Consider the following 144,179-nt stretch of genomic DNA (forward strand, 5'->3'; position numbering starts at 1 on the left):
AAAAAAGCCATCTATGAAGGAAGTATACTGCTCACAGTGATGATTCTCCACTATTCAGAGAGCCAGAAGATGGGGAAAAGACCAAAATGGCTTTTGCTTCCTCCCAAGCTAAAGTAATCTACTGAATAGGGATAATATTCCCAGAGTCAGGAATAAGAGAGCTGATTAAGCTTCACCACCCACCATCTACCCCTTTTCCCCACAATGGGATTTTCTTACCTTATCCCTATACACATACACGCATTAACATCTAGAAAATTTTCTGTGCTTCTGCCTTAAAAGTACATACAACTTATGATAGAATAGTTCAGTTGACAGGGACCTTCAAAGATGAAACCCAGCTTCCTGACCACTTCAGGGCTAGCCAAGAGTTACAGTATGTTATTGAGGGCATTATCCAACTGCATCTTGAACGCTGGCAGGCATGGGGCACCAACAACCTCACTAGGAAGCTTGCTCCAGTGCTTGGCCACCCTCATGGGAAATAATTGTTCCCAATGCCCAGTCTGATCCTCCTCAGGCCCAGCTTTGTGCTGTTCTCCTGTGTCCTGTCATTGGCTACTGGGGAGCAGAGACCAGCACCTCCCTCTTTGCCTCCCCTCCTCAGGAAGCTACGGAGAGCAGAGAGGTTGCCTCTCGGCCTCCTCTTCTCCAGACCAGACAACCAGGGTGCCCTCCAGCCCTTTTACCGGCCTTGTTGCCCTCCTCTGGATGCTTTCCACTACCTTAACATCCTTTTCACATTGCGGAAACCAGAACTGTGCACAATATTCAAAGTGAGGCTGCACCAGTACTAAATATAGCAGGAGAATCACCTCTTTTGACTGGCTGGCTCTACTGTGCTTAATGCATCCCAAAAGGTGGCTCACCCTCTTGGCTGCCAGGACACGCTGCTGGCTCATGTTGAGCCTCCTGTTGATAAAATATGTTGAATTGGACTAGTCCTAGAATTGAGCACTGGGGAACACCTGATGTATTTCAGTTTTTAGGAGGAGATCAGTCCAACTTGCTAGAACTTTGTATTTTCTTTGATTTATGCCAGCTTTCCTTAAAACATTAGATATTTTCCTCTAAATTCATCTGTCTTATTCCAAAGTGAGAGAGAGTTGTTGCCTCTGGGAAGGTACATTAGAGGCAGAAAAATTGCCTGGCCTAAGAACACAGGCAGAGCAGTATGAATAAACAGCTTAATTCTCTGAGTCTATCAGTACCACAATTCCCATGAGCACCATCAGTTTTGGTGAAGCCTTTTTTTTTTTTCCCCACCTAAAGCTTGCAGTAATTAATTAGAGAGACAGGAAGTAGTTAACAAAATTAATATTAATCCAGAGCACTTGAATAGTACACAACAGTTTATTTCAGAGGTATCTTTACAGTTTCAGTACAGCATACTGGAGCATCTCTGAAGAAACAGTCTTGAAGCTTTTAATTTTGATAAGTACTAATTGCCTTCCAAATGAGAGAAGGTTACACTACTAGAGAATGAGCCACGTTCATTTACTACAGGCAGCTTATTCTTTACAGGCCTTCCACAGATGTGCTGAACACCAACTGTTATGATTGCTATTGTCCTCACATCCCAGCCCGAACAGAGAAGCAGCAAAGAGAAGTCACTCACCTGTTCTTGCACTTTCAGAGAAACCCCAGGAAGCACCTTGAACGGGATACACAGGCAGCGACGGTGAAACATTTCCTCTCCTAGGCCACAGAGTGCAACAACACTCCTCACTGACAGTACCTGCCTTGGAAGGAGAATAAAAGGCTGTTTGTCTCTTCTGTCCTTAGCCCCTAACCTCTGGCATCCAAGCCTACTGCCATAACTCCAAGTTAGAGGTGGTAAAGTCCTTTCACTCAGACCAAAGGCAACTATTCTACCAATGGCATCTGATTATTCCCAATCAGGGAACACTTTAATAAGCAGCAGCATCTGAGAAAGGAGGGTTGCAGACTCCTAATTAAGCCGCCACTGACATATCACTTTGCAAACTAAACATCCAACTGGGATGCTCAATCTAGCACATATGGTTTGTAAACAAATGAACAGAGCACTCCACAGAGCAGCTCTACACACTACTACAGTGAAATATGCTGAAGGCATACCGCAGAGGCTCCCTTTGCACTTGTAACAAATGATCTAATGATCCTCAGGAGGAGGAAATGAGGCTGATTTGTAGCTCTCTTCAAGAGGCTAACACAGTTAAGTAAGACTTCTTAATTGCCTGCTCTTTATTATTTAATGCATAAGAAGGTTAAAAAAAAATCCTTAGGGCCAGATCCCAAAAAGGTATTTAGGTGCCTAAGCAGGCAGCTAGGCAGAATTTAGCTGCAATTACAAACAGTGATATTAAAAACCTCTGCTCAGCTGCTGCCTAACTCTGAAGGCTCTTAAACCTAAGTGGGTACCTATTTCAATTTTAAAGTTCTCCAGGTGCCTAGCATTCAGCTTCTGCGAGTGCCAAGGAACATTTTATTCCTGATGTGCCTAAGGTGGCTCATGACAGCTTAGTGCTAAGCCAGCCAGCAGCCAGGAGTTACGGCAGCTTTCTTCCCTGAGAGGTTTTAGCCATAAGGAACATTTGTCCGGTGCACAGGAGCATCTGAAAGCCTACCTGCATCTCTTGAATGCGTTATAAATAAAGTCAGCCTAATTACAAATAATAAAGTGGCAAGCAAGCAGGTCTACTCAAAGGCATGTCACAGACTCAGGAGTTGCACGAGGGGAAGCAGTACAGCCGAGAAGCAGTCCTAATGCTCTTGAAAACACTTGGAGCTGCAAATTATGAAGGACAAATGAGACACAAAACCCATCCATAGCAAGGCAAGAAGCATGTTTTTAAATCCCTGTATCTTCTCCCTTCAGACCAAAGAATGAAAATGAATCTGTTAAATGAGCGGGACCCAGGTCAGGCTAATGGTGCCATCTCATCAGCTGTGGTTTCTGAAGGCACAGTAGCAGCCCCTGTGGCCTTGCCCCATTCAGAGTCCCGCCAGGAACAAGGACAGGAGCACATCCTCCACTCTACTCGCACATCCCTTCAGTGGTTTTATATGCAGTTCATTTGAAAAATCTTGTTTTTCCAAAGAATAGCATTTGCGCCATGCAATTTAGATACCACCATTTTGAAGAAGTTAGTTGTTTTGTTTTGCTGCATATAATCTTACTCGCTTTGATATCTGTTTGTGAGGGATGGGGCTCTTTCAGAAGAGTGTTTGGGACTGAGCTGTGTTCCTCGTACAATATCTAATAAGCTTTATTGCCATATTTCATTGCTGTGAATTCAGGTAGTGCACTAATAGAACAATGAGATAGACCCTTGAGTGGGTAAATACAGAGTCAGAAGAAAAAAGGGCTTATGTAAGAGCCTATAAAAGCAAGACAGTTTAGAAATCAGGCAGCTGCTCCATTCCCAATTCCCTCCATTGTGTCTCAGTATGGACAGACATCAGACTGCCAGATCTCTTACATGCCTTGTTGCATTTTATAAAGTATGGGCATAACAGAGAAAATCGTAAACATAAAATGGATCTGTTAACATGGATCTGTTAAATTTTATGTTTGTCTTCTGACACTTTAGATTGCTTCATGGGACACTGCACTCCTGGGAGACTTGATTACTTTTAAAATTAATGCTGTGTAGGAAAAAAATGTCCCATAGGCATACCACAATATTTACAAAGGTAACTGCTCTTTTCTCAGAATATTCAACCTTGGTCAAGACATTTCCTTTGTTCTGAATAGCATCTATACTGCAAAATAATAACAAAATAGCTCTTAAGGGCCAGGAGTACTTTTGTTCTATGCTTTACTTTCTGTCAGTGCCTGGAGATGACTCCAGGACATTGGGAAGATTGCTCAATGCTCCATACTGAAAATGAGTTGGAAACAAAGCCTCTTTGGCATGAGGACTCTGCCTCTCCAGAGTGAAGGTAGAGCTCCCTGAGCTCTAGAGCAAAGGTGCCACAAGTCTCTGCAGAAGACAAAACATTCTGAAGATAAAAATGCAAAAATTGCAAATTTCAATATTTTTTTCTGTCAGATGTAAGGAATTGCTTTCTCTGAGACACACAGTGATGTGTATAGCTAGTCTAGTAACCAAACCAACTCTTTCCATTCACACCTGCACCTCTCTGAAGAGAATGTAAATATTATCATGGAAGGTTTTAAACATGTTTATATGCAACAAATAGAATTGGTGTTATATGAATACTAGTATTAATAACAAAAATTAACATCCATCATGTTCAAAAGAGAATAACGCTATTACACTCATCCATAGCGTCACGTCCCCCCCCCTCCAAAAAAAAAGGTACAAAGTGAATTTTGAATTTAAATTAGCCAAATCAGAAAGTTAAGCCATTGTGTATAGTTAAGCAACAACATACACCAACATGTCACTTACCATTTGTCTCACTATTTATTATGCTTGTGAGCTGCCCAGATGACAACTTGAGTAGGGTTTCATTGACTGTCTTTGTCTAAAGCAGCCTTAAAAGGGTGTTAGAATTAAAACTTGTTCAGAACGTGAGCATTTTTCAGACAGAATTGCTGAGCTGGTAAACCTGAAGTTTCTTCCTCCAAGGATTCTATTTCAATGGGAATTCTTTGCTGTAACAAGCATTCAAAACCTATCAACAGAAAATGTCTTGTCAAGCTGCAAACATAAATTTTTAAAGAAATTAATGGTCAGGGGAAAGCTGCCCTACTCATTATGCAAAGCACTAGCAGCCATACAGCCCAATGGGCAATTAATTAGCCTGATATGGGTCCATGAAGGAGAAAAAGAGCAGGCACAGCAGGACACTCAGTGCTCAGGGGCCATCAAAGCAAGACCTGCAGCCACATTCCAGTTGCTCTGTGGTCATGGCCTTTCTGTTAAATCACTGAAGTAGACAAGATGAGTTAGGAGGGTTGATCAGTGTGTTGGCTGTGATCCAGAGACTTGGATTCATCACTTACTCATTCACTCCAGCAGTAAGGGTAAAGAGAGGCTCCATGGAGAGTAGATGGGTACAGCAGTGCTACCTTTCCATGTTGGCATGAGTAGATGTGAAATGCAGCAGCATGTCCATTTCTGGCAGGACATCCTTTTGGTTTGATGCTGGAAAAAGCTTTACTTTTGATTAATTTTGATAAGATGGTCTCAAAATCACATCATATTTTCAAAAGGGTTTTGCAATATGTTTCCTCTTCTCTGACCCATGTTTACTTCCATAGTCAAGGATGATGAGGGACTCAGGATACTCTTAACCATTCTTTATAAATAAATTTGATATGAAAATGTTTGTTAACTATGCTAATTAAAGTTTCTACCTTTGTGTGTCATGGGGTTCCTATTTTTAAACACTTTGGGAACACTGTGCCTATTAGATATGCCAGTTGTACATCTCCTAGGCAGCAAGATCTAGTGCACACAAGCAAGAGGATTCGATTAAGTCTCCCAGGAGTTTTCCTGGTGTAATGTCTGCTGAAGGAAACAGAGAGGGATAGCAGAACTGCATCTTTAATTCATTTATATGGGTCATATCTCTCAGGAAATGATCAATCATTCTTCTCCAAAATTTCTCCTTTTCCTCTGGGGACTAAGTTTATCAGCTGGGAGCAAATTTATCAGCTGGGGGTCAGCCAAAGTCCAGATTTTGAACGTGAAGGAAAAGCCACCAACATCATCAGGATGTAGGTATGAACCTGAAAGAAAAATGAGAATACATCTCTGTCAAGAACAATAGACTCATTTAGGAATGCAGTCTGTCAGAGAAGCTCTCTAGCAGGCTTGAAGAATTTTCAAATAAGTCTATCTCATTTAAAAAAAAAAAAAAATCACATTTATATGTATAGACAATGTTAATGTGCCTTTTAAGAAGCTGACTTTCTTGCTGATGTAATATTCAGCGGTGCCCACTAGATGGACCTCAGTTTCAAAGAGTTGAGAGGTTGCGTTCCGCACTGAGGTGCTAGGACAAGGGGAGGTGGAAGCAATTTGGTGTTCGGCAGAGGAGGGAACGGCTGCATCCTGGCACTTCAGAAATGCACTTCCAGCAATATTTATCAGACAGGGGCTGCAAAATGAGTAGGTGTAATTCCAGGACTTCCGACTTTCCAGACGTGATTTTACATTCTGATTGATACATTTCCTCAACAATTTCTTTGGCAACCACATGGACTGCCTGTTCTTTTCTATTTAGTGCTTGACACTTCAACAGTGATACCTGAATATAGTTATTTCCACTGATGATGTGATTTGTTCAATCCATGTTGCCACTGTTTTAGAAAACACAAGCATTGATTGTTTCTTTAAGGTTGCCCACAAGGTATGAATGGTTGGTTATTTTCTCCATTTTAATAACTGATTATAATACGGAACTGTTGTTGGTCTATATTAATCAAAACTCATGAGTCAGTGTTTCCCTAAAATCATAATTCAAAATTGACTTTAAAAAAGACTCGGGGATTTAAGAATGAGCATATCTGCATTTCTTGTTAGACGTTGGGCTTCTGAACTTTTGGGTTTGTGGTCTTTGTTCTGGTTTGTTTGAAGTACACCATTTTCGTGTTTTCTTGTTTTCTCAATAACTGTGAGAATAAAATTTGTTTTGCATTTTAAATGAAAGGTAAGAAATGTAAAAATAAAAAATAAAAATACATGACTCAAAGAATAGGTATGTAAAATGGCAAACACTACGTAGTTTGCAATGAGAATAACAAATGTTGGCAAAATTGGAACAAACAAATTTCTGCTTCATACTGTTTTAGGCTCACAGTTGGCATTATACGTGCAGGCACTTTGGTGCTTACATGGCTATGCTTGAAACCATACATACATTTTTAAAGTAAGGTTTTAGCTATAAAAATCCCTTTAAAATTATCTGCAAAATGAGCATAGCTTCTTCTTCATCTGGATGCCTTCAGGCTTCAAACTCGGAACAACAGCCATCATCGGATTTCTCCAAGAAATCCTAGAACATACCGAACCTCTGAAAGAATCATTTTGCAATAGCAGCATTCAAATATTGGGCAGGATCGAAGCAATAATGAGCTAGCACAGTAACCTGTAGAAAACTGCAGGATCAGAGACTTGATTAATTCAGTTTATACCACCCAGCAGTTTCCTCCACACCTACTACTTCCACTCTAAGGATTAGATTTAGGTTTAAGTCCTTGGTTTATCTAGAGTAACACATGATTTTGTCAAGTAAAGATCTGGCTCAAAGCAGGAGCTGTCACTGTCTGTGAGTTAAATGAACGCCCTGTTAAGTAACACTACAGAGCACTACTTAACGCGAAGAGACGTTGTGTCTAGGAAGCCAGATGAGTTCTAGCCAGCCAAACAGTGGGCAGGTATTTTTGCCTCTGGCTCAGCCAGAATGCCAGAGAAGCAAAGCAAGGCCCATGGCATGACCTGTTGGTTTTGAGGGACAGGAGAGGGAAATAAAGAGCACAGTAGGGCAAGTGATCTGAGCATATGACATGGGAGGGAAAGATCCTAGTGGGGAAGGTCAAGGACACATAGCACAGACCCTTATAAGCAAACTTCATTACCTTAGGGATCACAGAGAAACTTATTACTGTACCAACCTGTATTTAACACAGTTTTCCAGAAAAGTGAGTAAATGAAAGAAGCTCTGATAAAAAGCCTTTGATAAAACTCCTCATCTGAGGGGGAGTGAGAGAGCGGTTGTGGTGTTCAGCTGCCTAGCACGGTAAAACCACCACAAGCTTGCAGAGGAAATATAGATACAGTGCATGTAAAGTAATATTTCTAGACCACTTCCATAGAAATAGTGGTTCAAATCAATAAGCTTCTGAAAGACAAACATACATTAACATATGAATTAAACTCCAGGCTGCAAAATTTTACTAAAAATAGATCTAAAATAGATGAAAGGCAATGATTCTGAAACCAGTGAAATTAAATTGCTTTTATACATCCTACTTCCTATAGCTTTACCTCTGAATAATATTTTCATTTTAATTGCAACAGCAGTTTTATATTGTTCTTCAAAGTAAATCTTTCATAACTATGGCTAGCCACAAATAATTTTGTCTCTTAAATGAAAAATCAAAACCTGGACTGTTTTAACTGCGTAATATGACCACTGTTCCTCGAGGGAAATAAAAATACTGCTCCTTACTGTACTCTGGACTCATTCTGAACAATGCCTTTTCATCCTTGGTGAGAGGCAGTTGTTCATCATGGAAGAAGAAATTCAGAGGGTGACCCTAACCTATGGAGTTTGGTAGAGCTGTGGAGTAACTCGTATCAGCTCCTCCTCAGGCACCACCTCAGCAGTCTTCCCAGTCACACCTGCATTTTTCTGGGAGTGCAGGAACTACAAGCATTGCTGAAAGGGAAACTAGCATAGTATTCCTGTCTGAACAACTATGAGAAACACTTGAAAACTGTCCAATTTCAGTCTTGATAGAATAGTCTGAGTTGCAGAGTCATACTACAAGAATAAGGCTGTGCCTTCTTGAATGTAAGTATATGAAGCCACTCCAAGTGAAATCAGTAAAAGTTACTGATAAAACCCATTAAATGTGATAATAAAATAGTCCCTTAAAGTATCAAAACTGTGAGTAAATTTTATTCTACATTGCAAGAAGTGTTGTTTTTTGTTTGTTTTGTTTTTAAATGGGAATACCTTGATTACCACACTATGCTTAAATCAGTTATTAGTATCAATTATTTAAGTTTAAAGCCAGCATAGGGTGAGAGCAGCTGTTGAATGAAATGGCTTATCTGATTAAAATTGAGTAATATGGATGCACCAAACTGCTGGGAGTATTTGCCACAGGATAGTCAGTGATATGATATCAATCAGGGATGCATCAGAGAAATGTACAATGATGACTTACTGATGGAAAACCAGGGGAAAATACCAAGTCTTCACTAGGCACCTATAACATGAATTTATAAGCACAAAATGAAATACAAACTACCCAAGTTAGCTGAATTTTATTCAACCATGCCTTCTGTCTATTTATCTACTTTTTGTTTAAGCACATTAATTGATCATTTTCATATTCATTCTGCAACATGGGAGCAGAGTTTCTTTTGAATGATGATTTCATTAGGATTTGTTCTGCCAGATAGCAATGCCTCTGGAGTTATGTACTACATTAATTCTGACTGATCTTTTACCGTATATTTATTTTTACTTCACAAGAACTATGGAAAGAAATCTACATGCTGAGAAGAAGAGGGTGCTATTTTCAAGTATTTCTCATAATTTAGATGAGAGTTGAGCATTCAAAACAAAACACAGTTCACAAAATAGGAGTGCTTACCATGTTAAGTGAATGAGACTATAGGTTATTAGAAAATTATTACAAAAGACAAGAGTTACATTATTTGAAGTCAAAAGGAGACTGTATTTTGAATTCAAAGAGCACTGAATAAGCCACAGATTGGAGGAGTAGTTAGAGCTAATCATATTTCATATTATTCTCTTGGATGATTAGCTGCTTTGGAAAAACAGTAATACCTTGGAGAGCTTTCTTCCTGTTGGAGTGCCAGCTTGAATCTGTCCAGGGGAAGAGCCCAAAATTTGAAATAATACTGTTACTCTTGCTGGTATATGTGACATCTTATGAGGTCTCCAGGTCTAGAAAAAAAAAAAAATCAGAGCAAAAGACACTAGCTACCACACTTAATACACACAACTGCAATCAAAAGGAGTTAATGACAGCTGTGTGAACACACCCAAGCTATCTTCTGTATTACTTACACTGAGTATCACCAATAGCATCACTGTAAATCATATGGCGTTCATTGGGAGTCGCAAAACTTGTTTATTCCTCACCATTTCTCTTCTAATGCCTTCATCCAGTGTAAGTATTCAGACAGTAGATTGTACAGAGTTCTGTGCTGTTACCCTCCCAGATGGTTTTAAGCTGCCTAAAGTATGTTTGGGTAAGGCTGATGACAACCTTGTCAGTTATAGAGCAGGCAGATATATGCAGTGACCTGCATTCTGTGATCACTTAGACCGAACTCCAAAGCCTTTGATCTTCAAGTAAGCCCTGGCTTGCTTCAGGAGCTCTTGGAAAAGTCAACACTTTCAAAATTCCCTTCAGTGCAAGCTCTAGGTGCTCCATACCACAATCCAGTCATTCTTACAGTTATATTAAGTTCTCTCCATAAAAGCAAAATTATGACAGAAAGTTAATGATAAATCATGTAGTCACAAGAAAGCTAAGTAACAAAGTCAGTTTATCTGCTCTGGCATAGGGTTCTTGCATTTGAAAGGGAGATTGATGGGGATGCACACACTATAAGGACTATGTCCTCAAAACAGGAAGGAATGTTTGTGTTGCCCCTGTGTGAAGAGACATTCACTGTACAAAACTGAAAGTGAATTTGACCCTACAAGCATCTCTACTCCAGAAAAACAAATAAATAAAACTGCCAGTTCAGTTAAAGCAAGAATATCTTGTTAGTTTTAATGTAGGGACTCCTTGGACCTTATCAGTTGAAAAAAATGTGATGAATTACCCTATTCCTTCATACACTACAGCTTTTCCCTCAAGGAAACAGTCTGGGGAAAAAAGGCATAAGATGAGAGGGAGCAGAACGGGCAATTCATCATGTTTCTCAATCCTTTTAGGCTTTCACTGGCATCACCTGCTGTCATCAGTCTCCTCTAGAGAAGAGGGTCCTGGCCACCTGGATAAACCAGCAGCCATCAGTATACTACAGTGCTGAGCTAGAACCATCTGTTTTAAAAAATGCTTCACGCTCCTGCATCAAGGACACTGAAAAGAACTCCATACAGAAAAAGATTTGGTCTTATTATGAAGAAAAATGAGCTTGCTTTTAAATTAGTACCTGTGGTATTGCAGTTCCAATTTGAAGTAGGAACCAGAGATGATGGAATAACTAAAAGTTTGTTGAAAATAGATTTTGTGGTTTGCCTCATAGTAGCAAGGATGGTTAAGTTCAGATTTTGGGATAAATTTTGCTAAATGCCGATTAATACCTTTTTATCTCCACTAGTTCAAAGCACGGATTTTGTTCTAAGCATACAACATGCTGCGACAATAGATGAATGGAAGTGCATTGCACTCTTAGTTCTCATAGTTCTCAATCTCTGTATCATCCCCAGGTGACTGGCAGATTCGATTTGATCCCAAATTCAATCTCCAAATGAGAGACAGATTCAATTCAATGGAGAGGACGATGTAGATACTACACTGATGACTCAGTAGGAGAAGATTTTGAGACCATTATATTTTCCATATACCAAAAATGTGAAGCTTTGATAAGAAACAGAGGCTCATTCTGATTTTTTGTCATGAAGTCTGCAGGGTAGGTTTCACTCTGGTGCATTGCTTCTGATGCACAGGCATACAGTAGGACCTAGTAATCTGTGAAGAACCACATACATTGTCTCACTAACAAATGCTAACACAGCAGTTCAGAATCTTACATGCAGAATGCCTCTGAGGGAGTTACTGAGAGCACCTTCCTCGCCTAACTGCAGAACCAGACCCCAGCTAGCTGCTGTTCAGATATTCTGCCACACAAGGTTTGCTGCTAGTTAGGGATAGCTGTTAGATTCTTCTTGTTCTTACTTTCGTGAGTCCAAGGCATTTAGCAGAAAACAGTGTGCTGTACAGCTGATCAAATAGGAAAGGTGAAAAGCTACCCAGGAAATTGTCATTTAATTGTTTCCTCACACCTGTTGAAGGAAATGGCATAATCAGGTAAGATGATATGTTTGCTGGTTTATATAAAATCAAATCAGCAACCAATGTGTCCTCTTGCTTTCTAGAATATTACACTGTTCAGTAAGTACAATAAAAAAGCAAACAGTCCATGGAACAATAAGACACCTTGTTAATAAAAAATATGTCAAGCCTCACTGACTAAGCCTTGATAGGAAAAGAAACCTATTAAAATGCACTTATAGTGCTCCAATGAGCAGTCAGCAATTACAAACAGTTCCTCTTAGCAGAAGTTTTTTCCTGATGGATTTTCTAGATGTTAGCATTAGTATTTATTTTAGTGAGGCAGAGGTAAGGTAAGGGACATACTGAGGTGTGAGAAGGAGGGGTGTGACACCCTGACTGGCTTTTCACTGTAGACACATTAAAGCACTGGCGTGAAGTCATTAGCACAAATAGGTATAGACCAGTGGTCTGGTGATAAATGACAGAAAGAGTCAAAGGGGGAGGGAAAAGGCAAAGAGAAATGCAAAGCGAAAGATGACAGTGCTCAGCTAAGTCCTGATCATCTCACAACCTTCCGGACAGTCTGAAGGTGGTCTAAGTAGATGGGAAGCACAAAGCTAAAGGGTCTTGGGTGTGATAATGAGACAATTTATGATGCAGCAGAGCTTTGCAATGAATGCAGGTGAAGGTTTGCATCCTGTAGACTTCAGAACCAGAAGTAGTCCCCTTTTAAGAAGGCCCAGCACTGTGAGGTTGGAGGAGATAGCAGCTTGGATTTGAAGGGATGGCAGAGCTGGAGGCTGTTTCTTCCCTTGTATGAAAAGGCTGTATTATAGTAAAGATAATTATGTAGACAGATGTTGGAGACTGTGTGGGTCCATGTTAACGAAAGTTCACTCCAGTTTAGATTCTTAACCAAACCAAAGTTCCAGTCGTACAAAATCAGAATTCACAGACTGGTGTAAATCCTTTTAAATCATTCTTCAGTATCAAAACAGCCTTCTGCTATTTAAAAAGTCTGGACATTTAAAATTGCTAGACTGTAAAACAAGCATCAATGCGCTTATAGCTCCATAATATCGTCGAAAAGAATACCTTGCCAAATACAAGTGCCAGGTAGAAGAATCCTGACCTAATGGTCCCCTAGAAGGATGAAATTTGCAGAGCTTCATAGGAAAATTTTAGACGTGTTAGAAAGTTAAAAACTGTTTACCTGGGGTGAATTTTTTTAAACAGCTTCGGAACCAGGGTTGATGTTTTTGCTCACTAATGACTCCCTTCAGAGGGGGGGTGAAATGCTGCTCACGGGCTGCAGCTTACCACATCCCATGGTTGGTGGCTGAAACAGATCAGACGGAATTGGGTACTGCTCGGATATGAAGCTAGAGGTATGAATAGAAAATACTAAACTTCTGTTAGTTTTGAAAGAACCTCCTTCTCCTTCTCCCCAACCTTAGTCCAGGTGGAAGAAAAAAAAAAAAAAAAAAAAAAAACCTCAAACTTTGCACTCAATATAGCATTTATTTAAGAACAAACAAAAAAAAAAAAGGCACTAAATTGATGCAGGTCTACAAATTGCTGCATTAAGTCTGCTATACGCGGCCCACGTACAATAACATAAGGGTAATGTAAAAACATGCATTAGGGATGAAGAAGAATATTAGATCCATCTCTCCTCCCATGAAAGGATGAGCTGAGAGCTGATAGTGGGTGAGTGCTGCTAGCAAAGCCAGCACTTCACTATCTGTGGGTGAACATTTCAGTCCTTTGTTGCATGCTTTTTATTATAAAGCCCACTGAAAACTTAAAGCTGCTTTTCTGAAGGAGCTGTTGTGTAACTCTGACATCTGGGGTTTTCAGTCGCTGCCCTGTTTGAACTGGTTATGGAACACATTAAACCCAGAAGGCTCCACTTCAGCTGTTTACAAATCTTCCCCACACTACTCCTCTATCCTAGCTTTGTCGACAGGCTCCAGTTCAGCAGGGGGCTCCAGGCTCAAGCCTGGCTTTCTCAGATAAGCACTACCATGGACTGCAGTGGGAAGGAACCCACATTTAAATTGCAGCACGTTATCGAGGGTCTGGCAGAATCAGGTCTGTTGTTTTCTGAAGTTTAATCTGCTATTCCACCTTTGGATCCACCCAAACAAGCCGCTGTGCCTATAAGAAGGACTTGTGATTCTACGTGTATGTGAAGATAAAGCTACACTGGCCTGTAGCTGTATAACTGCTATAAATCATATTTGTGATTGGAGCCATCCACAGTATTCTGTTCGTGTTTCTTTATTATGATAGGAGTCAGGCAGTAGGTCCATACATGCCATGTCAATAGCATTACTAAAAATCCATATGAATAAATCAAAATGAATAATTCATTCTGGTTTGTGCAGCTACCTGCTGCAGTAAAAAGTCAAAATATCGACAGATGATATTTATGGTAAAAATAACCTTTAAACAAACACTCAGAAAACTTGTTTATCTTGTGTAACTGTGGTATTCCGAGAGGATTTTTTTCCCTTCCAGACTCACCAAGGAAATAGTGGAGGCAGACAGGATTGATAGGTTCAAAAAGCAATTGCATACATTCATGGACAAGAGGACCATAAATGGATACAAAGAGGAAGGTACCCACGAGTATCCCTAATCCAGAATTTCTGACTCTGAGGCAGTGGGAAGGTAATTGACAGCAGGAAGTGGACACACTTGTGCTTTTCTGAGAATGTTTAGGATATTGTAATTTTTGGCTGGCTATAAGACTTCATAAAGCATAAAGTGTGCAACCATACAGGATAACGCAAACAGCCTTAGCCACCACAGAGAAGGAACGGTATATAAAAATTGATGACATTAGTCTTTACTAGTCTTTGCACAATAACAAGTTTGTTTAGTGAAGAAAGCTTTTGTATTTTTAAAAAATTAATATCTGCAAATGGCTGCCAACATACAGTCATCTCATTAACTAAGACTTACACTAGCGGTAATATAGAGAGGAAATTATGCAAATAACTACACAGAAACGTATGAGGATATGGATAAAATTGTGCTTTGGATGGCAATGATAGCCACTGGACCTGAGAGTTCATCAGGTCAAACAAACAAACCCTGAACAAACAGGGTTGACTGCACCCCGAGTAATTCTACCCAAACTGACTTTAAGTAGGTCAGGTTCTGACAGTTGCGTAGGTACAGCAGCATGGATCTCAGCAGACATTAATGGGCTGGATATTTACCAAGTCTCTCTGGAAGCTGTACTATATTCCATGCAATTGCAGCTATTTTCTTAGAAGGACCCAAGCAGCTAGTTTAAAGCTAATTTAGAAAAAGCTACATGAAAAACAGTAACATCATGAAAGTAAGAATCCCACTGTGAGTGATGCTTGTCACTGCTCTACTCGTTGCTCCCCTGGTGCTGGGAAAGACGACACTTGGAAAAATGCATATGGAGCCAAATAAAACTGTCGGACAAAAGACTTGAGCCCTACAAGCACTAAACCTGCAACACTGAAGATGACCAAAGGGCTGGAGCACCTCTCGTACAAAGACAGGCCGGCAGAGTTGGGGTTGTTCAGGGGTTGTTCAGCCTGGAGAAGAGAAGGCTCTGTGGAGACCTCGTTGCAGCCTTTCAGTACCTAAAGGGGGCCTACAGGAAAGCTGGGGAGGGACTCTCTGTCAGAGAGGGTAGTGATAGGACAAGGAGGAAAAAAAAAAAAATAAAAAAAAATGTAGATTTAGATCAGATATTCTTTCTTTACTCAGGGGGTTATGAGGCACTGGAACAGGTTGCCCAGAGAAGTTGTGGATGCCCCATCCCTGCAAGTGTTTAAGACCAGGCTGGATGGGGTTTTGAGTAACCTGGTCTAGTGGGAGGTGTCCCTGCCCACGGCAGGAGGTTGGAATTATATGGTCTTTAAGGTCCCTTCTGATCCAAACCATTCTGTGACTCTATGAACACATTTAAGTAAAACCCTGGAAGATGTCAAACCTACCTCCAAAACTGAGGATGTTTATAGCTTCCAAAAAAAGTCCAGAAGGTTCTCCTTAGCCAGCCAGCTTATCTATGCAACTCTGCTGGACCTGATTTTGGTTTCTCCTCCATTCATCTGAAGCAATGGAGTTATGCCAGTACAAAGTTAGCGCAAAGTCAGAATCAGGTGCTTCTTACTGCAATATCTACATGCTGATGGAATGTTATGAAACCTTAATACCATAATACCATCCCAAAGTGGTACACAGCACACTTCCCAGTATATGAAATATGCTCTACAATAGGCTAATCATTGATAAAAGCCTCTAAGATGTTGCTGTTTTTACCTGTACAAAGATTACTAAGAAAAATAACAGCCCTGACAGCTAGATTCTTGGGTGATGTGAAGTATGTACAGGCTGTTGTGCTTTTATTACCTAAGCACTAATGGCAATTTCAGAAAAGGAATTCAGGCAAAGTGGCACATAATAGAAGACCATTTGAAAGAGGAGTAAGTCATGTTAAAAGTCAGACAAGTGACTAACACTGTTAGAAAAATAACCAGCCAGTTGGCTATGGTTTTAAATAAATTAGCTAATACATTTTTTTTCATGAAAACACAGAAGATACCAAAGGATTTGAGGGAAGAAATAGCATTTAAATCCTCAAGATCAAAATCTATCGTGGTATCACTCTGTCTTACAGAATCCAAGAGATGTGAATAAGCTTCTGAACAAGTCAACCAGAACATCAACTGCAAGTTCAAGATTAACTGAGGAATCTTTCCTTGTTGTGGTGTGTGTATGCCTTGTTTTTTTGATGACAGCGCTGTGGGTGGCCTGTTTTTGAGGAAGGGAATGCAAGAGTCTGTGCCTTGTTTGACTTATGCCATATAGCAAGCTTTATTTTGATACAGCTAATCATAACCTCATCAATGACAACCTAATCAGAAGAAAACATTCCTTTAAAGGAAGGAAAGTTTCTCCACATCAGGGCATTGAAGTCGGACAATAGAATTACCTGTCCAAACACAACTCTATTGCTAGTTACCTATAGCAGAAACACATGCTAGATTCAGTCTATCTTTACTAAATAAGCATGCTTGTATTTGGGGCTTTGGGAAATTCAACTACATTTCTTAGTTATTTTGTAGCTGATTTTTCCAACCCATAAGAACTCAGATATCCTTTGGGAGCACAACAACACAGCTGCCTGTTTACATGGGAAGAAGTATAAAGTAACCAATGCCTCTTACATATAGCCCTCTATGGACTGGCTTTTGCAAACACAGGGCCACTTAGGGCCCTAAGTGTCTTAATTCCTGAAATATGCCTGGGTCTACTGTGCAGACATAGCAACCCCTGGTTTACTGTGGATATATTCAGTTCACGTAATACATCCATGGGTCTACTGGAATATGTCTGCCTTATGACTGCAGCAACGATCTCCTTCATATGCACAGCAGTTCTGGTGTTTGTTTGCTCCCTGCCTATGTGAAGAACACCTGAAAAGCAGCCAGGAAGGGGATACTTTCACCAGACATTCCTCCAGCCTAAGCCCTCCTGCAGCATGGGTCCCATACACACTTGTCTGTCTAATGCTCCTGACTGCCATCACACATCTAATGCTGCCCTGCCATACGTTAGCTGTTTGGCCAACAGCACATTTTCAAACTGTTACTGTCCAAATGGCTAACTGCAACTCAGGGCTCATGATTACCCTTCCTGTAGATTCCACACACCTCAAATCTCATCATTAGTGTTGATCATCATCAGCATCCATCAAAGCATAGCTCTTTCCTGATGATTTGCTCTAGCCCTAAAGAGCACCATTGAGTTTAGTGTGAATGCTCTAATAGTTGGTCCATCTGCTCACTACAGCTGTGCTTCCAGATGCATGGACCAAAATGCTCTAAAGTCAACTCTGTAGTGCTTCCAAAGTGGCCATCCCTCATTGCCAAGCCACCTCAGAACCACCTCATATTTCCCACATTTATTTCACTCAGATCACAAAATCTCCATTACAAACCTCAGAATGAAACAAGACCCTCAGATAAAGTCCCTGGAGTCGTATTCCAAGTCTTTGGTTGTAATGATGTAACATTCATGCTCTGTCCACCAGCCTCTACACTCTGCTGTACTTGCTGAGCATCAGTCTTGTTATGAAATCAAAATTCTCTGAATGCAAAAGTGAGAAGATATTCTTTAAACCATATCTGGCAGTTTCCTATTCACTTTCACAAATCTAAGAATCATCATCATTGTCATTTATATAGCTTAAACAAATTCCAGGCAAAGTGACAGACTTCAGTCAATACAAATGCTCATCAATGAGGTTACATTGTACAGAAATGACCTAGCTGGATTTTTTTCCCTCCTTTTTACACCCACCCTGGTCTGACAGGGAAGTGGGGAATTCTATTGCTGCAGGTCATCTGGTGTCTGATTATCAAAGGGAAAAATTCAAGAAATGGGCAACATGAAGCAGAGATTCAGAAGATAAAGATGATGCAAGAATAGAACATGCAGATTTCTAAAAACACACTGTAAATCTGAAAACCTGATTTTTATTTTTTATTTTTTTTGTCTGAGTTTATTTTAGGGGAAAAAATGAGAACCACCAAGCAAAGAGAGACTTTCTTCACTGAAGCCACAGATCCCATTTCACACATCAATCTCATACAGATCATAAAAATATCTTTGAGCTATTCAGATCGTTATTTGTCACATTATTTCAAGCATTCATTTGTAACACTGCTTATTTAGTGAGTATGTCTTTATACTTTGCAAATAAGAAGCTTCTATTTCACCTAGATGAAAATGGAAGGGTAGGAATTACTTAAGAAATTTAAGAGAGCCAACACCAGTATGGTGACCTCTAAAAAACAGTTTGCGGACTATGACTGGTGATACAAGCACTCAGTCAGGGGCTTCAGCAATCATGATGGAAGGCAGTTCTCAGAGCTCAGTGAGACTGCAGAGACCTGCAGGATGCCATGCTATGTTGCAGGGCACAAGATGATTTTGGCAAGTGCCATCTGCTATATAATACCACTTGTGATGGTTGCAGAGATATTAATAAGAAGGTCTGTAAGTACTTACAGGAAACTATAGTTATGAATATTAACCAGTTAATAAATAACGTCAGAGGCTCTGACTAGGTATTTGATCAAATCATAAAAACAACTTATGAAATGGAAGTACAGCACATATTAAATGCAAATGTTATTAAAGGACCTGGTACACTGATTCATAATATTCTATATATTAAAAAAAAAAAAAAAAAGAACATGACCTTTTGTTCTTTTGTTGTTGTTGTTCAGTTAATGAGAAAGGCTGAGAGGAAGGAAAGGAAATTTTACAGTTAAAATTATTATTGGTAGGTTGATCATTTTCAACAAAAAAATTGGTTGCCCATAGCAGACAGGCCTTACGGCAAATAAGTAAATAGATAAATAAAAGGCAAAATGCTAAATTAAAAGATATAATTTCACTGGACAGGGATATACAGCTTTAATTTGTCCATACAAAACTGTACGACTTCCATCTAGATAGCACCACTGATAATTTGACTCTTCCATAACCACTGTGATGGGAAGAGACATTGCCCTCTTGGAAAACACAGTCTCATGAGGCAAGATGATAGAGAAAGAATAGGTCCACCATTTTTAAGGTCATACATTAATTGAAATGAGTAATTCATTTATTATATAGAAAGAGATGAAACGTGATGATCTTCTTGAGGTCAGGCCATACAAGTAATGTCTGAGAGTGATTTCCATCTTTAAGTGGAAGCTCTTAAATTAGTTTAGAAGAAATAGATTTTTCTCTTTCCAATGATGGGATTCCAGAAATCATCACAGGTGGCAATTTCAGCAGAGTTCAGGAACTAAGCACACAGACCCCACATTCATCTGCACAGAGATATTTGCTTGGGGTCAGATCCCAAACACGTCAGCAAGATAACACGTAGAACCATGTTGCAGGGTATATTCCGTGCTTCTATGGGTAGAGAAAATCATGGTTTGAAGCTGCTATTTGTAGAAGTTTCTATAATTAGAAAATACAAATTTTTTTTTTTGTTTTTTTTTTTTTTTGTAACTTTAGCAAGTAAATGCAGTAACAGTGAAGTGAAAGCTTCCTGCACATAATTTTTTCATTTGAATTTTAAGAATCTGGATAACATTTTGAACATTTAAGTATGGTTTTCAAAAATCATCCATGAAGATACCTTAGCAAAGCATCTAAGTAAAGACGTTTCTCTATAGTGCAGTGTATTTCATCCTTTTCATTCTGAAAGATGAAAACTTCATTATCTCCATAGGCTTGCTAGTAAAAGTAATGTAAAATGCTAACAAGAAGCCCGCGTAATTTGTTGTCAGAACTATAATGTTGACAGAGAATTCTTGACCTCAAAGGATACTGTTAGTTGTGAGTTGGGTGAATGTTTCCATGTTTTTATTGCTCCTGCAGAACCTGTGGTTTATATCCAAGCTGCTCAAGCTGGACATGTCCATACAGGTGCGCTGATAGGACTTGGCTGCGGCATGAGAGGGAAGCAGTAGCAGAACAGGGAACTGAATGTAATGCAACTGAGTTTGAAACTGGTGTCATAAACATCTGTACTATTCCTGCCTTGATATGATTTGCCCTTACAAAAGAAGTACCGCTGGAGCCTGTAGGCACTGAAGTGTAGCACAGAGATGTCCAAATTAGCTTTAAATGTAGCAACTCTTGCGCTGTATTGTCTCCATTACAACGCAGACCTCAGATTCTCAGCAGGGTGTTTTAATCACTAAGGGCTCTGTGCTGCTGTCTGTGTCAAGTAGACATGCCATAACCGTTTCTCTTGAACTTAGCCTCTTTCATATTAATGGGTTTCACTGCTTGAGGTATTTTAATTGTATTCTATTGCCAAAGGCTTTCTAATACCTTGATGATGTTTTATGTAGAAACAGAAGTTCTTGGTTGCTGGAAGACTGAGATGACATCCTGAATAATTGCACAGCTTAGGAAGATGATATCTGAGCATATGCCCAGCAATTTCACATTCACAGCTGATAACCTCATAATTTCTATGAATAATCTAAAACACAACAGATATGCCCCGGTGGCTCTGATGCATTTATTTTTAAAGTAAGGTAATTAGCATACTGGGTTCCCAACACTCCCAGCTATCTAGCCAGCTTTTAATACAAATGAATCAGATGCTGATAAAGAATAAAAGAGCTTGATGTGGTCGGTCTCACCCAAATTGTCCTTAGTAGGACTATTTTGCTAAGTGAGATTCCCATACCTGTCAAAGTATGTTCAGTCTGTGGTACTGATAGTATTTGGTGAGGTGACAATTTCAAATCATACTTTTTCAAATTATTTAGAGTAGACAGTCCCTTGATCTAGTTCATAGGATTGTCCCATAAACAGCTGTGCCAGCACAGCTTGGAAGACAGGGACAAGACCTGTGCCACAGAAGCGGGAATGAACTAGGATAGCCAGCTGCTTAACATTGCTGCCTAGTATTTTGTAATGAAAAATGATGGCTATATAATTTGCACTGTTCCTAAGAAAGGAACACATTCAATAAGATAGGTTTGGAGAGCAATATCTTCTGGATTTTTTTTTAATATTTTTTTTTGTCATTTTTTTACCTTGGGAAGGAAAAGCTTGGTCTGCAAGATTGCTATCTTAAATCAAAGTACAAAATAGAAGACAAACCATGAAAAAAGCTATGTAGAAAACATCGCTTATTAATGGATAATGTAAGAGATCCTTTAACTTTCCCTTCCAGCCTTACTAGCACCATTGAGTAAAATGCAGTTTTCCCTCACATATGAAGTGGTCAGAGTTGTGCAGCTGAGCAGCATTCCCATTTACATTAAGACTTCATCCAGCCCTGATACAACTACTGTTAATTCATGCGATACACATATTGCTCTCATTGAAACCCATCTCATACAATCACTATATTTATATTATATGTACAAAGTCAACCACAAAAGCCAAAGGAATGCTGTATGGCAGGCCTGATTTTTTTTATATTTTATTTTTTTATTTTTACAAGCTTTGTCACAGTGGAGTTTCAGTTTTCACCTCTCTTGATTGTTACTGAAAACATTTACATGGAAGCACAAGCAGATAAATACTCAGGTAGTGGAAAACTAAAAGTCTGGCTCAAGTCAAAAACTCTATCAGCTCACAACACCTCAAGATTTGATCCATGTTGTACATTGCTGAAAAGTTTACTTATTTCTCTCTTGAAGTTACTATTCACTGTTTACAACATTACTATGTGTCTTTAAAGATAACCTGGTTGCCAGAAACAACAAATTAAGTCTGCATGAAAGAAATAAGCAACATGGGCAGAGGAACCCTTAAACAACAGAAGATTGCATTCTTTATGGAAATGTAGCTAGTAATTAAAAACAAATGGAAAGATATGAGGAAAACAACATATTCGGAGAACTGGCTCCTTAGAAATAATTTTAAAAAATCCCAACTTCCATTATTTATCAACAATTTTAAATGAAAACAATTTAATTTTAAAATTATTCAGATGACAATGTGAATTAATGCACATGAAAGTCAGTAACGTAGCTGAGGTAAAAAGGTATGATTTGCTTAGAAAATAATAACAGTGTCAAAAAGCCACAATATCAAAATTGACACGATATTGTCAATTGATATGTGTAGAGTCTATTATTCTATATTCAGCTAAATAATACTTCATTTATCTATTTCTTCCAACATTCTGACACCAATTTTCACTACTGTGTATTTCTCTTTTTTGCCCATACCAAAATAAAGAAAGAAAAACCACCACTAAAATGCACACACACGAGTCCAAGTTCCCATAGAGATTTGTTTTGTCAATATATTTTTAAAGAATTTTCTTTAGACTTACATTTTAAATAAATTTGTTGTTTTGTTCTGCTTAGATATTGGGATGACTTTTCACACCACAAAACATTTTATGTCTGTTCGAAATATTCTAGCAGTATTAATCCTTCCAATCTGGTTATTAAATATTTCAGTATTTCACTAGCAGATTTAAAATTCTGATGATTTTTAAGCAGCTGTGATAACTGTGGCATATATTTTCCTTCATCTTTTCTAAGTTGACACGGGAGTCATTCTTTTTGAAAAAAAATCCTGTGAAACCAGTAGATTATCCTGTACTCAGTCACACAACTATCCTGGTAAAGAGGGACTACTTATAAAATCCAAGGCAGTAAGAACTACAACAAATATTTTTCACATTACTTCAGTCGCCTGAATGATTTTTACAACTACATTTATAAATGGAAGTAGCGACACTTTAAAAATTATAATTTCTGTAAATCATGGGCTAAAATCTTTGCTGATCTGAAGGAGAAATCTTAAGTGAAGCTTCTCTAGAGGTATCGAGTTGCACCGAAAGCCATTTACTACAGTCATTTGTCATCTGGTGGATTACATTCTGTTTAAAATCAGGAGTGCAATCAGGTGCAAAGCAGCAGAAGACTTTCCTGCTTTGTCTTCTACGGAGTGGTCATCAAATGGCCAGCAGGTAACAGAAACCTTGCTATTTCAGAAGAGCATTGGAGGAGGTGAGCTAGCATTGACCTACCCTTCCCCACCTCTTATGAATCCAATTAAACTTCTAAATAGTTATTCCAGTTGTTTAATAGATGGATTTGTTTTTTCTAAAGCAAGCAAGAGAATAAAATGTAATTAGCAAATAAAAATTTAATTTTCTTTGATCTAAGGTAGTTATAGTCTAATGCAGCTACCAATAAACTTCAGGGATTATAAAAGCAACAGTACAAACTGACCAGTATTTAATCATGAAGGTCTGTCTATAGAAAGGAATTGGATCGTATTATAAAAGGCACATACATCAGACATATATATCCTAATATCAAATGCTTCACTCTATTATAGAACTAGAGAAGGGGGGTAAAAAAAAATCATCTGAAAAGAAAGAGTTAGCGCTGGATGTAAGCAATGGATTGTACATAGTACTAGCTATTTACCATAAAAAGCTGCAATTATGAAAAACCTTCATAACATATAGAAACTTAAATTTACAGAATTTTCCTAAAGAAAACTATTTTTCAATATGTGACCAATCCTTTGAATTTCAGTAGTCTACAGAACATTCCTTGCCAAGATATCAAAAAGGATAGGAAAGATGTATCACATCTCCTGTTTTAAACTACTATTAGTTTATGTTACATTTCTTGTCAGAGTAAATGGGCTTCAGCAACATACATAACAGTTAAACAGATGCCAAGTAAAATCAGATATTTTTGTCATAGTTCCTTAGTTTCAAGCTTTATCCTTGACTGAAAAGTTCTTCAGTATAACTTGGAAAGCAATAGCATGATTTTATTAGCCCTGCTGAAATCATTAAACTAATTTCCTTCTATTAACAAGGACTTTCTTTGTATTTAAATAGATATAATCAATACAGGAATATTCACTGAAAAAATCTGTTTTAGAGAATATACAGGACCCAGTCCAGTGCTATTTGATATCTGAGGAAATATCCAGGGCAAAACCAAATAAATCAGTATTCAAAAGGTGTACAAATTAATTCTAAAAAAACCTATGCTCACTAACATCTTATAAAATATGCCTATTTAAAATTAAATTTAAGACAAGACAGTGTACATTAAACTCTAAATTTACAACTTATTTAAATCCTCAAAATATAATTTAACATTTAATGTACTGAGTAGATTGTGTTTGTGCTGAAGTTTTAAAATAGGCCAAACTACAGATCAATAGGAGAAGTCATTAAGTATGCAAACTGAAAGTTTATTGAAGCAATGTGTCAGTTTTTGGCAGCAGTAAGCTCTACTTGCAGGTGTAAAGAATACTCATTCAATGAAAGTATTTCAATAAATATTTCATACAACACTATGAACTAATTACAAAATGAGGAACCAGTACCTTGTCTTTTTCACCCTAACAACTGCAGTAAGACCTTGTAATTCTGAAACACTGACAAACATGTTAACCAAGATATGTCTGCTTATTAATGATACGTAATGTTTGCTTTGGTTTAGACGTATAGGAAAAATAAAAGTTACAATTCAAGAACACTTTTTATAAAGTTTTATAGATTTGATGTTTTTGTACATTTTTGTACAATGTACAAATGTTTTTGTACATTTTAATTGAATCTTACTTTGTATCAAAACATAACGGGATGGGATGCAACCTAAGTTAATATTCTTTCAATGATAAATGACCTTTTTGTGTGTTTTTTTGTGATTGTCTAATAAAATAAAAGGTTAAAAAAAACGAAAAAGGTAAAAAAATTAAAAAATAAGAGCCAAATACAGTTTCAGTTACAGAATATAATTTCTTAAATAAATGTTCAGAATGTTTCCCACAGCACATTTCCATTATGACAGAGAAGCATCAAATGAAATTTTTATTCAGTTGCAATTGGCATCTGTAATGGCTACAAGAGAGAGGGAATCAACTCCCCTTTAGAGAATTAAATAAAACACTGCAAATGCAAAGCAAGTGGAGAACCACTAATTGATTTCAGTCTTCCTGCTTGTTGATTAGAATCATAAATAATATTGATGATTTAATCACCTGAATTGTTTCATCTCTGTTGGTTTCATTGCAATGAAAGCATTGTTGATTGAGTCACAAGGGAGATTCTGCACTGTTGAAGTAATATAATAGTAATATAATAGTAACTTATCTATCCGAAATCTGAATGCTCCAGAAACTCAAAGGGTCATAACAGCGATGGACAGAAGGACATTTTGATTTTGGAGCTACACAGATGACATAAGCGGCATCTGAAGATGCTAAAGATGTTCAGCATTTGATGTAATCTTAATTTTCACGAGGACCAAAATGATTTGGCTTGCTTTTTCAGACAGGATCCACACAATGAATGCCCAATAGGCCATACTGCTGTCAGTTATTAGAAAATATATCCAGGAGGTCACCAATTTTAATACACAAACATATCAGAGAAGAGCACTGTGGCCTGGACCTCTGTAAGGATAATCATAGCAGATGCAGAGCAGTACACTTTAAACCAAGGTTGTTCCTAGTCCTCTCCAAACTCGAGTATGCATTGGTGACATTTCCATGCCACAAACAACTTTAAAAATAAATCCAGCTAGATAATGACGTGTTTCTTCTGTACCCCTTCCCCAATTTACCAGATCTGCTCCCTTCCCCATGGGCGGTCTGGTTCCCATGGCAACGAAACCACCTTCATCTGCTGTTTTGCAGGCCCCCTCTGCACCACCTTCTCTCTGGCATGCCCCAAAAACAATCAATGGGGAAACTCTGGTGAGTTTACTCATATTGTTAAAATTAACAGTCTGGGGGCTAGAGGGATGTCAACTCAAGCCTCCGCTCTCAGATCTATATCACTGATAGCCTCCTGGAGCTTGAACAAACAAACAAATGCAATAAATGTCAGCCATGTGTCATGAAGTTACTTCACGTAACCATGGCAAAGCGTAGGCGTTTAAGTGAAACGGATCATTTTGGATGGCTCAAAATATTCTAGTTGGCATTAGAGAGGCCAACTGATGGCCAAATAGGGCTTAGACCAACTGTGTGATTTGGGATTAGAGACCAAACTGGGGTTGGTATTTCTGTTTGTATTGGATTTTGTCAGAAAATTTCACGCTAATGAGGAAATTCAAAACGATAGTCAATTTTTCGGCACAAGTCCTTTCCTTTTATCTCCCAGGATCTAAAGCTTCAAACACTGAATTGCAGCCAGGACCCAGAAATCAAAGTGGAAGGGACCGGGTACTGGTCCCTTTGACCCCTCTGTAAATGCAGAATGGTAGATAGCTGACACTGGCAGTCCTGGGTGCTTCTGTATAACTAAGCCAGTGATATGACACACTGGGGAAAACGTTCCTAGGAAGATTTTGCTTGTTAACGGCTATGACTGTTAAGAAATGTAATGGCAAGCTAACAGTGTAATGTAAGTACAAGTTTTTATGATTGCTTGGAAAGCTCTTATTAGCTCATCTGAACCATGAATTTTTCTGTAGTACTAGTATTTTAATAACAGCTTTTCCACACAAGTAGACAATCCTCACATGAGGACACGCATTCTTTATTTTTCCCCTTTCTGTTACAACCTGGCCAAAGTAAACTGCTATACTCTCTGCTTTTTTTTTTTTTTAATTCATCTTATTTTACACCTGCAAAGCAACATCAGCAAAAAAAAAAAAAAAAATGTAACTTTGAAGCCCAGTAGACAGAACTAAAATTGATGTGCATAAGGTGGTTTTATTTTTATTTTTTTTGACAGGAAGATGACTAAAGCAAAGACACGGGTGCCTGATGCCGCTTGAAAAATTGTGATCTTAATCTCATCTTTATTGAGTCATGCTGAATTGTAGAATGCATGGACATTTGGTTGTGTGTACCCCGTTCAGCTGTATTCTGAGAAGTGAAAATGGCTGAATTGCATTCATATTGTTGACAGCTTGATATGCCTAACGACAAGGTAAACCTTTTACCTGCAGCAGAGGGCAAGAAACGTATTTTGAGTATATTTCTTTCAACTTATTCATCTAGCAGGAGTAGGTAGCTATCAGTATGGTGTCTGTCCATCTGTGAGAGAATAATTGTCAGCACAGCCAATCGTTTTTAGTATGTGCAATATCTGAATAGTTTGAGACAGCTGTCATCGTGATAAGACTGACGACTGAAAACTAGAAGTAGTGGTGTGACTTACAGTGTGTCGAGATGTTAGCAAAATAATCATTACATTGGACTTACTAAATGATGCCAGTGAATTGGAGATATTAAGTACAAAGAAGAGCCCTACAATTTTTCAACTGTTATTTCTATCAAGAGAATATTTCCATAATGTACAGTGAAGTCTTGTAGAGGCCATATAGGCCTATATGCTGAAATAAATCAATAACAGCCTTGATGCCTCAAATTTATTTATTCAAGAAAAATCGTTGAAATTCTAAGCTCACCCCTGCTCTGCTTTCTCACCCATACACACACACTTTCATCTGAAATTTTTGAGGGCTAGAAAGGAAGACCTGGGGAACTACAGACTGGTGAATATCACCTCTGTGCCTGGGAAGATCACGGAACAGACCCTCCTGGAAGCAATGCTGAAGTATTTGCAAGAGAAGGAGGTAATTCAAGACAGCAACCATGTCTTCACCAGTGCTAAATCATGCCTGATCAATCTGGTGGCTTTCTGTGATGGAGCAACTGCATCAGTCAAGAAGGGCAGACTGACTAATGTCATCTACCTGGACTTCTGCAGTCCCACATGACATCCTTATCTCAAATTGGAGAGATGGATTCAAAGGATGGACTATTCAGTGGATAAGGAACTGACTGGATGACTGCAGCCAGAGAGTTGTGGTCAATGGCTCTGTGTCCAGGTGGAGGCTGTTGACAAGTGGTGTCCCTCAGGTGCCCATCTTGGTACCAGCACTGTTTAATATCCTTATCAATAACATAATAGGATCAAGTGCACCCACAGCAAGTTTGCAGATGACACCAAGCTGAGTGGTGTAGTTGATAAAACAGAAGGAAGGGCTACCGTCCAAAGGGACCTAATGAGGTTCAACGAAGCCAAAAGTAAGGTGCTACATCTGGGTTGGGGCAATCGCAGACATGAATACAGAATGGGAGGAGAACTCATCGAGAGCAGCCCTGCAGAGAAGGACATGAAGGTTCTAGTGGACAAAAAGCTTGACATGAGCCAGCAGCGAGTGCTTGCAGCCCAGAAGACCAACTGCATCCTGGGCTGCATCAACGGAGGAGTGGCCAGCAGGTCAAGAGAGGGGATTCTACCCCTCTGCTTTGCCCTTGTGAGGCACCACTTGGAGTGCTGCATCCAAGTCTGGGGCCCCCAGCACAAGAAGGATGAGGAGCTGTTAGAGCACGTCCAGAGGAGGGCCGCAAAGATAGTCAGAGGGCTGGAGTACTTCTCCTATGAAGGAAGGCTGAGAGAGCTGGGGATGTTCATCCTGGAGAAGAGAAGGCTCCCAGGTGACCTCATTGTGGCCTTTCAGTACTTAAAGAGAGCTTACAAAAAAGATGGAGAGAGACTTTTTACATAGACGGACAGTGATAGGACAAAGGGGAATGATTTTAAACTCAAAGAAGGGAGATTCAGATCAGATGTTAGGAGGAAATTCTTCATTCAGAGGGTGGTGAGGCAGTGGAACAGGTTATCCAGAGAGGTTGTGGATGTCCCATCCCTGGAGATGCTCAAGACCAGGTTGGATAGGGCCCTGGACAACCTGATCTGGACGGGTGAAGTGGGAGGTGTCCCTGCCCATGGTAAGAGAGTTAGAACTAGATGATCCCTAAGGTCCCTCCCAGCCCAAACCATTCTCCGATTCTATTATACTAGAATTTTTATCTATTTTTTTTTTTATCTCCATTAATCATTCCTCCACATCTTTTCCTCTCAATCATTTATAGCCAAAATGGATGTATACAAAATGCTTAGACAAAATTAAAGTAACATATTAATCCCCATAGGATATAAAGCAAAAGGCAATCTGTACCATTCAGTGTTACAGTTTTCAGATTACATTAAAAAAAAAGTATTGTTTAATATGAATTTGCACTTAAAAAATTGCCAAGATCCAAACCCAATGAAACCTGACCAGACGATTCTCACATATTTTAGATCAAAGATGGTTTTGGCTGAATGCAATCCTTTCTGTCTAATGCCAAAATAGCACAAATGAAAGCATAAAGACATTTGCAGAAAGTATATTCCTTATTCTTGTTAATTGGAGGATTTACAAAATGCTTCTCTCTCTCAACAGACGCAGCAAATCTTACTGAAAAGTTTGTGCCACTTCAGTTAATATGACATTCTGATGAAAAGGGCAAATAAGTGTGACTGGGAAATGGGCCCTCAGCCAAACGCTGAAGTCAGAATTCTAACTGTTTGGATGCATCAATAGTTCCATTACATCTAAAACTTGTAAACAGGAAATTGTTTTACAGATGTACTAAATGGATAACATTTAAGCCATTGCCCAACCTCATCTCTTCACTACCTCTTTTCTTCCTCCCCTCCAAAAACCCTGTACCTTCATCACCATTAATGAAAAAATAGATGGAATTCTCCAGTGATGTCTCCGATATAGAAATAGTAATAGCACCCAGGAGGTTAGTATTATCTTCATTATTTTATCAACTCTGGGGTAGTGTGTGATCAACACTGACACTCAAAAAAGATTACATGAAAAAACAAACAAGTTACAGAAGAACTAAGTGATATATTCATTCTTGTATCTTACTTGCTACATGGAACGCTATCTTTCCATTTATTACTCCTATCCAAAATTACAATAAAACAGGAATCTGCAAATTAGAAAACCTGACAGAAAAAAAAAAAAAGTTTATTAGATTATTAAGATTAGAAAACCTTCCTTTTCCCCATTTTACAGTTTGCATTTCAGACCTCTCATTTCTAGTGTAATGATCTTCCAATTGTTTTTTTTTTTTTAATTATTATTTTTTTAACATATGACTTTCAGCATAGATATTTTCTGATACACAGAAATTTTACGTGAAAATAATTGCCGGCATAGTTGTGCTCTACTTGGCAACCACTTTGAGGCCCATTTTGAACTAATTATTTGTTCTATTACTTTTTGCATTTGCAATCAAATACCTAGATCTAGATGACAAAGCTTCAGATGTCTGTCCCCAAAGCTGTTATTACCTAGCTTAATAATATCTCCAAAGGTATGCCATGAATGTCAAGGAGATGCCACAAAGAGAATTACATTTTTTGGCAGGCTTAGCTTTTAATTCCAAGCATAAATAGGGCATAAAAATACAGGTACAGAAAAAGTATCACAGACTAGTTGGGGTAATACACATTAAACACAATAAAGAAGTGTGTAACACAATAAGGTGTTTCCTGATATTCAGATGGAACCTTCAGTGTTTCAGCTTGTGCCCATTGCCTCTTGCCCTGGCAACGGGCACAACTGAAAAGAGCTTGGCTCTGTCTTCTCTGTCCTCTCCCTTCAGGTATTTATATACATTGATGAGATCCCCCCTCCATCCCTGAGCCGCCTCTTCCCCAGGCTGAGCAGTCCCAGCTCTCTCAGCCTCTCCTGATAGAAGATGCTCTTGTCCCTTAATCATCTCTGTGGACCTTCACTGGACCTCCCCCCGGTAGCTCTGTCTCTCTCTCTCTTTTACTGAGAAAAGGTACATGGAGTAGGAAATATGATTAAAAAAAAAAAGTAATTCTGATTTTGTTTAAAGAATAATAAGCAATTTCTGATGCTAATTTTCAATGAACAGCTTTAGAGAGAGAATTAGGCTTTCAAAACAGTCTCTGAATAACAAATGGTAAACTCCAGAGAGTGAGTTATCTTTACTGTCATGTCTGCTTCCTATTGATTTGGTTGGGTTCATAGTTTACAACCTTCTGTGGACCATTATAATTCCAGTTTGTCACTCAGAGGTGGCAAATCCTACAGGCATCCTTCAGCTACCTCCCATTTTAACAGCAAACAACTTGCCTTATATAGATAAAGTAATGATGGAAACAACATTCATTTTCTAGTCCCACTGAGAGTAACAAAGTAGCTTGGAAAGACCAGAGACCCCAGTTTCTTAAGCACTGGCAAAACAATCCTACCGCCTAGCAGCACTTGAGCACTGTCTGTCCTTTCAGACAACAAGGCTAGCCAAAGCCAAATAAGAATGTTTACTGTAACAGACACCCCCAGAAATGTCTCTTTAAGAGCAACGAACAAGTCTTGGAAGCAGTGGAAGCACAGTTTAAGCATATATTCCAAAGTATTAAAATTCTTGAGACATTTGCCATTATGTTATTCTTTTAAACCTCATTGTGAGTGTCCACATTCAGCTTATTAAAGACACAATCACTCACTTCTGAACCTTCACAAGCCAAAATCCAAATCCAGTAAAGCACATAACTGCATGTCTACATCTGCCCCCCCCCCCAAAAAAAAAAAAAGGCTCTCCAACTTCACAAACACACACTTCCATCTTTTACATAGGGATCCAGCTCAGTGTGCTTTTTTTTTCAGACATTAGGTATGCAAGAAGAGTCCCATAAATTACTTGATGCAGCACATGATTGTTACGAAATGTCCAAGTCCTATATAGACATAATTTCATCTCCTTGTATGCTCTCTCAGCACTCAGGTTTTCACTGATTTGTGCCGTGTATTCTGTTTAGTCATTAAATCAGAGCACATGTGACTTCTAGGACACAGAGATCTCTTATTTTTCTACAGCGCTCGGGGTTTGCATCTCAGAAAACACAGAACATGTGTTACTCATCTGTAGTAGTAGAAAAGAATTTTTGAAATTCCCTTTTTTAGGCAACATATGTAAACTTCGTCTCATTTGCTTTGCTAATCAGACACATACACACTTAGATGTGCAACAGTAAAAATGTTTTGGGGGTTAGTCAATATTTAACAAACAGCAGATATTAATTCCAAATACCTTAAGAGCACTGCATAGCCACATATAGTTTTAAAAGCTACACACAAATACCCAGGAGCACAATGAAAGTTTTGAACATCACTAAGCATTGTGGGAATAAGAGAGCACAGGTGATTGTGACTGAGATTAAAAGATACAGGAGGAACTGTATGTGGCACTTGTTAATATAAATCAATGTCCAAAGAAATATTTCTCTACAATGAAGCAGCTTTGTCTGGACAGTTATCAGCAACACTGATAATAAGTACAGAGCTGAAGTCTCCTTGCTAAGCTGAATTTATCAAACTCAACTTCTACTACCACAAATCAATAGAATTGAAGGAGTCTTGGACTTTTTGGGAGATGCTCTGCACCTTCAGGCAGCTGCTGTCAGCAGGCCCAATGTTAGTTAAAAAAAAAAAACACAAAGGTATACGAGCCTAGTAGATCTTTGCTTGGAGACCTTCATGAAAATATATTTAAATTTCCCAACATAACTATTAAAGCATCAAATTCAAAAGACCACAAATATCAATGGCTCATCAGGATTCTTTTAATAGTGTTCTACATGAAAGCTAATATTTCAATATTTTGTTTGCTTAAAACAAAAAACACAACAAATTTAAAAGGAATATAAACTATTATTAAAAAAAATACAACTTTCCCCTCTGGAGGTATATTCTTCCAGGCTGGGATTTTCAACAGTTGACCACTTTGAACTTATTTTTCCTTGAAAGCATCTGGTAATGCTTTGAGATGGCTAGTGGGTGCCTAAACATAAGGAAGAGGAAACAATTTATTTCCCTTAAGACTCTCTTCACAGGAGTACTCAGTCAGTGCAGGTACACATTCATTCCTATGTAGGCTGCAGATCTGAAATTCTTTATAGTACAAGGAAATTTAAGTAACTGAAAAGACCTCTAGATTAGGCAGGCCACTATACTTTGTAAGGCTACCCTTCTGATACCCTACTATTGTTTTGATGAAAAAAAAAGCAAACCTCAAAAAATCTCTAAAATCTGTGAGACTACAGAGACTATTCCATTTCCAGAAGTGCTCCAAATCTGCTAGAAAAGTGAACTAAAAGCTTAAACCACCAAGTGTGACAATAAATTTGTTAATATGTATAATTAAATTAGATTGCTTTCATGCTCGTCTAAATACTGATTGAAATTGAAATGTGTTCCTTCCTATTCTGCCTACAGCAAGGTTAAAAGGAACTTCAGATATGTCAGAGGCATAAGTTTCTTTATAGCTCTCCCTTCCTCATACCTCATTGCTCTTGTCCATTCTTCTTGAAACAACAGGCCACAGTTCAGAGTGATTTATTCTTTTGCTATACGAGCCTCACTGAGCTAGTCCCATGTGAGAATGTGAAGATAATGGAAAAAAGAACAATAACAATGAATCTCTTTATTATAATCCACAAGGGGGAAGTTTGCACTCAGAGATACTTCCCTGACTTTCTCTTAATCTTTGCTCCTACTATGGTGCGTAAAGGTTCGAAAACCAAGCAGATCTGTTTGTAAATCGGAATGGAAGAGGCCTGATTCTCTAGATTTGTGTCTCGATCAAACAATACACTGCTCATGAAGGTACCCCAAACTCACTGTTCTCTTCCTTGCCACTCTCCCCCACAACCTACAATTATTTTCTTGCTATCTCCATTTGGACACTGGTAGCAACCTTGTGGCTGTGTGGTCAGTTTGCTTATCTACATGGAAGTTGGCATGACCTAGCAACAATTCATTTTCACCCAGATCAGGTGTACATACACATTTGAATTGCAGAGGTTGCATCAGACTGACAGTGTTATGTGCAAAAAAGATGTGAAAATAGAATTTTATTCTGCTTCATCAGGATCAATGAGGAAAGCTGACTACAAACTGAAACTGCACATCACTACTAGCTGGCAAGATTTTTTAAAATCATCATAGCAATACTGGATTTTTTTCCTTAATACTTAACTGTTCAAATAAAAAATCTGCAAAAGAACGTTTGCTTTCCCACTAAAAAGTTAGTTTCTATCACTGAGAAACGCAAAGAAAATAAACTTTTAAAGAGTATAAAATTTCTTTATTTTCTCAAATCCTGATATTATGATCAAGGGACTGGTTACCCTGAGGAGAGAAGGCAGGAGAAAGATCCCATTTTTGAATAGCTGTAGTTAGCAATACTGAGCACATGAAAAGCCTAAATTTGGAATACCATCAATTGCGTGACAGATAAAGGAAAAATACGCATTCGCTAAAACTGAAAGCAAAGGCATGGAATAAGATGGAAAACAGGAAAGAAATGAATTCTTTGGTCAACAAGAGTTTCTGAACTTGGACCAGTTCTTTTCTTACTCAGTATAATTGTAACACATTTTTATTTTCAGCAGATGTTGTTTGGTTGTTCCAAATCTCAGTATTCTGAAATTCAAGGAAAAGCAGCAACCTGGCTTCCAAAACACTTGAGATGAGTTTCAATGTCATGAAATCTGCAATTATTTAACTTTGCCTTTTCACTTGTGAATCAACAGACTGCAATCAGTTCGATATTTTAAAGAATTTTTCTGCAAAGGCAGACTACAAACCTTCTTATGGTATTTCATTCTAACGAAAGCCCATGTTCTCAGTTCAATTTATTGATTCCAGTAGTTAAGCCTTTTAAGGAAAACACCCAAATCACAAAATTTATGAAAGCTGTCATCAAAACTGAAAAGAATATTCATAGGGATTTTGTTTGTTTGCTTGACTGCTCTTTAATCCTCGGCTTTACAAATGCTTCCTCGATGAAAGAGTGAGCGCAGTATCAAAGTTTAAACAGCATTGCATTCAAATCACAAGTAGCAGAATGAACTGATTACAAAAGCTATCCCAAAAGCTGGACAGAATTTATATATTGTGTTTATATCACTTATTAGAGAAAATCAGTCCTTGAAACTGCTTTAAAAACACTTGATTTTTTCATATGAAATTAAGGCTTCTTTCAAAATAACTCAAACTTCTTCAAAAATATCCTTGACATTAAATGAGTCCTCTAAGTTTTTACGCTTTTGTTTTAAAAGTTACACTTCATAAAGCTAGTATCTTACCTAGTTTTAATCCAGCTATTTGGAATGATGAAAGGAAAATGCTATTGTCACTTAAAAAGATGTGCTATATACTGCTAAGTTCCCAGTCAGTGTTTTAGGCAGCCAGTTGGCAAAATTTGCCAGGCAAGGGCCCCCAGTTCCAAAGAACTCTAATCCAAAGATAATGTTAAGAGCATTTAGCGCTGAAATCTAGGTGTCTTTTTTTTTTTTTTTTCCTAGAAAAGATATTCCACCCCCTCCCCCCAAAACAAGATGGGACAAGAAACGATATTCTAATTAAAGAGCTGTTCAGACTCATTCCTTTCTTTCACAAGATAACATAAAACTAGTGCTTTCTTTTGCTAAAAGACGATTAAATTTATATAAATACACTGTAGTTAGGTTGGGCAAGATAGTCTTTGAATTTAGCATACTACAGCTTTCCTAAACTTCAGCAGTGTTAGCAACCTCTGCCAAGAGAGGACTGAACTAATTTTTCAGACATCAAAGGTCATGTTTGAGATGTGCAGGTAAATTTGTTATAAGTTCCTTGACAATAGGCTTGACAGTCCTATTGGTACCCACTAATGACTCTGCTGAATGTAAATTGAAAAGCGTTGCTGCATTTCCAACATCATCTGAACCAAAAATTTATCCTTGCAAGTACTTCATTCCCTAGACTATGGAGACCGGCTTTTAAAAATGTAAAGGATGTTAAGTGATAAATTAGCCACCAGAGGGAGCATGTCCAGTTTCAGAAATTTAAGCAAACCTAACAAAAACTAAGAAAAATACACTTGAACATTAACATATTTTAATGCAGGCAGCTTCAGGGTTCAAAGTGCTATCCAGGTTTCACTCTAACCTTTGGATACGTAATCTAAGGTGGGAGGCGAAAGTCAGATTTAGTTCCCATTTCTCTTTCTCATAAAAGCAGGAAGAGAACAGATCATATTGCATTTTTACCCATTACTAACACACCTCACAGAATTTTAAGAGGCAGAGCTACAATGGATGATGTGTATGTATCAAAAAGCTAAAATTTTGAGATTGAGGTGGCAATGCATTGGTTCTCCAATCAACATAAATATTGGGTAAAATTCTGACAAATCCCCAAAAAGGAGAAGAGACCTGCAATGAATATGCTCTTTGCCAAGAGAAATCTTGGGACAGATGTGCACAAGAAGCAACTAGAATGATTACTGCATTTGCCCATCCTGCTGGGGAAGCGAAGCAGTTTAATTTCTACTAAATGTGATATTGGCTAACGTTTATGACATTACAGCATAACTGTTAAATGCTGCAATCACATTTTACACCATTTACAAATCTTGTGTATTGCTTTAGATTCGTGTTCTAGCTGTCATGCCTGAAGCTTCATTTTATTTTGACAGACAAGTCTATCAGTTGCATTTTCATCAATGTTTCAGCCATTCAAACTCTTTTCTAGAAAGACCTATTCCAAAAAGTAACTATGAATTTATTGTTTCTCTTTGTCTTCCAGGAAAACCCCAAATGAACTTCACAATTCCACTAGGGTTTTTCTGGTTTTATTGCTACAACTGAATACAAACTTGATGCTTTGCTTTCCTAGATTTGTGTTTCTGTTATTGTATGTCATACAAATTCTTTTAATAGTAGTAGAATTTATGCATGCTGCCTGAGGATGTGATAGATGTCCTAAAGAATAGAAACCAATGAGGTTAAAAAATTCCATAGGAAATTGAAATGTGCATGCATCTCACTAAAGAGAACATAACAGTATGGGCAATATGTAAAAGCCTTATTAGTACAAGGTTTCTCCAGTCAACAAATAAATTAGAAGGCAGAGACCTATAGAAGCTAAGTTTCCTTTCAAGACCCCCAGGACGACAGTAAAAAAATAATCCCTTACCTGTAATAAAAAGGTGAGCAATAGAGATACAGTTCATGAAAGCTCTCAGATCAAAGATTTATCCATGGGAACGGCAATAAAACTAGCTAGTGCAATTTAATTATGAAAGGGAAATGTCTTAGACAATAAATTTACAGTGAGTTTCCAACATACAAATTAAGATACAGTACTTTGTATCTTATCGAATTATCCCTGCTCACCATAAATCAACAGAATACGAACCTCATGCAAAGCCCAGCAAAGCTAAATGAAAACTACCACTGCCTTCCTGAGGCCACAAACCAAATTCTTAACACAGAACTTTTCCCTTAGATCTGCAGGAAAAGGAATAACACTTTTTTTTTTTCCTCACCTGCTGTATTCTTGAATAAAGGAATACAAAAGAGAAAACTGTTGGTTTCTTCTCTTTTTAAAAAGCCAGGTTATAGAAAATAACCATGACGTGAAAGTCAAGGACTGCTAAAAATATATATATAAACTATGCAACCATGCTGAAAGGTGCATAGGGTTGTAGGTTATTATTATTATTTTAGAATTTAGAAATGGTGTGTCCTTTTATGAAGCTTTCACTAACTCTTAGGTTTTTTATTCTATGGGTAATAATTAAGAGGTGTTAGATTTTAGAATTCTGCATAAAAATTTGGATTCACATTCATTCATTTTGGACTTCTTCATAGGTGTTCTCAGGGATTGTAAAATATAAACGTGTATGTGCTGAATGAAATCTAAGGCTTTCTGGAAAGCATCTTTTAAGAATGTAAAGGCCTGATCCTGTTCCCTCTGGACTTCGTGAAAAAAAAAATCCATTGAATTCCATTGTGTCTTTGAAATTAGATCAAAAATGAAGAATAATTTATTCACATATTACTGCTGATTTCCAGCAGCTTAAAGCCAATCAAAAACAATATATGTATATACACACACACCTATAAATTAAATGCTACCTAAGCAAAGCACTGATACAAAAAGGATAACAAATCCTAGCTTAATAAAGTAGGTATTTATTAATTCATTTTGATTTTGCAACCTTTCATTGTACATAATACAGACTGAATAGAGCTTAAGTACTTCATGAAATCCAAATGGATTTGAGCATGTGCTTAAATAGCATGCTAACATGGGCCTTGGGGATGTCTAAACAGAATTTATTGTGGGACATATGCATTTATTTAGCATCTGCTGAAGAAGAATCTCCGTCTGTTTTGGAACACATTGTATTGTGATACAGGAGAGGCTATGGATGGTGTGTTGATTATTTTCCCTCCATTTCCATCTTACTCAGTTTTTGCTTTGCACGCTTTCCTGAGCCAGTTTAAAGTTACGTAGTGTGAGTGGACTGCAAACCAGTGACTTAAGCACAAAGTCAGGTGGGACAAGTAATGCAGAGTGGCTGCTCAGGATTCAACCACACTGCAACCGACTCATTTTTAGCTACTTCTTATATTCTGTAATTATTCCTTATACTATCATTCTAATTACGCAGATAGATGTCCTCTGTTGACAAGCACTTATAATCATACAGCTCAATTAAAAGGTAATTGAAACACCTATGGTGATAAAAATACCTCTAGGAAAAAAATAAAATAAAAAAATAAAGCCTTGAGTTAAAGGAAGCTGACTTTACAGTTGCTACTAGGCTCTGTGTCTACCTTCTTAAACCCTCATAGAAGAGCTTGTATTTTATTTTTATTCAGTCACCTCAAGGAATTTTGAATAATACTGCTATTTTCTTACTGAAATAAAACCTGTTTTCAAACCTTACTGATGTTTTCTTCAATCACATACAATTGTGCAAAATCAATCAACAGCTGGTAAAACCAAGTGATTCAGAGCTGTTATACTTTATAGATGCGTTGCACAAAGTAGATACTGACCATCCAAGGAGGACAACTGTAGAGAAGCTGGCCTAGAGTTGTCTGTAGTATTCAGGTTGACAGTTAACACCTTTTAAGATAAAATGATAAATTCTATAGCACTAAAATTCAAAAACAACCTTTATAACTTGCTGAAGTGACATTATTTTTTCAAGGTAGCTGGGACAAGTGGCATGCTATCTGTGAACACAGGGAGTTCTTGCACTCCTGATGTGTTCGCACCAGTGCTAAGGGCAATATCCAGCTCCGTGCTTCCCAGGACAAGATAGGGCCATGCAAGAGCAAGCCCAGGAAAGGGCCAGAAAGATGTTGAAGGAACTGGAGCATCTCTCCTATGAGGAGAGAGAGACTGTTCAGCCTGGAGAAGTCTCAAGTGGGATCTTATCAAGTAGGGGGGTGCAGGAAAGTGATAGAACTTGACTATTATCAGCTGTGCCTGGTGGAAGGACAAGGGACATTAGACACAAATTAAAATAGAGTAAATTCCATGTAAACATAAGAAAGAAATATAAAAAACATCACAAAACTTATTTATTGCAAGGGTGGCAGCATACGGCATATCCTCAGCAGTCTCCCTCTTCTGTAGTAAGTATCTAATCAAAGATAGATGCCTGCACTGTATTGGATTTATCTCTTCAAAACCATATAACAAGTCCTCTAAACTCTACTTTACACTCTCTTTCCTTATAACTTCATCTTTTTCTTTTTTGTCCAGGCAAGTCTTATTCCTGAAACTTTCTCACTAATGTCTCATTCCAAAAATCTCAATAGCAATTCAGATAACTTAAGAGAACTGTAGCTGCTATAAATCATCATTTGTACAAGCTGATGATGTTTTCTGTGGATCCTGAAAAGCCATCTGAAAGTTACAGAATATTATCAAATCTTACTATAAATTGAGTAAAAAGAAAGGTTGGGTTTCAAGACATTAGTGCAGTATGCTTTTTATGCAATTCAACTTGTTCCATCAGTTTTCAAACCACATTTCAGCTCTCCACTATTGTTTGCTTCCACTGAGAGAATCACATTCAATGCTTTTTCCACTTAAATTATTCAAATTCAGACCTGAATTATAAACCCCTTGGAAATCAAGAGCGATTCAACATACTAGAAGGAACATTATAGGTTAAATTTATGAATACGTATCCTTATAATTTGTTTCACTGTACATATAGGCGTGCACAGATTTTAAGTGTTACTATGAGACATTAGGAATTTAAATGAAATAGTAATTAGAAAGACATTACTGATTTTAGCAGCAGAGATCCATACAACAGTTGCTTAAGATTTGTTTTTAAGCCACAAGAGAAAAGGAGACTGATGGTGCCATCTGTTGGTCAATTTAAAATGGACATCATTTAGCGGAGGTTTATGGTCTAATTACCTGCAATGCTTGCTGTAATAACTGCAAGGTGTTACACTTGTTACCCATCTGAATAGTGGTCTTAACAGTGGACCACACTGTATATAGTTCACAGTAGTGCGTGCAAAATGCATAACACCTTATCACAGAGCTGGGGAATTGATGTTCTGCTAGTTCTAATGAAATGTACACAAATGCAGACAAGTGACGTTAAGGTATTTTGAATGACTTATTTGATTGATACATCATGTGTAGTGCATACTGGAAGACACTTGTGCAGAATGGGGCTCCATTACTGTTTTAGTGCAGAGCATAAAAACACTCGAAGCAAAGCCCCCTGATTGTCCCTGCTAACTGCACACAAGTTCAGATAGTTGAATAGTCCACAAGAACTAGGTTTGTGTTGGCAATCTGCTCTAGATGCACACAAAACACACTCCAGTGGCTAAGGGGGTAGAAATTCTGAACAAATGAGCAGGCTGAACAACCATGAAGTCCCCCAACGTGTTCCTAGCTTGCATGATGCAAAGGACATCTCTTAATTGGAAAATCATATAAGCTCTCAGTCAAAGTACTTCTCATGCTATGCAAGGTGGCACCTAGGTCTTAACAGTTATGTTGACTGCTAGCCCTCAATCAAGTCTTTGCAACACCACTTCTACCTTCAGCATTTTTTCCTAGCTGTTTTCTTTTAAGGTTTCAATGTCCTTTCCTTTTAACATGCTGTATCTCTATTCTTTAGAGCCTTTTTCTACTTGCTAAGCTCCTCACATATTCTGCAGCTTTTTCTTTGATTTTCCTCTCCTTCTCATCCATGCTCCCACCAGGAGCCATCTCCCCCTTGTCTTACCATTTCAGCCTGGAAACATATGGTATGATAGCTAGTTCTGTACACCTCCCTCATCCTCCAAACAACTTGTGATAGTCTATGCTTCCATCCTGTTAAGCCATACTGTCCTCTGATGGGCTATCGTAGCACATATGAAAAAGTTTGTCTTTTGGCTGTTTGCTTCACACATTTTACTGTCTCTCCATGCACCCCATTACCTCCTGTGCTCCATCTCTGTTCGTTCATCTCTATTCATCAAAAGATCCTATACAACACAGAAAATCATGAGGAATAAAGGTCAGGAAAGTCCTGTCAGCATTTCGTTCATACTATCTGAACACAATAGACAACACTTCTGTTTGCCCAATGACAAGACTTGGCATCAGAAGGTGGTTGAGTACTAGGCACCATGGTGCCATTTGTAAACATGCAAGGATAGAAGTCAAGGACACAAGAAGGAGCAGAAATTAAACTTGTTTTCCCTATGAATCCTCACTTATGAATTAAAATATCAGATAGCTAATGAATATGCTGGCAGCAAGTAGGAGCAGTAATAGGCTTAGACAGGATGCTGGGTAACAACATGATATGAAGACAGAGTGAAAGTCCTTTAAAGATTTAATGTCAAGAATATCACTTTTGAAATACATTTACATATTTAGATTTACTTTGGTATCTGCTTTTTCCATTCACTGCCTTTTTTTTTTTTTCCAAGCTAAGTCATTGACCAAGGGGTATGGGATGGGAGGGGAATGAACCAGACATTACAGATTATGAATTTCATATCCATCCACAAATAAACAGTTTCATACTTAAAAAATTCTCAATGCCTGGCAATCCTGACTCTACTTCTTAAAATTCGAAGAACAATATCATTTCAGCTGCTATTAGTAGGCTTGATATAGCATGTATAATGAAGTCCTTGAAGAGGCTGAGGGCAGAGCAGGGGGAACAATCTATAAAACTTTCCCTTCACTGAAAATATTTCATATTGAGAATTAAAAACACTGCCAAATATGGAGCATATGATCTTCAGATATGTGAGCTCTTGCACATGAAATCGTTAGTGGACTGTATTGTGACAAAGCACTAATTCCAGACAGTGCAGAGTAGGGCAGCACATTACACCCTATAACTGCTTTAGGTCAGCTCGAGGGACATAATTGACTGTACAAGTATTTACATGGTTTCACTGAATCCAGTTCACCCTCAATAATGATCCAACTTTTCACACTTGCCATAAAAAAGACATGCTCTGCTATAAGTACTTATTTCCTTTAACTTATTTAAATAATGAGTAGTATAACTAAGAAAAAAAAAGCTGTAGGCAACTGGATAACTGGATTTGCCAAAGCGTTTGCAGAGATAATTGGAAAATGTATTGAAAATACTGCCAATCACCTTAATAGATGCAAAAATCTCATACTTCTAGAGAGATGGAGATGCTCCTGAGGGACAGCAGGAAAAAGGTTCACTGTATTTGATAAGGAGTTTTCGTCGGAAAGAAATTTCAGACTACACCATAACTTCATTAATACTCCTTGTCTTCTAATTATTCTACTATATCAGCTATTACAGAACAAACCTTTTTTCTTCTGTTATGCAGGAATATTGTTTCTTCTGTTACACAGGAAAATTATACATTAAACAAAAAACCCCTCTGAAAGAAAGCACTTTAAGCATTTTATAGTATGAAAACTTTCCTGAGGTAGAGACAAAAAAGCATAGCAGTCAAACAAAAAGAAACAGTAGTAAGAAATTCCTCTTTATTTCATTGTTTCTTTACATATCTTCTCTCAGATCTGCAGTGGAAGACAAACTCACAGCTTTGATACTCACCTCTACTACAGTGCCTACAGGACACTCACAAAATCCAAATGAGGCTACCAGTTCAAGAAGATTAGGTCTTGAGAAGAGTGCAGAGGAACATGCCCAGATTTTTTTTTTTTCCTCCATTTGAGACATGGAAACTCCATAAGCTCAAAATCAAGTACTAGAGATTCAAAAAATTGCCACCGACTATAAAATCACCCTAACTTTTTCCACATCTCTGCATTTATTGAAAACAAGGATACAAGACTCAAATAATGTTATAAATATTATTGCAGTATTTTGTGCTGCCTAGAAATCCTGGAAACTTTAGGAGCTTCTTCTCTTATGCACCTACCTAAAATGTTCAAGGAATGGATCCTTTACAGATCTGCTGCCTTTTTTTTTTTTTCCACGTGGTTTATTTCAATTTAACATTTGGAATTCAGCGGCTGATATATTTGGATTAATGTCCCCTTGCTAAGTTCTGAAGAAAAGCAATAAACACCACAAAGAAACACACCTTCCACACCATTACCAGTATGTTTCCCGAAACAAATACTATAGCGAAGAAAAAAAAAAAAAACAACACAGAGGGAAATGAATAATTTGCTGATCACATCCAGCTCCAACAGTAGGAGTTAAATCCAGGAATTCAGCAACGCAGACTCTTGCATGAAATAACTGTTCCTTTTTAGAAGAGAAAGCAGCTCACTAGGTATGTGGCACAGTCCCAATTTAAAAGGTAGTTTTTTCTAAGCCCTGCTGACAGCTAGCCCAAGCCACATTCATCAGTAAAAGCAAGCCATGACACATTTGGCTCTTTATTCAGCTTCTGTAATCCTGTCTCAAGCCTTTGGTACACATCAAGAAAATAGCACATTTATATGCCAGACTGACACAATCAGTAAAACATTGTACTCAGCTGTCATTCTCTGCACAAAAAATGAAGCAAGATTTGCTACCACCAACCTAAGTAAAATAGTAATCACTATGGTGGGTGGTTAGCTGTTTTGACTTCATTGTTACCTAATAAACTCATGTAAAATCCAGTTTGCTCATTTAAATCTTTGTTACAATGACATGGAGTAAACTTGCAGACCAAAACCGGACTCCAATTTTTGATAGCTGAAAATCACAGAATCATCTAGGTTGGAAGAGACCTCCAAGATCACCTAGTCCAACCTCTGACCTAACACTAACAAGTCCTCCACTAAACCATATCACTAAGCTCTACATCTAAACGTCTCTTAAAGACCTCCAGGGATGGTGACTCAACCACTTCCCTGGGCAGCCCATTCCAATGCCTAACAACCCTTTCCGTAAAGAAGTTCTTCCTAATATCCAACCTAAACCTCCCCTGGCGCAACTTTAGCCCATTCCCCCTCGTCCTGCCACCAGGCACATGGGAGAATAGACCAACCCCCACCTCGCTACAGCCTCCTTTAAGGTACCTGTAGAGAGCGATAAGGTCACCCCTGAGCCTCCTCTTCTCCAGGCTGAACAATCCCAGCTCCCTCAGCCGCTCCTCATAAGACTTGTTCTCCAGACCCCTCACCAGTTTCGTCGCCCTTCTCTGGACTCTCTCGAGCACCTCCATGTCCTTCTTGTAGTGAGGGGCCCAAAACTGAACACAGTACTTGAGGTGCGGCCTCGCCAGAGCTGAGTACAGGGGGACAATCACTTCCCTAGACCTGCTGGCCACACTGCTTCTTATGCGAGCCAGGATGCTGTTGGCCTTCTTGGCCACCTGAGCACACTGCTGGCTCATATTCAGCTGCCTATCAACCAGTACTCCCAGGTCCTTCTCTGCCAGGCAGCTTTCCAACCACTCATCTCCCAGCCTGTAACTCTGCTTGGGGTTGTTGTGCCCCAGGTGCAGGACCCGGCAATTGGCCTTGTTGAACTTCATACAGTTGGCCTCAGCCCATCGGTCCAGCCTATCCAGATCCTCCTGCAGAGCCTTCCTACCCTCGAGCAGATCGACACACACACCTAACTTGGTGTCATCTGCAAACTTACTGAGGGTGCACTCGATCCCCTCATCGAGGTCATCGATAAAGATATTAAAGAGGACTGGCCCCAGCACTGAGCCCTGGGGGACTCCACTAGTGACCGGCCTCCAACTGGATTTGACTCCATTCACCACAACTCTTTGGGCCCGGCTATCCAGCCAGTTTTTAACCCAATGAAGCGTACGCCAGTCCAAGCCACGAGCAGCCAGTTTCTTGAGGAGAATGCTGTAGGAAACGGTGTCAAAAGCCTTACAGAAGTCAAGGTAGACCACATCCACAGCCTTTCTGACATCCTCTAAGTGTGTCACTTTGTCATAGAAGGAGATCAGGTTCATCAAGCAGGACCTGCCTTTGGTAAACCACGCTGACTGGGCCTGATCGCCTGGTTAACCTTCAAGTGCCACGTGATGACACTCAAGATAATCTGCTCCATGAACTTCCCTGGCACTGACGTCAAACTAACAGGCCTATAGTTCCCCGGGTCTACCCTCCGACCCTTCTTGTAGATGGACGTCACACTTGCTAGCCGCCAGTCGTCCGGGACCTCCCCTGATAGCCAGGACTGCCGATAAATGATGGAAAGCAGCTTGGCCAGCTCCTCCGCCAGTTCGCTCAGTACCCTCGGGTGGATCCCATCCGGCCCCATCGACTTGCGTACATCCAAGTGCTGTAGCAGGTCGCCAACCATTTCCTCGTGGATAGTGAGGGCCACATTCTGCTCCCCATCCCCTTCCATCAGCTCAGGGTACTGGGTATCCAGAGAACAACTGGTTTTGCCACTAAAGCCTGAGACAAAGAAGGCATTAAGCACCTCAGCTTTTTCCTCATCTCTTGTAACTAAGTTTCCCCCCGCATCCAGTAAAGGATGGAGATTCCCCTTCGTCCTCCTTTTTGTGTTGATGTATTCATAAAAACATTTTTTGTTATCTTTAACAGCAGTAGCCAGATTTAGCTCCAGATGAGCTTTGGCCCTTCTAATTTTGTCCCTGCACAGCCTCGCAACATGCCTGGCCAGAGAAGTTATCAAGGATCACACAAAACTATAGCAAATAACAGGCTATGTATTTGCTTTCCGACAGTGTCACGCCAAACAACAGCAGATTCTAACGCATTTTGAGCTCATAAGGGGGCTGCTTGGCTACAAATGAACAAAATGGCAAAGGTACTTTTATGAAAGGGAGGAAAAAAGAAAAGACCCATAGGATGCAACCTTCCCTCTCCAGTTCCACTGCCATCAGTTTAGTCTAAATTTTAATTAGGTTTTATGCAACAAATACCATAGGCTGTGCTATAGTACTCAGGTACAGCTGCCAAGACTGCTGATAAAATATTATGTCTAAAATTTCAATAATCACAAGTCTGCCCTTTTCTTTCAGCCAAAATCCATTCTTGAAATTCAGAATGATACACTGTTTTAGATTGATGAAATAGTTAAAATAATTGCAGAAATAACTCTTTTCTCTCACAAACAGAAATATACAACAACTATCCCACAGCAACAGAATCCTATTTATTATTTCTGATGACATTTGCACAATTTTTTTTTTGGAATAGAGTTTTGCGATTTCTAATTTTGTTGACCATGACATTATATCTTTTTTCACAGTTTCAAAACATGTGCATGTTAGACAATTTTGTGCTCTACATAGAATATTTATGGAAGATTTTAACTTCCAGTCATAAATGAATTAATAATGGTATACTGCAGCATCAAGAGTCAAAAAAAAAAAAAACAGCCCCCACAAAATACCATCTTCTCAAAAAACTGAATGATATGTCTTTTATACATGACACCAGCCCACCAGATATGATATTTTTATCCCAAATAAGAGACTACTTAAAATACCTGTTTGTTCTTATACATTGAGCTTCTTGCTCCATATATTTGAATGAGAAAACAAAGAAAAGCATTAATTTGGATGTGTTTCCCAGTCACAGAGGTGGACATCATGCCTTTCTTTTTAGCAAGAAGTTTCATTTGAGAGTCATATAACTGCATTGAAATAGTTTTATTTAGTATATTTTCTGAAGTTCTCATTCTTCAAATGTCATACAGATCCTTTATATAACGGTAATACCTTCCAGATAGTACTGGTTACTTTTATGTCTCTCCTTCAAAGTACACATTGCTGTTGCCTACTAGATGGTAGGTGATATATAGATAGATAGATAGATAGATAGGTGCGTGTGTATACGCACATAAGCACGCATTCTTCTTTCAAATAATAGTGCAAGAAAACATTACTAATTGCAACTTACATCAACATTAAGGATACTTTGTATGCTACTGAGAGGGATTTTTTTTTTTGTAATATCAGTTGAGTACGGAAGATGACATCACGATACAAAATACTAATATTAACTAGTTAAATATAAAACTATGCAAAGTTTAAAGGCTAATATATGTTCAAACAAAGTTTTAATTTATTGAATGAACATAGCAAAACACGTTTTGTTTTGTTTTTGATTCATCACATTAAAACTTTTCTGGAGCTGAATTAACATCTCAGGTGAGGTAAAACTCTAAAGATGTTTTCATGTCTTCCCTGACAAAAGACTAAAGTGAAGGAACGAGAATGCTGAAGAATTGTGAATTCCCAACATGCTCTTGGAGTTGCAGCCACCAGTAAAACCATCTTATGACACATTTGAGTGAAAGAAATTGATGACAGTGGTGTTTGAACTGAACCAGGTTTGAAAGAAATGGTCTTCCATATCCTGCAAAATCTTTGGAAACTGAAAAATATACTTTCCAGTGAACATGGACATTCCTGCAACATTACTAATAATTCAGAGACAACTGTGATATGGAGTTTCTAAAAGCACAAGACATATTTATCAGTTTTTTTTAAGAAACTATTTTAAGCAAATTGAAGTTCTGTTAAAACTTTAAATGCTAACATGTCCCAGCAATGACCAGATTGTTCAGACTATGCCTTCCTGAGAGATAGATGTGAATTGACCTTGTTAAAAGGCAAAATACAACAGAATTGAATTTGAATCCAAATGCATTAATGTCAATTGTTTGCTTGCTTGACTATGAGACTCTGAGGAGCTGTTTTTAAGCAACCAAGTTTAAATACTTTTGTTAGGTTTGCAGGCTGTAATTAAGATCACCACCTTTTCCAATAGATGTATTCTATTACTGAGAGAGTGAAGTGGATTCGCTAATGCTTAAATAGACATTCCTATACTAATTCATTAGCAAATTTAATTACCCTTGATGTAACTCTACAGATTATAGCGTGGTGGTTTTAAAACAAACACACAACAACAACACAAAAAAGCACCTTACTTCAGTTATAGTATTCTTTTGGATATACATTTTTTTGTACCAATGAACAAGAACACTTTGGCATTTGGCACCTATGCTTCGCAAAGAAGATGAATAAATTTTGTAATTACACTTGGATCTCATGGATGTGTAGACAGATCCGCTTTTCTTTAGTGAGATAGGAAAGACTAAGAATTGATCTATAAAAAGCTTCAAAGCATTTGGGGGATAAAAATAGATGACCATGACCAAGGAAGAATAAGCAGACAAGAATACGATAAACCTCAAATGTCATACAAATATTTTTTTGAGACTGTATTTAGCAAAATTGTCAAGAATCCTCTTTTTTTTTTTTTCCCTGAAAGAGTTCCCATTATTCCCACCCTAATGTTAATACTCTTTTAGGGTGGTACCGATAATTTTGATAACAAAACCTAGGTCAAAAAAAAAAGTTCAAAAGTTTGAGACTTTCATTTTTTTCAGTTAGCCGTGGAACTTCAATACAAATGAAACTTAGGATTTTCCTTGTTTACATATATATTTATTTTATAAATTGTTTACAAAATGAGCCCCTCCCCCCCCCAACACTTTCTAGATCTACTCACTTATAGAGGATTCACTAAGTAAACAGATGCCCTTCCATCTTCCACCAATCAAACTGGGACCACTGAGTTAAGCTAGATGACAGCATTATAACAATGGCATAAATGACAAAGGATGTTAATTTTATTGCCAGTTCTCAGAAAACTGTAGAGAATACAGAAAACCAGTGTGAAAAGCCTTGCATAATCCTTCATTTTTCCACCAACTGAGGGTTTAATCTCAGCAGCGCTCTGGGGAACAAGCTGTGCATTATCTATTACTCTGGCACTTTAGAAAATCCATACATCTGACGCATACAGCATTTCAGATAGTAGTTATTGAAACAGGTAACTGTTTTTCCAGATCACGATGGGTATTGAAAATTGGGTATGAAAATTGGGTATGTCTGGGAAGGCTTACTCCAGGCAAATAATTATTTCAAACTGGGTTAAGGTAGCACAAGGGTTAAGAAAAAGTTTAACAGCCATGTTATATTGGAGCAATCATTGTAATGCCAGTGCTCTGGGCAACGACAATCTGTTAGCTCTTTTCTAAACCCAGCACATGCATTTGTAATGCAAATGTTAGTGCACTGAATATATGGCACTGTTTCTATACTCATTCATAGGAGAGAGGGAAAGAATCATGTGGCCCCATCCCCCCAGCAGCAGCAGCTCCCTGTAGAGAGGAGACTAAAAAGTAAACGAGCTAATCTAGTTCTTGGTGTCACTAAACACAGAGATTGTTGTTCAGGAGTGGTTATAGCATTTGTTAGCCTTGTCTCTCCTTTTCAGCATAGAACAGGTTGATGTATGTAGTGAACGTGACCAGTGAAGCCGGACCATTTTACAAGAGTACATCGGATAAGAGGCAGACCCCTAAACATTCAGCTCTGACCCTTCCACGGCATATACAATGCCACATACATCTGTTCCTGTGATACATATTTCCATAAATACTTCAAGAGTTAAGACTCGATGTCTGTACAAAATATTCACAGTGAGAAATGTGACATGAGAAAAAAGCTAAAAGAAGTATGAAGCAGAGGAAACCTCTCCTCCCAACACCAGCACTAGATGATTGACATTTTAACTGTTTCTCACAGTTCTGATTATTTGCATTGTTACTACTATAGCTATATCTATAAATTATCTCAAGAAAAGCAGGAATCCTTAAAGCATGAATAAAACAGGCTGTGGAAAATAAACCAATGCAACACGGAAAAGCAACTACAAGCTGGATAGATTTCAGGCATTATAAGATACATTTCTAACAAGAATCAGCACTAATAGATTCTGGTTCTCTTCACGGGGCAACAAATGCTCTAACCATCTACTGCATTTTTTCAGGAAAATAACCCTGAAATCTATGTAAAAATGTACACATGGAAGTCATGAAAGTAAAAGCAAAGACAAGGAAACAACACACAAAGTAATTACAGGTAATATCACTGGGGAAATATCAAAATCCTTCAAGAATATAAAACCCTTCAAGGCCAAAGAAATTACAATGCTTTTCAATAAGGAACGGTATGAACAAAAACCTAACACCAGAGAAAGCTGACCAGGGATTTGCAGCAATTAGTGATCAATTTTATCCTTTCAGAGAAAGGCACAGTCTTCCACGAGATCATATCCAGACATGATCTTCATTCAAAGAATAACCACTGAAGATAAAACAATGACAAGAACTATCTATGAATTTCAAGAACTGAAGAAAACTGAAGAAAGTATCAGACACCAGCCACCACAATACACTCTGGAACACCCTGATGGGTTACGTTTTATTAAAATTTCATTTACACCTTATACAAATATATATATAGAAAAAGCCTACCGTTTTAAGGAATGTTCAAGAATAAAGTAAAACCAGTATAGAAGAAAATGTTTCCTGTTTGATAGTGTCATTAAGTTAAACACAGAATATATAAATACTACACATACATCTTGTGTGTGTGTGTGTACAACACCACCCTATAACACTAGTTTAAAACCATTTTTTTTTTTTGATTGGAAATCACTTTAAAATTCTTACAGTGGAAGTGTGAATACCTGAAAAAAAAGCCTACTGTATAATTTATTTTGCTGACTGACTTTTCATGGACTTGTTAAGAAACCAACCTTACATTCACTGGAATAGAACAAGTTGGAAACTGTTACGTAAGAATACCTAGATTTTTCTGACAAAATCACTCTAGTGAGAATTCACACCATGCCAGTAAGCAAAGAAGATTTTCTCCCAGTCACCTAAGATCTTTGACTAAAATAAAGTCATTTTAAATTTAATTAAATACATAAATAAAAGTGCCAGGAATAAAGGAAGTGAACCTGGCTACTTGTCTTGGCAGAAATTAGCAGAGAGAAATAGATGACAAGCTACATTAGCCACATTCCATATCTTAAGCAGGACCCGATGACCAAAAACACAAATTAAAAGTTAAATTTTCAAGTTGCTCTTCCTTCCATTAAAATGCATATGTTAAAACTAGAAATCTAGCAAATGTTTAAGAAGACTGCTAAATTCTGCCAAGGCAGACACCTCTTTCACAGCAGTAGGTATGAAATGGAATTTTAGATTTTAGGGTGTTGTTTTTTTTTTTTTTTTTGGCACAAGTGCTGAGATACAGTGGAGTTCACAGCTTGTCACCTCAAGATCTACAGAGAAAAGCAGATGGTGATACTTTATATGATTTAAAAATGAAACTGGAGCACCTGCCATGACACATGTTATCTAAGGTACATGAGAAGAAAGTGTTAAATGGCCTGCAGAGAGGGTAGATTTCTGTATTGTTAAAATGCCTTCAAATGACAAGCAAGAAGGGACAGGGAATACAGAACATGCGAGAAAGGTAGAGACCTGCTCACGCCCAATTGCAATTTTCAGCAGCAAAATAAATTCCCATGCCAATTTGTGTGATTCTTTCCTCATGAAGGAGTAAGACCTTGCAATTCCACTGAATTACTATGGACTCATTGGACTAAGCACTGCATAAAGAAAAGGCAAAACAGTCCTGGAAACCACAGTGTTCTACCTGATACACTAACTCATGCCACTACTGAGCTTTATTATTTTTTTATTTCTGTCCCGATGTATTTACTTAAGAAATTGCTGCTCCTAAGCACAAAGACAGAAGGTATGAAGACATAAGATTACATTTTCAACAGTATCAACCACCAGAGCTATTAACAAAATTCTGAAGTATTTAACGGTGACAGCTACAGTTAACTGCTACAATCTTCTAATATGGACATAATTAAAGCTGCAAAAAGTGTCATTACTCTATAGGATTTAACAGCTGTGTTGATAAATGAACAACTTGAACACAGATGTCTTGCATGACTGAGTATCACTTACCCCAACAGACTTGTGCCCCTAAATCAAGAAGATTTTGAAAACCCAACACATCATGTAAAAAGCTTCAATTAAATGAAGCAGTATCTCTCAAACTTTCGTTTACAATTAATGACCTACAGAACCTTCTTGGTTTTGTTCAAACTGACCTGCAAGAAACTAAGAATCAGCATCCTTCACCTACCTGACTATAGAAGTAAGCATCCTGAAAATAAAATCAAAATACTGAATTGCTATTCTAAAACACGGCTCAGAGCAGGGCATTTACCTTTGTATTTTATAGAGTAAAATAGTTGAACTAGTGAAAAATTACCTCAGAGGAAGAGATATTTTAGGGTTGACATCATGTGGCAACTTCCCTTATTGTATCCTAAATGTATGAAATAATTCCATTTGAATTGAAACATATTATTGATACTTGAAAACAACAATGTTTATATTTCTTCCCCAAAGAAATTATTTGAAGACATTATGATTCCTTAGGAGGAAAAAAAATATATATATGATTCCATTTAGCATACCAATAAAATCAGATGGGAAGTCCTACTGAAGGACTAACTCTCCTTAATGCCCTTATTCTCCCTTCATTATGCCATTGATGTCCCATGAAAACAACATTAATTTGACATGGATGAGTTATGACCCACTGTTTCCTGCACAACCAAAACGATGCCCAAGGCAGGGTTTTCTACTTTGGGTATTGGGGCCGGAAAGACATGCATAAAACCAGCACAGTAGAAGGAGCAATTAAGCTACAGGTTGTTTTGCTGTAAGCAGTTAACCAGCTGTGCCAAATAAATTATTTGATTATACTACATCCTATAGTTTTGACATCAGTGGTAACCATGCATAAAACTAACATTCAGGGATTTTGTATATTTGCACGTGTGATTATATCATTAATTCCTCCTGGCACTCATTAATGGACCCTGGCAATCCAGCACTATTGGTTTTTCCATGCAAATGGTCAGCATGCTCACAACAGCTTGAAAGCACAGGCTAATAAAATACCACAATCCTGAGAAGGAAATGGGAAGTGTTTGTTACTCCTATTTGCAGACAAGAAAAGAAACAGACCTGTGCAAGGCCATTTGCACACAGAGCAGAACTGAATAGAAGAGTAAAACTGAGGTGTGTAGAAACATCGTATGTGTATATACAATGGACATACATGCATGCACATACACGAACATGTACAAAAACTTAATTCAGTAGAGATATCAAATATAACACCAAGAAGCTCTTGAACTACAAGCCTGACATGGATATTTTTTAAGAGTGGAATACCATGCTAATGTACACAAACTGTTTCTGGCACCTGCACTACTTTGCTCAGTGGGTTTCCATCATCTCTACATGCACTGCTTCATGCTCGGGAGCTACAGACATCACGTTTCCCAGTCCTACACTGCCTCCATGCTACACTGCCTTCTCACAAAAGAAAGAAAAGTTTGGTCTAACAAGAAAACCAGACTTCACAGTCCCGCACAAACAAAATTCACAAATACCGCAAATCTAAACAGCTGCCCCCCTTGACCATATCCATTTCCTAACAAATGCTGGCAAATGAGTTCTCTTCGTAGAGAGGAGGCACATTCTCATATGGCCAAAAAGAACCACAGAAAGCAATAATTGTTCTCTATTTAAAAGTTTTAGTCTTCCAGTGAGGACCCACAAATTGTCAAGATGACTTTGATGACCACCATACATCACATGCAACAAAACAGTGAAACGAGCACTTCTTAAAAAATTCAGACAGCAATTCATAAACTATTAAATGCGAGATTATGAATAACAAATAGATGAATGTAAATTCTTTTCTCCATGGATAATACATGTACAAAAATGCAAATTTTTCAGGATAAATTATGCACAACGAATGAGTCAATCAGCCCTATTCCCTCATATGCCACTATTTCTGGAAGCTATTTTAAAGTGAGACAAAATTGGTGAACTTGTATCATCTATTTTTGTATACAACAGGAAAGCACATGATAAACCCCTTTTTTATTCCCTTTATTAAAGCATTCCATGAACATGAATGGCAACAATGAACACAAGCAGCAGCTGTAATTGATACTGCAGTGAGAGCTAAATTGCACATTGGTGGATTTGGCTAATGTCACAAATTTCAGTAGTTCTGATCAGGCAGTTAATAACAAAAGATCTAATTTATCAAGTGATGTTAGCAGACATTTGAACAAAACAGCCAGTTTCAGAATTCTGTCAGCATCACGTAAAATACCTGTTTGTTCAGGCACTGTTCCTAAAAGCTAAACCTCAGTAATTCCCAGAGGGAGATACAATCAGGAACTGTCATTGTGAAAAAGGCATATCATACAGAGCTGTTGTTCCCTGACCTCCCAGCCAGCTGTACTTCCCAGGACCACAGGATCCATCCTACTTGGAGGACTTCAGCTCTCCTGGACAACAGGGAGAAAAATACCATTGAGTTTCTTTCCCCTCTGCTCCATGGGCTAGGATTTCAGCCTACAGACTTTGATGCACACTATAAAAAACAGTAAAAATAGTTGCAGCCACCAACTCTCTCTCAGCAGAATAGCCCTTTCTCATTACCAAAACTGGGGCAAGACCTGATAGAAGGACTTTTCTGATGAAAGAATGATCATGCACATAATAAAGACAGGCAAGAGGCTCAGAAGAACTCAGCTAAACTGGGACATCAAACCCACCCATGGTTCACACCCTCCATGTAAAATGGTACCAAGTTTCATAATTTCCAAACGTTTTTAGCAACTACAGCTATATCAGGATCAAGGAGTAAATTAGAAGGAAAAAGCAGTATCTAGTGGTAATATTTTACAAGCAAACACTTGTTAAGCTAGTCCCTTCCATTAACTGCATACAAGTTAAGAAAAAAAGAGCCACCACAGACATGTTTTCTCAGATATCATTTAAAGGTTAAACCAAACAAGCCCCCTGAATAGGGATCTAATTAGATCAAAAGGCTCAGCCCAAGAGATGTGACATTGTACAGGCAGAGAAAGAAAGGAGAGACTGCTCAACACTGCTTCTGTCAGTGACAGTTGAGGTTTCCAGATTGCTACGGATACTCGCATGCGCATCCTGGTGACCTCATTTACCAATGAATCACCTCAGTTATCATATAAAGGGATTATCCATTGAATTCACACTGAAGTTAATATGGCCAAATATCTTTCCTGTCTTTGTAGAGCTGAATCTTCATTTACATGTAGCTGAGCTTTTTTTTCCCCTGCCTTCCCTTAAGATGGCATGGTTTACTTTAACAAAGTAAAGTGAAGTCAGCATTGAAGGGTTAAGAAAGAAATTGCTAAGTGTGCCATTAAAAAGTTTGAACTAATCTAAAATAAATGCAATGCCTTTTTAAACAGGGAAAACGACATTGGTCCAAATTTAACTTTTTCAATACAGATTCACAGACAGACAACAAAGAGAACATAGACCAAAGAGAACATAGACTCAACTAAAATGAAATGAGATTCAAAACCGCTTCCAGAGTTAGTGCTGAAAACAAAGCATGCACGTGGGCGTACTAGGCTGCACTCTTGCAAGGCATAAACAGAGTCTGCAATAAACTGCTTGATGTTGTCTTGCTGGTCATAAAGCTATGAAAAAAATGAATATGCCATTTTTTTATAACACTTAAGGGCCCAATGCAATACAAACTATAGCTGGCTTTCTGGTAATATATGTTTTGGGAGTAGATACCAGTAAATTTGAGTTTTATATGTGCTTTTGCGATACAGGACTTGAACATATTTTTTGTTGGATTAGACCATTAGGTAGCTATAGCTATTCTCAAAGGACAAGATAAGTGACAAGCCTTCTGAACCCCAGCAAAAATATAAATCACTAAAAAAGATGAGAAATCCTTGATTTAACATTTCCAGTATTGAGATTTTTTTTTTGTATTCCTTTTCTATTTAACAGAAACATTAACATTTTTAAAATTTTTAATTACATTTGTCTTCATACGGATGCAATAATACCAGCACAACTCTATTAAATAAATGTTCTTTTCTTCCCACAGCTTTCAAAAGATAGAATAAAAAATGTTTTAAAGTATAGCTGAATCATCAGAAGTGAAAAGAATTGTTGCCTGAAGGCATGAAGAATACCATGAACTTAGAATAAAAGAAATATTAAAGTCCTTCTACTTCATCTTCTAACTTCTACTTTATCTACTAACTTCTCAAAAGATATCTCCCCCATAAAAATTGTTATAAAAATGCTGAATCAAACAGCATCTATTAAGGATGCATGTTTTCATTTCCAGAAAGCCCTCTCTTTTGATTCCCTTTCTCTCTATTCTGTTTCTGAAGAGTATCATTCATTAGTACAAAACCTCTATCATCACACTTATTCTGACGACTTACACCTCCATTTCTCTACTCTGGACTTCTTTATTTGAACTGTTCATCTAGCATTAGCTTATATGTATTCAGCTCTGTAGGACAGTGTTCTTAATCTTTCAACTACTCAGTGCTTCCAGCCTTCTTCCTTTTGTAATGATTGCAACCACCACCATCTTCACCTCCGTTATTCAGGGTTTCAAGCTGAACATCATCTCCAGATCCTCATTGTTTCTGCTGTATACAAATCTTACCACTCACTCCTGCATAGCAGCCCAGCTAAACCAGCCTTTCCTATCTAGTCACCAAGCTGAAGACACTTGTTATTGTGATGCTAGGTGATTGCAACATCTATGTCCCTGATGTAGCTAACCTGTTTCCTTCAATATGATTTGCAGAAGATAGCCTTTTCAATTCATTGCTTTAATTACACTGCCATTTTCACTAACTCCTCCCATTTAGTTCCTTTGGTTACCCGCCTGAGATGCATCTCTATTCAAGGCCCTCCCTGGCCTATGCCAATCTCCGTACGATCCCACATTCACAGCCCACAGACTCCTTCAGTTTTCATTAATGCTAGCTCTTCACAACCAGTTCTTAAGATTGCTTCTGACAAAACAAGCATCTTTTGTCTTCTTTGCTACTTAGGGCTGTTGGAAAGACTTCTTCACAAGCTGCTACAAAGGTCTTTCAAATACCTTCTTAAGATCTTTTTGCATTGATACCTATGCACAGACAGGATGTGAGGCTACGTAAGAAAACTTCTGGTTTCCTTCCACTGTCCAATATGTTGATGTCCACATATTATTTCTCATTATACTGGGACAACGTATTCTCTGGTGCAGAGTGTGTTTTTGTTTCACATGTATTGAATTCCTAACCCAAAGCAGCCATGTTCTTAGATAATAAAGTAACACAAATGAACAGTAATAACCTTAAACTGAATTTTCTACATTTGTAATGCATGATTTTAGAACAACTACTCGTACTGTTCTAAACACTATATACTTGAGCAGATGTACATACATTCTCAGATCTGAACCTATTTAACACAAGTCTTTATGCATTAAGCGTCTACGTGTGATGAATTCCAGATAAGTTAAATATAACAACTTCACTATTAATGCAGCAATCTTCCTGAGTAACATGCTAATTTTTATCTAAGGTGTACATAGGAAGTACAAATAATAAGAACATTAACAAAAAGGGCTTCTTTTTAGGATCAACAGATTTGTGTTAAAAGCAGATTATTTGAAAACAAGTTACTGAAGCAATATTCAATCAAAATGACTACTCTCAGCTATAAACATACGGGACCCTCTAAGTACCCAGGGTAATAAGTCTTGTATATTATTGCTGGGAATTCCTTCAAAGCCCAAATCATTTTTAGTTTGCAAAGCTCTCTAATTTATTTTCCATGGTTGGAAGGAATCTGCTGCTAAACTAAAAATACAGTTTTACCCCCCATTATCTCTGATCATAAAGAGTCACACAGCTTGAGGCTAGAATTAACATGAGATAGGCTATTATGACTGTAAGAACATTTAGTGGTCCCTGTTGACTTTGCAGTTTGTAATAATAAATATCCTCCCCATAATCTCTCACTTTTTTTTCCCCTAAACTTGATGCCTTGAGGAGTTCTTGAAGCTTGTGATAAAATACTAACAGTAGTTACCTATTTTGTTGATAGCACGGATTTCTGCTTCTCCTTGGGCAAAGTCATTTAAAGATATGGTATTTGCAAGTAAATGCTTTTAAAAGTATAACCCTTGATTTCATGAATGCCCTACAGAAACATGATGTCCTACTGTACTTGATTACTGAAGCAAAACTAAATCTGCTTGTACAAAGTAATGTCACTATTTTATAATGAAGTGTTTCCTCTTTCACCAAGGAAGAACCTTGCAATCAGATGTGAAGGTTATAAAGCATGCAGCCTGCAACTCAAAAGAATCTTATCATCACCAATCAAGGTAATAATTAAAACCAGATTTCTATAAGGAGGGGCTACACATTTAAAGGGTTTTACAAAGTATCACACTTCATGCACATGCTAAATGGTGCAGAGTACTTGTGCTATATTAAGAAGATGCTGAAAGTCTCAAACTAACACGTAATCTTTTTTTACATGTGTCTCTATATACTTTGATATTCTGTCTCCATACAACACAAAACCTTATTTGCCTAAGTTACATGCATTTATGACTTTTTTTTTTTTAATCTCATCACCACTACTATTCCACCCAACTTTTGCAAACAAAACACATCCAGGAGTAAAAAATTAAGATAAAGACAACATCCTTCAAACATTCAGAGTTCCAATTCATCAAAAGATCTTCAAGCTCTGCAGTAACATCTCACATTTAAGATACTGCAGTTTAACTCATTCTCACCTTTTTTTTTTTTTTTTTAACCCAGAAGCTTGTTAAGTGAATTTAGTGGATTATCAGGCAAAATATTGACATCACAAACCCCTTCTCACATAAACAGACAAATTCAGTCTCCACAGATGTCACACAGTTCTCACAAGAATGAACTAAATCAAAACATGCTTCCATACCTACATGTATATTTCCCCTCTATCCTGCACGTCTTGCATGCTAGAGGGCACAGATGAATAGCAGCTCTTTGGCAATTGATTCATTTTGAACAGTGAAAGGAAGAATCAATTAAGTTATTTGTAAGACCAACAGTACGCTCCCTGCTTCACATACATGCCTAATTCATCTTAAATTACTAAAAGACAGGAAGAAAGACTTTTAGATTCACTACTACACTCCTCAATATTTTTAAAACTATCTTTTTTTTATTATTATTATTTTTTATTGGGGGGGGGTGGAGAGCAACGAAAACTTTTAAGGATATAAACTATTTCCAAATAGATAATCCACTGATGTTCTAATCACAACCTGGCTTATTCTTACATTATTCTTACCAAACAGCAACTCATTAGTTATTTGTAGATAGTTAACTACTTTTTGTTATAAAATCTGTCTTATAAATTTAGTTTCAGTGCTGTTAAGTTACTTCATACCTGTGCATTTGCTAGATGCAACTCCCCCTCTCCTCCTATAAATGAGGTATTTTTCAGTTCTTGTGAGCTTTACAGGAACGTTGTCTAACCTGTAAGATGAGGGCGAGATGCACTGTATAAAACACTGTTTTTTATACTTGCATACATAGATAAGTGATTTCATTTTGAACAAAGCAGAAGGAATGAATTTCATAACCATGATACCAGATGGAACTTCCAGCATCTCCACTGTTTCTCTCAGTCCTCTTTATCCTCTCCTCTAGGTCCTTCTCATTTATTCCTATTGTTTCTGACTTTAGTTTTCTTCACAAATTTACACACACACCTTTTCCGATGGTAACCTATCCTCTCTTGCACCTTTCCAGCACACCTTCCTCCCAGAGCCTCACAGCTTTCTCCCACCGTGTGTATTACTACCACCTCCCTGCTCTGAGGGCACCATGATTTCCAAGTGTTACTAATGAGTGCAATTAGAGATAGCATCATGACACACACACACACAGAGTCTTCAAGGGATTCATACACCTAAATGCAACCATAACATTCAGCCTGACTTTTCCATTTCGTCCTCCTCCTAACTCAATCTGCCTTCGTATTACAAGGCATAAGTCACGTTAGCCTTTACACGATGATCTCACAAACTCTTAAATATGAAGGTGCTGTGTCTATTTTCAGTGGAGCTTCTCCATGATAAAGTAAAGCACGTGTAAGTCTCTGTGGGACTTGGAACACATCCAGCTGCTGAAGCCCCAAAGACACTTCTCTTTACAACCTTGTTTTATGCTATAAGCATTTCATATAACAATACATTTATACAGTTCTTTGATCATTTATCTTAACCAGGCTCCTACAACTTTCAGCTTATCCACTTCATTCTTTACTACACATGGCCTCATTTAATTTTCTTATATCTGCAGATGAGAAATTAGGCCCAGAAGAGATCAAACGGTACTGAATTTGGGTCATTATCCACAAAGCATCCCAAGACAGCTTGCCTTAGATTGCCAGCTTGCAAGGTTTCCCCCACCCTAGCAAGGGAGGTAAAGAAGACTAACAACTTGCATTAGACCAACTGATATAGTCAGAAAGCTTGAAAAGATTTCAAGCATAACCTTGAGAGCTTCAAGACTCATACGCATGGAAGCTCACTTCCCCCCCTCCCCTTTCGTCCAAGTGTATAAGAAAAGTATTTTTCCAGATCAGCTGCTACATGGACTATCCTGGAGAACAGTATGTAGAAGCGTTGCCTTACAAGAGTGTCTTGATATCAGCCATTTTTTTTCAGAGCACCTGTTTTAAGTAGACTGAACCTAAGTCACCTATTTTAAATTAACAATATGCTTAAATATTTTAATGGCCCACAGCCAGAATAGCTTATACACACATAGATTAAAAAATCATTTTTTGCACTTTGAAGGTGTTCGGTTTCAAGTTAATACAGGATTGAAGGTGTTCGGTTTCAAGTTAATACAGGATATCATACCATTCTTCTGAGCCGGTGTTGTTGACTCTGTCTTCAACAAACAGAAAATAAGCAGCCCCTTCTTCTGTTTGCTACTGATATTTGCATATGGTCACTAAGGAAGGGTTATGTATTCCATCTGATTGATTTTTAAAGTTTGATTATAGCATAAAGACTACGTTGTTTTTTTTTATATTTTTCAAATAGACCTTGAAACAGGACATGGAGAATCTACAGGCAACACTGAAGTTTAAGCATTAGTCTTTTTAAGAGATAAATTCAAGGACTTCTCAGTGTATGGTACCATAACAGCAATCAGGTTTGGAGCACAAAAAAACAACACTTGGCAAGCAATAGCTCAGACGTACTTTATTTATCGCAGTCATGAAGTCTATTATGGACAGCTTTGTTTCTCTCATCACAGAAAACATTCATGAAGAAATATTATGGAAAAGTGCTTTTCTGGTCTCATAGCTAATTAGCTCATTTTAAGAGTGGCCTGTAGTTAAGCTGCCCAGACTTTCTCTCAGGAAAGTGGAGAACTGAGCGTCAATTACTAGGTGTCTCCTCCCCTTCATCTGTGCGTTTTTAAAGCCAGAATTTCAGTTTCGCTAACTAACTCATCCCTGATTTGACTGAACAGACAGTAACAGATACAAAGGAATAAACTTGCAAAGTGTATTTTACCTACTTTACAGTGAATTGTTAAATTTCCATAGTATTTATGTGATCAAGCATGACCTGAATTTTAGGCTAGCGCAACTAGATTAGAAGAACAACTAGCACTAAAAGGCCATGCAGACAACAATGAAAACTTGCTATTTGGAATTAAAATCAGTACTTCCAGAAAATTAAGTAGCACTGTCACAAAATAAATAGCTTATAGTTACATATGCTCACATAAATCTTTACACTGTTATTGTAATATTCCAGTAGATTCGCACAGGGTTATAAAAGTGTGGTTGATGAGGGTACCGCTACCATAAACTTACGGTTCTTCCCCAGGTTAGATTTAAATCCAGCTATCAAAATAGATTACAGTTGCCTGTTTTTCCTTACAAATTGCATTTTAAAAAGGACCAACAGTTTCAGGGGAGGGAAAGCATGCGCAGCTTGTGTTCAAACCGCCAGCTCTGTGTTTTCTTCAGTGCAGTGTTACCTCCAGTGTGGTGTTTTTTTCCTAATTAGTTGGAGCACACATAGTTAATCGCTAACGATAAAACCACAGCTAGGTACGAGCCACCTCATTAAAAATTAAGGCTTGCAATCAGACACCGAAACCCATGAGAATTTTCACTTTTTCACCCCGCTGTCGCGCCCCGGGGCAGCTGCGGCCCCTGGCGGATCGAGGACCGCGGCCGCCCCGAGCCGAGGCCAACTCAGCCCCACCGCCAGCCCCGAGCCGGTGCCGCCTCATTCCCATTCCCAGCCCCATTCCCGGTCCCATTCCCGGCCGGGGAGGCGTGGAAGAGCCGCGGCCCGTCCCCGTCCCCGTCCCCGTCCCGCCCCTCGCCGGCGGTGAGGCGGAGCCGGGCGGGTTTGCGGGCCCCGGCCGCTTCCTGGTCACCGCAGCAGGAGGAGGCTGACGGAGCCCGCGGAGGCCATGGCCTCGCTTTTCAAGAAGAAGACCGTGGACGGTGAGGGGGCGGCTGTCCCCGGCCCTTGTAGGGGCCCCGGGTACGGGGGAGATGGGACCGGGCGGGGCGGCCTCGGGCTCTGCGTCCCGGCGGAGCTGGAGCTCGGGAGCTCACCGAGCACAGGGCCCCGGGCCCCGTCTGGGGGTGTCGGGGGGTAAAGGGGGGACACACGCATGTCGCTGCCCGGGGCCGGGACACACCAAAAATGCCTGCGGGGAGCTTGCTGGAGCAAACGGGGAGGGGGCCGAGTGCTTTTGGGGTTGGGGAGGAGACGGTGGGCGAGGGTCTTGGGACAAGTTGGTCTCGTCGTCTCTGTGGCCGGGCTGTTAACAGATCTGTGTGTAAGAGTCACCTTCTGGAAAGTGAAGCCAGGAAGAATTGCTTAGCTCCTGAGTAACTCTAGGACACACCAGGCAGCCCCCCGAGGAGGCGTTGTTGCCTCATGCAACACCTGGGGCAGAGGCCAGGTGTTGGCAAGAGCCCTGAAAGTGGCTGAGTGGTGGTGTGTTGGGTGTCCCCTGTCAAATCATGTGAGGCTTGGCTTGGGAAGTGCTCACCAAAAATGACGCTACACGTTAGCCAATTGTAGTTCACCGAGGAAGAGTACGTAGTTCCCACTTGTTCCTTCCCATTTCTGGCGCACAGTCTGCGAGGGGGGGAAGGAGGAGATGACTGCGCTCCCATGGCCAAGGCAGGTGACGGCAGCCAGGTCAGGGCATCTCTGGTCCAACCAGTTCTCCGGAATGGAGGCGCGTCCTCCTTACCCCGGTGTGCAAGAGCAGGTGCCAGAGGGGGATGGCCGTTGGCAGAAGGCTGCCTCAGAAATACCCCATCGTCTTCTTGCTGCTGGAGCAGAGCTAGGGTTTGGGTTCTTGTTCAGAGTTCTCATCTTGTCCCTCACTTGCAAAAATAAATGGAAGGGCTTGAACGTAATTGAAGGCAAGTGTTCTATTCGGTTTATTGCTATCTTTAGTTTAACCCATGACGTGAGATCAGAGCGAGGGAAGAAAAAAAAGAAAAAAAAAAAATCCTACAGGAATAAGCATTGTGTCAGCCCTTATTGTCTCCTGACAATTATATTCCTAGTTTCTTATTGTCTTGAAGTTCCTACTTCTCAAGTTTTCTGCGCAAAGGGGATTTTTTTAATAGTTACTTCAGTTAGAGAAGACAGTCTTGTATGTAGCTATTAAGCCTTTTCTTTCATTTTCACAAGTGCAGCTGTGCAAGTAATATACGATTGTCTACCTTCAAAATTACTTGCCTGTAGCATTTTTTTTTCAGAATAATTCTCTATGATGCTTTGCTCATGTGAAGAACGTAACGTTATGTACTGTATCATCCTTCAGCTCTTTGTTAATGTCCATTGAAAAGTCTGCATTTCCCGAAGATGATTTTTATGTATTTCTAGGAGCAGGGGTAGCTAGTACTATAAAAAAAGTCTCCTTACAGAGTTTGTTTGCAATATGTGTTTATTTGCTTGAAAATGATTGATGGGAGGGGGTAATGCATGTCCTCTTCAAAATACTACGGAAGGTTTTGGGGTTTTTTAATTGGAACCTGTCAAGTTTGAAGTTATTTCAGGCATGGATATTTTACAGTATCTCTTAATGTGAGAAAACAGAGTCTGAATGCCTCTTTGTTTCTAGAAAAATAGTTGCAAGCCTTAACAACTGAAAAGGGCGTCTGTGTATCAACAATTTATCCTTCATGCTATCATTTCTGCTGGTAACCGTGCCTGTTTGCATTGATTTTTCACGTGCCTCAGACTTTAAGTACAATGGCATAACCCCACTATGATATTCCTTCCGTGGATTAGACACAAAATTTACATGACAGTACACTCCTGTTAACCTTTCATCCAAAGTTTATCTAAGAGTAGATGCATGCATTAGGAATAAATGAATCTTTCTAACAGCATTAAATTGTTTCCTCTATAAAGGTCAGAGGATGCTGAGTCACATGCAGACCTCTCTACCTTTGCCCAGGTGAATCACACCTAAGCACTCACTGTAAATTCTAACAAAAGTTAATTGCAACTAGTGTGACTGACGCCTATATTAAAAGTAATACTTTTAGTAAGTGGGTGTTACCAGTAAAAAAACTTTTAAATAGCAGAGTGGACAAAACATTTATGAAATATGATATATTTCATGTGATAGCATTCAAGCTTCTGCGTGCTTCGTCAGCTGTCAGAAAACTTAAATTTGCTATAAAGGCCTCCACTTTTGTACCTAAATATTCTTAGGCATCTACTAATTGAAAAAGTTTGTAAATTAATGCTTCATAGTCTAACTTGAAGTCGAGCTGTACAGATGTAGTACATTTATGGAGAAAAATAATCTCCATTAAACCAGAATGAGGACAGAGAAGAGCAAGATCCAAGATTCGCATCTCAAAGTAACTTCACTCTTTTCATGGACCTAAGAACTCTTTAACTTCTCTGGGATCTCATATATTAGATTTCTTCAGCTGACCTCCTTCTTGCAGTTGGGTCTGACTTGTTGAAAAGGTCTGAGCTCACAGTGACAACGTTAATCCTGAGTTAGGCTTGAAACTTGTGAAAAAGTGTGCGTACCTAACCCATACCGTAGGGTTAAGGCTCTTGCTATGGTGCAAAGAAATAGTCTAGGTAAAATAGCCTTTTTGTTACTGCATATGGCCTATTCTGTTGAAACATAATTGTGTTGTATACATTAAATATGGGCAAAATACAATGTTAGGTATGTGAGATACCAACAATTCTTTTGATATCTGGCTGTTCGTTCTGAATGAGAAGAAACTGACACACGTGTCTGCAGAGCACTCAGCAAACGAGATGTTTATATAATATTGAAAACCTTTTTCTATATTTTCTTTCCAGATATAATAAAGGAGCAAAATCGAGAGTTAAGAGGTACACAGAGGACCATAACCAGAGATAGAGCAGCACTTGAAAAACAGGAAAAGCAACTGGTAAGTACAACAGGGAATTTTATTTTACTCTTTAAAGACAAACACCTGCCCAATATAACAAAAAAAATATGCAAAGTGCTGAAGATACTACTCAGTACATAACAACTGAACACTGAAAAATTGGATTTTTGACTTCTCAGTTATTAAAATTTTGTTGGAAAACAATTTACTATCTAAAAGTGATTCTCAGTGTTTAACATAGGTAGAGCCAGAAACAACGTATTTGGATTAAATAAGTATATTAACTTTTTTCCCCTCCATCCTTAGTATTCTCTGTCCTTCAGAAGGTTTTTTTTCTAACAGGCTTTTGAATCAATGGTCTAGTAGTGGGAAAACTAAAAATTGTCAGTGCTACCATGCATTACCATGACTCTCCAGGGGGAGAAAGTGCTTGAAAAAGCATAGAATGTTATGAATACCCCCATGGGGTTATTCTTTTCATTCATCTAGAACTTCCCTAAAGCTAGCTAATAATATTAAAAGTATCTGCCTAAACTAAGATTTCTTGAAAACTTAGTGAATAGGGTTTATCAAGTATTCAATGAATGGATGCTGCACCTGTGTGGCAGTATAATAGTTTAAATGGATGTGACAGATGGTGTGGTTTGATGCATGAAGATACCCTCCAACTGTGGGAAAAGCTATGTAAAGCCAGTTACTGTTTCAGTCGCTACTAAGGTGTTTCATGGCAGCAAGTCACATGAATATTGAGAGCTGGGTATAAGAAACTAAAAGAGGTCACAAAAAGTGTTTCTTGAAGCCTTGAACAGGTAAGATGTAATAGGCTACTCATAGATCAGGTGTTTTTCAGTACGAAATGTTCTGAGTCTGGAAAGACCTTAATTTTCATGAATACTTATGTTGAAGTTCTGATTATTTGTGACATTGAATTGTTTCAGAAATATTGAATTTCTAAGGAGAAGAAAGGAGAAGTGAATCAGGTCTTCAAAAGAGTTAAAAATATACTGTTTGTGTGAGAGAGTCAATGGACGATAACTATTAATTTTTCTGAGTTAGATCAGGTGAAAAAGGACCAAGGGCTTGTCAGTCAATCCCAGAACATTTTGTTATGTTCTTTCCCCAGAAAGTATTTTTCTCCTGAACTATGAGATACTATTCTGAATACCTAATATTGTACAGACAGTTCTATTTCAGTTCTGTAACCTCATATAACCATATGAATTTTGATTATTTTTTTTTCAGAAGAACATAACTGACTTGGATAAGCTAACCCCAAAAATCTCAAAAGCAAATAGTGTGTTGCAGCTTGCTAGCCAAGTTCTTCTTTGTTAAGAATAAAATAATCAATATATATGGTTTGATTTCTCCACCTGGGTTGTCTGCAGTAATATAGCAATGGTTGGTGTCGGTTTATATTTCACTTTGAAAATCAAGTTATATATGCTACTTAGGTATTGATCTCAGTGAGAAAATCAAATGCTTGCCATTAAAATTAATGTGCAAACTAGAATTTGCCGGTGAGCAAACTAATCTCTCCTATACTTTGCAATTATTGAGTTGTTGAAAAAAAGAAAATTCTGGGCTTGCGATAGAATTCTGGTTTTGTGATCTCCACGAGCTACCTACACAGAGGACATCTTTGCATATATTTCTGGCCTCTAATATTTGAACAGTCTTATGTTCCTTACTTGCTGATCTGTACTTTCTTGGGTTAAAAATGATATTTATGACAAAACACTCCAGAAATTACAGACTTTTGGAGAACATCTTGTGCTGGTGCCATCTCTATAGTAAGCTTAACCATGATCTTCCCTAGTAGTAAACTTAACACAATGGGTCAGTTTACATTTGCCTTTAAATATGACTGTTTTGCATATTCTAGTGACCAGCGTTTACTTTTTCGGTCCTACATATCCTCTTAAAAGTGCATTTTTCTGGACCACCAGTGTACATAAAGTGAAGCATCTGTATTTTCATAGCAGGTGTATTCTCCTGAAGAGTTACAGTGCTGGTCTTAAAGGCTACTTTTACTTAATGGTAAAAATTAAAATGTATAACTGGTATCATAAAAAGAACTCAGTTACTATAGCAAACTCTCTTTAAAAAGGCTAAAAAGGAAAAACGTTTGGAAAGTTTACATTACCGAGTCACAAATCAAAAGGCATAGTTTTAAATAAATCTGTTAGCAGAGATTTTTTTGACAAACTTTTCCTTGGTACCTCTGGGCTAAATAATTCTCCCTGGATTGATAAATAGGTTTGTTTCTTGTAAGTCATTGCTCTCTACAACATGCACTGACAGATGGACAAAATATACCGCTTTTATTATGTGCTAAGCTAAGTCCAGGTAAATGGTGTCAGCAAACAGAGCCTATGGTTGTTGCCTATCTCCCATTAATCCACAAAAAGGTTACGAGATTCTCTTTAAGCTGAAAAAGCGTTTAGCAGAGCATATGAACTTGCCATTTCTTCCATTCACAATGTGGCTTACTAGTGAATGTAAGAAAGAAGATTAGAAATTGCACTAACAACTGGTTGGCCATAATCATTTCCTCACTTTTTTTGAAGTGTTACTCCATGCCCAGATATGGAATTGAATGTTCACATATAAATTAATATGACATTATGCAAAAGTTGATGTGAGGCCTTTTGGGGAAACGGTGTGCTACTGTGTTATAATTCAGTTCTGTTGTTTTCTTTTTTTTTTTTTTCCTCTGTCAAAGCTCAACAGCATTGCACTTATTCTATTAAGTAACCTTGGAAGAAAAGCAAGTATTTTACTATTTATGTAACTTTTAATGTCCTGAAAAAAAAGTCAAGAGAATTTCTCAATCAAAAAGAGAATAAATCAAGAGAATAACTTCCGGAATTTTATTCAAGTTAAGGCTTGAACATTTTATAAAGTCTTTGAATGAAAATTCAGTAGAAATTATTATTTGTTGATTTTTAATAGGAACTGGAAATAAAGAAGATGGCTAAGACTGGTAACAAGGAAGCCTGTAAAGTTCTAGCAAAACAGCTTGTACAATTGCGGAAACAGAAAAATCGAACATATGCTGTTAGCTCTAAAGTCACTTCTATGTCAACTCAAACAAAGGTCATGAACTCTCAGATGAAGATGGCAGGAGCTATGTCAACTACAGCAAAAGTAAGGTGCTATAAGACATTCTTTTACATTAAAATGCAGTATATGCTTACAAAAAGTTAACTTGTGTTATTTTGCTTACAGCAATTGAAGGAAAGCAATTGAATAAAGTGTATTGCTTAATAACCTGACCAGTATTGAGGATATAATAGGGAAATGTAATTTGATTCATATTATCAATTTTTTGAATAGTCAATTCTGCCAGTTAGTGTCTAAGCAAGCATATTTTCTTGGGCTAGACATCTGTCAAATGTTTACATGATAAAAACCAATTCTATACCAGTGGAAGAACTTTGTTAGTAGATTAAAAAATAAAAATAAAAAATTAACAAACAAACCATGCCATTACAGTATCTTGCTTGTATGTCACGTTGTAAGCAGTTTTTATTGGGAAAAAGTGGGGCACGCTTCAGATAGAAATCAAAGCAGTGTGTCACAGTAGCTGTGTAGTTTATGTGACGAGTAGGTTATTACTTCGCATCTTACATTTCTGCAGAAATTTAATCTGGAATTCCCTGTCATTCTCACTCTCCATGCTCTAGGGATCCAGTATTACGTTGTTTTCTCGCAAATCTTGGTTCATAAAAGGCCTTGAAAAATCTCAGTTATCCTAGTCGTGAACTTTTTCCAATTTCTGCAAACTGACAAATAGGGAGCTTCCTTTTGGTAATCAGGATTGTTCAGCTCAAGGTGCAGGAAATAGAATTAGCACACATAATTGTAGACAAATACTACTTTTATAGAGTCCAAGATAAATCCAGTTATGTGGCAGTTAAACCTAAAAAAACAGCACAATTTAATGCAGAAAGTAATTATGGCTTTCTAAAAAAGGTATTTAGAAGCATTATTTTGGCAAGTATCAACCTCTTAGTGAGACAGAGTTGTAGCTCTGCAACAAGCTTTCTATTTACCAGGACTAACCCACAAAGGGTTGGCTTGTCTGACCACACAACCTGTCAAGTTAAACAGTTTACTCAACAGTCTGTAACAGTCTTAAATATGAATAATTTGATCTTGCTTTTTAATTATTACATTGTCCATGAGATATCTTGGATTAAGTTTCTCAAAACCAAGGTATTACAAAGCTAATTATTAAGATGTAGTCAGTTAAAATATTTGAAAAAATATTCCAAGCAGCATCTAGAAAGGTGATGGTTTTTGAAACACAGCAGATACTTCTATGGACAAATTTGTGTAACATTATCAGAAGGTATTAAATTATTTTGGTCACTTTTAAAGTGAACATCTTTGCTTCATCCACCCAGGAAGGTTGAAAAAGAAAGTATTTAGTAGTGCATTTTGAAGCTTATAAATTGTTCTCAATCTCATAACCATTAGTGAATGCAAACAGTTGCCTCAACATGTAAGACAAATACGTGGAATGTGAAGCTTTCAAAATATTATTCAAATACTTTTTAGCATGTATGGCATTAATTCTGGACATAGATGACTACTCACTGGACTTTAATCATGCATCTGACCTATATTTGCTGAAGATATATAAATGATATTTCAATTTAGTGCAAATAGTTTTGATACTCATCTATAACTGGAGTTGAAGAATTCTAACAAGCTAACATCCTCAAAGTCCAGAACAAATTTTTCAATTCATATAATATGAATATGAACATAACCTTTGAAATTCATATAACATGTGAAGCATAGTACATGATCACTTTAAACAAAATCAGAAATGAAGGCAGAAGTGCTTGTATGAAGCCAGTAGTAGCTGTATAGGTTAATCAAAAGAGTTGCTATCAAGTCAACTCTTTTATCTTCTTAAATATAGCTAGACTTTCCATTTAAACTGCTCACATCTATATTTATATTTAGACATCTCATGAGATGTAGTAGCTTGCTTCTTAGAAAGGAAGAAAGCTGCAAAGGCAGTGCTGCATACTTATATTAAAACAGACGAAGTTCATTACACCATCACAGAAAGTCGTCTACCCAGTGCAAAGGTTTACCATAAGCTGCGTACTTCCTGAGCGTTTTAATATTCACTTTTCAGGTAAAAGTAAATTTTTTCCATGAAGAAGTAACATAGAGAAACAATTGCAATTTAACGTCTGACCTCTAGTGGTGGTTGAAATAAATGTACCATACTGAATAAAAAACCTGCAGCCATTTACCTCTGTAAAATGTATAGACTGCAACTAAGGAAATGTTTTCCCATTCTTTTCATTAAGATTAGGCAGATTTTTCCTAATACACAGCTAGGAGAAGGGGTGTGGTAGGTTAGCAGACAACATTATTTCTTACTGAGTACAGACTGTTTATTGATCTTCTGTGTATCTATAGTTCTCTCGGGACATAAAAAGACTAGGAAAGTGAAATTTGGACTGAAGGGTATTTTCTATTAGAGAAGTCTTATTCCTTCTTAATGCATGTATTGGCCGTTATTAATGTCTCACTGTGTAATTGAGGTGATTTTTTTTTTCAATTTCATTAGACAATGCAAGCAGTTAATAAGAAAATGGATCCACAGAAAACACTACAAACTATGCAAAATTTCCAGAAGGAAAATATGAAGATGGAAATGACTGAAGAAATGAGTAAGTGCTGGGAACACCTAGCAGCATGCCATAGTATTCTTGAAGGGGTAGAACCAGTCTAGGAACAGGGTTTGAGACCACTTCAAAACCTTGTTGGCATAACTAATAGGAGAATGTGAAAAATTGCCCTTTCCATATCTGATTGTTCTGTATGTGCCTTTTGTTCTGGGATTGGACACTTAAAAATGTTGAGTTTAACAGAGATTATTGATCATCTCAGCTTTATATACATGGTGGTATGGGATGCGTTTGTCTCCTTTTTGATTTTAAGCCACAAACTTACTTTTGGGGTGTGATATGGAAAAGGAGTTTCTTTCAGTGTCAATCCACTGCCAACTAAATAGTACAGAACTTCCCAGTGTTGTGAGCACAGCTTGCATCCTATCCTAACCCCTGCCACTGTGTTGGCCCTAGTAGGTAGCATGGACTCAAAACAGGATTGTTGAGCAGGATGTCAACATCTCTACTGCTCAGAATTGTATTGTTGCAATTCAGAAAATAGGTCAGTAACAATTTTGCGATTTGTTTTGAAGAAGAAAGGGCTTTTTTAATGGAACTGTAGATGATATTTCTGAGAAATGTTAAAATCTAGTGGAGGGAAAATAGAGCAACTGAACTATTTTGGAGAAAACAAACATTTTTATAAAAGCAGTCATGCCTTACCCTGTTGTCCCTTCAGTTGTACTCACAGGCTTTGCACAGCAGAGGTAAGAATACCTCTCCAATATAAAGATGCTTTCTGCTGATATCTTATCTAGTGGTATTATTACTTCATTTTGGGAGAGTTGAAAGATGACACTAGGTTATTTTTGTCATCTCATCTTTGCATAACGCAATGTGTTGGTTTTGTTTTTTTCTTTGAAGTTAATGATACTCTGGATGATATCTTTGATGCTTCTGATGAAGAGGAAGAAAGCCAGGATATTGTTAACCAGGTGCTTGATGAGATCGGAATTGAAATCTCTGGAAAGGTATGGATGGTTTTGCTCAGCTCACATATTTCTTCCCCTTCATTCCTGCTTTTTGTCGTTTTTTTTTTCCCCCAAAGAGTTTATTCTAACATCCTTTATTTTAAAGTCCTGTTCTGGAAGTCAGGTTGTCATAAAATGTATTCTTTTGACTAAAGAAAATTTCTGTCTCCTAGATGGCCAAAGCTCCATCAGCTGCCAGAGGCTTACCGTCTGCATCAACATCAAAAGCTTCTACCATATCAGATGAAGAGATCGAACGGCAGCTCAAAGCGTTGGGAGTTGATTAGCTTGATGGCAATAGTCTGCCTTCTAATTATTCAGCTGAAGACAGATGTAAAAAGTGCAAATACTCTTTCAATGCAACCAATGCCTAGGAAAACTCTGAAGCTTCAGAAATGACAACTTGAAGTTGGTACTAGGGAGGGAGAAGGGGAGAATACTTTGAATCAATTGATAGGGAGAAGTACACTTGCTGCGACCAGTGCATGCCATCTTTTTGAGCACTGGATTGAATAGGGATGTAGTTCTAATGATAAATTTATACCTGATCTGAATCTGACCTCTGTTGAATTCAAAGTTTTCTTCTATCTCAGTTCCTTTTCTATCTTTAGAATTGGCAATTCTGTGGCTGGTGGTGGTGTCTCCTAGGACAGCACCTGTATAATATATATCCTTTTTATAAAACTATCACTATAGAAAAAAATTTAGTCTGACATCTTGGCACAAATGAAACTTCACCTTTGCTCTTAGATGAAAACTGTTTTGTTTTGATGAGAAATAGCCTTGGACATCCAGAACATTTAGGCAGAAAGAAAAAGCAGTTTATGCATTTCTTTCAGGTTTGTGAAGTAACTTTGAGTTGATTAAAAATAGCTGATTGTTCTTTTTACCGAAGGGGAAGGATACAGTCCTTGTGCAGTTAATTTTACTGGAAAAGGATTTATGTTAGTGAACTTCGTTCCATGAAAGGCACTGATTGAACTCAATTGTACTGTAAAATAGCTAGTTTCAACAGAATTGCTGTGCCTTTATGTATATAAATCTTGTACTCTTGTGATTTTTTTCCAAATGAGTCTTTGAAAGGAGAGTAAACTGTAAGAAAGATAGTTTCCACAAAACACTATGGTGTGAGCTCTGTGTACACTTGATAAGACTCAGTGAAGTTTAGAAATGCACTTGTTCAGAAATGCTACTTGCGCATTTGCAAAAAGGACATTTGCCTGAAACATTTGTATATATTTTACAGTATTTCATAATGGGAGATAACTGTGCATAATGGAATTGTTTACTAAGATGCAGTTGAGCACATTGATAAGCTAAATCTAAATTTTAGTTAGAAAAATTTTGGATGATACATGATAATTACTTGTCTAAACACTATAATAAAAGTGTTCTGGTTCCATGAAGGCTTTTCTATGGTCTCTGAGCTGCATCAGCATGAGTCCGGCTTTAGGTGGAATACATTTGGCTACCAAAATAAGAACTGTTGACATTTTGAACAGATGACAAAGTCTGAGAATGTCGTTCACAGTTATGACTTCCCAGATTGTATAAAGTTCCTCAGCCCTTACTCTGATGTAGATTACTTTTCCTAAGTTGCGCTGATTTACTGGGGCTGTTCATTGAACAGAAACAACAAAATCATTGTGGTTATAAAGAAAAAAGTAAAATACCTCCTAAGATTAAAACCAGAATAACTTTGGGGTACAAATTTCATAAAAAGACTTTGCTGCTAGGAAAAGTGTAGCAAGAAACCATAACCTCTATGAATCTACTGTTGTCACATCATCTGCTTTAGGGTTAAAATCACCAGAGAAAGAAAAAACAGGTGAACCTTCATCTGTTTTTTGACATAGAAATTGAGGTGTTCTTTCTCTTTGGAGGAATTAAGGGACATACTATTAATCTGTGAGGTAGTGGGTAGGAATGTGTAAGTTTATATATTGCATATATCTCTGATATGAGGTGAATTTTTTTTTCAATTTATTTTGTAAAAATCTAATAAAAGGCTTTTTACTCCACAGTGATTCTGTCCTCTGTAAGGTTAGTCTTACACATCAATCTCTTGGTGGGCTTTCTTTGGACTTCTGTTAGATCTGTTATGGGTCTTGCTGATGACCTCTTAGCTTCCATAAGAAGCTTTCCATAATTCCATAAGAATTTTGATACCGTTGCTGCTTTTGGTTGTGGGGAGTTTGAAACAGTTCTGCTCTTCAGGCTGTACAGCTACAAGAGCAAAAACTTTGATGGTGTATCAGCTCTGTTCCCTTACACCGTATTTCTCCTTTCCTTGCCTTTCAGTGTTAAAATCCGAGCTTAAAGCCACAAAGACAGCAGCTAAGTTCAGAACATTTGACCAACCTGGAATTTTAATTATTATACTGTGACTTTTTTTTTCCTAATAGTTCCATTTCCTAAATATAAGCTGGCTTTTGACCCAAGCTATAAAGGACCATAATATTTGCTGAAGTTGCCTGTGGGCCTTTGACTCAACATTAAGCATAGCTTTTGATTAAGTTTGCAATTCCTTTTCACTTGAAAAGGAGTGACTACTCTTAGGCATTGAAGAAGAAACCATAAAGTGAAATTAGTTAGGTATAAAACGTTACTGATTGTATTTTGATTGAACATCAAGGCTTGTGTCCTTTCTAACTGTATTTTATACTTTCAGTGGCTGTTAAAATTGGACTTAATTCTGTGATGAGCTCTTTCCTCTGTCTGTAGGGTCTTTGAAGAAGAAGAATAAAGGCATTACCATTTGGTGTCAGTAAGATTGCTTATGTAGAATCATTGATAAGATCTATCCAGTGTTTCTGGAAAGTTATCTTAAATTCTGCAGCCCTACTCTGTGTCTTTCTGCTATCTTTCAGTAGCAGATTGAGAAGTGTTGTAAGTTTGTAGGCTTGCTTATAGTTATCTCAAGTATAGGTAAGTATTTTGTAGCTCTCTATAACCAAATTACACCCCCTACAAAGAAACACATTCCTTTTAAATTATTCTTAGTGGACTAAAAAACAACAATAAAAAGTCCTCAAACTCCTTTATCTTTGCTGACGCTTTAACAGCAACTGCAAGTCATCTATCCAAGAACACCACCATGATTGCTTGATGCACCTAAGAATGTCTGTTCTGAGACATTGACAGACCAAAGTCCATCTCACCCAGAATCCTACTCCACTAGTGCCTGCAGGCAGTGCCCAAGAAAACATGAGAATAAGATAAACACAGATGACCCTTAATATCTCTTAGCCTCTAACTTTTATTTTAATTTAGGGTACTCCTAGAGCCATGCATAGTTTCACTGTATATGACAGCTTAGACTGGCTTTCTCTTCTGTGAACTTGGCCATATAAATAAACCGCTGGCACCCACACTTTGTGGTAGAGGATTTCCACAATGTAGTCCCCACAACATTAAGAACCACCACTTTTCTCTTTTTTTTCTTTTTTTTTTTTCTCCCTTCAGTTTACTTCTAGTTTCACGCGTTGATTCTCAGTTCTTAGATTACAAAGGATGGTGAATAACTGTCTCCATCCACCCTTTCGGAACAGCTCATAATTCAATAGACCTCTACAATATTAAATGCACACATATTACATCTAGAAGAGAGAGAGTCCTAGCTTAATTAGTTATTCCAGTTACCTTTGGTCATCAGCTTTTCCTGTACTGGGACCCTTTCTAGGTCTGTTGTATCCTTCAAACAAGGGTGACAGAGTACATAGCACTTAGGAGACAGGTGAACCACATATTTACATATTAGTATAATGCCTTGTTTTGTCCTCTGTTCTAGTTTTAATGCTACCTAAAGTTACCATAGGAAAAGTAAGAGCAAGAAAAAAAGAAAAGAAAAATAGTGCAGCCCATGTTTGTCAAACAGCCACCTAACCTTACTTGCAGGCTTGTAAAGCTAACCCTCAGAAGTCTTATCTAGGTTTTTTCTCCCAATCAAGAGTGATGATGGCAATTATCTAGTGAGTAAGTTGTTCCTAGAGAAAACACTGAATTGCTACTTTCTCTAAGTCTAAAAGCTGCAGCTGCAGCACATTAAATTGATTTCATCCTTTTTTTTAAACAATTCTGCTCTAATTTGTTAGTATTTCCATGGAAACAGCTAGATGTTGTTAGATGGTGGCTGCTTCTTCCATTTAGTCTTTTTGTCATTCTTTTGCAAGAAAATGTCATTATATGTCACCTTTCATTTTATTTTGCTATGCTTCTGCAATTAGTCTTCACTTGTGAGACTTTATGGAAAACTAGAAATCACAGTTTTATGGTAAGTCTGTTCTTGAATTAACTTACAGCATGCTAAAACAAACAAGTGCATCAGCACAATACACAGCTAAAAAACTACAAACCATTATGTGGAATACCAAATATATAGGAATACTTTATTTGGGGAGGAGGGGAACATACAGGCTTATATCATTTTTAGGAAGCCTTTTATAATCAACAAAATAACTTACAATATAAATAAAATTCATATTTGTCTGTAGTTTCAATATACATAACGCTAGGTTACATAACGTCAAAGGTACACAAATGCATGCTATCACCTTCACTGAGTGCCAATCTTCTCAAATGTATTTATCTTTCATCCTTTTGGAAAGCTAATGATCTGTCAATACGCGTGGCTGATAAAGACTAAGGCTCAGTCTTTGCTGTTGTGGGTGAGCTATGCCAGTGATGAGGATTATCTGAAGAGAGAACATAGCATAATTTCTCCCATTTGAATTATTAGACTAGAGGCTACTTCTAAATTAAGGGGTTATAGCAGTGCAATTCACCCATAAAAATATATTTTCTTAATCCAGAGGCCTAATTTCCATAGCTGAGTATGCTTATGGTCACTGTAATAGGTGTAAGAGACCATTTAATATACAGCAGTATGAGAACACAACTTGCACACACTGCTTTTAAGTGATCTTGAACATTAAACCCCTTTGCTTTCTGTGGGCCTATTATCTAGACATTTTCTAAATCATCAGGTCTGTTTTATGGAAAAATAAAATTTATCCGGCCATTACTACTTGCACGTACTCAATTTCAGTCCTGGGAAAAGACTAAAATACATATATGGTAATAGACTATTTAATAACAATGAGCAGGGCTGATGAGATGGCTTGATAATCTATCCCTGGTGAGTACTAAAGTCCTTAATTTAGTTTCTTAGTGTCTGGCTTTCTGATAGGTGGAGCTCTGGCATGGTTGTGTTTTGTTTTTTGTTGTTATTCTTTTATTTTTGTCTTTGGTTGTTCGTTTTATGTTAGTAGGGATTTTTTTCTTTCTTTTTTTTTTTTCCTCCCCGTGATTATTTCCCTAGGCTAGGGGAGGACGAGGGATTGTTTTCAATTAGTGGAGTGTAAGAGAGTGGGAACGTACAGTGTAATAAATGCTTTGTGTGGATACTTATTTCAGAGAGAAAAAAAAAAAAAAACAAAAAACTTCTTGTTTTTAGCTTAATACATTCTCTCTGGTGTAAGTATGTCCACAAAAGATTTAATCAGAAAAAAAAATACAACGCAGAGAAAGCCCAAAGTAAAAAATAAAAAAATAAAAAAAAATAAAAATCCTCTAGTTTTTCCCTCAAGCCACAAAGTCATAAGGTAAGGTAAATTGTTTCCCAATTTTTATAGCTAAACCTATCGAAATCAGACTTTAAGGCACGCAATCCAATAGCAAGAAATACCTTTGATAACTAGCATAAAAAAAAAGGTCTTTTATAGTTGGTATCTGCTTAAGGCAGTCAAGTGGTACATTAAGTGTTAGGGGCTGTGTTGACACCTTGGTACTGGTAAGCTTATTGTACCATGAATAAAGACAGCATTTATAGCACATCTTTCATGTCTTCACTCTGAACAGACACAAGGAAGTTACCTGAAATGGTTCAGTCAGAGGCGTGCAGCTTCTGTGAGGTGGTACCTGGATTTCAGCCAGTTTTGGAAAGGCAGCTCTTCTGTCCTCACCCGGTGCTCCTCTGCCTGCCTTCCTGGCTTGCTCACAACTAGTGGCGGTCCCACAAGATCCTGTGGGTATTTTCTATCTTTGGCCATAAGTAGATAGTCAACATCACCACCACCACAAGTTTAAGGTCACTTATTCACCTTTTCCTCTTCCTCGAGGTTCTAACTTATTTTTCATGTTTAATTTAGTGAACTCAGTGTTTGCTGCTGGAGACAGGACCCTGCATGAGCCTAACGGCTCGCAGTCTCGCGGATTTAGCTCATTTAGCTAGTTACCATGGGGTGAAGGGTATAGCAATTACATCGATGTGCAGAGGCAAAATTATTTCAAAACAACAGCAGCTGATACCAAGCTTTGTAACCTTTCTTCATGTGTAACACAAAGGATTTGTTTCCTCATGCTTAGGTTACCTACACGGGGCTCTCTGTTAATCATTAAATGTAGCACAAATGCAAGGAAGGCATGGTACAGGGAAACTGCAACTACCTGGGCAACTTGTAAAGCATTTCCAGTTGTGTAATGCATAACAGGTTCCTTGCAGTTAAGCAGAGGCCTCCCAGTCTTTAAATATATGCTGTAACATTTAATTTGTTCCCAACCTTTTACATTAAAATCAGGTCTTCTGCACTACATTGCAGCTGAAGCTGGCTAGTTTGTAGGGAATCAAGAGATTTACTAATTTTTATATTTTTTTAAACAACGAAGTACTTGAAATATTTACAAAAAGCAAAACAGAAATCCACAACTATGCATGAAAAAGATTTACCGGCACTCGTGATGCTCCTTGATAATAGAACTAAAGGCGTTCTGATGCAAACTTGTCTTCACTCTTTTTTCCCTTTGTCTTCTGTTGCAAAACCAAACTCTCACAACTTCTTTCTCAAGATTGAGCCCCTCAGCCATCCTCATAATTTCCTGAGAAGAAGGCTTACTTTGTTCTCCAAAGTGCCTCTCTAGGGCTTCTTTGGCAGCAATACTGGATAAAGGGACAAAATTTCACCTTTAGATGCTTTTCTGACACATTCAGGCTTTTGCCACTAGTTCAGGAGAAGGGTTGAGTCAGAGCACTGAAGGCAATGACTTGGCTTGTTTCCTCTTTTGCTGAGTAAATAAAAACCCACAGAACTTACTGCTGTAGTACGTTGCTGATGTGGACGGCATAACATGCAGAATGCATGAAATTAGGAATTAGGAAAAAGGAATGCAGAATTTCTGCACAGAGTCATTTAAAGACAAAAATACCATCAACTTCAGTGCAATTTTAGTGGTAATCATGAAATATTTGTGCTCCTTGATGTTCTCTAGAACATACAGCTACTAAATAGACATGAATGAGACCCTGGGAATGAGAACAAACCTGACCACCCATTCTGCCCCAGCCACAGCAGTGTCACTGGTGTCCAGCAAATGCACGTTGCTGTGGGTCACCTGGCTGTGTCATATCATTCACCTTTAAAAAGGGGAAGAGCTTCATCAATTATCATCTGGGATGTGCTGTGTCAAGTTCTGTATCTCACCTTGTTATGGAGCGGACACTATATTACTTTTAGAAATCAGAGATTACAGCAGTCTGTTTTGCTGCATTTTCTAAAAACAAAAAATCAGCCTTAACCTATTCTTCACAGTCAGCAATGACAAAGTCGAGCTGTTCAATAAAAAAGTAAACTAAGAGTACTATCTTTCCTTAATTCACTTCCTATTTGTGTTAATGTATTCTCAAAAATTTAAGAGTATCTGCAACATGCTTGCCTGTGAGCAATAGGGTGCACCCAAAACTAGCTTCAGCAGTAGCTGTAATTTCTTTGGACACAAGAGGGCACTTCATGCTTTATTCTGAAAATGAGGTGTGGGTATTTCCATTATACAAATGTACAAAATAGCTGCTAGAGTTCCAGATACTTCGTCTGGAATATGTTGTTGGTCTTTAATTTACAGGTTTATTTTGAAAAATTTAGTGGCATTACCAAGCCTACCTAATTAATAGCATAATGTTCTGCACACACAGAGATGTATAGTTAATTATTTTTGACTAGGGTTTTTTAGGTTTCCTAATGAAAATAGAAAATAGCTTCCACAACTTCAAATTAAGGAGCTTTTGCTCAGGGTATAACTAACCTAATGTAGTTAGTGGGACTTCTGTTTTACCTCTAGTTTGACTTCAAACATCAATTAAGAATTGCTAAGAGTAAAGCTACAGTTCAAATAAGTCCGTCTCCCTGATTAGTTTGAGGTCTTCAAACTGAGGTCCTACATGCCTTCAAAGAAGTAATTAATATTTTCTTACTATATTGGATATGGTACTGAACTTCCCCTCAATTATCTGTGCCCTTGAAAACTTGCCACATATGATGGTCTCAGTGCGATGAGATTAGATATAAAAGCAGGAAGAATAATAATAAGCTTAAAGTGAAGACTGACTTCCTCAGCAGCTGTTAAAAAGCAACAGCAGCAAAACCGACAACATTAGAGGAATGGTCTTCAGGGGATTCCTCTAGCCAGGGGAAAATACCTAGAACAGAGATGCTCTGAACTCACTGCTCTCAGTCAGTAATGCACAAACTGTCTAAGGGCATGGCACTATCCCTGAAGACCTTACTCGCTTGGAGAGAAGCTGGGAGAAGAAACTGGCATCCAAGAGTAAAATTTCATCCCTTCTGAGGTGCTGTGATTAGCAAATGAGCAATGAAGCATCTCCTATCCCCAATTCACTCCTAGCTGAGAAGCATCCCCTTAGAGGAATACTTTAAAAGTCAAAGAAATCATATTTTCATTTTATTTCTTATATCAAAGGCAATATGATTGAAAAAGGAAAGCCCAAGTTGAATGGGAGAGGAAAAACTATGAGCTGTCACTGTGGGACTCTGAGATTGCGGGGCCATGGAGCAGCCTACATCTCTGGGAGATGACATTGCACACAGGATATGATCCCTGTTCAAAGAACAGGTGCAGTACTCTAAGAGGTAAGGCATGACAGTACCAGGTTGTGCCCAAAGGCAGCCAAATTCCCTTTCTGTGGAAGAGTACTACAGCTCCTTGGAGGCCCCAAGTGAATTTTCTTCATCAACAATAAGAAGATTATCTAAATGAGAACAACATACCCCACACCGTTGCTTTCATCATGTTCTTGGCTTTAGCTATGTAGTAATTGTTTATATAACATGTTTTTACCAGCCTACTTTATTTCTTTATGGATTTGAGGCTAGACAGATGGTAGATTTTGGTTCCCCGACATGTAAAAAAAAAAAAAAAAAAAAAAAAAAAAAAAAAAAAAAAAGGAAGTTCCCAGAACAACTCTGTTTTGTTTTGTTTTTTTGGTGTTTTTTTTGTTTTTTTTTTTTTTTCCATTTAGCTCATGAATTTCTTCTTTGGGAACTCCAAAGAACCCAGTGACAGAAGATAGGGACAGAGACCTGCAAAAGATATCCTCAAACTTCCCAGACCACAATTCTGTGGCAAAATAATGCAATTTCATTTGGTATAATTTAGAACTTCCTATAAATGAAAACAAGGGTGCTCTGCTATCTTACTATATAAAGATTATAAGATTGCGGCAGAATTGTAATAAAGTGTTTTTTTTTGTTGTTGTTGTTGTTTTTTTTTCATACTGTAGTATGTTGTCATTTTGAAAAAAAAGTCTTTAATTGGGAAATTTAAGACATTTGGAGAAAATTGGGGGCTTGGAGGGGTATGCTGTTGTTTTTCACTGGAATGTTTCAAAATAATTTATTTTTCATTAACTATTCATTAGTAGGAAAAAAACACCTTGACTTCAGCCTCACTCACCCCGCCCCCCCCCCCCCCCCCCCAAAAAAAAAAGAAAAGCATCTTAGCCAAAGGGTTTACTAACATGTAACCCCATAAATATGTATTACCTTATGGTGGTTCTGCGCTTCCTCTTCCGCTCATTCACTCCAACTTTTTCATTGTATAAAGCTGTATTAAAAACAAAACAGCAGTTAACTTATATGGGGAATGGAAACTGAGCACAATCATCTCTAGAAAAAAATCATCCTTTTGTTTGAAGACAGAAGAAAGTGTTACAAATACTGTTGCTGGCAGCACCACAAGAAGGACACCATGCACAGTTACACTTCTTTCTTTAAGACATTTCGTCATTGTTTTAACTACAGTTATAAATGTTTATAAGCAAAAAGCCAGTGGTAAAGCTGCAAGTAGCACTCTCTCTTTTTCTCTGCCAGTGTACCCAAGGAACCATACATCAGCCCCCTTCCTTTTACATAACTTATTCCTCCTTGCCTGCAGGGTACAGTCTGGAGAGATGCAACCCATCTCCGTACTCGTCAGCCACCTCACCGTCTTTCTTCAGAAATAAGGCCCTGGCACCTCTTCCATTTATTCATCTGCCCCACCTTCTGGTGCACAAGTGTCCCCTTGTTTTTCAGAAGCCTCTGTCTGCAGGCATGATCTTACCCTGCAGCTCAAGCCTGTGCCAATGCTCAAACAGTCAGGAGCTGCTACCCACCATAAATCCCTTAGAAGTGATCCTTATAATGTGCTGACCGCATTAAGAGATTTTGGTTCAATTTGGTTCAAAGGAAAATGAACTGTGTGGCAGGAGCAGCTCCTTAACAATGTTTCCTACTGTTGAATATAATGGAAAATGCAAAAAGTAGTATTAAGATCATCTCTTTCTTCCTATGTTAGGTGAGTGCCGCACAGTGGTAAGTCCTAGCTTTCAATCACCTCCAGACATACTGCTTCACATCACTGCCATTCACCCTGTTGAAAAGGTGCTTCCTTAAAACAACTCATTTCCTTTGCATCGACCAACCTGTTCTAAAGTCAGCTTAGCCCAGTGAACCTCAGAATTCTTTCTAAAAGTGAAAATTAACAGGGCAAAAGGAAGGGAACCCTCTAGCAGCAAAAAGGTCACAGCAAAAATGTCACATCAAAAACCTCTATGTCATACTATTCTTCTTCAGGGGTTCAAAGAGGACTGCCTTAGCTGACTGAACTCAAATTCTTTATCCCATGGCCACATCCTGCATGCCAGAGACTGGAAGGAAGTGTCTTCTGCTAGTGAAGAATCCCAGTTCAGTGCTGCACACACTGTCCTGCAGATCCTAAAGAAGTGGTAATGACTCTGACAAATGCTACAGGAGTGGGACTAGCTCACTACAGTGGGACTGAAGGAAATGACTTCCAGAAGGCAAAGTGATGTTTCTGCTGTTCTGTACCCTCTATGCCTTTCAGTTTGCCCCTCCTCACTCACCCAAAAAAGATACTAAAATTCATTACATGCCATCAGCACAGCTTTAAAGCTATTTATACATATTAGTCCTTCAAAGTATTTATAAGATCATGGTCTAATTGCAGTCGATATTCAGAGGATTTCAGCTCTCTACCTCCCACTTGCTCTGCTTCCTCCAGCCACTTGGACAGTATTGATTTCAGTTTGCATGCGTTCTTGAAACTCAGCTGCAAGTTTTCAAACCGGCAAATTGTAGTTTGGCTGAATTCAGAGCCATGCACAGCAGCCAGCGCTTCCCCAACATTGGTTTGCGTATAACCTGTCAAAAATTAAAAGGAAAAAGTCACTCTAAAGCTTTCTAAACAGTGTTACTGTCCTTTATACGCTTAAGCCTTCATTGCTGACTCTTATGAACCTTGTGTGCCTGTGGTGTCTTCAGGATGGTCTTTCTGCAGAGGTCTCTGAGGCTGACTTTCAGCTCACCTCAGAGCTGTGTGGCGTCTTCTGTTGATTTCAGAGGAGTTTTACAGGCTCTGAGATTAGGGATCTGAGAAAGGTCCAGACCCCATAACCTTTCTTTAGAGGATGCCATGGCAATAAGCTAATCCCTAGCAGCACTGCTGGCCTCCTGTTATTTGATGTGATGCCTAAATTGAAGCAATCAGAGAAGTGCTGCACTTTACATGCAGGCACTGACGTGGTAAACAGCAGCTCTTCGTTGAGTGCATTGAATAATTTGGCTTGTCTTCCTCCCTCTCTACCTCTGCGCCGGGATGGGCACAATCTCTTTAGATGCTGAATGTCTCACAAGGCAGCCTTTTGCTTCCCTTTTGACTGCACTAACTGTGTCTCTCGGTCCCAGACCCAAAGCCCATATTAACTCTGTCTTCTCTTGTAAAGCTCAACCTCAGATTAGTTTTCCTCTGCAAATTGCATTTTTCCCATCAGAGCATTAAGATCAGTCTCACAGTCTCTCTGCCGTTTGTTTACATCAGAGGAAGTTTCGCTCCCTCACAAATCACTGCATCAAGATGCAGTAATAATTACACTGATTAATAGCCTGAGGCCTCGATAATCTTTCCTCTGCTGTAGTTGACATTGAATACATGATATACAGCAAAAATACTTAAGTTACCCAAATATTATTATACCTAAGTACCCAAATATTATTATAAACCATAAATTTCTGCTTTAGTCCTTATTTGTGTACTGCAAATGGAACACAAGAACTTTCTAGCTATTGAGATAATGCATAGACACATGTAACAATCTTGTATTTTTTCTTACATTTATAAAGGTGACTTTTTTAATAGAAAGATGCCCTGTGACTGTAATGCTACAATATAATTCTATAAGCAATAATGTCAAAATTGCAGCTCTTTGTTTAGAGTACCCAATATTCAGCTCACCAGAGACCCACTGATACAATTCACCTCACATCATCCCCACTAGTTATCAGATAGGAACAAAGAAATCAATTGCTGCTGTACCTGTGTCATGCTACCAGAAAATAAAACAGGAGGAAAATCTTCCTACTGGTGGGAAAAATTTGCTATGGATGTCATCCATCTTGTATACTGAGGTGGCATTGCACCATCTTGTGAGATGGAGCACTTCATGGGGAAGAGAATGGGTACAAGAGGTTAGAGAATGTGCTGCCCTCAGTTGCAGAAAATTTTGAGCTATTCAGAAACTAATGCACCTGCTACTGAATGCAACTTAGTGAACAACAACAAAAAAATGTATCTGCTCTTGTAAGCAAGACAAATAATTCAAAAAGCAGGAACTTTTAGTTACTTTCTGCATACTAAGCTGCAAAAAGCTGAAGTTTATTAATTCTGTGCAAGTCTTCTAGGAATGGAAAAAAGTTGGCCATACAAGGCAAGGATTAAAGTTATGTTTAGACAACTGCATGGACCAGACCATAAAACACTCAGAAATAATTGACCTCTCTTTGGAAATTTTCAGCCTTTTGTTGGCTGACAAAAAGCACATACCCAGCTTAATTCTCCGCAGTTTGAATTCATTAGCAAATTTCTCCAGCTCCCTGATTTCAGGGGAATCCATGTCAATAGGCTCTTCAACAGACTTGCTTTTCCTGCGGAATTCCTGCTTGAAGTCTGCAGCTGTGGGATCGTCGCCGAGAAGGGACTGGTGCATGGGTGTGAAGCCGTGGCCCAGAGCACAGGAGCTGGCACTCAGGGCGTGCTCAGGGAATTTATAAAGGCAAGGAGTCAGGCTGCCTGAGCAAAACCCAAAAGAAAACTATGTACAGTTATTCTGCTAGACTATGAAAAGATGCCTTTGCCACCTCATAAAAAATATTACAGATTAGGTTATGTAATTTATATGAAAGGCTACCCAGGAGCAAGAGTGAGGATCTCCCAAGAGACCCAGTCTTTCTCTTGTCTCCATATACAAAAGCAGAATAGCAATCACTTTCACAACCCACAGCCATACATATTGCATAGCCAAACTGTGACATGTCATTACAGATTTCAGATAGGAAAACCACACACACACACACAAAATCCCAAAGAATAAGGAAAAGACAAGAAAAAAAGAAAAGGACTTGCTTTGCAATGTGCTGACACCATTGACTATGTTGGGATGTGGCATGCTGCATGTCTGTAAAATGCGGCTCTGGGAGAGACTTGCTGATAGCATCTCTGGAGTTGCAGGCTTGATACCTAAGAAATACAAGGGTACAAAAATAAAGAAGGTTGAAGATCTATTTATTTTGGAATAGAACACAATGGATTTCTGAGCAATACCTTTTGTTTAATACCTATAGACTTTACCTGGGGATCTAAACAATGACAGGAACATTTGCAATAGACGGGTTAAACAGATTAATGGATAATGAAATGGGAAGATTTGTACATTTGCACACAGTGAAGGAAGTCTACTGTCAGTCTGTAAGAAGTCCCTACACAAGATGTACTAATCTATACCAACTTAGTGAAATGTTTCCTTCAATCTTAAGTGAAATCAGATGCTGAGTTTGATCTGGATTAGCTCTGAAAAACAATTATTTCCTGGGCTGTGTGTTAATCTGGCTCATGGAATTGTCTCACTGAGGGCAACTTGAACTTGCATAGAATAAGATTTCCTCTTTCTTACTTGGCCTGGGACTTTAAAACTGAGTGGGATGCTAGCATACCTGTGAGTGGAAAAATCCATGATCACCTCTGCGAAAGCACGTCATACTGCTTTATAGCACTCAGAAAAAGCATATGTTGACTGAAAGTATTTTTTTTTCTGGCCTTGAAGGCTATCCCAACATGTTTAAACTGGTAAAAATACAAAACAATCAAAAAACCAAACTTGATCATAACTCTCTATTTCAAATATCGATTCTAAATCCTGTCACAGTTTCCATGCTACAAGTTTAATGCTCATTTATCTTGTCTTCTTTAAGCAATTGTCTTGAACTGATCCCTTTAAATGAAAACTGACCAAAATCAATATTCTAGCAGCTCACCCAGTTTAGGCTACATCTCTTACCTGCCATCACCCCATAGGTAGACGGTTGATTTCCGTAGTGACAGGAGGGCACAGAGTAATGAAGTCCTGCCAATGTATTTCCCAAAGTCATCATGGCAAAATGGAGATGGGAGCATTTAGGAGTTTGGATCAAAAACAAAACAGATGGGACTGGTAAGAAAATGTATGAGGACTCAAGATACATCCTTTCAGTTTAGAAGTAGACGGTATCCTCGTATATTGTTTTTTTCTCTAAACATTAACTCTGGGCCATAACCATCAGGTTGATGCTGCTGGAAGTCCAGAACACTGGACCCAGTCACACCAGATGAGATTGCCGCTACAAGTAGTGAGATACCTTTTGAGCCCAAACCAGAAATTGTCATATCATGGTCTTTATGTATTATTTTAAACAAAATCTATGGATCTAGCCACAGTTTATATATACTGCTGAGTACGCAAAGCAATGAACTCTCCAAGAGGAGGCTCCCCACCCAACTTCCACATACCATTTCATTTATTCTTACATGAAAACTTGTTTTATGTTTCCAGAAACATCATTGCCTTCACTATCATGAAATCCCAGAGTGAACACACACATATATAGGAAGGCAATATTTTATGCATGCGTAAGACCTATGTTCTCAAAAGCAGCTGTTTGGGACATTTGCTTTGCGGCATCCAGAAGTCATTTTCACAAGTGCCAAGCCACTGAAAACATTTCATAGTGCTTTTGCAGGGTTGTCAGGAAACAGGACGATAGATTCTGGGCTCATCTAAAAAGTTTGGCTTATATCAACATTTTCTATCACCAGCAGCAACAAGCATGCAATGAATTTATCTCCAAGCGTTTTCACGGGGGTCTTGCAGGCAGTATAGCAAGAAGCATAAGTCTGAGGAAGAGATTCAGGAAGCATATTCCACTGGTTTCTTGCCTCACTAGATCAATATTACAGCTGCTCAAGAAAATCAGCAAAGAGGTCAAACAGTAGCAAACTTTCATCAGTGAAAGATGAAGCTTTGCTCTATTTCCCACTTCTCCTGGGCAACTTCTGGAAAGCAGAAATCACTATTTTCTAGCTCACTCAGATGAAGAGAGGTATTTCAGTTCCATGCTCAGTAATCTCCAATGCCTGGAGATTCAGACAACGTTTTACTCAATGCAAAAGCTATGGTTCCTGACAGGTAAGCAGACAGCAGAAAAATATACAGTGTCCCGTCTAACAACTGTGCTAAAGAGGAATATTAAAAATTCATGTTTGTGAACAGATATGTAGAACTGCACTTCAGAGCACACATTCCAGTTGTTCAAAACAGAATAATTAATTAGGGATTAAAATCTCTGTTTTTTACACCAGTAATAACAGTAAAATGTCATGTTTAGACACAGGTATATATCTATAAACTCTACTAAAAGAAGCATGCTCGTACAAGTATAAATACACCCAAAATAGAGATTACATTAACAATACTGATGCACTTAGAGCAATACAGCTTTTCTGTTGAATTAAGATCTAGGTGTTTACTTGCGGTTGTTTTTTTTTTGTTTTTTTGTTTTTTTTTTCTATTATTATTTCATAATCCATAGTCTGTACCATTTTTATAAATAAAGATTACCATTTTCAACTTACTAATAAAGATTTGATACTAGGTAGGGAGGAAGATGCTACTTAAATAATAACAATTAAAATGTATAGGGTACTACAGAAAACTATAAGATATTGTATATTATTTGAAAAAAAGTACTCCCTCATATTTAATGATGCAGCATTGTTACATGCCTTTTAATAAAATCTGACATTTAAATAAGTCATTATTCAAAATTCTTTCAAGTCTACTTTTTTTCCACAAGTTTTCATTAGATGTTTTCACCAGAATGGTATTGTTCATTACAATTTCTGAATCTATGCACAAAATTTGGAAACCTTTACTCATTGGAAACGGCACCTTCTGTCACTTTTGTTCTGACAGGATCACCTCCTAGATGTGATCCTGTGAATTAAATTCCCACTGACTACAGTCATATGTGTCCTTGTGGTGTAACTAGAAAATATCAAAAAACAAATCCAAAACAGATCTGCAAATGCTTTTGATAATACTGCCTGTCACCATATATTTTTCCCTAGATCAGAATCATAAGGATAAATAAACAATCTAGAAAATACTGCTATAATACAGATATATAAGTATGGCCTCATATAAAATTTAAATTCTCCTATATAGTTCCCTACTAACACTACTAGCAACAACTGCGTTAGGACATTTTGAGCTTCCTACCTAGCATATAAGACCACATTAGGTAACACCGATGCTTAGTTTTCATTACCTATATGCTATTTGTTTTATTAAAACATTTCATTTCCAATGCATTCAGCAAGAGTTGTTCCTTGTTAAGACTCCAAGTAAAATTCTTACCTGTATGCAGTTTCAAATAAATCAAAACTATTTCTTTTTCAGTTCCTGAAAGTTTTCAGTAACTTCTGTATTCTAGAATCCCATCTCTGTAGATTGGAGGCTGCAAGAAATTCCTCTCTCTCTGTCTCTCTCTCAGACAGTTTAGTATTTAAATGTAATTACTTGGGTTATATACACAACACATGAATTTCCAAAATGTAGATGAGACTTCCATCACCAATTTTGAACATTCACTTCAATCTTCGTTTTTATTCAGTATGTAATATGCTTCATAGAGCAATGTTTCTCCTTGAAAACATTTCCATATAGTATTCAAACCTATTTTAAATACATTTCCTATTTAAAGTAATTTATACAATTCAAAATTGTGGTTACATAAACAATCTTTCAATTATTTACACAACAATTATTAAGACTATAATGATAAAAATGTGTCAGCATTTGAACCTGTTCTAACCTACTGTATTTATAGTCTAATCTTGTAATAAATTAGGAGAAAGCTAAAGCTTGTCTGAAATGCAAAAATTGTGAGTGTTCCTCATTCACTCATGATGCAGTTTTGTGAAATTGTTTTTATTTTAAAGTACTTCCAGTCCTGCACATAATTGATACCAAACACTTTAAATATTGTGAAACTTGATGCAGGCATATCATCTAAAAACATTAAAAATGAGAGTTATAGAGAGCAATATTATTTTTAAAAAGTACCTGTAGAGACAACATTGGTCGCATGGTTAGAAACTGGCAGGCACTCTGCTGCGCTGTGATGCATTATCAGAGGCAGAGAGGGAGAAGAGTCAGAATTCAAGGGCACAAAGGTGTCGGATGAAGCAAACGCTTGGCAAGTCATACCCTCAAAGAGGTGAAAGGCAAAGAGCCACCTTCCCCTGTTTTCTAACAGAACAGATCCTGAGTGATTAACAGCAGCTCCAACTGTATTCCAGTCTTTGTACTTGCATATACATATACAGAAGGGCTCCAGAGCACAGGGACATCGTGTGCAGGTATTTATACCACCAGGAAATCCCTTTATCCATTTTAATGTTCTTTCCCCAGCAATATTGCTATACTGCTATAGAGCCTCCTTCCTTCCCACACAAACACAATACACATCCAATTAGTATGGAGAGAAGAAGAGGGAAACCAGAGACATGATTTAACAGATATTTTCAATTAGGTCTTTTGTGAAGAACAATGACCAGAAAAAAAAAATAAATAAAAGTTCCATCTCCAAAGTCGGTAGCAAAGAGACAGGTACGGTTAATACTAAGTAGGTTTCCACAGTTAACACCTGCCCCCAGAATCTCATCCAGGCAATTGTCTGGAAGACAACCTGGCTGAGAGCTCAATCAAAAGTCTGCAGAAGTCAAGAACCTATAGCAAAATACTCTGAATTAACCAAATTCCTAGCAGTTACACAGTCATCATTTGTCTTGTTATACTACTAAAAACAAGTGATGTGTAACACAGATCAACTGTATCCAAGAGGAAGCTGCTGAACAGACAGTTTTACACAAGCAAGAACTGCTGAATGTTTATCTAAGATAAACTCTTGAAAGAGCCTATAGTGACACATGAAATTCACTCACAGTTACTATTATTAATTTATAGCATTGCAACATCTACAGTCTCATCCACAAGGTCCTGGTCTTTATTGTTCTAGTGACTAAGTAAATGCAGAATCTTTTTACAAAGAATTAACTATCTAAATGATTTGCTGGCATGAAAACGGAATGACTTTGGAACAGTAAAAAGCATACAGGTTAATCTGAAAATGATGAAAAATCACTAAGTACATCATAGTCATATATTCTACGTATAGGTCATAAATTTTAAAGGAAAAAAAAAAAAAGAATCAGATGTTCCATTTCATTCATTTTACTTTTTAGGAGGTAAAATGTATTTTTTATTTTAATTTGTAACCGAAGATGGTTGGGTCAGCCCATAAAGATGATGAAGATGATGATACTCTTGGTTTAAGCCTTCTTGGATATTCCAAACTGGATCAAATGCCCGAAGTAGGATTTTGATGTAACAGACTTCCAATATGTGGTATGGGAGAGATCACATATTGCCTTTTTTTTTTTTTCCTGTAGAATCCTTGATATTATCTGTAAATGTGATTTTGTGAAGGCTGTGTCTTTGGTTGTGGAGAAATTTCAGAATTACTGCATTTTGCAAATTACACATGTGCTTTAGCAGTAATGAGGCTAAATACTGATATAACTACTTTCTGTATACAACTTCTATATTGTAAAATTTACAAAAACTTTAAAATAATCATTACAATATTATGGAAGATACCACCACCAAATGAACTGCCATCTATATTACTTTGGGTTTGGCCCTATATATATTAAAGCCTCTGAACTCAGGAGTACATTGGCTAATGAATGAGAACTGAGCCTTAAACTCCAGCATTTGTTCAGCTGAATGTGTATTTGGAACCCATACAATTTTCAGATCATGGCACTGCACTGAAGGAAACTTAGACAGATGTCTGTAATGCTGACATTGCTTTTAAACCTTACAAGCAGTTCTCAAATAGCATATCCTTCTTATGACACAAGTAATTTTGTTAGCTCCAAGAGTAGATCTTGGCACACTTGGCCAAAGTGCTATACATAATGGAAAGTATGTAAACTGTTACTCAATTGTGTGGAAATTCAACAATTGTTTTAAGAATGTTCACCTTTGGTGACTTTTTCTCCCTCAGCAAGGAGCATGATAAATCCACAAGTGTCTTCAGTCCACCTATATAATGAGGCTTTGAAGCCATGGAATAAAAAGAAACACTAAGGTTAACTTTACAGCCCTGTCCTTAACAATTATTTTTTCTAAAATCCCAACAGGTAAAATCTCTACTGCAAATTCATAGCTAGATGCAGAGAATTTGTAGCCTTTCCTGTAGTGCAAAGATAGAGCTCACTGCCAGATTTCCATTTCTTCCTGAAGTTAGGAGACTTACCTGACTTTGTCTGGGTGTTAAAGCTTTCCCAACATACAGAGTTCATTAGAAGAGAATGGTAGTACATTCATGAAAGGTATTGACCCACAGAAGCTCATACAGAGAAAGACTGGGAAAGTATGTGCAACCAGTGACCATGAGATACTGAACTTTTCCTCAGAGTACAATAAAAAGCTGTTTTGTGACAACATCCCAGATATCTTCTCAAATAAGTTTTCCACGTCACTATTATTTAGTGTTGTGTTTCATACTGCAGAATGACTTGAATTTTTATTTTTATAATGTATTTGTGTCACATTGCCTACTCAGTAGAGCCAACAATTTTGTTATTTTTATTTTTTTTTTAAATGACTGTGCCCTTAGTTATATTTAAAATATATACATATATATGTTGGCTGGATTTTTGAGGATCCTGAACAACTAGACTAGGTATTTGACACATTTCACGTTCATCAGACAGAATAATTGAGGTCACTTCTAACAAAAACAGACCCTCGCTGTAGCTTTGCTACAACCCTCTGTGGTTGTAACTCCTAAGTCTGTCACTATTTTCTGTTCTGCCAAGAAGAATCCCCTGGGGGTGAAGCTCTGTCATGGTAGCCATGCTCAGCTATTTGTCTGGATTTCAGACTCACTTCCCAGAAGTCACCCTATGACTCTCATTTCACAGTCAGCTTTAAACTCTGACAGCAGATAGAGTTTGCCTATATTTGCTCTTCTTATCCCAGCTCCTATCCAGGTCTGCGGTAATAGATATTCTTCTGCTTGTTTAGGGAGGTCATGGGGCCATATGGACCTGAAAAAGACCACCTGACTGCCATGGTGACATTTCAGAAAGCTGTGCCAGGTCTTTGTCCAAGGACACCATTCCTGGAAGTGTTCAAGGACAGGCTGAATTAGGTTTTGGGCAACAGTCTGGTGGAAGGTGTCTCTGTCCATAGTAGGGGTCTTGGAATTAGATGATCTTTAAGGTCTCTTCCAACCCTGACCATTCTGTGGTTCTATGACCCTCTATTCTGGCCATAAGAATATGCTAATCATAAGCAAAAGGAACGATACAGGGCTTCTCTCCTGTGTCAAGAAGGAATTAGACTTTAGGGGTGGGGAAGTCAGACTGAACTAAGAGCAGTTTCTCTCCTCTGACTACACCCACAGAAGTATCAAGTTGTTCCAGACTGGTAGACCATAAATGGGAGAGCCAGGGACATAGATTTGAATTTGTTTGTTTTTGAATCTTCATCTCATAGGATGGTAAAGACTTCCCAAGACACTTCTTTTCTCCTCAGAAATCAACTGGATGTGCAGCTTATCTACAGCTTTAGAACAGAAATGCCCCACCTCACTTCATTATATCACCTGTATCTGACCATTCTTCAAACTGCATTCTTTGGTCAGACCTCAAAAAGACAGACAGGACTGTACTAATTGTTATTATCCTCATGAATCCCAAGCACCATCTGAATCTCAACACTCAGCATCCCAAATTTGGGCAGCTTATAGAAACTGAATGGATATGTCCTTTTTCACCTTTAAGCCTTATGAATAAGGAAGGCTTCACTAGACTCAGTAAAGCGGACCAAGTAATATACCTGTAAGTCTTTATCACCCAGAGAGGCCTCTTCATTTCTGAGTTGTCTTCCAGTACTTAAAAACAAAAGGGTTGTCATTCAGTTGAGGGTTTCTGGCAGCAATTTCAGACCTGCAGCCACCAACTTAAAGAGACTGTCTATCCCCCAACCTTCCTTACACTTACGAGTGTCATAAAAATGCAGCAGGGGGGATTCTGTCCTGAGACCCACGCCCCGATCTCCAACTGGATTGTGATATGATATTGGTACACGTCACAGTAAAGCCCATCTGCTCCCTTCTGAATCCTCAGTTGAAACTGGTCTTTCAAGTGGCTATTATTTCTGTAAGGAGGACTGGGGAAAATGAAGATTTTAATGACTGAGCCTCTTTTATGCTGTCCATGATGGGATATACTGAAATCACCTCCCTTAAGTTATCTACAATTTTTACTTCATACCAGGAGACTGACTTTCTCCTCCTAAATTAGAACTCAAAAGACTGAGGAGAGCTTTCAAAAACCATTTAAGTTTTTGTTTAGACAGAATTAAATTATTTGTTTTCATGGCAGAAAGGTTCTTTCACAGTTTTCTCAGCTCCGAGATAGCATTTCTAGTGCAGGTTTTCAGGGCTGGATGTGAGGCAGCTGGGAAAAGCCCCATTGTTTTGCTCCACAGGAGCACAGAATCTCTATGCCCAAGAGGTGATCCCATGCTGATTGACATGAAGTTTCCTCCTCACCTTTGCCAAGCACTACATCATTGCAAAGGAAACCAGGCACAATGTTGGTCTTGTTAGCATCGTTCATTCTTTCCTTTTCATGGGTCTCTAAGACATTCTTCCAGATAATGTATGCATTTTAGAGACTACTGTTTAGTCACCCACAGAACATGCATAAATACAAATACCCAAAGGAGAAAACATTAATGACAGATGTTTCTATGAGATCCAGCAACTACTTGCACAGCCTGCCTGCCTGAACTGTTCAAATACTTTTGGGATCCTGTTGGGAATTTTGTGCTAAAGACTGCAAATATGAGGATCGTTCAGATAAAAAGCTTGTAGCGTTGAAAGTGTCTACAAGCATAATCACTATGATACTCCTAAGGCTGAAACATATCAGAGTCAAACAATCACCCATATGTACATTTGCACTCTGGAGAGGTATACATGCACACACAAACACGTATAGAAATAGTGCAGCTCAGAGAAACTGTGTTTCATTGAGAAGTAATCTTCACTTCTGCCTTTACTGTCTATGGGGTGGAGGATCTGTTTAACTCTTTCTATTTTGATACTATAACAATTTATATCCTTGTCTCTCCTGAATATTTTTGCACAATGTACTTGCATGTAAAAATTCCTCTGTCATATGTTTATTTTTTATGCAACCTCCCAGTTTTAAATTCTATAATTTCATGGTCAGTTTTCACTGGGCTGAGTAAAACCTATCAAATAATTTGAAAGGAGAAAATGAAAAATACTTTCTGAATTTTTTCTATTATGCTACGAACAATCTTTAGCATATATGTGATAAAGCAAGGGTTTGAACATTCTCCAGTTGTATTCCAGATTTCTAAAGAGTTCCAGCTCTGCTTTGGACTTCAGTAATATCATTCCTCTGTGCAGGGTATTTTCTGTTATTCATTTTACTCCTAGCACACTCTGCACTGCTCAGCAATCATGCAAAGGTGTGGAATCTGGTGTTAACTCTTCTACATACAAGTTTTGCTTGCTCAATGTTGTGCATCAAGAGCATCTGCACAACATAACAGAAGCCATTCCACGTGCACCTGCACTCAAAGATCCATCCTGGAACAGCAAGGGCACAGTTCGTCCTCCCCCCATGTCAACTTAGTAGCACACTTGGGCCTTTGGGCTTTTTGCTCACAAAGTGAGCAGCCCCAATGTTAGGTGGTGTCAATGGAAGGTGGAAGTAGTGAGCATCACCAGAAAGGGAAGGCTGTGAAGATTTGGATTACCTTGGATTCTAAGCATGAAATATACTAGTATTTTTGCCCCAAACCAGTGATCTGGATACAAATAAACATCAGTGATATAACCATAGATGCTGTAGCATTTTTGCAAGATTTTTATACTTCCAATAGTTTACAACTGTTCTATAGATCTGCACATTTACACAGTTCTTCCCTTCAATGATACTATCCAGACTTTTTTTTTTTTTTTTTAAAAAAAAGGTTATCATAGATTACCATTTACTTCCCACATAGTAAATGAAAAAGACATCTCTAAGTAAAATACCTTGTGCACGGGCAAAAAATCTTTTTCCTTGGGTAAGACGTAAATTGACTGTCAGTTAATATGCCGTGGATGGCTTCATCCAGAAATGATGGGGAAGGAGGATTAACTATTTTCAAGGAAGACACTTTCCCAGGGACCAGCACAATGCAATTCATTTTTAAAGACACATAGACGGCTTATCAGGTCTTGCTGCCAAAGTCTGGCTCACTGGAGTCTGGGTAAAAAACATGTGTAATTGCATTAGAGCAAACAATAACCTTAAAGCCCGATTTAGACCAAGCGGGACTACTTGATAAAGAACAGAAAGAATGCAAGATTATTTGTTTCTTCAAACCACCTGTCCTTACATTAGATCACCCCTGCAGAAAAGAGCCTCTGAGCGTGCAGCACAGACATGATCTGTTACCTGCGGGGAATGGCGGTGTTCCCACGGCTCTCACACAACAACCTGAGCACTGTTAGCAGCTCCCCATGCAGGGAGCATCCTAAAATACATTTCAACTTGGAAGTAAGATGTGCAAATTTAAGTAACACAGATATACAATTTCTACTGTTTTGCTCCATGCTCCCAGTCAGACTGGCGCTTCTCAAAACATTACATATATTACACACAAGTTACTGCAGAGCAAGACCCTGACACTGCATGGCAGTGGTCCAAGTTCCTTCCAGTATAAGCCCAGTTTTCAGTGGGGCAGTGTGGGATCAGGCTGCAAATGGCTGGGATGGGGCCCAAACAGTGGACCTGTACCAGGCATGAATTTAGCCAAGTATGTGTAAAATAAGCTATACTTAACATCTTTAAAATATTAACATAACTATTACTACTACTGATGATTTAACAATTGTTAAAGGCCAAGTTTAAGTCTCAGATGTATAATGGCTGGCTCATTTTCAATTAATTGAGGACCACATCCAACATCCTTTTCACTGGCAAAAATCTATTTTTCCAGGTGGTTTTTCATTTGGAAAATTGGATCTTTTCCACACAGAAAAAGTGTTTCACATACCTGAGGTTATGAATTTAAATCCATACAGTGCTATTTCTAACAACCAAACTTTTAAGTGAGCACTCAATCCTCTCCAAGTGACTTTTTTCAGTTTTTCTTACGTCATTTCAAAAAGGATACCTGTAACACCAGGAAGCTTTTATCATGCAAACAGGGGCTTTTGCTACAATATCAAGACCATTGATTCTTTCCTAGTGTGCCCCTTTATATTACAAGAGTACAAACCATTGTATCCCTGTAAAATATAATATAAAAAGTATTACTTTTTTTTTAGATTTATACTATTTAATACATATACCTACACATAAATATTTTATATTTATAAGTATCCAAATATATACAAAATAGTGCTCTCTCAAAGCTTTTCTGAATATTCACATATACTGAATACAATGTAAATGGTACTGTGAATCGTGAAAATTAAACTTTCCTGTACAGCTTCAAAGTAGTCATTTTTATTTTTTTAAAGTTATTAAACTCCCCTTACCTCAAATGAACTGATAAAAACTATTATTAATATTTGATTTCTGTATGTAGCTGCACCTAACCTGAGTTGTCAATTATAAATCACACTTCAGCACTCTGAAGTCATTTCTTGATATTTTCAGATTCTAAACCAAGTCCAACTACAAATTAATAATAAATAAATTTTAAAAAAGTGCTTTCAAAAGATCAGATCATTCATCTGTATGATATAGCATACCTTTACTAAAAATTAGTTAAACAACAAAAAAGCAGTTTTGTAAGGATCAAACACTGTAAAATGCTGTCTTGATTTCTTAATAGCATCTGAAAAAGATAAGAGCTTTAAACATGATACCTGGGGAAAAAAATGGTTAGACAAATATATAAGTATAGATATATTTGCCTGCTAAAGAGCAGCATGAGATATTTGGAAAACCCTAACATTCAGAAGGTATTATAGCATAGAAATGAATTACATTCACTTGTGCTTTAAGGTCCATTCACATTCCCCCAAATGGTGCAAATTTGCTTTCGTACAAATGAAACATATATATACCCTATTAAAAATAATTTATAGGATTGCAATGTTAATTAATAAGATTTACAGTAGTAAAGACACAAGATCAAAGTAAAAGTGAGGTTTGTGGATTTTTATTTTAATTCAAATCTTCCGAGGTTACTCCCTTTTATTTTTTTTTAAACAACCCTAATATTTGAACTCACAGTTTACACAAATACATTTTGCTCTTTTGTACCAAGATAACTGTAATGTTCATGCTTCATCCTTAAAAAACAAAACAAACAAACAAAAAAAAACATACATTCATCTAAGTTCAGTCTAATTAAAATGGCAGGTACAAGTAAGTCAAAAAAAAGCAAAACTGGACTTTCAAATACTTTCAAAATATTAGGGTCAGATTTGGATATCATCACCGAACAGTACATTAAGCAGTAAACAGTCTCAAAATACTCCAGAAACACTACTCAGTACAAGCACAGCCAGCAAGGTGTGTACTAAATGGGAGTTTCTAATTTGCTAAAATGATTAGTGATGAGAACTCAATTATTTCTGTATTCATGGAGCCAAGTGATAAAATAATGCTGCTTTCTTTTGATATCAGTGTAAAATAAAGGTCATCAGGTAGCTACAAAGATCAATACCTAAAAGAGATTATTATATGAGCTCCCAGAAAATCCTAGTTCTCTATATTCATGTCTGAACTTTGCCTGCACACACTGCATTGATGAATATTAGTGTATTAGACAGACAAACATCATCAGCTCAACACAGTCAGTAGTTTTGAGTTTCATTTCCAAACAAAACATCTTGCAAGCAAAGTGATTTCATTAGGATATTCAAACCACTGACTGGCTTTGTCTGAAGGTCATTTAAAATTCTTTGAAATACGAGACAAAGTTTTAATTCTGAAATCTCACATAACATTTAAAATGCATTATTCTTTAGGAACATATTCCATAACTCCCACTAAAATTTTAATCCACACAACTCAATTAATCATTACCAACATGTGTTAAACCTGAAAAGTGTACCTTCACAGTAAAAGAATAATCATCATGGTATGGCACTACTCCACCCTTTGAATACCTTCTTTTATCTAAAGACCTTGCCATTGTCCCCACAGGTGTTGCTTCCACTTGATGGGTGAGGAAACTGAAGTGTTAAGTAGTTCACCCAAGAGAATACAAAATTGGTGGCGAACCTCAGGATAGCAGCCAGATCTGTCAATGCACATTTTGATCAATGCTGCACTTATAAAACTACGTAGCTTTTAAATGTATTCCCATGCCATGGGGGAAAGCATGAGATGTCCCACCACACTGATATTAAAAAAAAAAATCCACTTGCATTTTCCAGGGTGAACCCTTGAGCAAAGGACTATGATTGTCCAGCCTCCAAATTCAGAAGCCGCCATCTAAGAGCTGGCCTGGTTCAGTCTCAACATGAGCTGGCAGGGGAGTGACCATATTCTCCCTTCAATTATGAATTAGAATGGGAATTAAAGGAAGGATGATATATATATATATATATTTTAAGGTGAGAAATAAAATGATCTTCTTCATATACACACCTCTTTATAATTACTGCTCAGGAAAAAGTTGGAAAGTGAGAACCTTCCCAAAACAAACATGACTAAACTCAGACAACATTGGTAGAGTAATTGTCATAAACAATTGGCCTAAGGCTACGAGAATTACTTGTTGTTTGAAAGAGTTTGAATGTGTTTCTTTCTCCCGATGGGATTTTAATGCTTCTGGTTGGAACTGCACCTACAGCCTTTTCACAAAATCACTGTTCTGGTAAGTAGCACCCAGCTTTCCTTTTAAAATGCCCCTCCATACATGCACTTTGTTTATGTAAACTGTGCTGGGAGGTTGGCACAAAAGGATTTGGAAATTTCCTTTTAAATTACTGAATTGCATTTTAATCTGACAGCGGACACATGTAACACATGGGGAGAGGCTTCTCACTGTACTGGCAGGTGTGCTGGCCTGAACAAGCAGATTTAAATAAAATACCATACCACTTTCCAGGTGTTAAAGGAAATGATCATAACTCAAGCCTGTACATGAGTGGGGGAAGTGGGAAGGGGAGCCCTTCTCCTTCCATATAGAGAAGCACTCCAGGCAAGTGAAAGCCCAAGTTTAGCTCAACGGTATCTAGACCTTTGAAATCCATTCTTTCTTCCCATATATGGAAGCCCTATATCTGGGCTATAGACAGGACCCCCCCTTTGGAAGGGTATTTCTTCCTCTTCAGAGCAGTCAAGCTCTCCCCAGCCTGTTATTCCCCAGGTTTTGTAAGAATCCTAAAAGGAACTGTAAGACTCCACCCAGGTGATGTTGCTTTCTTTCATCGGCCATGCCTATCTTGGGACTTGTGGCTGTGGGAGCTGGGCTTTTAAGGAAGTTTCCATTAGGATGCTCTCATAAAAGATGCATTAGGTCAGAGGACTTCCATATTACACAGAACAGCAGAGCCTAGAGCATCTAAACATGATTTTTCTCCATGTGCTCCTTCTCGTGAGGGGAAGGAGTTCGTTACAGTGAAATTCTTCCTTTCAGTGTTGCAGCCTCCCCAGCATAGCAAAGATGGTGTAGGGAAGGAAGAGGATGCACAACCTAACCACTGTTCCACATCTTTTACACTGTTTGTCATGACACTGCAGCAACTGAGGGGAAATAAGGAAGGTGTTACCTGAAAGTCATAACCCAGTCCTTGCAGTAACTTAACACCAAGAAACACAAATAATATTATTTATAAGTCACTATAAAACTTGCAAGAACAACTGTGTGTGATGCTGAATACCATGTTGGTCATACAGAAGATTCTGTGCAGCCTGCATACTCCAAAAGGACCACATACAAGGAAATAGTAGGCTTTCCTACATGTGCTACCTAGTCAAAGGGTGTGAATATACAGAAATAAATGGAACTCCTTATCACTTAAAAGGAAAGGAAAGAACCATGTAAGAGCACAAACCGAATTCTCCTCCCTGTTCACCCTTACTAGTTCAGATCAGCACAAATGTAAATTTTCAGAAGCAAAGTTGAAGCAAGCGCAGAAAGGAGGTTTGGAAACAGAGTCTTTGTTTTTAACGTGCTCTTGAGGACTACACTGACAATGGTGCTGCATTCTTATCAGTGCACTATGTATTATATTTACAGCCACAATTATGGACTTCAACATTTGAAGTGAAGAACAAAACCAGAAAAGGCAGCTTTTGCTGAACTTTCCATAACACAATCCATTACACACCAAAAGCAAAACCTCAAGACAAACACCTATGTGAAATACGTTACCCTGCAAAATGCAGTCTGGTTGGCTGCACCTTCCTACAACCCTTTGGTTGACAAAATCTGTCCTCTTGTTACTTCTCTTTGTTGTTTTCACCTCTTTTCAGACCCTGCTTTCCCACCAGCTTGGAATTGGCTACAATTTCCTTTTCTAAGCTCCCTCCCACTTAGTTGATTCAATCACACAGTGCAGAATCACTTGCATCATAGCACACCAGCATTTTCTTGTCCAGTAAAATTTAAAGCTACAAACTGAGCAAAAATAAACAGTATATAAAACAAAGAGAAGACATGTCTGAAAGATAGCCAGTTTTAGCACAATTCCTCATAAATTAGGTACAGGCTAACCTTTTCATATTTAACTGTAAGTTAATTTGAGAAGTGCATTACTATGTCCTCAATGAGAATAAGAACATAACAAAAAACCTTGCACATCCCAGTCACAAAACTGTAGTAAAAAAAAGTGAATACTACCACATTTTTTCTGCCAGTTGGCATTTACTAGCTGATCATAACAACACCACTTCTATTTCATGCTAGTTTTATTGACAATAAGTTGATTTCTTCTAGAACTTTCTTTTGGATTGTCTCAGCCTGACTAAATAGCTACCTTCCCCACAGGAGAGAGGCTTCATTCCATCTGAATAAATACCAATTTTCCATTTCCAGTCTAGCCGGTGCTGTTTAGAAAAGCTGGTGATCTACACAACTGCTTCTGCCAGAGCACATGCAGGCAGCTGCCCTCCTGTTTGCATTGCACACTCCAACAGAGAGAGAGAAGAGCACAAAATCAGATCTCTCATCTCTATCTCAGCGCACTGAGCACATGATGACTTCCCAAAAGCCTGGGAAAAATAGATTTGATTTTTAACATTCCCATCCTCACGTGATTCACAGTTCCTGTTATTTATTCTGCTATACAGTTTTCATAGAGACCGTCAATTGAGCAATCTGGATGACGAATTAAGTCCCTACAATTAAATTCTGTCACTCTCAGTGACGGTTTTATACTAGCCGGAAACAAATTACCTTTGAGTTCACAAAAGCTTTAACAGAGAAAGCCAACTAAGAAATATGGCATTATAGAAAAAAAAAATGCATTGCTAGTAATGCCTATGATAACCTATTGTCTCCACACAGCAAATGCAGTACCTGAGCGGAAGATCTCCACAAAGCCATCTCTTAATCTTTTTCTTAATCCAACACTCAGGCTCATCTTCATGTTTGCAAAGCATAACCACTTGTTCTTTTTTCCCCAAACTGTTGAAAGCACGTCCATGTCATCTGCGGAATATTCTTCTAAATGAATAGCATGATGTATTCCCAATAGCAAGCCATTTTTCAAGAGGCGACAAACTTTATATAGAGAATAAATAAATTTATAAAATGAATACTTCATATCTCAAGAGAGAACTAATTGATATTACTAAGTGCCTCCACCTGGCCGAGGATTTTATTAATAACTTAGCTTTAAATAATCATTCTTAGGTAATGACTGCTTATTCAATTTTCACTACTTGCTCAATGGCTAAGAATGATATAAACCAGCACAATATTGCATCCAGTGATGGCTGCTTCGGAAGTATCACCTGTAGTGAAAGATATTAGAAAGGAGACATATGCTAATACAAAACTATTTGCTGTAAAAGCCAGAGGTAGGGAAGACATCATTCTAATGTGTGTTTGGATTTAAAAACGTAAACAAAACAGGAAGATTTCCTTGGTTTTACCCTAGGCCACGTGTTAAAAAATAAGTCAAAGTGACACGCTTAGTGGATGAGAGAAAGGCTGTGGATGTGGTCTACTTTGACTTCAGTAAGGCTTTTGACACCGTTTCCCACAACATTCTCCTCAAGAAACTGGCTGCTCGTGGCTTGGACTGGCGTACGCTTCGTTGGGTTAAAAACTGGCTGGATAGCCGGGCCCAAAGAGTTGTGGTGAATGGAGTCAAATCCAGTTGGAGGCTGGTCACTAGTGGAGTCCCCCAGGGCTCAGTGCTGGGGCCAGTCCTCTTTAATATCTTTATCGATGACCTCGATGAGGGGATCGAGTGCACCCTCAGTAAGTTTGCAGACGACACCAAGTTAGGTGTGTGTGTCGATCTGCTCGAGGGTAGGAAGGCTCTGCAGGAGGATCTGGATAGGCTGGACCGATGGGCTGAGGCCAACTGTATGAAGTTCAACAAGGCCAAGTGCCGGGTCCTGCACCTGGGGCGCAACAACCCCAAGCAGAGTTACAGGCTGGGAGATGAGTGGTTGGAAAGCTGCCTGGCAGAGAAGGACCTGGGAGTACTGGTTGATAGTCGGCTGAATATGAGCCAGCAGTGTGCTCAGGTGGCCAAGAAGGCCAACAGCATCCTGGCTTGTATAAGAAGCAGCATGGCCAGCAGGTCTAGGGAAGTGATTGTCCCCCTGTACTCAGCTCTGGCGAGGCCGCACCTCGAGTACTGTGTTCAGTTTTGGGCCCCTCACTACAAGAAGGACATGGAGGTGCTCGAGAGAGTTCAGAGAAGGGTGACGAGGCTGGTGTGGGGTCTGGAGAACAAGTCTTATGAGGAGCGGCTGAGGGAGCTGGGCTTGTTCAGCCTGGAGAAGAGGAGGCTCAGGGGAGACCTCATCGCTCTCTATAGGTACCTTAAAGGAGGCTGTAGCGAGGTGGGGGTTGGTCTATTCTCCCATGTGCCTGGTGGCAGGACGAGGGGGAATGGGCTAAAGTTGCGCCAGGGGAGGTTTAGGTTGGACATTAGGAAGAACTTCTTTACGGAAAGGGTTGTTAGGCATTGGAATGGGCTGCCTAGGGAAGTGGTTGGTCTTTAAAAGACGTGTAGATGTAGAGCTTAGTGATATGGTTTAGTGGAGGACTTGTTAGTGTTAGGTCAGAGGTTGGACTGGGTGATCTTGGAGGTCTCTTCCAACCTAGACGATTCTGTGATTCTGTGAAGTCTACTATTCTCATAATAATTATGGTAGCATTCTTGGCTCTCACCGTGGACCTGATTTTTGCTTCCTACAGATTTTCAGAAGGTAGCTTCCAGAAGATGAGAATTTTTCCATGATCAAAACTCATCATGTAAGCGTACAAAATCCTGGAGCAAAAATTGCAAGTTCAAAACATATATTTGATTATATACAAATACATACACATGCTTCACAGCTTTGCTTTGGACAGAAAGCTAATTGTGTGCTTATGTCACTGACAGAAATAAAATGCTATGTAATATCCATACAGTCTCTTTCAAAATTAAGATTTCTAGAATACAATTTGAAATAACGATATTCACTACTGCTTTCAGAGAAAATATTGTTAACATCTTCCAGTTTGAAATGCTGCTACACTTTAGCAAGTCGTATTTGGAATTTTAGAGTTTCTACAGTCTGTCCCACACTTCACATATGCCCAAACACCATCATGCATACAGGTCACTTTTGGAAAGTTAACACTGAAACATGTATTTATACATGGAAAAGGTGATCCCCCTATGTTCAAACATATCAGCTAGTTCAACTTTCCTCACCTGCCAACTTAGATTCCTACAGAGAGGAAAATGTTTTACAAAGCCTAGATTTTTTGCAAAGCATTATGGCTGTTTTCAAGTATTTGTCTCTTTTTGTTGTTGTTGTTTAGTTTTCTTTTTAATTAAAATTGCATAAATAAGTCTACAACAATCTCCTCTTACCTGAAATTTGGAAAATAGAAAGTAATGTAAGAATTCATGAGTTAAGGTGGATTTCAACCAACGTTTTTGTCTACTGACAGTGAAAACTACTGCATATTTTAAAAACAGTAACTGAAAATATGTTTAAAAATGGTTCACTTTGGTCTCCAAGTGCAATCTTTGAATGAAATTCAAAGGTTATTTGTGCATATAGAATTTCCTTAGTGACTGGTTCAACACGCAGAATGATCACAAATCTTACTACATTTGCTCAGTACCCTTCTACTTTCACTTTTCCGATGTAAACTGCACATGAATTTAAACTCCCTTTTAACCCCTCAGAAACAATGCACACCTTAAAGCTACAAACTTCATCAGTCATTTACAGTAGTCAACAAAAGGGGAGATGCTCAGATACTACACTACCAAGACCACCTCTATAGAGGGTATAAATAAGTGGACATGTGCAACAGATAAACATTCATATGAAATACCTAGGAAAAAGCTTGGAAATCAGGGCTAAATGAAGAAAAATAAAGCATTAAAAAAAAAATGCCTGATTATTTTTTTCCTTGGAAATTGAATAATAAAGGCACAATAAAACTGAGTTGAAATCTGTCTTTCATGCAAAGAAGTAGCTGGCAGCATTCAGTGTGCCTTGAATGCCAAATTTTTCAACACACTGAATCTTTTCTATGGAAAAATTAGCATAAAAATGAATTGGATATTACAAAGAACCCAATTATGAGAAGTTGTGTACTCATGTGCACATGCATGTGTGCGCACACACACTGATCTCTATATTGTGTATTTGTCATAGCATTGGCTTGAGTTTTTGGCACATCAAAAATTAAAAGCAAGGTTTCCTCATTTCAGGAGGCATTTTATACCTATATCCAAATTAAAGCAGTGCATACATTAACCCCTCATAGAAAATTTAATATTCCCTTCTACGTAGGCTTCATTTAGGTAGTTTGTTTGTTTGTTTTTAACAGTGGGCCAGAAAAAAATGCATCACAAGGATTTTAGTTGTACATTTGTAACTTTATTCTTTTAATTTTAGAATAACAGCGGATAAAATAATTAAGCAAAATTGGAGTGCTTAAACTCAATCAGATACCATAAAATTTAATTACAGGCTGGTCTCATTGTAATTTTATTTCAGCTTAATTCTTCAGGCAGAAGCTTTTTCACCTTGCCAGAACCTACTGACCCCACACTTGGAGGAAATGGTTTCCCAGAGTTGTTGCAAGCTTCTCTACAGAATTTAGGTCAGGATTGACAAAACAAGTGGCAGTCAGAAATTTTAACTTGGATCACCCAAAGTCTTGGCCTCTTGCTTTACACAGTGTCCCCCACCCTTTCTTTCCTGAAACAGCATGTACGTAATTGTCTTAATCCTCCTTTCTCGTAGTATATAGATCCATAGACATATTAGAAAATAGAGCTACAAACTACAGGCACAAGCAAAGAGGCTTGTTGATGTAGCTCAGGTTCTCCTGCTTATCCAGTAGAAGCTCCTGATTTGTGCTTCACTGCTGACAGAAGTGATGAGCATTAAGTCACATCAGTTGTGAGCAAGGCTAAAACATGGCACTGCTGCTCTTGTGTGGTGCCACTCACTACTGTGGGCTTTGTCATCCATACCAAGTAAAGTATGGTCTCTCTCCTTATGTTCCTATTTCTGATCCTAGGGTGACAAACTTTGATTTTAAATTTATCTGAATTGTTATTTAAGGAAGATTAAACACATATGGCTGTACTCCTACCTATTGACCCAGGGGCATATGTAACACACATGCCTGGAGCAATTTATTTGCTTGGAAAGCTAAGAAATCAGTAGCAGATCTAATATGCTCCAAGGGCAACCCTGGAGCCATGAGCAAGCTGCTGAGAGCATCACCTTTCTGGTCTCAGCAGTCTCATTCACTGCACTGTAGCCTTTAAAAGTGGGCCATTTATATTCAGAGCTTAGAGGCCTGGGACCGAAGCCTGACGATGACTGTATTTTACTGGCAAGCTACAGGTCTTAGGGGGGCACTAAGGTGTAATCTTGGCAAGCTTTAGGCTTTCAGTGGTAGCTATTTAGACTGCTTTCAAAGGTACCTCATTGGCATTCAATGATGGAGACAGAGATTTGCCTCCCCATGGACCCTTAAAATACAGGTACGAGTGCATAACATTCTCTCTTGGCCAGCAGCAAGGCCTTCCTTACCCCTTCCTTTCAATCCCACTCCTCCTAGATCAAAGCACATACTCAGTATCTACCCTGACTCAATGCCCTGTGCCAGACACGAAGCATTTTGTAGCCGCACACGTTCCTTGGCTGCAAAGGAACGGGAAGCATAAGGGGACCATGGTTCCTGCTGGAGCACCGGTTGCTGTGATAGGTGCTACTACAGTACAATGCAGCCGTGTTAGCATACAGCCTCTGGCCTCCAGCTCTGCTGGGGCTGTGCCCCATCCTGTGAGCAGCTCCTCAAGTATACCTGCCTGCTCTGCTGGGCAGACAGGTAATCTTTGTGGTATTGACTGTTTTGTTCATATCTGAATACTCAAAAGAGGAATTCCTTCTGAGAGGAGAGGCAAAGGAAACAGCAGAAAACATGTAAATGTCTAAAAGAGCAAAAATATTTGAGAAAAATACACCTTCAGAGTAACTTTTCTGACAGATTAATTAGTCAGCTTCTACTACTATAGACCTCCAGGTTACAAGCAACTTAAAATGATTATCTACTCCAGCTTAGGCACACACAGTATCTACAAAGTCAAACACTCAAAAAGGCAGATATCTCAAAATTAAGGATACTTTCACCTAACCTTTTCAAAATACACCCAGCATGAATAGGGCTTTAGTGGCATAAACATGTACAGTCTCCACTCCTGGTGATTCTTTGTACGTTTGTTCCCTTTTTGTCCTGCCTTCACTCATCTGTCCTTATCTCATATTTATCTCCAAACCTCTGGCTCATCGTCACTGTTCCGCTCTCCTCCGCTTCTTTAAGAGCAAAGATTCATGAAGATTTATTATTGCATCTTCTTAACCTCCAGACATTTTTTTGCTTTTATGGAGCAAATTGTAGTTTTTCAAGACTTCTTCATTGGCCAAGTACAGGCGTATTTTTAAAGAGATGTTAAAAAAACTCACTTTGACAGAAGAAAATCTAAATTCCTATTTTTAAGCATGGGGACAAAAGAGAAGCAATGCAAGAGAGGGGTTTTTGTTTTTTTGAAACACAAGCCAAGCACATTCCTTTTCTCTTCTCTTCTGAGAAGTGGAATTGGTGAAACTGTCAATAAAAATTCATCTGAGACTCCCACTAAGCATGAAAAATTTCATTCTGAATGATCAAAGCCTGACAGCTATAAATAACTACAAACACCATGCTATCAGACAAAGGGCTGGGCGGCCTTAACAACCGGCAACTCTGGCTATAACTCAACTGATTTTTTCATCAGGGAAGGGAATAGATATTTATTATAATGCTTTGAAAGAAATATAGCTGAAGGCCAAGGAGTCAGCTGCCTGACTCCAGTCCTCCACACAACTCCACAGGGGATATTGAAAGAGAGGTGAGAAACAGCCCTTTCCCATACTGGAGGGAGAACCCAAAAAATTACACAGCAGGAACCCCATGCCCCTCCTCTCCCTGAATCCATACAGAGAATCCTAGAATACAACACAGAATGGTTTGGATTGGAAGGGACCTTAAAGACCACCCAGTTCCAAGCCCCTGCCATGGGCAGGGACACCTCCCTCCAGACCAGGTTGCCCAAAGCCCCATCCAGCCTGGCCTTGAACACCTCCAGGGATGGGGCATCCACAGCTTCTCTGGGCAACCTGTGCCAGTGCCTCACCACCCTCTGAGTAAAGATTTTTTTCTTTTTATTAATCTAAACCTACCCTCTTTTAGTTTAAAGCCTTCATAGAATCATCTAATTTGGAAAAAAACTTTTGGAAAAGATCATCAAGTCCAACCATCAACCTGACCTATTAGTCCCATCACTAAATCACATCCCATGAGTCCCTTTGGAGAACTGTACCCATGAGCCCATACGAAACCAGCTGAATCTAGCTGCTGTTTTTTTTCACTATTAGGGGCAAATGACAGGCACATAGGGTAGTGCAGAGTGGGACCAAGCAGCATAGACTTTACGGCCTTCCCTAAAACCACCCTGCAATGGCAAGTCCCCTTCCAGCCCTTCCTGTAGGTTCTTACACGAGTGGTGTGAAAAGTCTTCCCGTCCCTGTGGTTGCCACAGGAGGTCTCAAACCTCCCCAGCTCGCTACCAGATCTCTGCTTAAGCAACAAACAGCACCTGCTGCATGGGGTTTTAAATTATTAATATCCAGGAGATAGCTGATAATTGTTGTACTGTGCGAAAGTACATGTTATGCAGAAGACAACGAAATTAGTTCCTGAAAAAGGCTGGCAACACTAATCTGGGAGTTACAGGTAATCACTTAAAAAGCAACATGATCCCCAGTGTCCCCCCTCTCCCACTAGTGGGGCTAGCAAAGTGCCACCAAGCTCCACCACCCCCTTCCCAGGGCTCTGGGGTCCCAGAGCTGAGCTGCTCCAACCAGCGGGTCAGTGGTGACTGGCAGCAGGCAGCACAGAGCTGTACAACACGGGAGCAGCATCTCCCATGCGGTACTCGCACCTCCCTGGGCAAAGACTGTTACTGCAGCACTGCCATCAGTATGACAGCTTGCAGATCACCATAATCAGTGTGTTTGAGCTTGAGACAGAAACAACATTGGCTGTTAGGTGGTTGCACTTGATTCGGGGATGAAATCCACAGCTCTGACCTCCTGATATCACACTCAGGAGTGTGGATTATTTAAAAAAAAAAAAAAATTAAAAAGAATAGCATCTTCTTTGGATGAAATGAAGACTGCAAAATATATACTGTTTATGCATACTGGCTTCAACTCTAGCCATATCTTTCTTTTTTTTTTTTTTTTGGGGGGGGGGGGGGGTTTTTTTTTTTCAATGTATTTCAAGATGAGCTCTCCAAAACTGTTGTAGGCAATCAGAAATCCTTGAGTTTTAACAGGGATGCAAAATTCAGGCCTTTTATTCTGCTTTGAAAACCTCTTTGTTACAGTAGTTAACCTACAAGAAATGAGAACCAGCCATTGGAAATTTACATAATAACTTAAACATAGCTCTTTGAATATTTGGAGATTTACATAATCTGTAAAGAAAAAACCATAGAGCACTAAATGATTTTATTTGGCATACATAATCACTATAACGACACTCAAAACAAATTTCTGAGAAAAAATGAAAATATTCAGTAAGAAATAAATAAATTACTTAAAACAACAACAACAAAACATACTCTTGCAGCTCATTTGCAGTTTTGTCTTCTTCCAGGAAGAAAAAACAAGCCATGCACTATTTTTACCAGCAGGTGGCAACCCCAAACAGCCAGCCAGCAAAACTGCACAATGTTCCAGGGCCACACGCCACCGGGTCACGTTTAAGAAACAGGCACAACACTGTGTCATCTCCCCTGTGATTACATTTACCACGCTTTTGCCTTTTTTTTTTTTTTTGATTTTCCTCCTAGAGAGAGAAAAAAGGGAGAGCACACAATACCAACTAGTTTTTAGCTTAGTTTCTCAGTGAAACAAGGCTTAAACATCTGCATGTGTGCACATCTGTTTGTACATCCAAAGTTCTCTCTCAGTGATATGTATTTTCCCAGGTCTGACTACAAAATAAAAGCAGCTGAGCACAGAGCAGGTGCAGTGTGATCTCAGTCCATTAGAGACCTGGCAATCCACAGGAACATAGCAGGTTCATCCAGGTCTCAGAGTCTTGAACGTCAGACACAAATCTGAACTTCAGCAGACATTGTTTTGGCTGCACCCAAAACCATCTGATGCTACTTGGTCCCCAGCCTCCAGGACAGGCTAGAGTTATGGTAAGGCCCACTGAACACAGAAGTAAAATCATCATCCTCGAATCCATTTCATTCCAAAATATTTCCGGGACCTGAGAGAACTCATTTGTTCAAAACAAGCAAACAAAACCACACAACCTCCTATGAATAAAAATAAATAATAATAATAAAAAAAAACAGTATGGGAAAGATCCAATGCCCAGAGAAGTCAGTGGAAACACACTGTTATCAGGGCTTGCTTGGTTTTAATCCTTTGCCTAATCTTGGGTGCATGCTTCAGTGTAGAAGGAAGTAGATAAAAGAGCCTAGCTGTTAAAGTCCAAAGAGTCAAGAACATGAAAAAAAAAAAAAAGTTTCTGGTCAAAAGGGGACTTATTTCCCATTTATTTCCAAGGCTGAAGGCATAGGATTGATTTCACTTAACTTTAGACATTTCCAGTGAAGATGTCAGCAGCTGAGCTTGTCGCCTTAGACCCTCTTCATAATCAACAGTTGAACTTTAGAGTCCAATTACCTGACCATTTTTAGAAATTTTTTTTTTTTTCCTCAGATAAGTACCACAAAGTGCTCATTTCTCTCTCATTGGTCATAAAGCAGATCTAGGACAAGCAGGTCAGACATAAGCTTATACATGCGCGCTCTCTCTCTCTCTCTCTCTCTCTATATATACGTATGTATATAGCCATTAACATTGCTCTGCACCATTAACATCACCAGTTCAGAAGCAACCCAGCCACATGCCTATAAAATGTTTTGCATCTTCCCAGAAAAATAACCATCTTCAGGTAAGGTTTTAAGAGATGCAGTGTTGAAAAGGGAGACATTAAAACACCACATGCATTTTTACAGCAAAACAAAGGATGAACCTAGAACTGTTTTGGGGGGACATGAATAAACATTTCAGAAAGCTGTTCAAGGTATAAGAGTGTACTGTTGGTAAACTGTTTCAGATTACAACATACCTGAGTTAGCACAGGCTCGTTTTCCGTAATTTCAGTTATTCAGTCAGAGGCACTTCTTGCAAGTGGAGATTTTTCTCCTTTCCCCAGATTACCTAATCAGTCTCGAGAGCTCTTCCATGCAATCTGATATAGTGCACTAAGAGGCTATCCATTCACATGCACAGTGCGTAGCACAGTAGACCCTGATCCTTTCTTTACTAATTTTCCTCGTGGTTACTAAAAGTCCAAATAGCCATTCATCACCCTAGCTTTTGCAGGGGTAATAATACAGTGGAAGATGTAGCACAACAGGATTTTACCTGTGCACTGTAAGCACCCTCTCAGCAGAGGGAGAAGGAGGAGGAGGTGTCAAGGGAACTGATATTAAGACTTTGGTGTGACAGACTGTCAAAGAACCTGGACTGCCCATGTGCAGAGGACATGTTCCCCGAGGAATAAAACTCTACTCCACCCCTCTTAAGCCATTTCCCTCCAGAATACCTTTACTGATCCCATACACTAGTTTAAAATATGAACAATTCCTGGCAAACAGGAAAAAAATTAATGTTTTATATGGAGTACCTAATTGCAATAAAAATCCAGTTTAATTATGCGACCACCTTCTGAGACGATGAGTTAACTCTAGTGAGAATTGTTTTCTGTATAAGCCAAGAGCAATAAATCAAATTGACTATCTCAGTAAAGCAGATAGAATTAACCTTCAAGTATTAAATTTAATCCTTTGATAGAAGTTTCTCACGTACATAGTTATGTTAGAAATAGTGAGAGAATGACAGTAAAAACTGAATTTTCTCATGAGCTAAACTCTAAACCTTTCAGGATGTTCTGAATAGAAAGGGTTCAGTCCTCCAAGGTCTTAAGCATTATCAGTAGTCTCAAAGCTATATTTATTTGGTGTTTTGCAGAACTAAGTCATAATTTCTCTCAATAGAATATACTGCTGACTGAGAGGAATATTATTTTTATTGGTGATATTTAGCTAATTACATTCATTTCCATCTCATTGAACATAAAATAATAAACCAGTGGGAATAGTTTAATCCATCTCAATTAAGTGCACCTCACTTACAACTCTTTGTCCATTGAGTTCTCAGTCCAATATTTATTCTAATCACAGCAGTGACTAGCAAGATCGTTTTAAGATGATCTAAGCAGTCTATAAACATTCGGTCCAAGTTAGTCCCAGCTCTTATGCACTCAGGGACATTCACAGCTTTTGTTACTAAACATCTTGTCCATTGTGCTAATATCATTACTTCAGGGTAGAAGTTCCTGAGATAAATTTGTTCATGTAGTTTATACCTTCCACCTAGACGGTGTGCATCTCTAAGTCCGTTCACAGTGCAGCCAGCTGAGCCAAACTTCTGCTAACTCTAGCTTCATTTTTAGGTTTTGTTGATGAATGGGAGCTGTTACGTGGCAGTTTCTTCCACATTTTCTGCCTAGAAAGGTAGCAGGAGAGGGCAGTAGAAGATGTGCTTGTTAGGGAGTTGTACGTTTGTAGCTTCTCCTTTAGACAATTATAGCAGGACTTTTAGCCATAACCAGTGCCACCTTCCATACGCCTGTTGACAGATATGGCCCTGGCTCCCCACCGGATTTCCACACATGCTGTCATTTCATGTGCTGCCACTATGAATAATCTGTTTGTGAGAAGAGCACTTAAGGAATCAACTGCTTTAGAATTATACAGGTCATGGAAGTGTCAAAGTGTCAGTGAATCATTTCAAAAGCCTTCTCATATTGAAGAGTTGAGGGCAAAGAGATTGTGCTGTTTTGCATGGTGGGCAATTCTTCACTGTCTAAAAGCGGTAGAACAGCTGCTGTGAACATGAATGAGCCTTCGCCAGCACTGATTGTTCTGCATACCCATAGCAGAAAGAGAACTTTAAACACCGAACAAAAGTTAACAGTGTCCACAAAGGTCTCTACACCACTAGCAGGGCTTCCAAACTGATGGGCTGCACAAGCAATGAACCAGCCACCCCCAACCCAGTGTCACACGAGAGAGTGAGGGTGTGTGTGTGTTCATCCCAAACTTTGACAGTTGCAGTGCCACATCATTACATTTGTGCTGCATCAATGTCTTAATTTAAGGCCCAGTACTAATGTTCAAAACTGCTGGGCACTCTTCTCTATTCTGTTACCAGACTAAACCCTCCACACCTCCACCTACCCGCCTCTGTAAACCTGCTGCACTGGAAGGGAACAAAGATTAGCACGCACTAATTTGAAGGGCGAAAAAAGACTACAGTATTTTCCTTTGTGACCCTCTCTTTAAAGGAATCAGCACTCTCATGCATCAGTTCTGAACCATCCTATGATCACTCATACCTTCTTTCAATTGTTCCTACCACATACACAGGCGAATTGCAAATGTTCTGTTATCTTTCCTGTGGAAAAGGAGCTGTTTTGGTCAATCATGACTTTCATGGTAAGGAATGAAGAAGGACTTGACAAATAAGTGGAAACCTCTGTCCTGTTAACAGATCCATTTTCCAGCTCTTTTTTTGACTGTCTGTGGTGGAGAAATGGGTAATGGTGACAACGTATTTGAGCACAGATCTGACACTGATACAATAGAACACAGAAAGTACAGTTTCAAAGCAAAAAGAGGAGATTTTACTGCTTCATTCTTATCACAGTGGCTGGAGCCAGAAGTCTAAAATCCCACTGTTCTGTGTTAGAAATACACTGCCAGGAAAAAGGATGTTTCATATCAAATGATGAAGAAAGCTATTCATTTGTGCAGAATCACAAAGCTATTTTAATGGATTGGCAGCAAACCATGAAACCTATAGTGGCAGTTGGCTCCTTCTGATTTTGGAGAGCCTGGAAATAGTTCTGAGTTCTCTGAAACCTCTAATTTTCCCCTTCTTAAAAAATACAACTTTGAAAATATAAATATAAGTTAAAGTATAATGGACACTCAGATTTTGTTACCAATACTTCTCAAAGCCCTTTCTCCTAACACAAAATGCTGTCTGTTAGGGTTTAGAAAATACATTACCATAGATGTTTCTTTAAAATGACACCATTGAGTCACAGGTTAAACTGAATGGCAGAGTGGCTTCTGCAACTGCCTCCTAGCCATTTGCTTGGAGCTGGACAAGGACCTCCTCTGAATTCTATTCACCTCCCTGCCAGAGTGTCCTTGAGAAGGGGCTGTTCCATTGCAGCAGCACCAACGCAGTTCCATGGAGTAAATATGAAGGAGTGGGGCATGGGGCTTAGCTCATGATTGACATGAGATCATCTACCATGATCAAGAAATGCACCCTCAAAATTTTTCAAAATTTTCTGCTCTGAAATAGTACTTCACAGACACTTCATCATTCACTACTGCTAGAGCTGGACTGCTCTTTTCTGATGTGCTTTTTTTTTTTTAAACAAGAATATTTTTGAATGAATCTTTTATGCACAAAATTTTTGTGTGCTTTCTTTGTTACTAGGGAAATGACAAACTAAAATATGTGGTCTTCACTAGCATTCAGTGGAAAAGAAAAAAAAACTAAATCTTATGTTTTTGAATAGAAATAGCAAGATGGCTCTCATAAGCTCAAAAGTCTCAAGTGGCTTTGGAAAAAAGGTGGTCAATTTGTGAATTATGCAAGTAGAGGGAGTTTTTGGAAGAAACACAAAACATTCTCCTTCCAAAAAAGACACTGTAAGCAGAAATGGATCAGGAAGGAGAGAGAGAGGGAGAGGGAGAGCAGTAGGTAGTTACAAACAATTGAATTCTCTCATGATTGACCTTATTTTGTGAAGGAGGCTGGGGAAAAACAACAACAAAACAAGCTTTGGGTTCGTTTATGTGGTGGAGAAATGGAGAGTATGGTACAGGGCTCCTTGCATCTACTATAATCCTCAAGAAACACACTTCCCAGGATTCATAGATCAGCCGAAAGAGGAAGTTGGAATAGGAATGGGGTTGGGAAGATAAATCTGAGACGGATGGGCCATTAACTAGAGACTTCTAATAAACCAGCAGAAGGTGCCCAAAGGAGACTTCTTGATAGGGAAGGGCTGGCCCTGGTGCAGTACCATTTGGGGGTGCCGACTCCTGGCCCTTTCCTCCTCTGCAAATTCTCAAGATAGAGTGCTGAGGGGAGGGAGTTCAGCAACTGAATCCTTTCCATGTGTGAAAATAACCAGAACTTTAAAGATGCTTTTTAGTCTAGTGATAGATGGAGAAAATAAGAATGACCTTTAGTTTTATTGATATAATTAAGATGTTAATTTTCAGACAAGTTCTTCAAAAGCAGGCAAAGTTATTCAGGGCCTGAACCAGAACTTGAGATTCAATGGGGTCCAGACTTTTAAGACAGAGATATAAAAACTGAGTGTTGGAGGGTAGGGAATCTTTCCAAGGGAAAGGGGAAATAATTAAATTACTTATAATAATGATGGACTTTCCTCCAGAAAATGAACAAATTTACATTGAACTTCATATAGAAATTTCCTTTTGACAATTCTTAAATACTTTTTCATGTAAATTATTTTTAGGTCATTAGATTAAATCAATTTGTTTGTGATATTGAGTGCTGACCTCTAAAACCTGTCAAAGTATGTTTAAGTTATAGATACTTAGAAGGTCTGAGAGTCATAAGAAAATGATTAGACCCTATATGATACCTTACCAGACAGAACTGACACCAGAGTTTTATATACTGTAAAAACAAAAAACAAAACAAAAAAAACACAGCAACAACAACACACAAAAATCCCACATAAAGAAGAGTTAATAAACCTGTGACCATTCAATTGTTATTGCATTTTCCGTCATTATTCCATAATCTTTTCCTTGTTCATGACTGCATTGACACTAATACCATCTGTTTTCCTGTCACTGATACTTAACTTAAGCTATTGTTTTAGGTATTTTTCCACTTGGAAAGACATCAAAAAACAGAAACCACTACTTTAAGCAGCTATTCTTAGCGACCTAATCAGTCTAAAGTTCTATATGCCAGAAACTGTTACTCTAGTTGATTCCATCTCAGCTAGACAATGATGTTGAAGGGAGTTGCATATAGATTTACAATAGCTCATAACTTCCCGATTCACTTCCAGAATATAAAACAAAGGAGCAGCAAGGGTTGACTTAATATAATCAGAAGAGATTACACTATATGTGAGTGTGTGTGACAACTTTCTAATCTTCTGCACCTTGAGCTATTCACCCAGCCCATTGTCTTTATGATTTTAAAAAACATGAATAGCAGAAAGAGCTATTTTTTTTCAAGAAAGTCTGATCAGTTTTCCTTCCACTACTGGAAGCTACTACATCTAAAATGAATTGTGATTTGCAATTATGGAGCATGGAAGCGTTACACACTGCTATGGACAAAGGAGGAGAATCACAAGGGCTCAGAAGTAGGGAAATACACGCTTATTATGGTTTTAACAAGGAAGATCATTTATCCTACATTTACCAGACTGATCCCCTGGTTTTCCCTAGACTTGAAACCTCCTGAACCTTGTATATTTCACCCTAACCCTCTCCCTAATGGTCTGTTTTGCTTTTGCTTCCATTAATTCTGTGATGTCCTTCCTGCCTGATCTCCCTACTTTGCGATGAGAAATCATGATCTCTTCTGAGCACTGAAAAATAACACTGAAATTCATTGATGTGCATATATTTTGACAGGTAGTATAACAAAGGTGTATATTGTATTAGCAATACCAGGGACTCTGAATATGTAAAAACCTATGAATGTGTTCCAAATCTTAGTGATTAGCAAAGTGACCAGCTCATGAAGAGGAAAATTCTTAAAATTTCAGGCAGTTTCATCAGTATCCAGAAAGCTTTAAAGAAAGAAAGAAAGAAAATGAATACTCTAATGAACAAATAACCTGATCTGTGAAATGGGAACTTAATTATAAAACAGTGCTCACTACTTATGGATCAAAGGCTTCCCAAGGCATAGGAAAACAGCCTTGATGATGTGCAGAACAGTGCCTGTACCTGCTGGTGGACATCTAAGCCTATGCACAAGACACCTCAGCTGCTGCAGCAAATCCTCTAGTTGTGCAGGGAATGAGCTGGCCATTACCCTCTAGCTAAGAAATCAGGGCTCATAGCATATTAACAGATACAGTCAGCCAAATCTCTCTTCCTATTTCTCTCCAATTTTGAACATAAAGTCAAAATTTTGTCCTGCTGCTCTGCATGGTAAAACAGGTAGAGGACTCCAGCCCAGTGCATTAATTTGTTTTTCAGCCCATAGTTCATGGGCTGCTGGTGGCTCATAAAACACCAGAAAGTGATCTACGAAACACCTGCTAAATTAATTCTCTTCCCAAACACACATTCTTACACATAGAAGCAAAGGAGAACAAAACAAAACAAACAAACAGAGACAAAGATAATAGAATATTCAAACTTCTGCCTGAAAATTTCTTACTTAAAAGCAAACACTGGCAAACCTGCAAAAACAGGTGTATTCCAAAAGATAAACGAGACTTTTTGTTTAAAAAAAAAAAAAAAAAAAAAAAAGCATAAAGTACAAGACACAGTTTTGCCCTTAAAGGATATCTTATAGACCCATGAAGTCTCAAGTCTGTCAAGTCTCCGGCAAACCGTTTTCTCTCCAGGAAAACATTCTGGGAGCAGCCCTCTTAAATTTTATTACCTTGCACTGCTGCACGCACATTTCACTGTTTGTGATATTCAGAAATACAGCCTTTGCTCATGCAAAACTCCCATTCACATCCACAGATGTTATTCTCAATGAATTCAGAATCTGGACTTTGGAAAATTAATTATTGTACAAGGCAACATGGGCAAAAATATGAACTAAGCATTTATTGAAACTGACAGATTTTTTTTCTCCCTCGGCTTAATCCCTAAAAGACCAAGTTGTTCCAATTCATTTCCTAATGGGCAGGTATTCAGATCACAAACAAAAACCCATCACAATTAGTGCTGGCATCCTCAGTGCTAATCTCAGATCCAGAAGAGTAAAACAGGTTTGTAGGCCATCCCGCAGGCACTCAGAGATCCTTCCAGGACATGCAAGGAGTATATCAATGGAAAAAAAGCAGAATATTTACTATCTATGCTTTCTTGTTCCATATCCCTGCCAAAGTTTCAGTTTCCTAAGCACCTTCTTTAGTCATGTGGCCTTTAGTGGGAGGCCACATGAATTAATGACTACAGAGACATGTTTTTAGAACTTGTACTACGTGGGAATGATTTTGGCCATGTGTCTGTCCTTCAGTTGGACTATCTCTGAAAGGAGACATTTACACGTGATTAATTATTTTTAGAAACAGGCAAAAAAAATTTCTTCATTGATTTCTAGTAGGACACTTGCCTTTTCCTGGGTTATTTTCATAATTGATTAATTACTGTTAATAAGCAAACAACATACTGAAAACACAGGAAAGCCAAGAAAAAACTCATGGATGGCACTCGTCTGTGGTACTGAAACCTGCTAGGAGTAGGAAAAAAAACTTCAGGGAATGAACTCTGAAAGCATTTTAGGGAAACACCAAAGTACGCCTCCTCTTTCTCTCCCCCAACAGAGCTCAAAGCACAAGTCAACAGCGGCATCTGTTCTTTACCCTCTGAAAACAGAAATCTGTTCCAGAAAAAGCTAAGGAGACTTTAACTGTCAAAAGGATTTATTTTTTTTCAGTTACTTACAAAGCAGCAGAAGGGAGAATAGTTAAAATGAAGGGCAAGCAATATCCTGAGCTATGTAACTTAATCACAAGACATAAATTTGACGTTATATATTCACAAATATCAGCAAGATTGAAAAGGTAATTTCAAAAAGTACTGCACTCGCTGGAGAGGAGTTTATGTGGAGTAGCATAAGGCTGGACTTTGAAATGTTGCAAATGCACTAGGTCTATATGAAGAATAGGAAAATATAAGCCTAGCAGCAAGACCCCTATAAGACGAGGAGGATGCTGAAGAGCCTCTCTCTACGCTCTTGGCAGCTCAGCTCCAATTGTTTTCTTTACCTCGGCCTCTGCTCATCGCCACAGCAAGAAGGCAGCATGTGGAAAAGACGAATACCACCCACACCCAGTATTGTGATCCAAAGTTGCTATAGTTTCACACCACTGGAAGTCAACAGAAATGTTTCTTGTCTTTTCTGAGTTGTAAGCAGTAAGATTTTTGCATACCTCATAATGAATTCTTTCTCTCTTTCTCTCTTTACAGCTTTGCTTATAGCCTTCAATCTTATTTACCTTGACTTCTTTGTTCACTATTTCTATGAAAACACTTTTCTAGCCCTTCGAATATTCTCAAGCTTTTTTAAAGGAGCTGTTTTCTGAACTTCAGTATGCCAAATTTCCTTTCCTACAAGTCTGCAGGTCTAAGTCTGTCCACGTTTGCTGTTTTCTACAGATTAAATGCTCCTTCCAGTGCTTAGAACATGGACAGAGAAGGGGAAACCAAGCAAAGCAGTAAACAGATATACTCTCTTCACTGTTATGCACATTAATTTTCCTAAATATTCAACCTCAATACTGTAATGATTTCCTCTCAAATGAATGTCTTTCAACTACATTTACATCTTTATTTTCCAAAATTCATCATCATCATGAAAGATTTGCTTGTTTGTTTATTTTTGCCTTTATCTTGTTTAAAATGGGTATATCAAGCTGGAAGACACTGTTGTATTCAGCATACTAGCAGTCTTCAAAGTGTCAACCTCAAGAGGTTACTAAACCCCACACACAGTCCTTGGCTCTCTGTTCTTACCCTTTCCCCAGTTTCCAGGGAAGCAGAAGGTCAGTCCAGGACTTCGCATTAGGCTGGTGACTCCCACAGCCTAGGCGGTTCTCCAACCATTTTAAGGTTACATTTCAGAAAGTGAGCACATTTTTCTGTATCATTTTCATCACACTGCCATAAGAGAGGAGTGGTGGTAGTAGTTCAAAGGACTGGATTTTCCTTTAACTTTCTGCTTAAGCCACTCTCACACTCTTAGACATTTCAGGTGAATAAACAGGAATTACTTATGTTTTGTATTTTATTTCTACAATTTCGAATTGTGGTAAAGACAGCATTGAATTTGGAGCATTCTTTTTCTAGAGCTGACAGAATTGTCAGCTGGACAGAATTGTCACACAGCTGCAGTTCCTCAGGATGAAAGCTGAGTTTCATTGCCTAAGTGAATCTGACACTCAAGAGAAAAATTACCTCTAATAATACCTCTAAGTAATACCTTTTAGGTAATAATACCTAAACAATACCTCTAATAATAGTCTTTGGTTTACTAGTGCAGTTATCTGATGTATCAGCATTCACACATTAGTGTTTACCCGAAAAATAAAAATAGCTCAAAATGACAAATACGAAAACATAATAGAACATTTTTGTCTGTACTTTATAACATCATACTTTTTTGTTGTAGTCAGCAATACTGAGCCATGAAATAATAAAGAATTTTAAAGTACGTGAAGTATAACAAATCAAACTTTCAAGTTTATAAAAAGCAATTCTTTATCAGAAACATCAAAAGTCTTTGCAATACACTTAGGGTTTTTTTGGTGGTGGTGTGGTTTTTTGTTTGTTGTTTTGTTTTATTATTATTTTTTCCCTCCACATTGTTACCCAGACTTTCAGACTTATTTGGCAAAGCTTTTTTTTTTTTTTTTTCCTCTTTATCCTGTGACAATGGCGAAGTACTTCCTGGTCTCTAATTCTTATTGCACTAATTATTCAATTTGATATCCTGTGCTAATACAAGGAACTTAATTCCAAGCATAAGCACTATGGTCAATGAGGAAAATCTGTACATTCATCTAGGAAGTAGTAGTCACTTTTTGAGAGGAGCATATCCTATATCTTGAAGCATAAAATTCAGTGATTCATACTGTTGATGCACCCTGTCTTACAATGGTATCTTACTGCCAGGAAAAGAAAGTATTCCTACTAAGAAACAAACAAACAAGCAAACAACTTTTTTTCAATTTGTTCTGCACCACGAACCACAGAATACAACAACATGACTATATGCTTTGTCAAAGAGTTCTTATTCTCTTGTATTAAAAAGTGCAACCTTTCAAATATCACAGTCTTATCATAAGTTTTGAATGCTTCAGTCAAGGTATAAACAACCCCTTGCCCTTTCTAGTCCAAAAGTGATACACCTTGTCCTTTGAAAATACACTTTTCAAAGCTTCTGCTTGCTTCCCATTCTGATCTAGATTACATTTATCAAAAAAAAAAAAAAAAAAGAAAAGAAAGTATCATCATCCACTACTGAACATGGAATTCAAACCCCAGCAAATACAGTGAACTGATTGCATTGGTCAATATATAATGAGTGATATCTGCTAACTGTGCTGTTAATATTTAGGTGTTTGGGGAGAAAACATTGTCCAGATTGTGGCTGTTACTTCCCCCCACCCACCCACCCACCCATCTCCTACACTATTTTACTGACCTCCTAGAAGTAAAACACACTGCTGTTTTTCCATTTCCAACAAGTTCTTTTTGTTGGTACAAGCTGAGTTGTCTTTTGTTCATTGTGTAACACATGTGAGTGACAAATACTTAGAGTGGAGACATGTTGAAATAGATTTTTTTTTTTTCCTTTAGCTGCCTTTAATTGTCTGTGGTTGCAGGACGTGCACTGAAGCAATTTTGCTATCTGCCTTGAAATGGCAACATGCTCTGCTCAGCCTGGTCATCGACAGAAAGAAACCCTCCCCACTTTCCTAGCCATCAAGAAATTTTTAACGAGACTGAACAAAGCATTTGAGACTAATAAGATTCAGTAGTGACAGGACAGAACTGTTGTGAACTTCATTAGTTAGAGCTCTTGAGACAAACAGCTATCGATCACAGCCTTTTGGGATACACTGAAAATGGCAACTAGAAAATGTTATTTTTAAACTCCTGACAGGATAAGTAGATGCAAATAATGGATAGGTTAAGTAGCATCAATATCACTGTCTCAACTCTTTCTGTGGTCATGGGGACACCTACCAACTCTATGGATGAAACAGAGATTGGCAGAAGCTGAGAGTGCAAGTTTATTACTGTAGGAAGCAAGAGACCATAACATTCACTAGCTCACTGAGATTTCATCAAGTAAATGTCAGGCGTCATGACCAAGGCCAGAATGGGAAGTCTCCTAGATTCCTATTCAACTGATAAAATGATAACATTGACCTTAAGGTAGCAGGTTATTTCCTTAGTGGGGAAAGGTTAAACTAAATCCAGTTTGGATATGGAAATGAGAAATGAAGTTGACTGAAGTCTTCAAAATCATTTATACTTAGAGAGCAGAGGTTTTAGAGAAGTAGCAAATTAAACATCCTGCCTTTTTTGTGTGCCAGCATTTTCCTTAACTACATACCTAGATTGTAGTTTTGTAAAATGCTCAGTAAAAGAAGGAACAAATCACATCTGTCTCTCTGGATGTTACTGTAAATAATATTATCACCAGGCACGAACTGTCTCAAAACCATCCTGTTTATTACATTAGCAAGGTCATCCAGTGTTATTGCTTCCTGTCCTGCTTTCATGATTCAGTTATTCACTATTTAGCTAACTCAAAGGTGGGAACATTAGATGTAATCTTAAAGGAAGGTACTGATTTTATATAATCCTCCACAATGGATTAACATATTGCTTTAAGTTACCAGAATCCTTTGCAATTATTTGCCAGTTAATACACACTTTAATGAGTAGGTAAACTATGGGTAATGAACATCACTTGTATTTTCTTTCCATGCTTCTTGAAATGGTTACTAGAAACACTAATTTTTGAAGTGCAACAGCTTTCTTTTACTTCTGAGCAGTAAGTTCTATGTAAGACAACATGGAAAAATGCCTAATTCTACTAGAGCAGAATCATGAATCGTTAGTTATCTGTTTTGTGGAAAATCTAAACTGAGATTAGCAAAAACTTATAGGAATTCATATTTATTTATTTTTGGTAGAACTAAGTCAGAATTTTATAGCACTAAGTTTGGTACAGGAGGTTTTCTAAAGAGAACAATTTAGCAGGCCAACTGGAGGCATGTGTCGCCCCCCCCCCCCAATTCCCATGCAACACAACATAGGCAAATAGACTAGATCTACATATCTGGCAATAGGCAGACATTGTTTAAAGTCCCTCTTGGGATGCAGGTTCAGATTTTGTATAAATATATATACTTTATTAAATAATTGATTAGCATGGGTCACTTTACTGATTGTTATAAGAAGTCAAAGCTGTCACAAAATTTTCATCTAGAATTTTCGTCAGAAAAATCTCTCCCATCTCTTAACATACTTTGGTCTACAGAATCACAGCATGCTAAGGTAGCAATGCACAATCAAAATAATGCAGAGCATTTCTTTTTGAGCATTTGTTCTTCTGTTGATTTACTAGGGAAAAACAAACCTTTCAAAATGCCTGCTTCTACAAACATTTCAAACTCCTATTTTGTAATAGAAAAACAAACTCTAAATGTGGTCTACTTGAAAAGTTGCATGACATTCTGATTACTCCTATTTTGATTTAATTACTCCTTCTATTTATGCTGCAAACCACCAACAGTGAAAATTATGAATTACATATTTGATTATAAAATTCAGAATTGGCATTTGCTCAGACTAAATATTTTTGGCTCAAATTCAAGCATACAAGAAAGAAAGAAAGAAAGACAAAGAAAAGAAGAAAAAGATTTGAATTCTGAAATTATCACCAAGCAATCAACCTATATTATTGCAATAAATAATTCATCTGTGTCATATTCCTGTTGCTGTACAGGCAGCAACTGAAACAGGTAGAGATTTTTTTCCACAATGCATAGCATTTTCTCAGATTGCTTGTATTTTTTTTTTCTCCCCTCAAGAATAAAAGACAAGGTCAAACAAAGTTTATTCTACAATATTGCATAAAGCCCTGCACATGAATGTTGGAACTCTAGATTTCTTATGCCATCTACCTCATTGTGGATAGAACTCCAAATACTGAAAACAAAACCAAAAGCTCCCCATGTTTCCAGGGCAGCCTAAATTCTTGAAAAATACACTGTTGGCCTTTCTAGCATATGGCCTTGCCGGCAATTTCTGCTAAATTAATTATTCTGAAGGCATCCAAATTTTTTTCACCCTCTCTAGCTCACATTTTCCCTTTAATGTACTGTTATTGGTGAGTTCATTAAATGCAAATTATAATCAATTAACACTCTCACTAGCACCCTACTGCTGAAATATGCTTCCACAGTCAGCACTAGAAGAAAATTGTAAGTTGGGTGCTAATATTTGGTCAATATCTTAAATTGGCATATTGGTGAAACATAGTCTACAAAGTTAGTATCAACTTGAATCAACTCATTCATTTTTAATATCTTATCCAATTACTAGAGAAAGAGATCAAAAAAGGGTAACATTATTTAAGAGTGAATAAGTGAAAATGCTAAGCTACTGCTCAGTCATACTGATCTGAGCTCCCTGGAATGTGATTCAGCTCTATTACAGGTGATGCACTGGGCCAAGAAACCGATGAGTGTCCAGAGCCAGACCTTACACCATTACCTTCTTGTCTAGGCCACCAATTAATTGCGTGACTGGGGAAGTAAATACTCCAAACTCAGATTTTTCTTAGGTAAAATAGAGTTGATGTTTTCAAGACAACTCCACATCCCTCAGAGGAAAGGAGAGGAAACAAATTATGGCATTAAAAGATTGTTAGTCACAAAGTCATGATATGCACCACAAGTCACAAAATGTAAGAAATGGCATGCAACCCTAGCTCTAGATACTACGGTACCATATTCAATTCAATGTTTACGCCACATTTTCCCACAAGGTCCTGGCTCTTAGCAGTGCACAGGAGTTAGTTGTACACTAAGCAACTGCTGAAAATGCTGGTCTTCACTTAATGTCTCTTCCCTTGCCTCATTTCCTGTAAAGATTTATGAATGAGAAAATGAAAAGCATAAGTCTCAGTCCAGTTTGACATTAATGCTAGGGTCTTTATAACAGATTGTAAAATGGTTTACCTGGGGATTACAAATAACATGGCAACAGTCTTAAGAAGGTCAAATGAAATTTAAACATTGTTCTCTTACAGATGTATGGTAAGAATTATTCTTACTACTCTTCACTGTACATTATAACTGCTCCATAGCCTTTTTGGTTTCACTCCCTTTTTTCTGCAGGGAGCCTTTTCGACACATGCTCTAGCTAAGATGCTAAACTGGCTGTGTTGCATACTTCTCTGCACTTAAATAATACTTTATTTTAATAAGAATACCCTAAAAAGCATCACTTAAAAATTAAATACTCTGAGCAGATAAAATGTGAGACTTTGTTGAGTATCCTCTGCCTAGTAAGTGTCAAATACAACACACCGCATGCCAGGGCTGGGGGAGGAGAAGACTGAGAAGAAAACTAATTGTGTTTTGCTTCAGGATTAGATTTTCTGCAGCTTGGAAGGCTACTACATGCTACTGGTAAGGATTTTTCAGTATTCTCATGCAAGAAATTGCTGAGCCTTGTACTCACAGATAGTTCTGCGAGACAAGTTTTGCCATATTCCTGTGCCTTTTATTGCAGCATAGTCTTCTACTTCCTGTAGAACTGAGGCATTGTTCTTCTGCCTCCACTCATAAACAAAGGACAGGGGTGCCTGAATTGAAGAGCTTGTTAGCTTGTTTATTTGATAATTCACTCTACGACATTCCAAAAAAGATAGGAAAAAGGATTGCAAACATGAGGGGTATCTGGTGGACCAATGGAGAAGGAGAGGAATGGACAGCAGAAGAAAGGAGGATGGGCTGGCTATAACTGTTCTGCATCTCTAAAATAAATAAATAAATGCAAATCATTGTAGTCTCTCAGTGGGTCATGCAGGAGAAGCTCCTTTCACTAACACACATACACAGAGGACTGCATTTGAAGCTCTAGTTTTGCTAGTGAAAAAAAAAATTAACACACACACAAATCAAAAAAACAAATACACCAAACCAACTCAGACAAAACGGGCTGTCTTCTGTTTGTTCTTTTCAACTTCTTAAAAACAAATCCATGGGCTGCATATTTCCTTTATTTGACAGAAGCATGACTCTATCAGTCTGAACAGCCTGCATATAGATGTTATAGAACACATAGAACACGCAGATGCTATCTAAAACAAGGTTTTAACACGGGTAGGAAACACAACTTAAAGCTAGGACAGGGGACACATGACTGTCCCAACAAAGGAAATGGAGAAGCTGAGCTATATCACAAAAAATATATATATAAGCCAATACCCAAAAGATGTACAAAGGCCAAAAGATATAAACAAGATATAAACTCAAGAAGGAGCCACCTGTCTTCAAAAAAATGAATGGAACAAGAAGACAAGTTTTCTCACTGAAGGTGGTGGACAGAAAATTAACTCTGTCTATGAACAAATCCATTTCTTGTCATGCCTGGTATAGCACTTAGTCAGGAAAAAAAAGTTCTCCCTGTTGAGGTCTGTTTTCCTCCTACACAAAATCAGTAACTTTACACTGTGATTTGTTTTGGAGAGACAAAACAAATCACAGTGCTGACAGAAACAGTAACCTTTAGTCACACAAGTGCTACTTAAAAGTTTCTAACATCCTCAGTGAAAAGATTCCCTCTTAAGGATCCTCTAAAGACCAAAACTTTATAAACATTGAGAGTTACCTTCATGTCATGGATGAAAAGGTTGCATACAACGGAATCATATTTGTTTAGAAGGAGTGAATCATATTATATAATTTTGATCTTTGTTATTATTAAGAGAAAACAAAACAAAAACAAAAAAAAAAAAAACAGAAGTCCTGTGCTTCGCTTCTGTTTGGTCTAAATCTCTACCATCTGTCTACCTGCACATCCAAAGTCACAATAATTTAGACCACTCACAAATCTGAGCAAGAACAACCCATCTCAAGAAAACGATGCAAAAAAAAAAAAAAAAAAGGTAATTCTGAAGAAATTGTTTTTCAAATGGCCAGTTTAGTGCTTTCATAAGCACTATTTACAGTTACAAACAAGACTTTACCACTGAATGCCTAGGCTCATACCACTTCCTCTGAACACAAACCTTGTTATCAACAGTGTTCTGTCTCCACACATCTAAGAATCAGCTGTAAAGGAGAAAATGGGTCAGAGAAGGACAGGTAGGTTACAGGTTATCTGACTGTGGCAGAGTGGAAAGACAGACTCCTTTATTCTGAGTGAGGGAGACAAGGATGACATTGCCATCCATCCTGAAGATATCTTCTCTTTTCTGTTTTGAGGTTGGCTACCACAGTCCCAGACCTGCCATAACCATTGTGGAGCTAGTACAGGGAAGGAGGAGAAGAAATGTTTGGGAAAGGCTCCTTAGGAGGTCAGGAATTTAGGTGTGTTAATTCTTTACACCCAAGCTGCTACTGCCTCTTGATGTTCAAGGAAGTTCAAGGCAGTTACATACACGCCCACGTGGCAGGCTTCAGGATTAGTTGGGAGTTAGGCAAGCAGAGGTGACGTGCACTGGAAAGGAAATGTAATTACATTCTGTCTCCTGATAGCAAAGGTTACAGATGAGAAAGTTCCAGTATCAAGAATTGTCAAGGCAGCTATCCCAAGAGCTCCTTAAAGCTGACCTTTTGCAGCAAGTCACCTATAGTGCACTCGTTCACTGCTACTGTGAGCTATTCACAGAGTTTTCTGTCCTTGGCAATAGGATAAAGCCTTTTTTTCAGAGCTGGCCTTTTAGCAAATGTTTCCACATTCACTTCATGCTGTCTTCCTCTTATTAGCTGAACAAATCAACTGCAGATGATATATCTGTATATTCTGCTTTTATGCCAGGCGTACCTATTATTCTTTTGCCATGGTACGATATGACAGTTATCTATGCATAATGTATAGTTTTAAGATGTGCCTTTTATTCGGGAATCTATGGACACCTGTGGCTGTCACTTTCCTGTCTAATTATCAGGATGTTTTCTCTGAAAAGGAAAAGAAATTTGAGCATTTCTGGGATAGCTGGGAGATAGGATTACTTAAAAAAAAAAAAAAAAAAAAAGCCATAAAACTAAATGCCACATACCCACCACCACCACCTTAATAACAAAAGCTGCAAACAGCCAGAAGAGCCAAACCCAAAAATAAATTAATAATGACTCCAGGAAGTTTTATGAGGAAGTCGTATTTCAGGCAACACACTTTGCTTTCACATGTACATCCTGAGCTTGCTCCATAAATTTAAGTGGTTCTTCACATAAGGCCATACTACTCAGCCTGCCATACCCAGATTTCTTGTCTCCGCACCCATGATTCTGCTTCACATTTTCTTGCTGACAGATGCGCCAACCAAAATCATACAGCAACAGAAGCAAGTTTTACTTAGCAACAGTTTCCAGGCAAGATTTGCCATTCAAACCCACTGCAGAGGCACTTCTTCAACTTCATCAAAGGAACACCAAACCTATTACGACACTTAATGCAAGACATCATCAATATATAGCAGCCTCTCTACCCTAACAACTCTAGCTCTCTTGGAGAGAAAATATTTACTAGTGAGGGAAGCAAGAAAATAAATTTATATCACAGCAAACATTTATTTCCCATACCACCTCAGGAAAAATACAGCTGTATTAGGAAGTTGCAGCTCAGAGAGACAGAATAGAAGCTTTTAGCCAAGCCTTGGAAAATAAGGGCTCTTGATGTTAAAAAGTTCCCAGAGAGTCTTAAACTGCTTGAGCATTTCCAAATGTCCCAATACAAACACAAGAAGAGTTTAAGAAAAAAAAAAAAAAAAAAGCGATATTAAAGCAGAAGGGGGAAACGAACACAAACAAACAAAGTACTTCAAGACCTTCAAGAGCAAAGGGCTTGTAAGAACCACCAAAGATTTTTACATGGCAGCTTTTATATTTTTTATCTTCTGTTCAAACTAAACATTCTGAGCCCCAGCAATACATAGTACAAAAGCATATATGATGAAAGACGGACAAATAATCACATGCAAAAATAATTAAAGTAATTAGGTGAAATTGATTCAATACCAAGCATAAGATTTTTTTTTTTGATTACTTTTAAACACATTTGTGGAAGTGTAAAAATGTCATTGCAGTGACTATAGCAGAGCTCACTCAAGAATGGAGATCTCCTTATGTCACTTTTTGTTCTGTTTGTGATGAGAGTAACACATCAAGACAAACTATCAGGTACATGTACACTAATGCAGTCCATCGTCTGTGTGCCAGCCAGCTCCAGAACCACATTTGTTTACAACAGTAATTCTGGCCCAGAAAAAAAAAAAAAAAAAGTTAAGTTTGCAAATAGACCTAGGTAGCACTGTTAACACCAGAGACCCATCATCACATAAAAAAGACTAGATCAGAGGTGCATGACTCAAATCAGCAGGAAGACCATTAAGATTTCAAAGAAATATAAGCCACATTTAATATCCACATTACAATATACACATCCTCTCCTGATTCTTCCACAATCATTTTCCAGCTTTCCTCCTGTCCATTCCCACCATCACATTTATCCCTTATTCTCTTCCAAGAAATCAAATCTTCTTGATTTTTCTTCAAGAAAAAGAATAAAATAATAAACAAAAAAAAATCCTGTTTCATGAGGAACTCCAATATAAGGCTGGATTAGAGGAAAAAAAAAAAAAAGAAAGAAAAAAAAAACATGATGAAACTGAGTGCTACAGATTCTCAGATAACTGTACCCATGGACTGATGACCAATGTCTAAACTGATGGGATTTAATGTGTGAAAATTATTTAGAAGGACCTGAGTATACTAACTGACCAAACTTGATCTGAGTCAACCCAAGTGAAGGAGCAGTGAACAAGATGTTAAGCTACATCAAGGACTGTATTCTTCAGTAAAGGGAAGAAAAAAAAGAAAAAAGAAAAAAAAAGTGAAAAAGCGACAGCTTTCTAAGAATTAGCAAGACCTTAATTTTGATACACCTGTCACTTGTGTTTACGAAAAATGAAGTCAAGTATGGAAAAAAGCTCAAAATAAGTTTGAGAGAAAAAAAAGAAAAGGCCTATAATTCAATAAAAGATTGTAAAGCCTACTGTAAGCTTTCAAATTCCAGGTCCAGCTGACAGAAGAAGCTAGCCATCACTTGCGAATTATGTAGACTCAATCTGTGCTAACTGCAAGAGAGAAACATGACTTTTCAGTCATCTGCCAGAGTCCTTCTGGAACCAAGCACATAAACAATGTAATCACAATGATGTTTTAAACAACAGCTATTGAGTAAATTTGACCCCATTTTAAGTAACAGCAGTCTATGAGGAAAAGAAACTTCAATATAAAGAAAGAAACAGAAACAAAAGCAGGATGTGTTTCGGAAATGACAATGTAAGGTTGGTAAATGCAGATTAAACAAACAAAAAACCACTAGTGATCAATTTTTCTCCAGGGTGATAACAGATCAACAGCCAGAAGAACTATAAGACACATGAGTACCAACCCAGACACTAGGTTACATTTTCATTTATGCTTCTGCTGCCATGACTGCTTTGATCTTTGATGTTAAAAAATAAAATAAAATAAATAAAAAAATAAAATAAAATATTAGTGTTGTACCTCATGCCTCTTGATGAATTTCTGCACACTGATCTGGTTTCTTCACAACTTTCAGTGTAACTAGTCAGAATTCAGTGATGTCAGAAATATCCAGTATTAGCTGTGTTAAATTCAATTCATCTGAGGGTCAAGGACTGCTAGGAAAAACTGGGATCCACCTGACCAAAGGACACAAGGGTATCATTGCCAACAGGCTTGGCCAGCCTGATGAGACCATTAAACTAGGAATGATGGGGAAGGAAGATTAACAGCCTGCAATTAGGTGAGGAAGTAGCGGCATGAATTAACAAACAGAGAGTGCTTGGGTGGTGCAGACAAAAGACCCCCTGAAAACAGCAAAACAGAGCTGGAGAGCCCACCGCAGGCATGTGCAAATGGATAAGGAAGTGCCAGAAGAACAGCATGATGGAGGAAAATCTTATACCTTTTCTGAGAAATCAGCATGACTGGGTGCCCACATGAAGGGTCTGTACAATAACACACACACTACAGGAAGTAAACAGAAGGAATTCACGGTCTGTGAGCAGTTGCAGTGTCATGATCATGCTGGGATGACAGAGATATGCTTTATCAAAAAAAGTATCAAGTATCTATTGCTTTTTCTGTTATCAAAAAGCAATACATTACATGAATCTCTCATGCCAAGTCTGTTTTACCCACGACAGTAACTGTAGAATGATCTCCCTGTCCTTATCTCAACCCATGAGCTGTTTTTCACCGTATTTTTCTCCTCCTGTCCTTTTGAGGATGGGAAGTAACAGAGAAGCGTGGTGGAGCTTAGCTGCTCATCGGTGTTAAATCACCACAACTGGCTTAACGATTTATCCAGAAAGGAAGCATTAACACTACACCAATGTGCAGCTAGTCAAGCCTGAGTTTTGCTAGCAAATACATCGGTATCTTAATCTTCTTTAAACATTAAGCCATAAAATGCAGATTTTGCCTGTTCCTACAAGACTCTACAGGATGTATTTTAAATCTTTTGAGAATCTTGCTACCACAGAGTACAGAAAATTGTATTATTTCAACTTATAATACAGTATCATTTTAATTTATAACATTATCTGATATTTTTTTTCTTGCAGGAGCATAAGGAAGGCAGTTTTCTTTGGTAATCTCCAATTACATACATTATAAGAGTTGTACTGAAGTATTTGAAATTCACCATCATTCAGACAAAATATCAGATTAATTTAATCATTTATACACTCAAATAAAGAGTTATTCCAATTATTTTTCTAACAAGAAACTCCTACATCATAGGTACTTATCACAGAGAATGAGAAATTTAGGAAAAGGTATTTCAGTATAACATATGGGGAAAATAATAAACCAATATTAGTTTATATCTTCTAACTGTAGAGCAACTGAGGCCAACATAGAGAAAAAAAATACTACTTTCAGTTTGGCTGCCATGGTAACATGAAATAGTCCAATTTATTGCAGTTATCATAAATGCTATTAATCCTAGGGATAACGATGGGGTGGCAATGAGCCATACTGAGCAAGATTATTTTCTTTGCTAAGGGATTTGGGAAGAAATATAATAACCAGTACTGAAAATGACGGCTGAACACCAACATTGAAAAATGAGTTAAAAGTGAAGAGCTAAGCAAATTCTTTGTTCATGTTACTATACTGAATGTCACTGATCACCAAAAAGTCAGAAGTCTGCTTGATTTTGGTAGAAGGTAAAAAATTGAGACTACAGTAGTTTTAGTTGCTGTTAAAGTACAGTAGGAAACTGTTTCCAAGACTGTAAGTCTGGCTTCAAGCATGCTTTTACTTCCCACTGGGACAAAATGAGACCTTCCTTAAACTTTCTCTGTCTTCTTTTCCCCCTTGAACTTTGAAAAAAAATAGAGAACATACCATATTATCTGCCCTCTGCCTCCGTAACAAGAAAACCAGCCACACGTCCAGTTATTTAAGATGAGAATGATCTTTTGTGAAAATCACAGATAATTCAGGTGGGAAGGGTCTCAGGATATCACCCAGAACAAATTCCTACTCAAAGCAGGGCTAGCAGTTCAGTAGCCTTCCAGAGCATCAATTATGGTGTTAGACAGGAGAATGAATCCAGCATCAGCACCACAGGGTGCACTAATGATCCATACTGGCCCTGCCTCAGTCTCCCCTGGAGCTTCCACTGACCCCTGCCCATGGGACCTGGCTCCATTTGCTCCTTGTTGGCCCCCATGGGGTCCCTGGTCTTGGTTCATCTCCTTGCCATGCATGGGCTGTCAGTGGGCCCCATTACCAGCCCCCAGGCTCTGCCTGCCCTGCTCAGACACTGTAATGCCCATCAGTGAGGCACCACCACTGGCCCTGGGGCTACCTTCGCTCCCTGTTTGTCTTCCCTCATAGAGCAGCCCCACTCTTGCTGCTCCCTGACTCCCAGATCCCTTAGCTTCAAACAAAATCCTTAATACATACATTGATAAGTACGGAGTCCACTGTTAAAATGAGAAAATTTCCACCCAGTTCACACAAGCAATTTCTGGCCAGTAACAGCCTAAGGTATTTCATTGACTGAAGCAAAAATTTAAGAAACACATCGAAAGAACTATCCTTATTGTATACTCTTTTTATACTATATAAAAAAGAGGTGTCTTCACAAGAAAACTGCTGCAAGATGTGTATTTTGGCGCGTAAACTGAAAGTACAGTCATTTTAGAAGTCAAGGCTTGTAAGTAGCATGCTGTGTTCTTAAAGCCAGTGATACTACAGACTGCAGGAAACAGAACTTACACTTTCTGTTCATATTACTTTGCAGAGTAATGGAAATATATACCTCAACATTTGTAGGATCAGTTGAGGCACTTGTTAGGACCCTAGAAACTTCATCCTAAAGCCCAGGCAGAGAGCTCTAATCTCTGAAATAAGAATTTCAGCTCTGCAGAATTCTTTCCTGCCCAAGACAGCTGCTATTTTCCAGGCATGTGACTATGGTGGGAGGTTTCCCAGTCAGGCCTTAAGGATCATTGTCTCATTCCTTACTTCCACCCCTTCATTTCCTCCTGAATTAACAGTTTATTACAAACAGTTAAACCTACTATTCCCTAGTACTATGTTGTACCTTTGATGCAAAATCCTTCTATTGAAGTCCCTGGCTGATTAAACATCTTTCGTTGTTTTATCTTTGCTTATCTGTAAGTTAAATTGTCTTGTATCCCAGAGGTATGATAGCCAAACAATACAAATACATGCAGCAGTGCATAATTCAAGAAAGGTGTCCCGGAAAAATAGGAGCAATTACAATTTAATTCTTATCCTATAGATGACTTATGTATAAGGTAGGTATGATAATTTACAGTCACTAAGTGTAAGATTCTTCAGAAATGTAATATACCAGGATCAATATAGCATTATGCAGAATCAGCATATGTCATTAAATTGATAAAATCGTATATATTGGAGTATTTCTATACTAGGCTAAAGATGCACTTACAGAGGACAATTTTTACTTTGCAAATGACATTAAAGGACTTGAAACACTTATCCTTTAAACACTGAATGAGTGAAAAAAAATGCTATTTCCAAACAAACAGGTACATACAGTACTACTAAAACAATTGAAAGAATTCTATTGTTTGGGAAATTATATTTTTGTGTTAACGCTTTGGAATAGTAAAAACAAACAAACAGAAAACTGTATGCATGGAAAAAGTAAACATCAGTGTAATCCTGGCAAATAAACCACAAAAATGAAACTTCTAACACTTGGCAGAGAAATAGAAAGATTCCTTTGGGCTATATTTTTACTTCTTATTAAACAGCAGAATTGATTAACTTTCTTTGAACAGATGATGTACTACACTTTCAATATGATTAGAAATTTGTAAGGGGGAGTTGGAAATAAAGATTAAACAAAATTTTGTAATACAGATAATTGTTTTGCAAATGCATCATAGTAACAGAACATTTCATGACAGTTGTTACCATTAATAGGTGATAATGAAGTAAGTATTTGTCACAGCTAATTTACTTTTAGAATGTTATCTGTACTCAGAATTATTAAAAATAATAAGATTTTCAAGACAAAATGGGGCTTCCCAGCATGTGAGTTTGCGGAACTTTTACCATTCATTGTTTTATGACAACATTTTGTAAGGTTGCTTCTTGTCTTTCTCCCATAACCAATTGTTCAAATCACTGAAGCTGGAGCCATCTGTATCATATTGCTGCCTGAAGATGAATTTTGGGGGGGGTAACATTCTTTAGAAATGAGCAGGAAGAAAATCAGAAGAAAAAAGTTCCAATATTTTTAGGAAGGATAAAATAATCTCTAATTAAAGAACACTCATAACTCCTTTAATGCCAAATAAAGGATGGCCAGAAGACAGGACAGTGTCCCCTGTTATTTTAAACTCATCATTTTATCCATTCAAATTTGACAAGTGAAATGGCTTTAATAAACTGTGAGGCCACATACAGTCAGCAGACAGCATAAGAAAAGCAACTCATTTTCAGAAGCCATCAAAAGCACTAGACAATTTCCAACCCTCCAATGAAGCTCTAGGCTGATGTTTTTACATCCATTGCTATCCCTCAGTGCAGTAAGCACTGCGAGGGATGAGCAGGGCTTTCCCTATAACTTTTAGAGATTTGCAAAGAGGTGCAGGAACATAAATGCTATTTTATGTTCTTGCCTGCCACTTCTGAACCCCCACAAAGTGTGGAAAAAGAGAATGCCTTATGTTAACAAACTGTGGGGGAACAGCAAAGCAGACAGATGGAGAAAAGGAACTGGAGACATGTTGGTGTCAAAGCTGGCACTGGCTAGCTAAGGAGACAAAGGATGGCACAGGCGGCTGAATAAGGAGCCAGCTGGGTGAGACACAGAAGGTGGGAATAATTTCACCTAGCTCTAGATGTCCATCTGCGAATTACCCACCCCTCTTTTTCAGAGGCAGGTGAGAGAATGCAAGTCTATTGCTAGATTTTAGATGCTATCTGTGGAAGATCAGTCACCACCTAGTCATTTATTTCTTTCTGTTGACTACGCAAAGGTGATACTATCTCAGATGTAAAAGTCCACATTGCAAATGCCTACATTTATATATATAGTCCTTCTTAAGATTTTTGAGGAGACAGGACAAAAAGTGATAAGAGTTGACATTAGGATCCTTCCTCAGCACGAGAAGACTGGAATTGGAAGCTTAGGGCAAAAAGAACATGTTTGTTTGAGAGAGTCTTTATTTTTTGATTGCTCTGCCTGAAATACAAATCTCTTTTCAGGGTACAGAAAGTCAACAGCAGCTGCACTGTGAACATGAGACGTTATTTACTGGTAAAATCACACAAAAAGGCATCTTCAAACAGGCACTCAAATTTAGCAGCACTTTTGATATAATCTGCCTCTGTTTCAGGCCCTTATCTGTAAGTCAACAGCAGTACCACATCCTTATCTCTCCCCCTAGGGAAGTGGAGAGGCTTTGCTCATGTTTGTGGCCAGTAAATTTCAAGGGACATTTCCAAAACAGAATTTCAACAGTCTGTGATAAATAAATTACTGAGCTATTTTTTCAGATAGCAGTAGTTATCAGTAAATAAATGCTCTCCAGTTTGAACAATTAGACAGGAGACCAGTGGAGAGCGGAAAAAAAAAAAAAAAAGGAGTACGTGATCATATATGCTTATCACAACATACATGTGAAAATACTTTTTCTTCTTGCTACATTTTAGCACCTCTCCCTCTGCTTTTGGGGGGGGCATACACTATACGTTTAAAATGTGAACAAGCTCAGTGTTTACAGAACTCTTCTCCAATAAATTTACTACCTAATGAAGAAGTTTCATCCAACTCCCATGATTCAAGTTATGAGTCTGCCACTAAGCTCTCTAAATAACATACAGATTAGAGGAATTGATTGATGGTCAGTTGGATTAAGTAGAATGATTTCTTCTCTCTTCCAAATTTCTTGGTGTTGGGTATTTTGTTCCCAGATGTGTGTATTATTGTTGACAAATCCTTTAAAAATAAGAAGTGAATATTCAGTAAATTAATCTGGCTCTCCTTTTCATTACACCTACAATGCCACATGCCTCTATTAGACAGGGGTTAGACTATTTTACAGCCTTTGGTGGGAGGAAATGAGGAATAGGTACTTGTACTGTGTAAGAGAAGGAAGAAAGATTACATTGTGCTTTCAGCTTTCTTAGGATGAGTTATGTAAGTCCTATTTAAGTTACAAATAGAAACAAGATAACATTAAATTTTTTAGATGACTTTTCCCTCCAAATACTTAAAGGAGATAGACCCAATGCCCCATAAGCTCTCCCAGCCACCTCTTAGCACCTGAGCTGTCAACCAGCACTGAAGAAGAACAAGAGTAAAAAGAGAAAAACATATTTGGATCAGAGTTGCACAGAAGCAACTCTCAGAAGCAAGACAACTCCAGTTGGTATAATTGGCAGTACACTATGGTAATTGGGTCAAGCTGTAGCCATCTACCCATCACCTGAATCTAGGATGACTTCAGCATCAGCATAGCTCTAGTTGCTTTTTTGTGAACTCTGCACAAACCTGCCTAGTACCTACCACACTTTCCTGCTCAGTGTTTAACTCCACCTAAAAACACTGTGGGAAGTGAAGGTATTTGCTCCTCTTAGCCACCTCTAGGACAAGATAATACATGTATGGCAAGGATTAAGCTAACGGTTTCCTAGGGGTTACAACATCATGTAGGTGATGACAATTCAGCAGAGTAGTCACCTTCACATTTGTGCACTTATACCAAAACAAAAGAATAATAAATAACCAATTATAAATGATAATATTTACATTTGATTGGTTTTATTCAGGAACAATGGTGTCCTACCTCTTAAGTCAATGTGACTGAAAAACAAAATTTACTGCCACACAAACAAACAAACAAAAAATCAGAATGGTTCTGAGGCTTAAATTTTCCGTTTGTGTTTCTCTAACACTTTAAAGAAAATATTATGAAAGAATCACAATACCTGATATTGGCATTTATTACTTAAAATGTTGCTACTGAGTTAAGAATTTTCCTGATATAGCCTACATGAGCTGGAGTATTAATGCTAACGTATTATCAAAACAACTCTACTAGAAATCCATCAAAAATATATATATTTTGCAAAATATTTGTTTAAGATTGTAGTGAAAAAAATCAGATCACATCACATTCTAAAATTACTTAATCTGAAATTTATTGAAATACATCTTGATGTTTACAGGTAAAACTATAAAACAGACACTACTGTTATGGGACTGTAACTCAGAATTAAGAAAAAAGCTCAGAATTGACAGGGTGGAATAGAGAAAAGTTTGGGTTCTATCTAGCCTTTCTTTGAAGTTCTCTCTGCTATTTTAGACAATCTTTACTTTAGGCAAAGTACCCTCAAATTTGCTGCCACCTCAGGTATATGTCTGTGAAAGAGATCAGGCTCCCATATATGCAAGTTAAGTAAGTCCATGATGGACCTTCCATGAAAAGCTCAGACTTTCATAATTCCTATTAGTTAGAAGGTCTTTATCTTCTGCTGATGTTTTTTTTGTTGTTGTTGTTTTGTTTTTATTATTGGAACTACCCTTATGAAATGCTCTTTTGAGATTTTGGTATCAAACACAGACAAACATCAATCCCAAGAATGACTCAGATGAACAGTCCTTTGGTTACATATGATCGAGTAAAGGAAGTTTCAAGGGAGGAAAGGACAACATATTTGGATTCTTAAATAATAATAATTAAAATATATATATATGCAAAAATGACCTAGAACTTTCCCTTACCAAGTTTCACAGACTTTACATTCCTGCCCTTTTTCTGAAGGATTAAGTCACACACCATGCTATTATCTAAGTTGTACTGTACAAGAAATTATTAATGACTTTCAGAAAAACACTATGTTCTCCCCTTGCTACTTAATAGAAGTCCATCAAGTACACTACAATCCCCATTAAGCCATTATTCTACACATTTCAGATCCACATCTTCAAGGGTTCTCTAACCTTCATATATTTAGATAGAGTCAAACTAGCATTATATAGAAAAATACATTGTTCTCAGGGACCTGAAGTTCAGCCAGATTAGCCAGTGTGCTGTAGCATACTGAACAACTCACTCTGCACTATTTCTTTCATTTATAGGCTGCAATTAGGACATGGACCAACTGCACATTTCTGTGTAACTTGACTAATTGCCAATACTCTTGAAGATCATGGAAGCACCTCATTATGAAGACTCTTAAGAACAAAATCTATTTCATGCCCTTAAATATAGATTTTCCTTCTGCCACAGGCCTACATATTTCTTTTATTTAACATTAGACAAATACTGTTTGCTCCCATGCAATATAGTTTCTTCTAGAATTCTCGTGTATGACAGAAAAAAGCTCCACTGGAGTTTATAAAACCTTTGGCCTAGAATCTTTGATCTGTGCTCCCAGTCCTTTTATCTTCCACATATACTTCTTTTTTTCTTTCATTTACTACTCATCAGGTTTTACAAGCAGCTGTATGTTTCGGGGGATGTAGATGTGTTTGGTTCTGTATAAACATAAATCAGCTCAGAAACTGAGCATGCAATATACACAGTAATTTTGTTTCTGCTAGAATTGAAATAAGCATATGTACAGTTTATGTTACCATATGTTAAGACTCTTAACCAAACTTTACAAAGGCCTCCACAGATCTTCTCTTGTAGGTACAAACAGCAAAAATTTTGGTGCAAATTTAATTTACCTTTTGATTTAATTAGGCACAAAGGTCAGGCTGGAAAACCTGTCTTCATTAACATGGCTGCATGCTGTGTCTCAGTGCCAATATGCTAAGTTGGTACCAGGTAAGTGCTGTCTGTATGATGTACAAGCAAATACCATTTTTACAAACCTGGATTTGCTTCTAAAATGCCCTTTAGGTTAAAATAGTAGGAAGGAGAAACTTGAAGTAACCCATTTAAAATTATGCCCTAAGGGAATGCTTACAGCTCTGGAGAGGATCATTTTGGAGGTAATTGCAGGAATTTAAGAAGTTACTGCTCATAGCTGTTTTTAAACACTCCACTGCTAAATTGTGTCAGGGAATTACAAAACTCCATATCACTTCATTCAGAACAAGATGGGTTCACTCAGATCACTGTGACCTGACCTACCCTCCCCAACCCTGAGCTGCCACGGACCCTGCAACCCCTAACAGTGTTCAAGAGAGGGTGGTATTCATATCAATTGTTTCAATGGCTACAGTAAATCTGCAAGAAAACACCTGTCTGTCTCATTAAGATCGAATGGATCTGATATTCCCTGTCCTCAGGAACTGGAACAGGCCTAAAAACCGATGGGAGGAAGAGTGAAACCTATACTGTGTTTCTCTGCTTTCCTTTTTTTTTTTTTTTTTTAATTTATTACTTTATTTTTATCTGTACGATACAAGTCATTTCAGTTAAACCCATCTGGTGGTCTTCTAATTATCAAATAAATGAAAGGAGAACCTGAGGATATCCTTCAACTGAGCAGTAATTAGCTGATACCTGGGAAAGTAATATACCATAAAGGGTCTGCCCTTTGACTGGGTTCTTACTGCTACCAAAACATGTCACTTTTTCAAAAGAATTTTTTCTGAACAAAAGATGAACAGCATTTGGCTTAATATTAAAATAACTGTTGCATTTTTGTCTTTCTGAAAACTGACAATGTACAAGAACACTGACTATGCAGGTAACTTTTCTGGTTTACCTGCAGTCTCTCTCCTTTCTCTTCATGCTGTTTCTATAGCAAGGCTATTAGCACACTACCTCAGGTACGTTACTTTTCCTCTCTGGTACTTCATATAGCAATACTACATATGACCAGTAATCTAGTACAATTCGTTATCCCTTATTTAGTTTCATAAAATACATCTTGTGTAACATTCATCTTATAATAGTGTGTTTATTTATGCAAGAATGCTTCATCGAGATTCAAAAAAAAAAAAAAGTAGATTAAAAAAGCTGCAAGCACACACTAGCATTCAAAAGGCTATAATTTTATCTCAGCCCTCCTTTCAATTAAATAATATTGGCAAAAGCCCAAGGTCCAGATCCACAGATCTTCAAGAGAGAGATCATGTTTGCTCCACTCTGCATAGGTACTACCTAAGAGAATCTATGGGATTAGTTAACCAAAAATAGTGAATGTTAATCAGCTGCAGGGCACATAAACAAGGCATGCCACTGCCCCAGTTTTTAGCCACATTACTGACAACAGCAGCACTTTTATTGCATTGATGGATGCTGCAGCAGCCATTGTAATTCCCTGTTTAAAGCATTTTATCAGTCTTATTATAAAATACAGCAGCCTTCAGTCATAAATTATGAAAGAAAAAATAAGCATAAAAAAATTTGCAAGGATTTTCAACCAGATAGTTCCATAAGTATAATTTTGCATCATAAATCAATGATGTTATGCTTCATTCTTCTTTTGAAAAACTAATTTCAATTTTGAAAAAGAAGTTAATGTGGTCTAGCATTTATTTCAGTTCTGAAAAGGACATTCAGGTACATTAAGATGAAGTCTGTTTTACTGAATTTTTAGAACTCTACAATAAAAGTAAATTCACGTACTTCCTATTTCCTTGTCTATGTCATAGTTTCTTTCAGGAAAGAGCGTGCCTGGAAGCATGTGTTTGTTTGCATAAGGTAAAATCTGATGCAACTTCAAGAAAATCCTGTGAGGTAACAACCTTGCGTTTCTAAATATCAATCAGACAACATAAATCAAATCTTTTCTCTGCAGTTTTCCTGTACTTGGTAAAAAATAACTTATAGAGTACTACCACTACCAAAATTTTCTGATGAACCAACAAACTTATTTTGGTCATTGGTTAAGAGCAATAATATTAATCAATTGTTACAATAAAAGCATTGTGTTTTATGAGGGAACCTTGTGTTGCACTTATGACTATATACTTCATAAGAATTTTGAAAAAAAAAAAAAAAAGGATCTTTAATTCTTCATTTAAATAATCTCTGATAAAAGAGACAATATGGGTGTTATAGAGTGAAGGAAATGTCCTAATAAACACTCCTTACCAGTATGCCTTTTTCCACTCCAATTGATAGTTATCAGTAATTCCTAAATTTTGTGAGAATGGACAATGTAGATATTTTTGCCTCATTAACAGGCCCATGATAAATTCCCATTAAAAGATATCCATTGAAGTGGCCTACAAAGCTCACTGTATCCTACTGGTAAAAACAAACACACAAACAACAAAAATCACAACTTGTTTTTACCCTACATCTTCCCCTAGCACTATGTTTCTACCTCCTCTCCCTGAATCTTTTGAATGTACCAACATAATCAAAAATATTGTTTCATTTCAAAATGTTGACTTTAAGCTTGAAGTATTATTTCCTAAGCTCAGGGGATCTTTAATTGCCTGAGCCAAGAAAATAGGGGAGGAACACACCGGTCACAAACAAGGGATATCTTTGGGAAGGATATGCAGGTCCTGAAGTACTTTAGGATATGTCAACCATGATGTGTAACCCAAAGCACAATGCAAGAACATAAAAATAAGAGGAGGATTAAGAGGGGTTTACTTTAAGAACTCGGTGTGGGGGAACACTACCAAAAAAACAACCACCAAGTAATTGTCAAAATAAGTCATTGAAATTTGGTTAAAAACATGTAGTCCTCCACTTAAAATCCAAAAACAGCAGATATTATTACAGAAGATGACTGAGAACCCTTGTCGGTAATACCCGAGACATCTCAGTGAAAAGGAGCAGACCATTAGCTTTGATATAGATGAAACCATAATTTGATATTAATGAAACCATAAAGGAACAGCCAGTCACCAGCTCAAATTCAGTACAGCAATTGGAAACCACTTATGCTTTAGGATGTGCTCAAGTCTTGTAACAGTCAACCAAGCATAAATTTACTATAGTCTAGTGAAATTAGGATGTCTATATCTGATGATAGGATGCATCTGAAAGTTTCTCATTGTTTTCCCATATATATATATATAAAAAAAAAAAAGTCACCTTGTCACTCTTTGCCTCGCTTGAAAAAAAAAAATGTTTTTCCATCACAGATGAATAATTATTCAGCTAATAACAAGAAAATAGTTAATACACATTACCAATCTCAACACAAGAAGCTTTGTACTATTGGACCATCCATCATCTTCAACCCTTTGAACACTGGATTTTCCTGCAGCCAGGGCTACCTGTTTGCTCATGCTGTAGCCACTTATGTAAAGTATCTGACATTAGGAAAACCAGCTGATCTCTTTGATTAATGGTTCATTAGCTCGTATTTTCAGGAAGTCTTTTCTTCAGTAATGAAGGTTATTCATAGGCCTCTAGCAATCTCTTCAACAGTTACAGCAACTACTTTCATTGGCCAGTCAGAATTATTAAAATAATAAAGCTTTGTTAATTATTTTTAAAAGTGGTTTATATTAAATTACTAGCTAGAATTATACTGTCAATGCCTGAATGAATGTGGTTTTTTTTTGTTTGTTTTCTGTTTCATTTATTCTTGGACTAAAATCACCTACTCTTTAAAGAGTTTTTCTCAACATTCTCTCTTCTCTTCTAGAAATAGAAAGTTAGCTTCTGGACTCCCTGAACACATTTGTGCAGCAATCAATATGTTGTCATATACTTATTTTTGTGATATTTACCTCTATAAATGGTTGTTTTCAAAAAATATCCAAGTCTCCTATAGACTCTCTGCTTGCTGCAATATGCCTTTTGACTTTAAGCAGCAGAGACTCAGTTGAACATAAA

The 144,179-nt window shown here is 38.0% G+C and overlaps 2 protein-coding genes and 1 long non-coding RNA gene across 4 annotated transcripts; 1 reads left to right on the forward strand and 2 right to left on the reverse strand.

The window, feature by feature from the left end:
• Positions 1 to 7,712: 7,712 nt before the first annotated feature.
• LOC121074530 lies at positions 7,713 to 60,786 on the reverse strand. Of its 2 annotated transcripts, none has more exons than XR_005822400.1 (6): positions 60,741 to 60,786; positions 59,531 to 59,619; positions 12,885 to 13,010; positions 11,573 to 11,679; positions 9,484 to 9,603; positions 7,713 to 7,800 (listed from the first exon to the last, which is right to left on the reverse strand). It is a non-coding gene; the product is annotated as an uncharacterized LOC121074530 (long non-coding RNA). The 2 variants fall into 2 exon arrangements; XR_005822399.1 differs by lacking the exon at positions 60,741 to 60,786 and adding an exon at positions 59,735 to 59,860.
• A 1,700-nt stretch (positions 60,787 to 62,486) lies between these two features.
• CHMP2B (charged multivesicular body protein 2B) lies at positions 62,487 to 74,235 on the forward strand. Its single transcript, XM_040566732.1, has 6 exons — positions 62,487 to 62,629; positions 65,490 to 65,581; positions 68,495 to 68,689; positions 71,139 to 71,241; positions 72,106 to 72,212; positions 72,386 to 74,235. The coding sequence occupies exons 1-6, from the start codon at positions 62,596 to 62,598 to the stop codon at positions 72,497 to 72,499; spliced, it is 645 nt and encodes a 214-aa protein (XP_040422666.1). The 5' UTR covers positions 62,487 to 62,595; the 3' UTR covers positions 72,500 to 74,235.
• Positions 74,236 to 77,742: 3,507 nt separating this feature from the next.
• POU1F1 (POU class 1 homeobox 1) lies at positions 77,743 to 87,076 on the reverse strand. Its single transcript, XM_040566745.1, has 6 exons — positions 86,893 to 87,076; positions 85,911 to 86,075; positions 85,383 to 85,628; positions 83,540 to 83,704; positions 82,046 to 82,106; positions 77,743 to 79,149 (listed from the first exon to the last, which is right to left on the reverse strand). The coding sequence occupies exons 1-6, from the start codon at positions 87,074 to 87,076 to the stop codon at positions 78,936 to 78,938; spliced, it is 1,035 nt and encodes a 344-aa protein (XP_040422679.1). The 3' UTR covers positions 77,743 to 78,935.
• Between the last annotated feature and the right edge of the window lie 57,103 nt (positions 87,077 to 144,179).

This window comes from Cygnus olor, chromosome 1, assembly GCF_009769625.2.
Source record: "Cygnus olor isolate bCygOlo1 chromosome 1, bCygOlo1.pri.v2, whole genome shotgun sequence".
Taxonomy (NCBI): domain Eukaryota; kingdom Metazoa; phylum Chordata; class Aves; order Anseriformes; family Anatidae; genus Cygnus; species Cygnus olor.

Coding starts and splice junctions, on each gene's coding strand:
- CHMP2B (XM_040566732.1), top strand. CDS start 62,596: ATGGCCTCGCTTTTCAAGAAGAAGACCGTGGACG. Junction 68,690..71,138: donor CTATGTCAACTACAGCAAAA/GTAAGGTGCTAT, acceptor CAATTTCATTAG/ACAATGCAAGCAGTTAATAA. Junction 71,242..72,105: donor GGAAATGACTGAAGAAATGA/GTAAGTGCTGGG, acceptor TTTTCTTTGAAG/TTAATGATACTCTGGATGAT.
- POU1F1 (XM_040566745.1), bottom strand. CDS start 87,076: ATGTATCTTGAGTCCTCATACATTTTCTTACCAGTCCCATCTGTTTTG. Junction 85,629..85,910: donor CTTATTCTTTGGGATTTTGT/GTGTGTGTGTGT, acceptor GGTTTTGCTCAG/GCAGCCTGACTCCTTGCCTT. Junction 82,107..83,539: donor GGAAGCAGAGCAAGTGGGAG/GTAGAGAGCTGA, acceptor TTTTTAATACAG/CTTTATACAATGAAAAAGTT.